The sequence below is a fragment of the Chiloscyllium punctatum genome, chromosome 2, assembly GCF_047496795.1.
Source record: "Chiloscyllium punctatum isolate Juve2018m chromosome 2, sChiPun1.3, whole genome shotgun sequence".
Classification (NCBI taxonomy): domain Eukaryota; kingdom Metazoa; phylum Chordata; class Chondrichthyes; order Orectolobiformes; family Hemiscylliidae; genus Chiloscyllium; species Chiloscyllium punctatum.
Window position 1 is genome coordinate 32,933,060 of NC_092740.1, and position 144,179 is coordinate 33,077,238.

The 144,179-nt window shown below is 41.8% G+C and overlaps 1 protein-coding gene across 7 annotated transcripts; it reads right to left on the reverse strand.

Annotated features, from left to right (window-relative positions):
- Positions 1–39,590: 39,590 nt before the first annotated feature.
- irf2b (interferon regulatory factor 2b) lies at positions 39,591–106,487 on the reverse strand. 7 transcript variants are annotated; one of them, XM_072595030.1, is made up of 11 exons: positions 106,102–106,476; positions 87,829–87,880; positions 86,540–86,652; positions 67,791–67,883; positions 61,558–61,657; positions 54,735–54,911; positions 52,209–52,255; positions 51,145–51,271; positions 49,386–49,550; positions 46,050–46,093; positions 39,592–43,411 (listed from the first exon to the last, which is right to left on the reverse strand). In XM_072595030.1, the coding sequence occupies exons 4-11, from the start codon at positions 67,875–67,877 to the stop codon at positions 43,088–43,090; spliced, it is 1,071 nt and encodes a 356-aa protein (XP_072451131.1). In that variant the 5' UTR covers positions 67,878–67,883; positions 86,540–86,652; positions 87,829–87,880; positions 106,102–106,476; the 3' UTR covers positions 39,592–43,087. The 7 variants fall into 7 exon arrangements, 6 of the variants coding, with proteins under 6 accessions (XP_072451150.1, XP_072451131.1, XP_072451121.1 ...); XR_011964113.1 differs by lacking the exon at positions 87,829–87,880 and adding an exon at positions 47,238–47,367 and having other exon boundaries at positions 43,281–43,411; positions 106,102–106,487; XM_072595020.1 differs by lacking the exon at positions 87,829–87,880 and having other exon boundaries at positions 86,540–86,649.
- Positions 106,488–144,179: the final 37,692 nt, after the last annotated feature.

Below are 144,179 nucleotides of genomic sequence, written 5' to 3' on the forward strand. Positions count from 1 at the left end.
GTCAAGGTAGAAAATGGTGTTTAATCGGAGATTGTCACGTAAGTGTTGTGAACAGCTTTGCCTCAACTTCTGTCTGCAGAGAAACCTTATTGTGTAATGTGTACGAGTCAGGGTGACAATGCTAATGATTCCATCTCCCACTGCCTTCTACAGGCAATGAGAGAACATCCTTCCTCTAACCTATCAAATTCCAATCGCTCCTCAGAGCCGGGTTTTCTGGTTAGCTATGTGATGCAATCATAAACAGAACATTCAATTCATTCTCCAGGGATGCTCCTATAATAGACTAAATACTTTACTCATGAGCATAAGATATTGGGTACTAAGTTTGGATATAGGGACTATTCTGGACTGATGAGTTTTTGGATGAGTTTCTCAGTCAGTCTTCCTCTAGAAGCAAGCCTTTGTCACTGAACGGTGTAATTTTCTTTGACAGTGTGAAGTATGTAAAACTGCCTTATGCCAAATCATTACATCAAATTACTTTGTCCTCTATTTCAACACAGACTTCAATTCAATTATTCTAAATGAGTTAATAACAGGGTTTAAGGAATGCATAATTGAATTTTATGTGACCATTAAGTTGAAGGTCAAGGAAAACAAAATGATATCATCAATTATCAAAATAGATTGGATGGTATTAAGGACAGAAATTTTAAAAATGTACAGCAAGTTAGCAATGTGTATGAGAATGTCAGGATTATGGTATGGGAAGGACAACATGATGGTTAAGAACTCAAACCTCACTGAACACATTATGAACTTGAATTCAATAAATCTGCTGATTTGTTGGTGCTGACAGTAGAAATAAAAACAACTACTAAAGCTGAGTAAATAAAGAGAACCCTTTGAAAAGGAGATCATTAACCAAAGTTCCTAGTTTCAGAATGATTCAGCAAGATCCAAAGGGTAAAGTAAAGACAAATTGTTTTACACAATAAGTTGTTATGATCTGAGATATACTGCTTGAAAGATGGTGGAAGCAAATTAAATTCAAAAGGGAAATGTATAAATGCCTGAGAAGAAAACTCTTGCAGGGCTATTGGTAAAGAGTATGTGAGTGGGACTCCTTCTATGCTCTACCTGTGAAAAAGAATTGAAAGGGCTGCGGATGCTGGAAAGCAGAAACAAAAACAGAAATTGCGGGAAACACTCAGCAGATCTGGCAGCATCTATGGAGAAAAATCAAAGTTAATGTTTGGGTCCAGTTGTGGGAAGTTAGGGAGGGAATTGCGGAAACTCTTGCAGAAATATTTGTATCAAGACAGAGGAAGGTAGAAGACAGAGGGCGGTGGTGGAGGGTTGTTTTTCAGACTGGAGGCCTGTGACCAGTGGAGTGCCACAAGGATCGGTGCTGGGTCTGCTACTTTTTGTCATTTACATAAATGATTTGGATACGAGCATAAGAGGTACAGTTCGTCAGTTTGCAGATGACACCAAAATTGGAGGTGTAGTGGACAGCGAAGAGGGTTAACTCAGATTACAACAGGATCTGGATCAGATGGGCCAATGGGCTGAGAAGTGGCAAATGGAGTTTAATTCAAGTAAATGCAAGGTGCTGCATTTTGGGAAAGCAAATCTTAGCAGGACTTATACACTTAATGGTAAGGTCCTAGGGAGTGTTGCTGAACAAAGAGACCTTGGAGTGCATGTTCTTAGCTCCTTGAAAGTGGAGTCGCAGGTAGATAGGATAGTGAAGAAGACATTTGGTATGCTTTCCTTTATTGGTCAGAGTATTGAGAACAGGAGTTGGGAGGTCATGTTGCCGCTGTACAGGACATTGGTTAGGCCACTGTTGGGATATTGTGTGCAATTCTGGTCTCCTTCCTTTCGGAAAGATGTTGTGAAACTTAAAAAGGTTCAGAAAAGATTTACAAGGATATTGCCAGGGTTGGAGGATTTGAGTTATAGGGAGAGGCTGAACAGGCTGGGGCTGTTTTCCCTGGAGCGTCTGAGGTTGAGGGGTGACCTTATAGAGGTTTACAAAATTATGAGGGGCATGGAAAGGATAAGTAGACAAAGTCTTTTCCCTGGGATCGGGGAGTCCAGAACTAGAGGGCATAGGTTTAGGGTGAGAGGGGAAAGATATAAAAGAGACCTAAGGGGCAACATTTTCACGCAGAGGGTAGTACGTGTATGGAATGAGCTGCCAGAGGATGTGATGGAGGCTGGTACAATTGCAACATTTAAGAGGCATTTGGATGGGTATATGAATAGAAAGGGCTTGGAGGGATATGGGCCAGGTGCTGGCAGGTGGGACTAGATTGGGTTGGGATATCTGGTTGGCGTGGACAGGTTGGACCGATGGGTCTGTTTCCATGCTGTACATCTCTGAGACTCTATGACTATCTATAACTATACGTGAGGTGCCAGATGTCTGGAGAGTGGCTAATGTTGTACCTTTGGTTAAGAAGGAATTTAAGGAGAAGACCAGGAACTATGGACCTGTGAGTCTGACTTTGATGGTTGGTAAGTTGTTGGGGGTGTGTGACGATGTTGCCCCTTTAACAAGGTTATGTGTCCTTGGGTTTTTTTGAGGGGTCATAAAAGTAGAGTACTGATTTGTCTGAAAATGTCTACTTTAAAATAATTAGGAGAAAGTGAGGTCTGCAGATGCTGGAGATCAGAGTCAAAAGTGTGTTGCTGGAAAAGCAACTCCTGTACTCAATACTCTGACCAATAAAGGAAAACATACCAAACCTGGATCAGGCAGCATCTGAGGTCCAGCAGAATCGATGTTTCAGGCATAAGCCCTTCATCAGGAATTACTCTATCACTCTGCCCTCATCAATCTTCTTCGTTAATTCCTCAAAATCTCTATCAAGGTTGTAGAATGATGTTTCCTGCACAAAACTGTGATATCACTCCTTCCGTCTCCAAATGCATATAAATCCTATATTTCAGAATCACCTGTGATGATGCAGCCCCATGATGAAGAGTTCAAAATCATGTCCAGCCAGAAATTCATTAAGTTGGGGTGGGGACGAGGTGACAGTGGAAAGGGATAAAACTGAGACGCTTACAGAGTACAGAACATTCAGCATCAGAGAGGAGGAGGTCAGGAGAGATGGTGAATACCCAACAGTAGGTGGGATTGGGACAGCGGGTGGAGTCAGAGGGAATGGGTGGAGAGGAAGGTTCCAGAGGGTTGTGAACATCTCTGAGTTGTTACATCTTGTGTTCTTGATGCCTGAAAGGAAAATAAGAAGTTTTTTGTTTCACATCAAATGAGCCGGAGGATGAAGTGGAAATGGGTAACAGTGCAGCTCAGAGCCAGCATGTTGAAGAGAGGGGTCGAGTATGTGCATATGGCAATACATGGCACTGAGTGTCAACCTCAGGATGCCACAAGAGCAGCTGTCTGTGGAATGTTGAACATTAATCTATCTGTGAATGACTCTCCATGTTCTCCCATTCCACCATGCCTACACTCCTGAAGTAGCCTAGCAATCAACCAGCTGTATTAACAATTGGCCTAAAAATGAATGTTCACCACCATATTCAAAACAAAACTATTGACAAGTATTGCCAGTGTAACCTATATCAAGAGAACATTTTTTAAAGAAATGATATATATTTCAAATTGGACGATCACAGCCTGTCCACCATAAAGGAACACTGGAACACTCTCCAATTGCCTGGATGAATATAACTCCAACAACGCTAAAGAAGCTCAACACCATCCAGGACAAAGCATCCCTTTTGACTGGCATTTCATCCAGTACTTCCAACATTGATCCCTTCACCACCAATGTCTAGTGTCAGCATTATGTACCATCTACAAATCATCAAAGCTCCTTAGACAGCATTTTCCAAATCCATCTAAAAGGACAAGGGCAGCAGATACATGGGAACACCATCTGCAAGTTTTCTTCCAAGCCACGCACCATCATTTAGCATTGCTAGGCCAAAATAATGAAACTCCATCCCTTACATACCTTTGGGTCTATCTACTACCAAAAGAATGCAGTGTTCCAAGAAGGCAACACACCCTTACATTTTCAAGGGCAATTCGGGACAGGCAGTAAATGATGCCTTAGCCAGAGTCGCACAAATTCCCATTAATCAAGATAACAAAGCCAGAGTTTTCTGTAACATATAGCTGTGCTAGGAATACAGCATAATATAATACAATATAAATATTTTGTAGAACTAACACTTCTAGTACTTGTCATGCGAAAAGGATTTATAATGCACCAAGGCAGATTATTCATGGATTGCAATGAAATAGTATATGATAAGTTTGTGGCAGAGAAACAAATATTGAAGGAGAAAGTTATTAGCATAAGCTTCAGCATGCCATGGCCCAGTTCTTAATGAATCACATTCATTTTGAATGTCAGTGTTTAATGATTAAACAAGCAGATTGCAGCCCTTTATTGATTCTTAAGTTGCAAAACACTGAATTACCAAGGGTCAGGCTAATGTCTAGTATTGTGCATATCTTTTTTAACAGCTTTTCACCATAATCTTTCTCATTAGTATCAATGCAATCATTTATGATTCTAAGGACTTTGATGTATGATTATCTCTGGTGTGACCACCAAATGTATTTTACAATCTGGCTAGGAACCAACTATTTCTCTTTGTTCAAAGTAGACAAAGTTTGTGATCATGGTATTTGTTAGGAGAATAAAGTTACAAGATTCCATGGTTTTGAACAAACAAATTGAACAATGCAAAGTTAGAATAGTAAAAAGATCTCTAAAGTTTATACTCTAACATCCATAATTAATGTGAGACAAATGTATGTTAACAGAGAACGTACATAGGAAACCCCACAAACTTCACTTTAAATGTCTGATGTGGTCAAGGCAGATTCCATAGATTTCTCCACAACAATCCACCCCCAAATCAAAACCAATAGTGACACTGTGAGTAACCAATCTCATTAAAGTTTTGCTTCCTTTATAATGGATTCCGATTCTTCATTGTCAAAGACCTAGCCTTCAATATTTTTCAAAATCTGCTCCATTATGTAATATTCTCGTGTAATAGTAATTCAATATTTTCCCTGAGCTGATGTCACACATAGATTGTATTGCAGCACCTACCTACAAGAATATTTTGAGTTGTTTTACAAATAGCTAGTTTCGCTAAGCTGACATGAGCCTGAAGTTTTTTTCAATTCCAATATTTATCAGTTACACAAAACTGAAACTATCTATGGATTTTCCTTCAACACCTCTGTCATTTGCATTGAACTAACAACCGCTTCCATGGTCTTCACCTGTCCTAACTTACTAAATTCAACACTCAAGGTGCCTGAAGCTATTAAATTACTTCAGCCATCTCTAAGCATTCAATTAACTCCTCGCAGCAAACACACAGATAAATTGAAAACAAGAACATTCTTTAGGTCTTTAATTAGGGTGGTCAGTGGTTAAGGGATGAGGGTGCCAGGTGGGTGAGGCACCAAGAAGCCAGGAAAACAGGTTGATAGGTGGGTGAGATGCCGGGTAGATAATGAAGTACTTAGAGTCATAGAGTCATGGAGATGTGTAGCACAGAAACAGACCCTGCGGTCCAACTTGTCCATGCTGACCAGATATCCCAAACTAACGGAGTCCCATTTGCCGCCACTTGGCCCATATCCATCTCAACTCTTCCCATTCATATTCCCATCCAGATCCCTTTTAAATGCTGCAATTGTACCAGTCTCCACCACTTCGTCTGGCAGCTCATTCCATACACGCACCACTATCTGCATGAAAAGGTTGCCCCTTAGGTCCCTTTTATACTTTTCCCCTCTCACCCTAAACCTGTTCCGTCTAGTTCTGCACTCCCGTCCACCCCAGGAAAAAGACTTTGTCTATTTATTCTTTCCATGTCCCTCATGATTTTATAAACCTCTATAAGGTCGCCTCTCAGTTTTCAACGCTCCAGGGAAAACAGCCCTCGCCTATTCAATGTCTCCCTACAGCTGAAATTCTCCAGTTCTGGCACGTCTTTGTTAATCTTTTCTGAACCCTTTCAAGTTTCACAACGACCTTCCGATAGGAAGGAGACCAGAATTGCACACAATCGGTTGATCAGGGTGGTGAAGTTGGGATTAGGTGTAGTAGTGGTGGAGCGGAGAGGATGTTGGGGGGGTGCGGAGGTAGCTGGTGCTTGCTGTCAGGAGCAGACTGGGGAAGTGGTGGTGGTGGTGGTGGTGATGGTGGTGGAGGTGTTAGCCAGTAATCTGTTTTTGAAAGGACAATGAGGAAATCTCAGGCCCAGCGTAAGATGGTTCCAGGTTTGGAGTATTGGGGCCGATGGGGTGATGATGTCAGGGTAGTAGCAGATGGTCAAGGGGCAGTGGCCAGATGGTGGGTAGGGCTGGGTCTCCAAGAAACTGGTGAGCACTGATGTAGTCAGGTGGGCGTGTGCCAGCCAAATAGCTGCTCAGCTTAATTGTTACTTGTGACCTAGCCCAGGTTTTTAATTATTTAACTTTCTAATTATAACTCACAGAAACAGGATCTTCACCACTCCAGACATTTCAGAGGGTTCCAAATCAGGAGAATTGCACATCAGAATCTTCAAATTCCCAAGCAATTCTCATGAAGCCTGCTTCGTCTCAAATTCCTCACTGTCCCAGCACACTGTACTGCTCCAATAACTATCTGGGCATTAGAATACTGGAGCCTATGTGTGCAACACATATGCAGAGACCAATGACAATAACAAACTGCTAATCAATGGGATCATACAGTAATGTGTCTACAGGGTAACTTGAGTAACTCAAAATGTGCATGTTAAAGAATGTAATTGTTTTTTTGCTTATGAGAAGAGGGATGTATGGAATCCAAAATCCAATCTGTACCAATATGCTCTCTGTAGACACATGGATCAGACCATAAGGCATTGACTAGGGGCTTCCATCTCACAGCCATTTTCAAAACATTGTGAGTACAGTCTTGAGATAGCATAGCACAGTTTAATCTAGGAGTTGATGCATAGCACTGTAGGCTAAAGCACGTGCGACATGCATCCAGTCACCTACCCATACTCAGTATTAATTAATAGTCATTTGTCAGTACAATATAGCTGAAAAGAGACACATTTTCTCAAAGTCTTTGTCTTGCACTCATCAGGATAATTGTAATCAAACTAGCATACAAATGAAAAAACTAGAGAGGACATGTTTAAGGTGAGAGGGGAAATATTTAAAAGGGACCTAAGGGGCAACATTTTCACACAGAGGGTGGTGCGTGTATGGAATGAGCTGCCAGAGGAGAGGGTAGAGGCTGGTACAGTTACAATGTTTAAAAGTTATCTGGATGGGTCCATGAATAGGAAGAGTTTAGAGGGATATGGGCCAAATACTGGAACATTGGACTAGATTAATTTAGGATATCTGGTCAGCATGGACGAGTTGGACCAAAGAGTCTGTTTTCCATGCTGTACAGCTCTATGATTCTATCACTATAAACAGCAACAAAATGCTGGTGTTCGGAATTTATAAAACAAAAATGAAGTGTCTATTTCTCCTGCATTTTGCAAAAACATTTGTGAACTATTGTAGTATTGGGAAGGGTATGTTACCCTGATATTTCTAACACAAATCGTCCAAAAACGAATGCCAATGTTTGTGAAATTCCAGACGTGAGTTACCTGCAGTGTAAATCGAGTTTCAATTATCTTTAATTCTGGATATAAATCATTGCACAGGAAGCAGGCTCCACTTATAAAAACTAACCATACTGCCAGATCACATTAAGGAGCATGGTGAGTTTTCAGTAATTCCAGGATGCTCCAAGAAGTAAAGGTTTTGTTTCAGGTGCAAGAATACAAACAGTCACCTTTCAACATGGCAAATCAATTTCAACACAAATAAGTATGAGTGATTACAAAGAAAATAAAGAAGTCACCTATTATCTGGAAAATACAAATCTAAATGGGATGGAGGAGCAAAAGAAGCCATGTATGTGCACAAATACACAAATCCATAAATAGTTGCCACCATCTTACCAAGACTCCTCTCTCATGAGAGAGAGAGAGAGAGAGAGAGCACTATTGGTTGTTTAACTTGAGAGTCACCAGAATTCAGGCAAGAGGAGAGATTGAGAAGGACTGTCCTTCACGGTAACCTGAGCTGGTGGAGGAGTCAAACCTACACAAAGCATCATTCTGCATTGCAAGTGAGCTGATCAGCCAACTGAGCTAACTTAAGTTTCATTTTACTTAGAAACTAACTGCCTTTCCTTAGAAACCAAACCATTAAAATAGTAAATGATTCTGCATCTTTTTTTCAGACATTTTCAGTTATTTCCAGTAAATCTAGTTCTTCACAGGTAGTGCATCAGATGGTCTTATTAAAAATGTGATCTTTTCTCAGCTGTAGGTACAACCTCAAACATAATCATTAGCAAAGATGTCAAAGAATATTTTTAATACAAACAAATACTCGCAGTATCAATTTAACTCTCTGACAGATTTGAGTTATGCTGCAGGACAAATAACTTATTAGAAGACCAAGCTAATGAGTTCAAAATAATGGTTACAGGAGACATTTAACAAGGGTTATATAACATATAAAATTTATAACCTCACAACTCAGTTGACAAAATGCTTGAAAGATGATCTGACCTAACATTACTTAAGTGAAACTCTTTCTTCAGCTCCAACTCAATGCTAAAGAAAACAGATTATGCACTTAACATAGAACTATAGGATCTTACAATGCAGTGGAGAGGCCATTCAGCCCAGCTTATGTGTGCTCAATGTTTGAAGGAGCTATCTGGTTATTCCCTCTCCCCTGCTCCTTCTAGCTTTTTGTCTTCCCTGACATAATATCTCTTTCTCTGGTTAGTTTTTCCCTTTCTCTCTCCAAGCTCTGTCTCCAGCTATCTCCTCACCACGACCACCACCACCATTCCAACCACCTCCCCACCCATCGCCCCCCGTCATCAAGCTAAACACAACCTTTCTTTGACATTGTCAGATCTGCAGAAAATTAAAAATCACACAATACCAGGTTATAGTCCAACAGGTTTAATTGAAAGCACTAGCTTTCGGAGCACCAATCCTTCATCAGGTGGTTGTGGAGGACACAACTGTAAGACACAGAATTTATAGCAAAAAGTTTACAGTGTGATGTAACTGAAATTATACATTAAAAAATACCATGGATTGTTTGTTGAGTCTTTCATCTGTTAGAATACCATGAAATCAGATCTGCGGAAGGATGTGAAACATTAACCCTGTTTCTGTCTCTACAGATGCTGTCAGACCTGCTGAGTTCCTTCGGAAATTTCTGTTTTTGCCAGCAAAGTACCTCATTGGCTGGGAGAAGTGTTAGGAGCATTTAAGGAGCAATGGGTTTGTTTGTTTCTTTTCTAATTAGCTTGCAAAGCACATTGGGATTCCTGAGAAAAGAAAGCATGTTATATTTGTGCTTTCTTTCTTTATGATCTCATGCACTGTGGACCTGGCTCCTCACCTCAGTTTTCCAATGAAAATAAATGTATTAACTTCACAGCAAAAATCCAAATGCTTATCTTTACACTAACAGTAAAACTTTAACTGCTTCTGTTGCTTGATGTAGTTGATGAGCCAGATGTTAGGCAGATGCGAACATTTTTGCGCACTTTTGATGTGCAATTAAATTCTCTTTTATTGTTCACAAATAAAACACTTTGTTGCACATGTGCTGCCAACATGTCACAGAGGAGTGGAGCTTTATGTTATATAGTGAGTTCCACAGAAGCAGCACTTAATGTAAAATAACATTTGTTTATGGTCAGCAAGAGGATACAGGCCTCCTCCCATGGACTGAGCCTTAGTTATACAACAGAGAAGGGTAAGTGAACTAGAGACCTGAGGAGTTGGACCTAGGGGTTCTCTAGTCCTTAGCCCAAAGCTTAAGTATGTTCCAGCAGGACTTGATGGCAAATGCCCTCATAGTAGGCAGTAAGAGTTGGAGACCCTTCTGGTCAACCAGAACCCGACATGTGGTAACTGCAGCATAAACTATTCTACACCTTCTGTGGCAAGTGCCCTCCTAGTTTTGTGGAGCATCCAGAAAATGTGGGAACCAGGCATTTTCCCACTAGGAGAGAGAATAAATTGAAAGATCTGTCATTCGTGCAGTCTGGTATCAGCTTGTGCAGATGCCTGAGAGGTAGGCCGTCTTGGCCACCAAACCTCCAAGACGCCATACTTTCTCCAGGAATTAAATCTTACTGTCTTGGGCATTGGAGGGAAACACACAAAAGATGTGTCATATTTTTCTTTGAAAAGTTTTGTTTATCAATTATGAAGTATTGGAAATATTCGAAAATTTTGTTTTACTGAGTGAGACTGAGGTTGTATAGTGAACCTCCAACAAAACTTTGCAACCCTAATAATCGAGCACCTTGCAAGGAAAGCCAACAAAAAAGAGATGAGGAAAATGTTTGAAAGTAATTAACAAACTAATTTTCCCACACCTCCCCAACCCGCGTTCAGCAGATGGCTGCTGAACAGAGTATTTACATATTACTTCCAGTTCCCTCACTGTTAAAGATGGTGCTGTACTGAAGCAAATGGAGAGATTAGCAATCAAAAACTTTTAAGGTTTTGGTTTTGGTTTTGGTTTTGTGGGATGCAAAAGCAATTAATTTAAATATAAATTATTTCACTAGTTGATTAAGGCTGTGAGACTCAGGTTTGAACGCTCCTTTTTAAATCTTGACCTGTCCAGGCCTTGAGGAACCGGCCAGTTGAGGACTGTAGCACAGTGGAGGTGAGTATCTTTTCAGTGCAGCTTAAGGACCAAGCTGAGTGCTTCCTTCCAGTCACCAGGCTATTCTGTTTCCCTCCCCAGAATCAAACACCACCCACCCCCGCACCCTCCCAAAATCACATACAATCTGGGAGGCCATGGTCAAGTAGTATTATCACTAGACTATTAATCCAGAAATTCAGCTAATGTTCTGGGAACAGGGGATCAAATTCTGTCACAACAGATAGTAGAATTTGAATCCAATAAAAAAAAATCTGGAATTCAGAGTCTAATGATGTCCATGAATCAGTTTTTGGAAAAACCTACCTAGTTCACGAATGCCCTCTAGCGAAGGAAATCTGCCATCCTTACCTGGTCTGGCCTACATGTGACTCCAAACTCACAGCAATATAATTGACTCTTAACTGCCCTCCTGATAATTAGGAATGGGCAATAAATGCTGGCCTAGCCAAAACCACCCATATCCCATGAATGAATAGAAAAACTCAGACACCACCCACACCCGCCCAATCACCCTTCCACCACCACCAGAAATTACCATCACCCACAACCACCATGCCCTACCCTCAGCGTCAATGCCACAGCGATTGTTGTAATCACCAAGCTACTCTCCACTCTCTATCAATGCCACAAGCCACTTTCTCTGTACCCCTGCTTTAGCAATCTATACCCTAGCAACAACAAATCTACTTGCTCTTGCTACACCTTAGTAGCCCGATCCAACATGGAGACACCTCTGTTGGTTAGGTTGCTCTCCAGGCTGGGATCTTATTTAAGGAGCCCCCAACCCAATCTCCTTCCTACTCCCATTCCAACGAATACCGAAGCACGTATTTACATTGCAGCAACATTGACTCATATTCTGTAATAGTGCAAAATGTGCTTTGCTGTGCTGTATAAACAAAATGGAAATATGATCATAGATTCTCTCCGGTGTGGAAGCAAGCTATTCAACCCATTGAGTCCACAGCAACCCTCCAAAGAGAATCCCACCCACACGCTCCTCATAACTTTGCATTTCCCATTGTTAATCCACTTAACCTACACATTCCTGGACATGATGGGGCAATTTAGCATGGCCAATCCACTGAACCCTCACATCTTTGGAATGTGGAAGAAAACCAGGGCAAACAAAGAGAACCCACTCAGACACAGGGAGAATGTGCAAACTCTCCAGAGACAGCCACCCGGGACTGGAATTGACCCAGGTCCCTGGTGCCGTGAGGCAGCAGTGCTAACCACTGAACCACTGTGCCACCCTCCACATGACCTCTTCATGACTGCTAACGTCTTTATGCCTTATTGCTCGTCTTGTTAGCAATGGTTTTAGTATGTCTCACAACCAGTAATTGGTTAAAGTCCCCTAAAACTGTCACAAATATTTACAACATTTATGAGAAGATATGCTTCAAAGCAGATTTTAGCAACTCAAAATGTTTCAAGATTTGTTATCAAAGTTTTTTTTCCCTCCCAGGGACAATAATGGGGATTTAGTAAATGGGCTACAGCCTTTCAAGCTAAATCGATGATTTTAATCCTATTGTTTCAGTTGTGAATGCATTTCTTGGTCATGGAACAAAACTGATCCCAGGTGAAGCTCCCAGCCAGCTGGTGATATGACAGCATTCTTTCCTCTATGTTCTATTCCCAGGCAATTCTCTGAGGCTGAACCAAACCGTTCTCAGTCTTGGTATTGCATTTGACCTGGAGGGGAGGTTCCAACCAACAGACCTCAGATCAATCAAGTTCACCTCCTTCCTCCTCCATATTACAGCCTGACTCTGTCCCAAACTCCACTCACTTGCTACCAGCCTCTTCATCATGCTATCACTAGCCAGAGGAGAAGATTATGCTGGCAATCAAACCCTACTATCCCACAAGTCATCGTGAGTGTGAAATATGGCCAACTAGGACGGCTAATATCTGACTATGTCCACTGTTGACGATGATAAAAAACTCACAACCAGGTTTCATCAATGACCAAGAAATTAAAAAATACTTATTCATTCTAACAAGCTTTCTCTGTGGCATGTAACAAAAACAGTTTATTAATTACAAATATATAAATTAAACTGTATCTCCTTTAAATCCAAACACACACACACATAGTCATTCATTCACAAATAGGTCAGACAAGACAAACATTCTTTTTTTACAAACAAACACAGAAACAGTTGGAAGAAACTCAGCGTGCTGGGCATCATCGGTGGAAATGAAACCATAGTTAACATTTTGGGTGCAGTATAACTCTTCGTCAGAACTGAAGGGTGCCTGCTTCAAATCAACAAACTAGCCGACAGCCATTTGCTTGTTCACTTCTCAAGGCAATGTCCTGATAGTTCAGAGTTGACCTGCCTAGTTTAATATTTAAACAAAACTTGGCAATGTGCTGTTGGTCATCACTAATGGGTGCATTCTTCATGTAAACAACTCTACCAGTAAGATACCACTTGTCAACCAACCAGCACTCTTTTCTTATGAATTATAAATGTTGCTTCTCCCCTTAAATTGGCATTCTTGCAAATTGTCCAAATGAGTGCAAAATGAAATGTTGCAGCAAAATCACTTGTTTTCAGCAATACCCAAGTTTCCAAATAAATAAATAACAAGAGAGTGAGAGGGCTAGAGGCCTTTGAATTGGTGGATCTAACCAATTTTCAGATTATGGTATAACTCCTCTCCAAACTGACATTCCAAACTGACATCCCAACCTGACATTCCAATCTAGACCCCCGACTGGGTTCAGTGACTCGCCCTTACCTAAGGTAGCCGGCCACCTCCCAATCAGCAGCTGCTAAATGGCCAAATGATTCTTAATTCAAAGCAATGCATTACATTGGAACAGCAATAGGCCATATGGCCCATTGAATCTGCTCCACCATTCATCATGGCTAATCTTGGGTTTCTATTCCACCCTTGTGTCTGCTCCCTATATCTCTTGATTCCCTGAGAGATGAAGTTTGTGTCTATCCCAGTCTTAAATGCATTCAGCATCAGAGAATCCACATACCTCCAGGGTCAAGATTTGACATGTTCAGCTGAATGGACAACACACTCCTAATTTCTCACACCATCACCATTGGCAAATCCAGCCCCTATGCTGAGGACTCAGAAAAAGAAGCATGGAGCAAACCATTGCTGCTAATGGCAAGTGCAGACATCTTAGAGCTGATAATGTCTGCGGCTGAAAAGAAATTTGATGGTGTTCCCTGGGAGAGGAGAAGAATGTGAGACTCTGCTGGGGGGAGGTGGTGTCGCGGAGGAGAGCTCAGAAATAAAAACAAAAGGCTAAGAGATATAGAAAAGGGAAGTAAATGACTACACATTCCCAAACCCTGCTTCCAGTTTCTCCATTTCTGCTACATCTGTTCTGACAATGCCACCTTCCATAGGAGGACGGCAGAACTGTTCACCTTTTATATCAACTGAAGATTCCCTGTTCCTGTGGTTGGCAGGGCTCAAAGGCGAGTCTGATTTATTTCTTGCTCTTCTGCTCTGATCTCTCTCTCTCTTCCGACAACAACAGGGTCCTTACTTTCCAAACCCTTACTTTCCTCATCCAAAGGATTATAAACTGCCAACTCCAGTGGGATGCCACAGCCAGACAGCATTCACCTCCACTGTTAGCCTTCCTCAAGGACTGTCCCTTCTAGTCCACTCCTCCTCCAATCAGTTCCCCCACAATCCCAGGCCACCTTCCCCTACAACCACAGAAAATGCAACATTGCCCATTTACTTCCTCCCACCTCAGTATCCAAGGCTCCAGACACACCTTCTAGGTAAAGCAGCGCTTTACCTGCACTTCCCTCAATCCAGTTGACTGTATTCACTGCTCACAGTGTGTTATCCTCTACACTGGGGAAATGAAACACAAACAAAAACAGGTGAATGTTTTTGTGGAACGCCTACATTCTGTCTGTAAAAATGACCCTGAGTTTCCAGCTGCCTGCCACCTCAACACACCACCATGTTCCCTGGTCAACATCTCTGTTGCAGGCCTATGTCAGCATTCCATCAAGCCTCAGCACAAGCTCGAAGAACAACATCTCATCTTCCGACTGGGGACCCTGCAACTTCTAGGACTCAATATCGAATTCAATCATCTTAGAACCTGATCTCCTCCTTTACCCATCTCCACACCAAAAGACCTGTCATGACATTTAGCACAGCTAACCCATTTTCACCTATCCATAGCCCCCATTAACCCTTGTTTAGATCAGAGTGGTGCTGGAAAAGCACAGCAGGTCAGGCAGCATCCAAGGAGCAGGAAAATCGAGGTTTTGGGCAAAAGTCCTTCATCCTGATTCAGGGATTTTGCCTGAAACATCGATTTTCCTGCTCCTCGGATGCTGCCTGACCTGCTGCGCTTTTCCAGTACCACTCTGATCTAAACTCTGGTTTCCAGCATCTGCAGTCCTCACTTTTGCCCCATTAACACTTATCTAGCTTCTTTTCTTCTCTGGTTTATTATCCCAATACTTTTGTATACCTACCATATCTTTGTCTCTTTCTCTCTGGGCTCTCTTTCCGCTGATCCATTACTCCAGCTCCATCAGCATAAATACCACCTTTTCCTAGTCAGAAGTCAAATGACACCAGATTGTAGTCCAACAAGTTTATTTGAAATCACAAGCTTTCGGAGTGCTGCTCCTTCACCAGGTGAAGTGTGACTCACTGCTTGTGAAAAGGGAGATGATCTTGACGTCAAGATAGGCCTCACTGCTCCATTATTGCCCAATTCTGCCATCCACCTCTCCATAGCCCATGTCACTCAGACCCCTGTAAGATTCCACTCAGTGAGACTGAAGAAAAGGGGAACAAGAGAGACTGAAAAAAGAACAATAGCAGCAGTGAGAGAATGATAAAAGACATGCAAGAGTTGATGAAAGGTTTGAAGAGAATGAGATGTGGGAAAGAAGCATTGACGGAGTGTGGCAGTCAGAGACATAATGAAAGAAGTGAATTGGCTGAAGAGATGGCTGAGCAAATCATCCAAAAAGTCACATTGCTGGGCAAGCTTCCAAACGTCTTGCATAGCATTCCTCTTGTCGCAGTGAGTGTAGTAATGCATTGAGCAAACTATATTTAAAGTTTGTTGATTTAGTGTTTCTTTTTCTAGCTCAAGGGTTTTGATAGATTGACCAACCTTGTTCTCCAGCAAAGGGGTAAGTCCCACATAAACATTTCTTTCTGCCTTCCCATTGTTTGCTAAGGTTTAATCATTGAAACCAAAGTGTGCTTGCATAAATAAAAGGAAGATTATGCTGTTTGAACATTTTTACAGACTGTCAGACTTTGGTAAACCAAAAGGAGCTGGGAATGAAGGGATAGAGGAGAGGGGATAAATGCAGTAGGGGTGGCTGTGAGTGAGATCACTTTAACATTCTGCAGGTTTAGTTCTGTGTATGTTAGATTATAAAGAGGGTCAACACCCTTTTGAGGAGGCTGCAGCTCTCCTCACGCTACCCTGCCTCCCACAACATGCAGGAACCTGGGGGCCCTAGACAGTTTCCTCTTATTGGCCTTATATGATTCATCAAAAAAGATCTGAGTTGGCTTCCTGCCACATAACAATCCTGGAGCCAAGGAAACGGCTCTCAACACCACTGGAGCTCATTCTAGCTCCCTCTCGACCCCAAACACAGTGGAGGCTAAAAACCTGGTCAGAGAGTCACTCAAAGCCTCTGGAAATGGAAGCAAGGACTGTGCCTCTGCCACGGTTCCCCTGTCCTAACTGAGTGAAGCATAGGCCTCCGACACCATCCTGCCCTCTCTTAACCCCTCCTCCACCTGGTGCTCACCAAGAAGCAGAATATCACCTTCTCAATAAGATGTTGACCCCTTGCAGCAAAATCACATCTGATGGGACCTTCAGAATTGTTAATGGTACAGAGGAGGCCATTCATCCCATCATACCTGTACCAGCTGTAATGTGCTGTCTTCCATTTTATTTAGCTCATGTTCCAAAAGGGGGTTATGAGACCAACGAGTAATGAATGAAGTATGGCAGTGGTGTGGTTCAGTTACCAATAATCCAAAGACTGAGAGGCATGAACTCAAATCCCACCAACCGGGGAACTTCAATTTAAGCAATTAATTCAATCTGGACTTAAAAACTCAAATCAGTGATTATGAAACTACTCAATTATTGTGATGTTCTAAAGAATATAAATAGTAATATAGCAAGGACAAAGTAATCTACTTGTGATACTGTTTGATAGAGAAATATTGATCATAATCCTGGAGAAACCTCATTCCTTCTCCTCCTCCTCCTCCTCCATGCACCCTCCTTCCCCACCTCAGCCCCCCACCACCCCACTCATCTTTGAGATAGTCCCATGAGATTATGTGCCTAGAGAAGTGGAAGGGGCCATAATTTAACATGTCTTCCAAAAGACAACATCTCTGACATGTAAAATTCCATCAGCACAGCATCAAAGGGCTATGCTGGAGTCTCTAGAGTGCAACTTATGAACCTTAATAAACTGAAATAGTCGAGAATTTTACCCACAAACTCAAACCTTGACTCTACTAACTTCAAAGGGAAAGGTTTGGATAGAATTCAAGAGCTGAGTAATCATGGAAAAGTAAGTCTCTAGATGGGCTAGAAAATGGCAATATTAAGGCTGACAGAAGTACAATGATGGAGTCAGTTAGCTCACAGAGTCCGTCTCAAAGCTTGGAAACTGGAAATTTCAACTCTTTATCGTTCTTGAGGCCAGGACCCTCATGAACTGGTAAAGTCTAAACCCTGATTGATGAAGGAAAACACTTTTCTCAACAGCGAACTGTCATCAATGAACAGCCATTTCCAGTCTCCCAGGCTCAGGAACGCTGAAGACCTGAAGTGCAAAGAAATAAATAAATTGGACAGAGGGTCTGTCCGGATGTCTCAAATTGAAAATATAAAAACCTGCCGATATTAAAACAGAATAGGTGAGATCATTACACATGTTAGCATGAAGGTTCCACTTTGCCTAGGGTTCAGGACAGTGCGAGATTTATTTGGCATCTGCAATCCCATACGCCAAACATTCCTCTCTTTTAACCTCCCACAGCTGTTCAAAGAGAACCAACTACACTCCTCACCTTGCAAGGCCCCAAACACACCTTTTAGGTGAGGCAGTGTTTCACTTGTACTTCTTTCAATCTAGTCACTGCATTCCCTGCTGTGGTCTCCTTTACTTTGGCAAGATCCAATACAGAAACTCTGCTCTGTCTGCAGGAATGGCTATGACTTCCTAGTTGCTTGCCATTTTTAAGAAGACATCATTCTCCTATGCTAACATTTCTGACCTGAGTTTGCTGCAATGATCCAACTAAGCTCAACACAAGCTCAAGGAACAACACCATATTTCCCACTTGTTACGTTACAACCTCTAGGACTCAATACTGAATTCCACTACTTCAGAACATGACCTCTGTAACCTTCATTTTTCTTATATCCTCCACCATGCACACAGCCACACACACACACACACAAAATTGACTCACAGTGGAGGAACAGACCCATTTTCTCTATCATTTACATCCTTTATACATCTCTGTCTTCTCTTCCACCACCATTAGTAACTCTTTTGTTTTTTGCTCGAGGCACCCTCTCCATCTGTTCCACTCACTCTTCCCTCTCTCTTTACAGCACACAAAAAATATTCCAGCTCCTTTCAGTTCACATTAGACACAAAATGTTAACTCTGTTTGTCTCTCCACTGATGCTGTTGAATTTCACCAGAATTTTTAAATTTTGTTTAAGGGATGCGGATGCGGTCTTAACTGTAAATCTAATAGTCATGAAACTCATTTTTACCGGTCTGGATCGATGCATAACAATATATTTAGCTAAGCCACGTTTCCTGACTGAAACTTTGAATCTGTTGATTTTACTTGACTTAAACCGAGTTTGCAAGACTTGCCCAAAACAGAAAACAGAAGGCAGAAGAACCAGAAAGCAATGCAAGAATGATAAATTAGCATAGGTTAGTAAGAGGTTAAATAAGAGAAGCTAGACTATTTAGAAATACTTAAAATCTAAGTAAGAAAGGAAAAATGTCTGGGAAGAAATGCAATAAATCTAATTACATAATTCTGGGACTGGTTTTTCAAGTTACCAGGGAGTGGAATGGGTGTGTCCATAATTTGAATTCTACGCCTCTGGGACAGTTTGTAATTTTCAAAAGGTCTAAGAGGGCAGAAATAATGAGAAAACAACCCATCACCAATTAACTGGCCCTCAAAGAGCAGAGCCTGCAGGATAGGATTCTAAATCTTTTTTCCAATTGAAGATGAACTATGTGTTGCAATTAGTGCACGGTGTTTGGAGTGTTTCCAGAGCAAAAGGAAATTTGTTCCTGTTATGAAGATGTGGGTGAACTATACCTTTAAGAGAGTCAAAGCTAGCAGTGACAGCACCAAGTATTCTCAATAAGACACAATGTAACATGTGCTCCAGCTACTGGAGTAGCTGGTTGCCTGGAAACAACAAAACAGATTTGAATTAGGTCAATCAGTTTAAATTATACCCAGGAAAATATTAAATTCCAGTCAAGTTTGAATTGAGTATATTGACAATCTTAAAAGCCAATGACACAATCCAATGCTTTGGGGTAAAAGACTGTGGAAAATTGAATAGTTGGGAGGAGAACTGCCACCAGACCAACAGCTGTAGACTGCTAGTCAGAACTCTCTGAGAGGTACCTATCTAGAGAAGGAGTTTGCACAGAGAAAAACATCAACACTGACCTGGACAGCCAATCTCCAAAGAAGATAAAGAGATGTGACCACTGGCTGATTTTAAAATTAAAATTTTCCTGTAAATCTTAATTGGGAGTTTTATTGGACTAGTATTATAGAAGGGAAGGTAAAGTTAGGTTAGAGGAGGGAATTGCAAATAGTCGTTGGTTAATTATTCTCTGTTATATTTTAAGAAATAAAATTGTTAATTTTTATTTTAGTTCTTGGCCACTCGAATTTTACAGATTACTGCATGGGATAAATCTTGTCTGTGTTGCATTTTTAAAAATTATATAGGAGGGTTTACCCAGTGTTGTAACAGTTACCATCTGTACATTTTTGTTGAAATTTGACAGGTCAAAAGGTGTTGGGTAAAGCACTGCCCCCTTAGCTTGGTGTCCATTGTGACATAGCATCTTATTCTGCATGTTCCTTTTAAGAGATGCCTGCCCTCTTCAGCAAGGCAACAGCATTCCCTGTCATGGCTGCCACCTGCCTTTGCTGTGGGTACAAACTGTGCAGCTCTGAACTCTCGGAAGTGCTTGATGTCTCTGATTGAAGGCTTGGCCCACCTCCTGCCCAATCAGGCTAGTTACATTTAAAAATCACATGACAAGGAGCTAGCATACAAGTTTCTGCAGTTAATAGGAAAAGCAAGTGGAGTGTTCACCTTTATTTCTAAGAGACTAGAATATAAATGTAGGGAAGTATATTCATCTGGATACGAGGTCCCAAGCACAGTTATGACAATACAGCTTTGATGCTTGAGTAGGTGTAGATTGCTACATTAATAAGACATCAGAATAGACATAGGCCATTCCATCCAACAAATCTGCTGTGCTATTCACTCCTGCCTTATGCTCATTACCTTTAATTCCTTTAATGATTAGTAATGTACCTCAGCTTTGAATATACTTAACAGCCCGACATCCACAGCCCTCTGTGTAAAGAATTCCACAGACTCATTACCTTTTGAAAGAAGAAGGTTCTTCTCATCTCTGTCAACTGAGCACCCATTGGTCTGAAATAATCTTTCTGATTTTATGCTCTCCCACAAGGGGAAGCAACCTTTGTGCATTGTTATAGACCAGGCCAGACCCCCTCATAACATTTCAAGATAGTAGCCCAGACCCGCAGTGTGCTAGTTGTTTTAAGCAGGTATAATGTGGATATTCCAGGAGGGATGCCGTTGGTCAAGCCACAGAGTTGTAAACAAAACAGAATTTATTTACAAGATTACCGAATGAAACACAAACAAAAGAGAACAGGATACCGAATAATGGGGTGGCATGGTGGCTCAGTGGTTAGCACTGCTGCCTCACGGCGCCAGGGACCCGGGTTCAATTCTAGCCATGGGCAACCATCTATGTGAAGTTTGCACATTCTCCCCGTGTCTGCATGGGTTTCCTCCGGATGCTCTGGTCCCTCCCACAGTCCAAAGATGTGTAAGTTAGGTGAAATGGCCTTGCTAAATCTGCCCATAGTGTTCAGGGATGTGTAGGTTAGATGCATTAATCAGGGGAAATGTAGGGTAGGGGAATGAATCTGGATGGGTTACTCTTCGGAGGGTCAGTGTGGACTTGTTGGACCAAAGGGTCTGTTTCTACACTGTAGGGACTCTATGATCTATGAAACTTAACCTATCTGAAAATCCAACAGATCATCCCAACTTAATGATGCTGTACTGAATCATGCAACAATCCCCATAAACACCCCTTGGCACAAAAGGTAAAATCAAACACAGGGTCTTACAGGAGAAAAGCCAGAGGGATAGGAGGATCAGCCTGGACCTGCTTCTTAGGGTCCAGCTGTTTTAAAACTGCCTGACTGCTTTCAGTGAATAGCCAAACCAAACCATTCCAGAGAAAAGCTGAGCTGCGAGAACTGGCCACTGTCCTTCCATTGAACAAGTATTTCTTTTTAAACTTGAAAGCCTTTTTCCCTGAGGCAGTATCTGTTAGCTCTAATTGGACTAGCCCTAAAAACCTTCAAACCCAGACTTTTCGGGGTCTGTGCTTTTACGACCTTTCTGAAAAAAAGCCAAAGACAACAGAACCTGGTTAAAGTAGCAGCATCATCACAGTATATACACTATCAAGCACCCTAAGAACCATCAATACAGTTGCTTCTCCTTCTTCTACACTGCAGTAGGTCCAGGCCCAATTTACTCAACTTTTCAAAAGAATATCTGTCCATAGCTGGAATCAACTTAGTCCTTCCCTGGACTACTTCCAATGCCAATATATCCTTTCTTAGAAGGTTTGCTCGAGTAGTTCGAGAGGGTTTAAACTAGTATGGTAGGGGGGGGTGGGAGCCTGAGCTGTATACCGGAGGTGAGAGTTGATGCAGATGAGGCAATAGCAAGAGGTAGACCAGCTAGTGGGAAGGATTTTCCTGGCAAGGAACCAAGGGATCAGTTAAAGTGTGTTTGCTTTAACGCAAGGGGTATCAGGAATAAAAGTGACAAACTTAGAGCATGGATCAGTACCTGGTGCTATGATGTTGTGGCCATAACAGAGACATGGGTTTCTCAGGGGCAGGAATGGTTGCTGGATGTTCCAGGGTTTAGAGCATTTAAAAAGAATATGGAGGGGGGAAAAGAGGAGGAGGTGTAGCACTACTAATCAGAGAGGGTATCACAGCTACAGAAGCTTCCATTGTTGAGGAAGATCTGCCTACCGAGTCAGTATGGGTGGAAATTAGGAACAGCAAGGGAGCAGTCACCTCGTTAGGGGTTTACTACAGGCCCCCCAATAGCAGCAGGGAGATTGAAGAAAGCATTGGTCGGCAGATTTTGGAAAAGTGTGGACATAGTAGGGTTGTTGTAATGGGTGACTTTAACTTTCCCAATATTGATTGGAACCTCTTTCGAGCAGAAGATTTGAATGGAGCTGTTTTTGTAAGGTGTGTTCAGGAGGGTTTCCTAACTCAGTACGCTGACAGGCCGATGAGGGGAGAGGCCATTCTAGACTTGGTGCTCGGAAACAAGCTGGGACAGGTATCAGATCTTGTGGTGGGAGAGTATTTTGGTGACAGTGACCACAACTGCCTCACATTCTACATAGCTATGGAGAAGGAGAGGATTAGGCAAAATGGGAGGATATTTAACTGGGGAAGAGGAAACTATGATGCGATTAGACATGAGTTAGGAAGCATGGATTGGGAGCAATTGTTCCATGGTAAAGGCACTATAGACATGTGGAGACTGTTTAAGGAACTGTTGTTGCGAGTGATGGATAAATATGTCCCTCTGAGACAGGCAAGAAGTGGTAAGATAAAGGAACCTTGGATGACGAGAGCGGTGGAGCTTCTCGTCAAAAGGAAAAAGGTAGCTTACATAAGGTGGAGGAAGCTAGGGTCAAGCTCAGCTCTAGAGGATTACAGGCAGGTGAGGAAGGAGCTCAGAAATGGTCTGAGGAGAGCCAGGAGGGGGCACGAGAAAGGCTTGGCAGAACGGATTAGGGAGACATAAGGCATTTTACACTTATGTGAGGAATAAGAGAATGGTCAAAGAAAGAGTAGGGTCGATCAGGGATAGCATAGGGAATTTGTGTGTGGAGTCTGAGGAGGTAGGGAAAGCCCTAAATGAGTTTTTTGCTTCTGTCTTTATGAAAGAAACAAACTTTGTAGTGAATGAAACCTTTGAAGAGCAGGTGTGCATGCTGGAATGGATAGAGATAGAGGAAGCTGATATGCTGAAAATTTTGTCAAACATTAAGATTGACAAGTCGCCAGGCCTGGACCAGATTTGTCCTCAGCTGCTCTGGGAAATGAGAAATGTAATTGCTTCGCCACTTGCGAAGATCTGCATCCTCACTCTCCACTGGAGTCTCTATAGACAGGTTAAGCAAGTGGGTACCTGAGGACTGGAGAGAGGCAAATGTAATTCCTCTCTTCAAGAAAGGAAATAGGGAAATCCCCGGCAATTACAGACCAGTAAGGTCTCACGTCTATCGTCTGCAAGGTGTTAGAAAGGATTCTGAGGGATAGGATTTATGTCCATCTGGAAGAGCATGGCTTGATTAAATGCAGTCAACACGGCTTTGTGAAGGGCAGGTCATGCCTCATAAAACTTATCGAGTTCTTTGAGGATGTGACTAGAAAAATGATGAGGGTCGAGCTGTGGATGTGATGTATATGGACTTCAGCAAGGCATTTGATAAGGTTCCCCATGGTAGGCTCATTCAGAAGGTCAGGAGGAATGGGATACAGGGGAACTTAGCTGTCTGGGTACAGAATTGGCTGGCCAACAGAAGACAGTGAGTGGTAGTAGAAGGAAAACATTCAGCTTGGAAGTCAGTGGTGAGTGGTGTTCCACAGAGCTCTGTCCTTGGCCTCTACTGTTTGTAATTTTTATTAATGACTTGGATGAGGGGATTGAAGGATGGGTCAGCAAGTTTGCAGATGACACAAAGGTTGGAGGTGTTGTTGACAGTATAGAGGGCTGTTGTAGGCTGCAGTGAGACATTGACAGGATGCAGAGATGGGCTGAGAGGTGGCAGATGGAGTTCAACCTGGATAAATGCGAGGTGATGCATTTTGAAAGGTCAAATTTGAAAGCTGAGTACAGGATTAAGGATAGGATTTTTGGCAGTGTGGAGGAACAGGGGGATCTTGGGTGCAGGTACATAGATCCCTTAAAATGGCCACCCAAGTGGACAGGGTTGTTAAGAAAGCATATGGTTTTTGACTTTCATTAACAGGGGGATTGAGTTTAAGAGTCGTGAGATCTTGTTGCAGCTCTTTAAAACTTTGGTTAGACCGCACTTGGAATACTGCGTCCAGTTCTGGTCGCCCTATTATAGGAAAGATGTGGATGCTTTGGAGAGGGTTCAGAGGAGGTTTACCAGGATGCTGCCTGGACTGGAGGGCTTATCTTATGAAGAGAGGTTGACTGAGCTCGGACTTTTTTCATTGGAGAAAAGGAGGAGAAGAGGGGACCTAATTGAGGTATACAAGATAATGAGAGGCATAGATAGAGTCGATAGCCAGAGACTATTTCCCAGGGCAGAAATGGCTAACATGAGGGGTCATAGTTTTAATCTGGTTGGAGGAAAGTATAGAGGGGATGTCAGAGGCGGGTTCTTTACACAGAGAGTTGTGAGAGCATGGAATGTGTTGTCAGCAGCGGTTGTGGAAGCAAGGTCATTGGGGACTTTTAAGAGACTGCTGGACATGCATATGGTCACAGAAATTTGAGGGTGCATACATGAAGATCAATGGTCGGCACAACATCCTGGGCTGTAGGCCCTGTGCTGTGCTGTACTGTTCTATGTTCTATGTTCTATAAGGGCACCTAACTTGTTCACAGTATTCTGGGTGTGGTCTTATCAGAGCCTTCTATAGTTTTAGCAAGACTTCCTTATATTTGTAAGGCAAATATTCCATTTGCCTTTTCCATTAATGTAATAATTGTATGGTAGCTTTTTGTGATTTATGCTCAAGGACTCCCAAATCCCTCTGTTTTGTAGCTTTCAACAGTCTTTCTCCATTTAAATAATATTCAGCTCTTCTATTCTTCCTTCTGAAGTGCACAACCTAACAATTTTCTACTTCATCGTACATCTGCCAAACTTCCACCCACTTGCTTAACCTGTCTATAGAGACACAGCATGGAAACAGACCCTTCAGTCCAACTTGTCTGCGCTGACCAGATATCCTAGTCCCATTTGCCAACATTTCACTCTAAATATCACTCTAAACCTTGCTTATATATATATATATATATATATATATATATAATATATATATATACCCATTCAGATGCCTTTTAAATATTCCAATTATACCCAACTCCATGATTCTTTCTGGCAACTCTTTCCATACAGATGCCAACCACTGCATGAAAATGTTACCCCTCTCACCTTAAACCTATGTCGCCTAGTTTTGGACTCCGCTATCCTGGGGGAAACACCTTGTCTATTCACTCTATCCATGCCCCTCATAATTTTATAAACTTTTTATTAGACTCTGATGCTCCTGGGAAAACAAAAACAGCCTACTGAGCCTTTCCCTAGCACTCAACCCCTCTAGTCATCTTCACCACTTGCATTCCTATTGATTTTTGTGTTATCTGCACACTTGGCATTTTTTTTTCATCCAAGTCATTAATACACATTGTAAGTAATTGCAGCTTGATCTCCATGGCACACCACTAGTTACAGGTTGCCCTTCTGAAAATGTTCCTCATATCCCAACTCTCCCTTTCTATTATCCAGGTGAATATCCTATCCCAACACTTTGGGCTCTTACCTTATTATGTAGCCGGACATGCTGCACTTCTCAAATGTCTCCTGAAAATCCAGATATACCACATCCACTGGTTTCTGTTTGATATCTCTTCAAAGAATTTTTAACAAGTTGTCAGGCACAATTTCCTCTTCATGAAGCCTTGTTGACTCTGTCTTTATATTACATACTTTTAATTGCTCTGCTATTACATTTTTTTATAAAATAATCTAAAAATAATTCCCAATAAGAGAATATTAGAGGACTGGTTATTTTTAAGTCTCTTGTGGGACGTGGATATCACTGGCTGGGCCAGCGTTCATTGCCATCCCTAGCTGTCCTTGAGGTGGTGGTAGTGAGCTAACTTCCTGCACTGTTGCAGACCCATAGAACATAGAGCATTACAGCGCAGTACTGGCCCTTCGGTTCTCAATATTGCGCCGCCCTGTCATACTAATCTGAAGTCCATCCCACCTACACTATTCCATGTATGTCTATTTGTCTGTCCAATGACGACCTAAATGCACTTAAACTTGGCAAATCTACTACCGATGCAGGCAAAGCATTCCAATCCCTTACTACTCTCTGAGTAAAGAAACTACCTCTGACATCTGTCTTATACCCATCTCCCCTCACTTTAAAGTTGTGTCCCCTCGTGTTTGCCATCCCCATACTTGGAAAAAGGCTCTCCCTGTCCACCCTATCTAACCCTCTGATTATCTTGTATGTCTATATTAAGTCACCTCTCAACCTTCTTCTCTCTAATGAGAACAGCCTCAAGGGTCTCAGCCTTTCCTCATAAGACCTTCCCTCCATACCAGGCAACATCCTAGTAAATCTCCTCTGCACCCTTTCCAAAGCTTCCACATCCTTCTTATAATGTGGTGATCAGAAGTATACACAATACTCCAAGTGTGGCCATACCAGAGCTTTGTAAAGCTGCAGCATAACCTCCTGGTTCTGGGACTCAATCCCTCTATTAATAAAGGCCAAAACACTGTATGCCTTCTTAACAACCCTGCCAATCTGGGTGGCAACTTTCAGGGATCTGTGTACACGGACACCGAGATCTCTCTGCTCATCTGCACTCCCAAGAATCCTACCATTAGCCCAGTACTTTGCATTCCGATTACTCCGGCCAAAGTGTATCACCTCACATTAAACTCCATTTGCCATCTCTCAGCCCAGCTCTGCTTCCTATCTATGTCTCTCTGCAACCTACTACATGCTTCGTCACTATCCACAATTCCACCGACCTTAGTGTCATCCGTAAATTTACTAACCCACCCTTCTAAGCCCTCATTCAGGTAATTCATAAAAATGACGAACAGGAGTGGACCCAACACCGACCCTTGCGGTATGCCACTAGTAACTGGACACCAAGATGAACATGTCCCATCAACTACAACCCTCTGTTTTCTTTCAGCAAGCCAATTACTGATCCAAACTGCTATGTCTCCCACAATCCTATTCCTCTGCATTTTGTATAATAGCCTACTGTGGGGAACCTTATCGAACGCCTTGCTGAAATCCATATACACCACATCAACTGGTTTACTCTCATCTACCTGTTTGGTCACCCATAATATGATTAGTCAGGGAATTGACAGTGCCTCTTTCCCCTTTTGAATAATTAGTTGACTGTTTTCCAATTCGCTGCAACTTTTCCAGAAGCTCAGGATTCTTGAAAGATTACTACCAGCGCACTCACTATCTCTGTAGCTACTTCATTTCACATCCTATCAGGTCTGGCGGCCTATTGGCTTTTAGTTCCATTAGTTTCCATAGTACATTTCCTCTGGGGATAGTTATGTATTTGCTCTCCCTCTTTTAGTCCTTGATTATTTATGTTTTATTTCGAATGTTATTAGAATGTTATTGGAAGGCAAAGTATTCAACTCCTCTGCCATTTTCTGGTTCTCCATTATTATTTTCCCAGCCTTGTTCTCTCAAGGCCGTCTGTTTACTTTCGCCTCTTTCTTCCTTTTTATGCATCTAAACAGGCTCTTGCTGTTTGGCCCGGTTTACATGCAAGTTTACCCTTTGAATTTACTTTCTCCATGTTTTTAGTTTTTTTTTTGTTGGCTTTTAAAACTTTCCCAGTTCTTTGGCTTTACCACTAGCCTTTATCACATGTTATTATTTTCAACTTGACTTTCCTGGCTAAACATAGCTAAAAATCACACAACACCAGGTTATAGTCTGACAGGTTTATTCAGAAACATTAGCTTTCGGAGCAATGCTCCTTCATCAGGTGATTGTGGAAAATAAGATTGTAAGACACAGAATTTATAGCAAATGTTTTGTGTGATGTAACTGATACTATATATTGAAAAAGACCCGGATTGTTTGTTAAGTCTCTCATCTTTTAGAATGACCATGTTGGTTTCAGTTCTTCCATATGTAAATCACAAAACATTTTTTAAAAGTTACATTCTCAAATGCACTTTAACAATTGGTGTCATGTTGGCCCAGATAAGGTATTGAATTTGTTAACCTCCTGTGAGGCTTTCTGTGCCACAATGGTCAGGCAGACGGATTTACAGAATCTTACATGGATTCACGCAGTGTTTGAGCAAAATACAAAGCAATTCTGCAAGTACAAATTCGCCCCACAAACTTACATGTGTATGTGTACATGTGGGAGGGGGGGGTTATGAGTGTCTGTGAGAGGGTGTCTGTATGTGTGTGACTGTGAGTGTAAAAGGGTTTAAGTCTGTGAGAGGGTGTGTATGGGAGTGTATGGGTGAATGTATGAGAGAGGTTCTGAGTGTGTGTGTCTTACAATCTTATTCTTCACTATCACCTGATGAAGGAGCAGTGCTCCAAAAGCTAGTGCTTCCAAACAAACCTGTTGGACTATAACCTGGTGTTGTGTGATTTTTAACTTTGTACACCCCAGTCCAACACTGGTGTCTCCAAATTTGGTTAAACATGTTTGGAATGTCCCCTGCCTAGATTTCTTCTTTCTCACTGGGACGCATTTTTGTTGTAAGCCACCAACTAAGCATGTGCCATTGTTCCCTTTCTGTGGATTACCACCTTGTTACGGTGGAGTGGCTTGAGTGTTCATTGATCCTGTCAGTGATGCTATCAGGAGTTCTCAACTTCTGGCGGGGCCATCCATGACAATAAAGTTGGAGGGGAAGAACCAAATTAAGCACAATCCAAAACAAGTCCTCAGTGGTGATTCAGGTGGAATAGAATGGTACTGGCATGCATAGAGGATAAGAGACAAAAAAAAACTGCAAATGCTGGAAACCAGTGTAAACAGGCAAGAGGCTGGAAGAACACAACAGGCCAGGCAGCAATCAGGAGGTGGAAAAGTCGCTGTTTCGGGTGTAATCCTTCTTCAGGACTGAGGGTGGGTGTCAGGGGAGCTGCAGATAAAGGGGGTGGCAGGAGTAGTGTGGTGAAGTGGGGATAGGTGAAGACAGGCAGAGAGTATGACCTGGTTGGTCAATGAGAGGAATGAATCCAGTTGGTGGCAGAGAGGAGTGGAAGAAAGGGGGAGGGGCTGGGAAGGGAGTCAGGGGATGAGGTGGGAGGTTATTTGAAATTGGAGCACTCAATGTTGAGTCCTCCGGGCTGTAGGCTGCCCAGGTGGAAGATGAGCTGTTGTCCCTCAATGTGCAGTTTGGTTCATTGTGGCAAGAATGGTCATGTCGGAAAGGGATTGGGAAGGGGAATTAAAATGGGCGGGGACTGGAAGATCCGGTCGGCTCCTAAGGGCCCAGCTGCAATGCTCAGCGAAATGCTCCCTAAGTTTAGGTTTGGTCTCCTCAATGTAGAGAAGACCACATCGGGAGCACCTGATACAGTAAACTGGATTGGAAGAGAGGCAGGTGAATCTCTGTCTTACCTGGAAGGACAGTTTGGGGCCTGGTTGGGTGGTAGGTGAGGAAAGAAGGACGACTCTGTTACATCGGTGACGGCATCAGCGCAACGTCCTGCACCCGGGCTGAACTGGAGCAGTTTATCAACTTCGCCCATAACCACCAACCCGCCCTCAAATTCACTTGGTTCATCTCAGACACCTCCCTCCCCTTTCTCGACCTCTCCATTTCCAAGTCCAGCGACAGTCTCCAGACGGACATTTACTCCAAACTCGCAGACTCCCATAACTACCTGGACTACACCTCCTCCGACCCAGCATCCTGCAAGAACTCCATCCCATTCTCCCAATTCCTCCGCCTCTGCCGCATCTGCTCAGACAAGGAGACATTCCACTCACGAGCATCCCAGATGTCCACTTATTTTAAACAATGTGCTTTTCCTCCCTCTGGTCATCCAAACAGCCCTCTGCCGCACCACCTCTGTTCCACTGCTCTAAACACCCCCATTCCCAATGCAACAAAGTCAGAGCCCCCCATGTCCTCACCTACTATACCACCAGTCTCACAATCCAATGCATCATCCTTAGGCACTTCCGTCAACTCCAACTAGACCCTACAACCAAGAACACCTTCCCCTGCCCACTTCTCTCTGCCTTCCGCAAGGACCGTTCCCTTCAACAGTCCTTGGTTTGCATCACTCTCCCCACCAACCTCCCCCAAACCTTCAGGCACCTTCGCCTGTAACCAGAAAAGATGCAAGACCTGCCAGTAGACCAACCCCCTCACCTCCATCCATGGCCCCAAACAGTCCTTTCAGGTGAGACAGAGGTTCACCTGCCTCTCTTCCAATACAGGTTACTGCATCAGGTGCTTCCAATGTGGTCTTCTCTACATCGAGGAGACCAAACCTAAACTTAGGGAATGGTTCACCGAGCATCACAGCTGGGCCCATAGGGGCCAACTGGAACTCTCAGTCGCTGTCCATTTTAATTACCCTTTCCATTCCCTTTCTGACATGACCATCCTTGGCTGCCTCCATTGCCATAACGAATCATACCACAAATTGGAGGAACAATACATTATCTTCCACCTGGGCAGCCTACAGCCCAGAGGACTCAGCAGAGTTCTCGGATTTCAAATAACCTCCCTCCCCATCGCTCAAGCCCTTCCCTGCCCCACCCCCTCCCAGCCACCTACCAGATTCATTCCTCCCATTGACCAACCAGGTTGTATCCTCTGCCTGTCTTCACACTGCCCCCACCACCTCCTGCCCCCACCACTCCCTTTTTCTGCAGCTCCCCCTACACCCACCCCCTAGTCCTGAAGAAGGGTTACACCTGAAACGTCGACTTCTCCACCTCCTGATGCTGCCTGGCTTGCTGTATTCTTCCAGCCTCCTGCCTGTCTGCATAGAGGATTGGCTTGGAGAGTGGGCAAAAAGTGGTAGATGGATTACAATGGGGGCAAGTGTGAGGTTATGCACATTGGTAGGAAGAATAGAGGCAGAGATTATTTTCTAAATGCGGAAAGGCTTCAGAAATCTGAAACATAAAGGGGCTTAGGAATTCTGGTTCAAGATTCCCCAAAGGTTAACATGCAGGTTCAGTTGGCAGTTAAGAAGGCAAATGCAATGTTAGCATTCATTTCAAGAGGGCTAGAGTATAAGAGCAGAGATATACTGCTAAGACTGTATAAGGCTCTGGTCAGTCCGTATTTGGAATATTGTGAGCAGTTCTGGGATCCATATCTAAGAAAAGATGTGTTAGCCTTGGAGGTGGTTCAGAGGGGGTTTACAAGAATGATCCGAGGAATCAAGAGCTTGGCAATGAGGAGTGGTTGAAGACTCTGGATAAGTATTTGATAGAGTTTAGAAGGAGAATACTGAGAGGCCTGGACAGAGTGAACATGAAGAATATATTTCCACTAGTTGGAGAGATTACAACCCAAGAGCAAGCCACAGGGAGAAGGGACAACCCTTTAGAATGGAGTTGTTCTAGGGGAGGAATTTCTTCAGCCATTGAGTAGCGAATTCATTGAGACAGAGGGCTGTGAAGGCCAAGTTATTGAGTGTATTTAAGACAGAGGTAGATAGATTCTTGATTGGTAAGGAGATCAATCGTTATGGGGAGAAAGCAGGAGAATGGGGTTGTGAAACATGTCAGCGTTGATCGAATGGTAAGCAGACCAGATGGGCCAAATGGCATAATTCCACTCCTACAGCTTATGGTCTTACAGAAGATATTTGAACAGCTGTTGTCGAGGCAGGCCACAGATTTCCTTGTGACTGGAATTGGGTTTACCTTCTCTCAAGTACCACGTACACACCGATGTGCAACAGCATTTTCATGTTAATAGATATCCCATACAGGAGGCTACATGAGGAAATCAACATCTCCCTCACCACACAACACTCAGCTCTGCAGTGATCATTGGGAAATATTCAGGATAGGAAGGAGTAGCCTGGAAGTGCCTTGCTTCTGTCCAGCAGGTAGCTGATAGAGTTTGACACAGTCGTTTTGCTCTTGGAATAGGAACAGGAGAGCATTTGGGCAGCTTTCTTCACGATTGGGCAACTCTCTTCAGGATCCACACAGCTTACCCCAAATGTGGAAGATGCTAGAAAAGGTACCCTAAATGTAGTCTGTTCCATCACCACTCTGGCTGGTAAATCACACCCAGCAGCTCAGCTGCCTGCAGTCTCCAAACCAAAGTCAAACTCAATCTCAGAACCTGGAGTGTAGGAACCCCTATCAATAATGAACAAAACAATGGTCCTGAATGAAGAACTGCCCTTGTTGCCTGTGAACTCAGAACTACAACATTGATATCACTACTTTCCAGGAGACTTGAAGAGTAGACAAAGGTGTTGTGGGTAAACTACTCAAGTTACCTTTAATTCGGCTAACTATTAAGAAATGAAATACTGAAATAATAATTTCAACTTTATTAAGACTCCTCAAGTAGGCAAGTACAAGCCTGCAACCCAATGTAGCTATTACTGATTCATGGTGAAAGCTGACCAGGAGTTCAATCAATAGTAGTCAGTCTCTGGAAGTCCAGGGTTTGGTCCTTCTGCAGGGTTGGTCGTCAAAGTTCTGCTGTTGAGTTGCTCTTTGTTGGATTCTTATACAATTTTCTCCTTTTAAAGTTTGCAATATGACATTATTGATGATCTTTTAGATTAATTTATTCCCAATATGGATTACACTTTCAGAAACCTCATGTTTACAGCTTGCCTTCGCATCAAAAATAATTCCTTTATTTCTTGTTACATCTGGGGTTAGCTGTCTGTTTAAAGCACAGCTTTTTCCTGCAATTAACTCTTTTACTTCAGAACATAGCTTCTGCAGGCAGGTCTAATTACCCATTTGTCACAAAGCAGTAAATTATCAAATAAGTGTCATCTCCTCTCTCACAGGAAACAATTCATTTATGTTCCGTCTTCCCAGGGAGTGTCAACTCATGTTGTTGTAACTGTTTTATAACAGTTTCTTGCTGTCCCTCTCATCTTAAGAAACAGCTTATTCAAAAAAAAGAGTTATTGCTGCTTCTTTCAATGCATGTGTCATAGTTTATCTTTGTTTATTTTTCCAATCCATGAACAGTTATTAGAATTCAGAGGTTTACATTGTCACAACGGGGTGGCTGAAGGAGAGGAAATCTCAAGGATTGACTGAGGACACATGGATATAGATTCATCATCGAGAATGAACTTGTCAACCACATCTCAGAGCTCCCTTTAGCATTACTGCATACCTCATGATTCTCTGTCTACAACTTGCCAAGGACCAGCAGGCAATGATTGTGAGTGTTAATACTCAACTCTTGATGCCACAAAGGAGGTCAAAGATGGTTTCTACTCCAGCCTGGACACCATACTTAGCAACATCCCTAAGGAAGATAAAATTATCAACCTTGGAGACTTCAACTAGTGTTGGAAAGGACTCCTGACTTTGGAAAGGAAACATTGGAAAGGAAGGAGTTGGAAATTGCAACTCCAATGGAATTGCCCAGCTCTCCAAATGTGCAGAACGCCAGGTGGTTATGACCAACAACACACTGTAGTGTCGAAAAGACATATTCAAGACTTCTTGGAGACATCCATAAACAAAGCATTGGCATGTGATCAATTACATCATTGTATGATCTCAAGACCAAGAGAATTACCTCATTACCAAAGTGATGACCAGTGCAGATGACTACTGGACAGAACACCAGCTCTCATCTGCTCCTCATTGTCCATCAAATGCTACCAGAAGCAACTGAAGGTAAAAGAAAAGTTCATAAAATAGTTCGACATTGAACATCTTCAGACACAAGCACATGAATGAACTTCCAACAATGTCTGCACCAAATCTCCAAAGAGATCATCTAAAAAGAGTGGAGAAAATCTGGGAAGAGCTGGAGACAACCATCACCTCATACTGTGAAGAAACCATTGGCTACAAGACCAGGAAACACTAGGACTGGTTCAACAAGAATGACCATAACATCCAAGACCTCTCTGATAAGAAGAGGAAAGCTCTCTGTGCCTGACATTAGCAGCGTGGCAAGGAGCAGAAATCATCAAACAGCAAAGGTGGAGTTACAAAGAACAGCGAGGAAAATCAAGGCCTAATGTTGGACTGAGAAAGCTAAGGACTGCAATTCTGTGCTGACAAGCACAACTCCCAGTGCTTCTTCAGTGATGCCAAGGCAATATATGGCCCAAACACCCTTGGCTTCAAAGCCACAATATATCATTGACAAGGGGATGTTTAGGAAATGAGGTAAAAACAATGACTGCAGATGCTGGAAACCCGAGTCTGGATTAGTGGTGCTGGAAGAGCACAGTAGTTCAGGCAGCATCCAAGGAGCTTCGAAATCAATGTTTCGGGCAAAAGCCCTTCAACAGGAATAAAGGCAAGTGAGCCTGAAGCATGGAGAGATAAGCTAGAGGAGGGTGGGGGTGGGGAGAAAGTAGCATAGAGTACAATGGGTGAGTGGGGATGGGGATGAAGGTGATAGGTCAGGGAGGAGAGGGTGGAGTGGATAGGTGGAAAAGGAGATAGGGAGGTAGGACAAGTCCAAACAAGTCATGGGACAGTGCTGAGCTGGAAGTTTGGAACTAGGATGAGGTGGGGGGAGGGGAAATGAGGAAACTGTTGAAGTCCACATTGATGCCCTGGGGTTGAAGTGTTCCGAGGCGGAAGATGAGGTGTTCTTCCTCCAGGGTAGGGTGGAAGGTAAGCACCAGGGGTGTTCTGTCCTTGTTACGGTTGGAGGGGTGGGGTCTGAGGGCGGAGGTGCGGGATGTGGACGAGATGCGTTGGAGAGCATCTTTAACCACGTGGGAAGGGAAATTGTGGTCTCTAAAGAAGGAGACCATCCTTCTGTGGTGAAACTGGTCCTCCTGGGAGTAGATACGGCGGAGGTGGAGGATTGGGAATACGGGATGGCATTTTTGCAAGAGGTAGTGTGGGAAGAGGTGTAATCCAGGTAGCTGTGGGAAGTCCCTAACAGTACCCTTCCACCGACACTCTCATTCGTTTGGACGAACTGGCCCTCACCCTTAACAATTTCTCCTTTGAATCCTCTCACTTCCTCCAAACCAAAGGGGTAGCCATGGGCACACATATGAGCCCCAGCTATGCCTGTCTCTTTGTTGGCTACGTAGAGCAGTTGATCTTCCGTAATTACACCGGCACCACTCCCCACCTCTTCCTCCGCTACATTGATGACTGCATTGGCGCCACCTCGTGCTCCCGCGAGGAGGTTGAGCAATTCATCAACTTCACCAACACATTCCACCCTGACCTTAAATTTACCTGGACCATCTCTGACACCTCCCTCCCCTTCCTGGACCTCTCTATCTCCATTAATGATGACCGACTTGACACTGACATTTTTTACAAACCCACCGACTCCCACACCTACCTGGATTACACCTCCTCCCACCCTACCTCTTGCAAAAATGCCATCCCGTATTCCCAATTCCTCCACCTCCGCCGTATATGCTCCCAGGAGGACCAGTTCCACCACAGAACACACCAGATGGCCTCCTTCTTTAGAGACCACAATTTCCCTTCCCACATGGTTAAAGATGCTCTCCAACGCATCTCGTCCACATCCCACACCTCCGCCCTCAGACCCCACCCCTCCAACTGTAACAAGGACAGAACGCCCCTGATGCTCACCTTCCACCCTACCAACTTTCACATAAACCAAATCATCCACTGACATTTCCGCCACCTCCAAAAAGACCCCACCACCAGGAATATATTTCCCTCCCCACCCCTTTCCGCCTTCCGCAAAGACCGTTCCCTCCGTGACTACCTGGTCATGTCCACGCCCCCCCTACAACCCACCCTCCCATCCTGGCACTTTCCCCTGCCACTGCAGGAACTGTAAAACGTGCGCCAACACCTCCTCCCTCACTTCTATCCAAGGCCCTAAAGGAGCCTTCCACATCCATCAAAGTTTTACTTGCACATCCACTAATATCATTTATTGTATCCGTTGCTCCCGATGTGGTCTCCTCTACATTGGGGAGACTGGGCACCTCCTCGCAGAGCGCTTTAGGGAACATCTCCGGGACACCCGCACCAATCAACCACACCACCCCGTGGCCCAACATTTCAACTCCCCCTCCCACTCTGCCGAGGACATGGAGGTCCTGGGGCTCCTTCACTGCCGCTCCCTCACCACCAGACGCCTGGAGGAAGAACGCCTCATCTTCCGCCTCGGAACACTTCAACCCCAGGGCATCAATGTGGACTTCAACAGCTTCCTCATTTCCCCTTCCCCCACCTCACCCTAGTTCCAAACTTCCAGCTCAGCACTGTCTCCATGACTTGTCCAGACTTGTCCTACCTGCCTATCTCCTTTTCCACCTATCCACTCCACCCTCTCCTCCTTGACCTATCACCTTCATCTCCTCCCCCACTCACCCATTGTACTCTATGCTACTCTCTCCCCACCCCCACCCTCCTCTAGCTTATCTCTCCACGCTTCAGGCTCACTGCCTTTATTCCTGATGAAGGGCCTTTGCCCAAAACGTCGATTTCGAAGCTCCTTGGATGCTGCCTGAACTGCTGTGCTCTTCCAGCACCACTAATCCAGAATCGGGTTTCCAACATCTGCAGTCATTGGTTTTACCTCATTTCCTCAACACCCCCTTATCAATGATGTATTGTGGCTTTGAAGCCAAGGGTATTTGGGCCATATATTGCCTTGGCATCACTGAAGAAGCACTGGGAGTTGTGCTTGTCAGCACAGAATTGCAGTCCTTAGCTTTCTCAGTCCAACATTAGGCCTTGATTTTCCTCGCTGTTCTTCGTAACTCCACCTTCGCTGTTTGATGATTTCTGCTCCTTGCCACGCTGCTAATGTCAGGCACAGAGAGCTTTCCTCTTCTTATCAGAGAGGTCTTGGATGATATGGTCATTCACTGCTGGCAAATCTAAAAGAAATGCCAGGAACAACATCAACATGGCCAACATCGATCTGGCTAAGGGTTCTGTCATTCAGTGGGGAAATACTGTGGAAGACCCTGCCAAAGACACAGGTGTCAGTGGATTTCATCAATATCCTCTGCCATCTCCATGATAAGATTTCAGTGACAGCCGTCACTGACAGTAAAATAACAGAATCTTTTGAGGTCAAGTCAGGGTGAAAGCAGGGATGTGTCATCACCTCCACTCTTTTCTCCATCTTCATCGCCATCATTCTTCACCTTGTCATGAACAAATTTCCCAGTGGTGTGGACATTGTCTACACGGTGGACAGAAAACTCTTCAACCATAGCCAGTTGAAATCCAAGAAGAGAACAGCATTAACATCCCTCATGCAACTTCAGTTTGTTGGTGATGATATGATTTCTACCATCGCAGAAGAGAATCTTCAAGCTTTGCTTCAGGCCTTTGTGGAAGTATACTGAAAAATTGGTCTCAGCCTCAACCTCAGGAAGACCTGAATCCTTTACCAACCAAGTCACGTTCCACTCCACCCTCCGTTAAGATCAACAGAGAAATCCTCCTAAACAAGGGATATTTCCCCAACCTGGGAGTCTATGTGTCATCCAAGGCTGACATTGATGTGGAGACTCAACATCACATCCAATTTGCAGATGCCACCTTCACGTGCCTAAGGATATAGATTTCAAAAACCTTGACATCCGTGCTGATACCAAAATCCTTGTGTATAAAGTTAGTCATCCTTCAGACTCTTCTGCATGGTTCAGAATCCTGGACTACATATAAATGCCACCTTAAGACCTTTGAGAAGTATCATGTCTGAGATGGATTCTCTGCATCAGTTGGGAGGATTGGGGGAAACATCAGCACCCTTGAAGGAGCCAGTCACAACAGAATCAAGCCATGGTCGTCCGAAACCAACTCTAATAGGCTGGCCACATGCTTGGGATGCCTGAGTTCCAACTACCAAAGGCAATTGTCTTCACCCAGCTTAAGGAAGGCACTCAAAGTAGAGGAGGCAAAAGGAAAGATTTCAGAGACTCCTTGAAGGCTTCACTCACGAATTGCAACATAGACATCAACACATGGGAGACCCTTTTTCTTTCAGAAGAATCTGTCTTGGAAGAAACCTCTGTATAATTGCCAATGATCTCAAGGCAAGGAGGAATTCCACTTCCTGGAAACACCTGCCAATTGAGTGGATGTGGTGTGGTTCTAGATTTGGGCTTATCAGCCACATAAGGACACATCGACGTGGAATTTTCTACAGACAATCATAAACATTAGCGAGTGATTGCTGATGATGATGGTTCCTCAACAACCTTTGCTGCTAGCTCATTTCACAGTGCAGTCCAGCTAACTCTCCCCACATTCCCTTCTTATGATTATAGCAGAATTATTAACACCCTGTTAACATCACCGTGAGCTGAGCTCAAACAGTAAGGAATTCCCTGGATGGGATTTGCTGGTTTGAAGTTGATGATATTTTAAGTCCAAGAGTTGGATGTCAATGTTATATATAAGTAGAGCATTTTTTAAAATATTCAGTGACAGGAAATTTATTCAGTAACTGCTTACTTTTTTTTGTGCTTAGTTATTGATTGTAATTATTTAGTTTGGGGTTTCTGTTTGCCCAAAACCAACTACAATGAATAAAGACGGTAACCTTTGAATAGCAAACAAAACTGAAATGCAGCATAGATGAAAGAACTGTTTATATCAATAGAGTACAAGGTCATTTGCGTCATTGCAAAATAAGCAGGCAAACACCAGGCACATGGAATTAATACGTTGCACTGGAAACAGGTGTTCATGTACCTGCCTGTGTATCTGTAGTCTATTCTACTTTGTGTATGTTTAGAAGCATTCGTGTTTCCTAAGTCAACATGTTAGGCATGACTGTAGTTTTACTGTCAATGTTCCAACTGCAAAAATATCTTGACCATTTGTCTTTCAAACTAAGCAAGCCTATCTATTCTGCTTTTGCACCTCTCTCTTTTAATTATCATTGCATTTTGGTAATTTTCAAAAACATTTAGATCTGTCTGTGTACATCTACTTATGCTATCCATTTTATTTTCTTATTAACTAAGTGCTATGCTGTGCTGTCTGATAGCAGGAAGTTGTACACGCACTTTAACTGAGAACAAACTGCAGAGATGTGGAGAATGAGCATGGAAGTAGGATTAAACTCAACAGCTTTTTCAAAAAGCAAACAAAGGCATAATTAGCTGAAGGGTTTCTTTTACTGCTCAACAATTCTAAGATATATTCAAGTGCAGAGTTTGTATCAGAAGGACAAGGATACAATAAGGAAAATACTGAAATGCTGGAAATCTGAAATTAAAACAAAAAGAAAATGCCATAAATACTCATCAGATCTAGTAGTATCTGTGCAGAGGTTAATGAACTTTTATAGAGAGAAGTAAGGAATCTTTTGAGCAAGTGAAAAGGGGGAAGGGGATGAAAACAATAACATGGAAGGTCTGTGGAGGAAAGAGATTAAATCATGAAAGTTTTGATGGTGTAAGTTCAAAGGAAGTGGCAATGATATTTACATCTAAATGTGGTTATTCAGGTGGGGCAGGAGGATACCTGGAAGGGCACTGAAATGAAATGAAACAAAATTACGTTATGATACGTTTTTAATGTGGAAATTCTTGTGAAATAGGAGTGGTTCTACAATCAGGTGCTCCAGACAGTGAGTAATGATCTGACAAGGCATGAGGCAGGAAGTTGGATGCCAACAATAACAGACCACAAACCAATGGCTATGGATTCATGATTTCCTGAACTGTGCTCTTTGCGAACACTGGTCTCAATCTGTATATTTACAGTAAACCCATTACTGGACATCTAATGGTCTCTGGAAATATAGGATTCTTAGTATATCGTAATGTAGTCTAGAGGAGAGATCGCTATAAAGATAGGGCAGTTTTACTTTATTGAAACTGATGTTAAGGGAAGCTTAGCATTCCCTTCACTATGTTGACAGGTTGATTTGTGAATTTATGCATGATGATCAGTTCCCCTTTGACTGGGGAACGTTGGATCTGGAGTAGGCCATTCTGCCCTGGAACCCTCCCTGGCATCCATTAACATCCATGAGATGGAGGAGCAGAAGTAGGCCATTCAACCCATCAAGTCAGCTTCGCCATTCAATGAGTTCACGGCTGCAGATACATCATGGCTGATCTATTCCTCAAATCCATTTTGCTGCTGTTTCTCCCTCAATGTCCTTACCCTCACAAAATCTATCGATCTCAGTTTTGACAGCTTCATGATCTACATCAACAGACCTTTATTTGCTCAGATAGCTGCAGGTTTCCATGCCCCACTGTGTGAAACACAGCTTCTGGATTTCACTGCTAAGTGAAATGCGGAAATCACCACCAGAGAGCGCGGAGTTTAACCGGAGGGTCACCATGCCTCAGGTGAGGTTGGGAATACAGTGCCTTCAGGATGACCTTAGCCAGTACAGGGATTAAACCCATGGCTGTCTATGTCACTCTGCATTGCAAGCCACTTATCCAGCCAACTTCAGTGAGTCTGTGCTGCATACAATGCAAGGTCAATAAATCTTTTTTGAGGCAAGTTGTTACACTGAACACAGCATTCCAGAGGGGTCTGACATGGGTCCACAAACAATTTTCCATTCATTAAAATTAGTGGACAGAAGACTGTGCAAGACACACGGAATTGCAGGAAACAATTTTCCACCGAGATTCCCTGAGTGGATATTGGTGCAAGGTCTCTGGATGTGCATTGATAAGTGAGCAAGTCAAAACTTGAAGGGGCACTGGAAGTCATAGAATTATGAACTATTACAAGGTGGAAAGAGTCTCTTTGGCCCATCACGTTTGCACTGATCAGCAAACACCTATCATCTCTAATCCCATTTCCCAGCACTTGGCCCATAGCCTTGTAATGCCATGGCACCTCAAGCGACTGCCTAAATACTTCTTAAATGTTGTGATGGTTTCTGCCTCTGCTATGCTTTCAGGCAATGAGTTCCAGATACCCACTACACTCTCAATGAAAAGAATTCTCCTTAAATCCCCTCTAGTCCTCCTGCTTCTAACCTTAACTCTATGCTTCATAGTAACTGGGGGATGGCCAGGGTGAATAGAAAGCAGCTGCTCCCCTTAGTCAATAAGGGGGCATAATTTTATGGTGGAAGGTTAAGAAGGAATTTGAACTTTTTTCACCCAGAGTCTGTTGGGTACTGCCTGGGAGAGCAGTTGAGGCAAGAACCTCACAATTTTTAACAAAGAACTTGGTTGAGCACTTGAGATGTCACAACATTCAAGGCTATGGGGCCTAGCACTGGAAGGTGGAATGAGTCCAGATGCAGTGTACCTTTGGCAGTTCAGACTTGATGGGCCTCTTCTGCACTGTACAATTGTACAAGACCCTTCTAAGGGTAAAAGTTCATTCCTATTGACACTATGTTCCTCATTTTCTACAATCAGGTTTCCTCTGCCTTAAGGAAACTATGATGTAGAGGTGCCAGTGTTGGACTGGGGTGGACAAAATCTGAAGCCACACGACACCTGTAGGTTACTGCCCTACAGGTTTATTTAAAATCACAAGCTTTCAGAGCGCTAAATGAAGCAGCATTCCAAAAGCTTGTGACTTTAAATAAACCTGTTGGGACTATAACCTGGTGTCATGTGATTTCTGATTTTGCCAAGGAAAATACCCAGTCCCATTTTAAAAGTGAACCACTCCAGTCCCGTTTTAAAAGTGGGTCGATGTTCACAGGAGTACCCTTTGTACACCAATATTTATGTCAAAAAGTGTGAGGCAGGATGAAGGGCTTATGCTCAAAACATCGACTTTTCTGCTCCTCAGATGCTGCCTGACTGGTTGTGCTTTTCCAGAAGCACAATTTTTGCCTCTGTTTTCCAGCATCTGCAGTCCTCACTTTCTCCCATTAATATTTACTCAAGGTATGAAGCAATATTGCAGGATGTCCCTGGGGTAAGTGTCAATGCTTACAGAAGGTCCCTGGTAAAAATAACAACTTTCTGCAGGAGCTCACTAGGCATTTTTCCATGTTTTCTGTAGGTCTCCAAAATCATACTGATAATTTCAAGTGACAGCATGCTTAAAAATATTTTGAATCAACCTATATATTGTGAGATTAACGTACATTTGGAAGAAAAAGCATAATGGCGACAGACATTGTATCTAGTCACTGATGTAGAGGCTACATTTTATTGGAGAGTCTATAATTGCTACAAATTTGTAAAAAAAATTATCAATTTACCACAGATGTTTATGCTGATAAACAAAGACAGAAACAACATTTATTTTGGTAAAAAAAATTTAAAGATTTATGTTCACTTCAGAATTCAATTACCCTGAATAAAATAATCCCTTTACATATGATAAAAAAAAAGCTTGCTTTAGAAAAAAATTAAAACCAGTCCTTTTTAAATCAAGCCACTTTACTTTTGTTGCGCACTGCTTATTATAGTTTTGTGCTTGAGCAAAGGAGACCAGTGTAAGCAGGCATAAGATCAGGCATAAACTCCAAACCACAGGAATCTTTTATGTTCTAAATGCATGTAGTTGCCAGCAATGTGACAGCGTTAAGTGCGAGCCTAGGTTTAAGGTGCAAAAAGCAGTAAAATTCAATTTCTCCTGCGTTATATACATATGCACATTCAAAGAGTATAAAAAAATTTACACATTGTCAAAGCAGTTCACATTTTTTTATGTCCCCTGCTGCAGGTGGGTTTGATAGGCACGTGGAGATTGGGGTGGTATCATATTGGTCCTGTCTCGAGTGCTCAGACATGCATTCAAGGCTGAGGCAAGGGTCAGCCTCTTGCTGTCATTGAAGTAACAGCAAAGTGCAACAGGAAAAACAGAGAAAATCATTCAATATAATGTCCTGAGTTAAAATTCATGAACTGGAGATGGCAGTTGAGGCAAAGGCAACCAAGTGATTTCCAGTTCTGCAGCACATTTTCTTTTAAGTTATATAGATATATATATATATATTTATATATTTTTTGTCCAACAGGCCTGTAAGGTCCATCTATGGTACAGTGCAGCTTATCCCAGTTAAGGCGTCACCAGAACAAGGAGATATTACACCCAAGGAAATAGCGGATTCATCAGTTCTTGCCTCGCGTTAAGTCTGATGTCTTCATGATGACAGTCGCTCGGTTTTCAGCCATACGATGTTTTAAAGAAGCTTGCTGCGATGGCACTGACGATGTGGAGATGCTGACTGACAGGCTGGTACATGTGGCAGAGGTATAAACTGGTGCTTTCTCAGAGCCATTGGTCAGGAGTTTGAAACTGAAGTTGCTAGAGGTCACGGTGGGTCCTGCGGATGGGGAAAATGCAGTGTTCATGCCGATGTTGCTCAGAAACTCCTTGCCTTCGATATTGCTCTGCTGCCAATGTGACTGGTCTTGGTTTGTGCTCTCAGTCCCCTAAGCGTACAAACAAAGGAGAAAATGAGATTTCTTCACAACGGCGATAATGTTCTTCTTACAAACACTCAAAATGAAAAGATGTAACTGTCAGAGAAAGACCGAGAAGGAGGGTTGCATTTTCTTAGGAAACAGGAAGGCTGACAAGTGGTCTTTAACATAATTAATAAAGTGAATGTGCAGAAGATTGTGCAGTTGGCAAAATAAAGGATCGTAGTTATAGGATAGTCAACAATAAACCAGCAAGAAATTCAGGTGAAATATCTTTAGATGTTAGAATGTGGAACTTGCTACAACATGGATTTGGAAATTCTCAGACATATTTAAGTGGAAGCTAGATGTGGACTTGAATGAGAAATTAGAAGCCGACACAGTGAGGCGAACGTACAAATTAGGGGAAGGGAGAACAAATCATTTGGTCCCTAGACAATACTCTGTCTCTCAACAAGATTATGTTCTGATCTGACTACTCAACTTTTTTTAAATTTCTTTTTCTGTTTGTTATATTATGGTGGAAGCATTGTTATTCAGAACTTTTTATTTCTTTATTTTTCTAATTTATTACTATGATTTTGTATTTTTGAATTTCTGTAATGCAGGATTTTTTTATTTCCAATTTTTTTCCTCAGAATTTGTACTCAAGGAACTGTAACCAGGTACCTATCTATCTAAGGTGGCGCTATGAGTAAATTTTTCATGGCATTCATGAGTACATGTGACAATAAAACTAATTCAAATTCATTCCTGCCTACTCCTCCTAATCTTTCAGCCCCACCTTGCTTATCAGGAATGTATTTAAAAATCAGCTTTAAAAATATCTAAAGACTCTGAAATTATCTTCCTCAAGAGATGGTGGAAACAAAGACTCAAAAGACTGCTCCTTGCTTGTGTCTTTAATGTATGACTCAAGCGAGGGTAGGAGAAAGTAGAGCGGAGGGGATTTTCACGGAACACCAGCCTGATTGAGCCAAAATGGCTCGCTTCTGTACTATCAGGGAGCAGGGAGGTTCTGTCTAAATTCTGTCTAGAGTGAAGTAGAATTGCCATGGTACCTGTCAGGCTCACAAGGAATTTCAGGAATCAGACAGGTCTGCGATGCAGACCAGTGAGGAAGCCTGACCAAACCGTGCCAGATTTCAATGGAAGTTGGGCAGGTTGCTTTACTGGCCTGGCCTGTATCCCACAATCCTAACAATTTCTGGATGCTTTCTAGTCAACCTGCTCAGAGACATTACTACACATCTCTGGCAATTGGTGGGACTTGGACCTGGGCATCCTTGACCAGAGGTAAGGTCAGCACCACTGCACCACAACAGCATCCTCAGGCCGATATTTTTGAATCTTCTGCAATCCATTAAATCTGAGCATAAACCCAGCAAGAAGAAAAACTCCCCTCAAATTTTAAGTATTACTATCTCAGTTTGACCATAGCCGGTATAAATGAGAGACTATATTCCCTGATTAAGGCTCTGGTCAGACTGCATTTGGAATACTATAAACTGTTTGGGGCTCTTTATCTAAGGAAGGATGTGCTGGTGTTGGAGGGGGTCCAGAAGAGGTTTATAAGAATGATGCTGGGGCTGAAGGGTTTGTCTAATGAGATACGAGGTTGAGAACTTTGGGCCTGTACTCGATGGTGTTTAGAAGGATGAGGGGTGATCTCATTGAAACTTATAGAATACTGAGAGGCCTGGATAGAGTGGATATGGAGAAGATATTTCCACCAGTAGAAGAGACTAGGGCATGACAGAACAGCATTAAAGTGAAGGCACAACCCTTTTGAACTGAGAGGAGGTGGAATTTCTTCAGCCAGAGGGCAGTGAATCTGTGGAACCCATTCCAGAGGGCTTTGGAGTCTAAGTCACTGAGTGTATTTAAGACAGAGATCAATAGGTTCTTGATTGGCAAGGGGATTAAGAATTATGGGGAGAAGACATCAGGATGGGGTTGAGAAACATAGCAACCATGATCAAATGGCAAAGTAGACCTGATGGAACGAATGGCCTAATTCTGCTCCTATGTTGCTGATGTGTCGCCAAAGTCTTATTAGACCATAGGGTCTGCTCTTTCATTAGAGAGAAGCGATTGGTGGTGATTTAACCTGAAGGCCACCAGACCTCAGGTGAGGGAAGAGGTTGAGAAGGAGAGTCCTTCATGGTAACCTCAAGCCAGTGATGGGAATTGAACTCACGCTGTTGGCATCGCACAATGTTAACCAACAATCCAGCCAACTCAGCTAAGCCGATTCCCTCTGCTCTTATATCTTACAGTTTAGTGGTCTTAACTAGGGAGCTGAGTATGAAAGAAATATCAGCAAAAAAATGTGCTAATAACTGGCCATCAGGACTGACATTATCATTCGAAGCTGGGATTCAGTTTTTCACTATTATTGACTTGCTCATTGCCTTCTCCCAGAAGGCTCAAATTTGACCTCTTATGAGGCTCTGACCTTCTGTTAAGGTAAAGTGGCAGTGAGTACAGGTTTCAGCAGTGGAGGGGGATAGTTTAAATACAGCAATGTTGCCAAGGTGGAAGAATACAGAGAAGAGGTCTGTACAAGCTCGGTCAATGCCTTCAAACAAATAAACTTTCTCTTTGTTTTTTGATTTGGCTTCTAAACAACATGTTCCTTACTGACCTCATCAGGTTCTTCTTCAGTTCCGACGCTATCCGTTTCACTTTCTATTGGATAAACAAAAGTGAAAACTAATTTAAATCAATTGCCCTTCAGCCTCATTTTGCAGATAATTTCATTTTCATCAAAACAACACTTAGCTCTTCATCCAGCATTAACTCTGATCCATTATGTTAACAGTCACACCTTGTCTGTGCAAAAGTCTGCTTCTGCAAAACAAGCAGTACTCCCATCAAGCTCGACAAACAGACAAGATTCTGAATGGGTCAATCTTGAATAGCATTAAAAGCTAAAATGTGTAGCTGTTGCTATGAGGGAGGTTAACAAAACGATCACACATAGCAACGCTCTTCACAATACCCATTAAATGGCACCACATGATTCTTGAACCATTTCCTACTGGAACGGTTCATTGAACAATTGATTTTGTTGAGGAATTCTGCCAAATATATTCAATGGAGCCTTGCCAATTGCGGATTTGCAGGCAGGAACAACAAATACTACATAAACGTCAAACGTTGTGTTGGAAGATCACATGGCTGCCAATTGGCAATTAAAATTAAAAGTTTATATTCTTTTAAATGAAATAATATTCTCCCAAGTTCTTTTCATTTCTCCCTTTGAACGACTGCTTGTTTCCACTATTCAATCTAGCTGCAAACAAGACAGTAGAAACATAGGCCTCAGGTTTTTACATAGCAATACCACACATTTATTTTTATACAAGTGCTAAAGATCTTGCTTTATGTATTGCTATGTATGTCAATATGTTATTATTCTAAACTAGAACCACAGTATCAAAGAATCCCTACAGTGCAGAAAGAGGACATTCGACCCTCTGAAGAGCATCCCAGCCATATCCAGCCCCCTTTCCTCACCCAGTAACCCCACCTTTCCCATGGCTAATCCACCTAGCCTGCACATTTCTAGATATTACGGACAATTTACCATGGCCAACCCAACTAACCTGCACATCTTTGGAATACAGGAGGAAACTGGAGCAACTGGCAGAAATCCACTCTTTTAAATGCCAAAGAAAACAAAACCTGTTTAACTTTCCCACATACCACAACCTACCCATTCTGCAATAGATAGCAACCTAGTGAACAATCCCTGAAATCCTCCAATGCAGTTACATATCCTTAAGGAGAACAGAGGTGCACACAGTATTCATGATGTGGTCTCACTAACATTCTGTGATGTGCTGTTATTTGAACCACTATGATCCGTTTGGTGCCAGTTCACCCACAATGCCATGTGAAGGAACAGCAAAGTTGCTGCAGCCCTAGCAAAAAGCCCAATGACTGTGGATGCTGGAAATCTGAAACAAAAAGAGAAATTGTTGGGAAAACTTAGCAAGTCTGGCAGCATCTGGACAGAAAGCAGATTTAAAATTTCGGGTTCAGTGACCCTTCCTCGGAACCCAGTAGCCAAGTTGTTCCAACCAGACCAACCCTGCCCCCCGCAGTCTGCTCTTGATCATCTGTAAAGTGATGGAAGATGGCATCAACAACACTTGTTCAGCGACAACCTTCTCACTGTAACCAACCATTTGAATAGCGATATGGACCAGACCATACCCCCTCAAGATACTCAGAGGATAGTCTAGACCCTACATTTTTCTTATTTTAGAAGTAAGCATAAGGTGTTGCATTCCAGATGCTTTTCAAGTGGTCAAACTACCAGATTTGAAGCAAAACACACAGTATCCATAAACTACAGTTAAAATACAACAAAGGAAAAATAAGATAAAATAACTGGCTTAGCTGTAACTCTATTGAAAGGCTTAATAAAATAATTGAGACAATAACTACTACCAATTAACTGTTCTAGTAAACACCCAATTTAAAAAATCCTTTAAACACACCCTGGCCATAGGCAAATTCAGAAAAACATATTGCCTTACATGCAACTCCAGCAGCAGGAGGAAAAAACGCCAAGAGACAACTCTGAAAGAGAGTGGAGCAGGGAGAGATATACTACAGCTTCTAAATGCTGCTGAGACCCCAGCAACAACTGCTGCTGAAAACTAAAACTAAAAATCCCGGTTCTATGGGAGTTGACCACACCCATTCAGGCTGCTTCTATTGTTCCAACATGAAACAAAACCTAAGCCCTCACAAGCTGTTCACTTTATCAGATTCAAATAGACAGTTCTTTAACTCTGTCTTAAAACTACTCCAAAAAAAGAAAAAATACACCTCTTAAAGCCATAGTATAATGGAACCCAGTAGCTTTCTTGGCCATTACATGGAACAGTTAAAGACAACTGTGTTGCTGAGAGTCTGGATTTACACAGAGGCTAGACCAGAAGGATTTTCACAACAAAAATCATTTCACTGTCATGAGTACTGATACAATCTTATTTTATTCCAGATTTATCTAATATGCTGAAATTAAACTCCTCACTGGGATTTGGACTAATGTTTACTCATCCAATAATATAACCACAAACAAACCATGCCATGAGACAGGAAGTAAAATCAAAAAGCTTTGGGATCCTGCACTTTAATATAGGCCTTAACATCTCATAACCTTTCCTGACCACAACCTGTTTGCCTATTTCACTGGTACCTAGAGAGTCCATGACAATTAGATCTTTGAGACTACTGGTTCTTCTCCAGACCAAACATCCCAAACACTGGCACCGGGCTTGTAAGAAAACCATTTGCATTCTTGCTCTTTGCTGCAAACAATTGTGTCTGTCCCCCTGATGTCAGTGGCCCGACCATCCATGCATTCCTGTTAACTCTGCCCACTGGAATAGTTTCCTGTGCAACCGTGAGGTGGCCAGCTCATTCATACACCCACTAGCCCCAACATTTGTCGCTAAGAGGCTGCAGGAGCCTTGAACCTGTTAAAGGAGCCAGGGACAGAAATCACAGGCCCCAGTACTGATGGCTCGGCCCCCAGTCTCCATCAAGACACAGCGCACCCACTCCTGACCCAGCACCCACATTCTCCACCCTCTGGCCCCTCCAAAAAAAAAATGGAGAACTGCAGGACTCTACATCTCCTGATAACTGTATCTCCTTCACTGCTGCTGCGTTGATTGAGAGTAGTTAACTCAGTACGACTGGTGTCTGAACCTGCGAGTATCAATGGGACAGCTTTTGTGACCACTGCGCTATCAAATGACCCACTAGTAATCTCCCAGCTCTTCCTTGGGAGCTTGAGACGTGTCTCTACAAACAATTACACTTGGTCTGTCAGTGCAACCTCTGCTTTGCCAGACTGAAAAATGTTCCAACATTTTTGCTTAAAGTGCATAAACATTCCTTGTAAAATATCTGGGATTATTAACTGACAATGTTGAATGGGTTACAATGTAACACTAACCTGCATAGGAGGAGACTGGGGAGATCTGCAATGGGTATAGCTGGCTTGTGCTGATAGGCTGGTCGTCACATTCTGTGGTCACTTCTATAACTTGGCAGACGTCTGGAGGATTGCTGACAATCATTGGTTCTTCCAGTACACTATGACTTGGAGAATGCCCAAGTTCTTAAAAAGGAATCACACTGTATCAGATTGTATATCATTTGCTTGCAATGTCTCATGCAACATAGAAAAGTCATGTTTTCATTCCTGACAAAGGATATCACCAACTTTACAATTCCCTTCCACACTCAGGCCATGAACCACTCCACCACGGCAGCTCCACAGTACCCAAAAACCTCAATACACTAATTTTGATGCTTCGTTAAAAGAAACAAAGACGTGTTTACATTCTCAATTGAGCTGATATGCTGGCACATGCTTTAAACAATGATAATTAGGTTCCCTGTTCCATGCAGAATTCAGACAAGGTAGATTTTTACACAATTCACAGTGAACTCTGAGTACCTTTCTGTTATAGAAGCCTGCTCAACAAGAGTGTGGATTGGAGAACCAGTCATGAATGTCACTTATGTATACTGCTCCTGATCTGTAAGTCATTAGGATCAATCTAAGCAATGTCTAGAGCATTACGGAGCAGGTGACCTGACCTTCCACTCTCTTGCTGCCCAATACCCTCCAATCCCACAGTTCGGCCTTGCAAAGCTTAACTTTATAATTCTAAGCTGGTAAGGGAATTTTCTTCAAATTAAAATTGCAGTTTTCACGGAAGTATGACTAAAAATTATGAAACAGGCACATTTCAAGACGTGAGTCTTTAGGTCAGATATCAACATACATCTGATTTCCCACGTTCTGAGAAACCTCTCATTTATAATGGCTAGCAGCCACAAGCATTAACTCCCCCAGTGGTACTTCACTTCCACAAATCATGCTGAAAACGCATAAGGAGTTTCTTCATACTAAATCAGGATTACCAGTTGCTTTAGTCACAATCAAATTGGAACAGAATTGCTGTTGAGCCTGCTATCTGACTCTGCATTCAAATAAATTCCTCAACACTATATACAACAGAATTCTCAACAGAAAATGCACAATAAAAATTAGAGAGCCACAGGAGTGTGAGTTGCGTCACAACATCTGACTTTGGATTTGATATGACACTCGAACTGCTCAAAAGATGAAGATGATAGCATCTACTGCATTACTTTTATTTGTCATTATGTAGTCTTTTTTTCATAAAAGAAACCTCTTAAACATAACCACAATATGGAAGATTCTGTACTTTCAGAGATTATGACCGTCATAATGGCTGCATGTTCAAGACAATAGTTTCACTGTGTGGTGTGACACAGATGCAAGGCTATGTCCTCCATACTACAAAACAGTTTGGTGCATGAAAATCCACTTCCACTACTCACTCTTCTAAGTTTTATATTATTCTGCAGTTAGAAGGTTTCACTTTGATCTTTCCTTGTGGATCAACACTGTGTCTGTTGCTACCAGTGTTGGGGAGACAACATTGGTTGCTGAGAGATACTGAAACAGAGGAGTCATGAGAGCTGTTAGCTCTACTACAGTATAATACAATTAACCTGCTAACTCTCACATACCAGCATATCCCATTTAATTCCAATAAATAGTTTTCTCTGTGCCATATATTTTTCAAAGGCCATGGAAATATATAAGTTAATAGGAGATAATCTTGGCATTTAAACAATGGACTTTTCTGGTCTAGTCAAGTACGTACAAGACTCACCCATATGACTGCCCACAGTGCTGTGAACTTGTGCATCTTCTTTGACTACAGGACTGGAGTTTGTGTAGAGACCATGACTGTTTATCAATACTTGATTTTCTTCAAATGGAAAACTTGGTGTTTTCCACTACCAAAAAGAAAGTTTTTAAGAAACAAATCAGTCTAATTGTAAACAGCACAGAAGCCCCCACAGAAGGAGATATCCTTCTCACATTATTTTAGCGAAAATCTTCTCAGAAGTTCATGAATCACATCTAAACAAAGCTGTTTATATAAATTTGTCACTTCGTAATGAACTTCCTGTAGACTATTTTTACTCCTTTACTGACCTCAATGCTAAAACATGATGACACAAGAGTGAAAAGCGTGACCTTTAATAACTGCTAAAATTATCACGGAGGTTGGTGCAGTAATTAAATGACACGTTATGGTCTAGCATATCACACCCTGTACTATCCAGTTCTGGGCAGTACCAGAGGAGGGCGAGGGCAGGGAGATTGACTCATCGGCCATTCTCCAGATTGCAAACACATGCAGGGTTTTCTACACCAACCCGTTGAAAACATTAACCATTTTATTCTCACTCTGGTAAAAATGAAAAGAAAGTGTTCATTTGTTATTTGCTGGGCACTTTTTTCTCTGGGGTACAGTCGTTTTGCTGATAAATCATTGTTTATTTTAAAAGATATAAATATCCAGTTTGTGGTGACTCTCTAACTGTGCCCTGCATTTGTTTAGAACAGCAAATGCATCCTCTGTGCTGAAGGTGGGATACTGATAGATTCCCTACATTTGTTGGAACTGCCTCATTGCATGCTGCACAGTGATTAGCAATGCCATGCTATAATAGAGAAGTGCGATCTTTATGTTTATAAAACAATAAAGATGGTTTAGGTTGGCAACTAGGTAAGAAAGGAACATTGTGTGCGCGTGCGCACACACACACACAGTCAGAACAGTATAAAAAAAGTTGTGGTGCCACAAGATTGGTTCCCGATCTCTGCGCAGCCACAAACCACTAACTCAGCATAGTCATACAACACAGTAAATATCCATCAGTTCACCTTGGCTGGTTTACTTGTTTCTTCCTTTTCCACTTTTGATTTCTTTCCTGTGAAGAAATATTTTATATTTCAGAATGAAAATAGTCAGTGACTGGAGACAGGCAGCTCTGAACACAAGCTAATCCTTAAAAAGGGTATGGCTAGAGAGAAATATTCAGGTAAAATACATATCCGCACACATTTATCCTTTCCAACAGTTACCCATTGTACAGTACAGGATTAGAACCCTCATGTACAATCTCACCTCTTACAGAACTTTTTAAAGTTGTAAACCAAAATAATGACACGTCTTGCAAAAGTACAAAGTGTTGTTCAAAGCAGCTTACTACTGACTGTTAGTAGTCAACATGATGATTGAACATGATGGCCATTCTGCAACTTCAAAATTCTGTCCTAATTTGCAGAATGAAACCTATTTCCATTGAGAGAGGTATCAACCCAAATTTCAACTCAAAGAAATGAACATACAATACAGGTAAAGACAGACCAGTCATAGCAGTCTAAATATCGTAATAAGATTAACGGTCATTTAAGAAACAAAAATTCATTGTCAGAACTAATGCGAATGGGTACAATTTAAACATACAGGTAAAGGTTAAGGTATGTGATAATCAAAGGACATTAATATAACTAGAGTCATTAGGGTACTGCAAGTGGCCATTCAGTCCACCTAAACAAATTTGTATAATTAAAATACAATTAAATGCCTGCATACAACTAAACATCATGACTACAATCAGAAACATAGTGCAGAAACTGAGAACTTCCCATATATGAACAGGCCGTGACTTAAAAATACTAACGTCATTGTTACAAAGGAAGGTTCACAAATGTCTGGGAGTAATAGTTATAGCATATATCATTGTTAAGATTGAAATTACTCTAAGCAGTGGGACAGTTCCTGTATTTCTGGGCCAATGCAATGGAATGTGACCAGTCAGGGTTGAACAAAGGAGCTTGTGTTGTGGAGCGATACCATCAATTATGTGAGCACTGCAAAAAATTTCATCCTGGTTATATAAAAATTGATAGACAAAGGCCAAGATCTATTTGGTTTGCTGTCTTCCATCCTGCTAGTCATATGGTGTAAGGTAACAGAGTTGCTAACTAAATTACACCAATCAATACCCATCATTTGGCGTACCACAAACCCAGACAGGAGTTGGAAAAAACTCCCAAATGGTGCAAAATGTGAGACAGCATCGGTCTAAAGGCAAATGTTCCTCCAGATTATGTGCTACACTAACCACAGGCCATGTCTCAAATTATTCATTCGATATTCCAAAATTGTGAAAGCAACCTACCTAATCTGTACTTGAATGAGTTACTACTGTTTCTGTCATTTCCCAGGGAATTTTGCCCATAGGTTTACATTTCATTGTAACATTAAACCCAAAAATGGGTGAGTTGGTGTCAGTAGTTCAGACCCAACAATTCTCAAACAGGAACCTGATTTCCTTACTTCCATCTAAGCAAAGGGCAGCCAACCAAATATGCTCATGCTTGTTGTTAGATCCTGTAAATAATATCACAAAGCTGCCTGCTTTCACTTCAAAAACCTTTTCACTTTTCCCCTTCATTTCCATTTTCCATTCCCCGGTCTCCGAAATCCCGGCAGGTGAAAGGCTGGAAGGGTGGATTCCAAGAGGTAGGGGATTATGTGCTGCTTTCTCCCTGCCCAACAAACTATTCCCTTTACCCATCCTGAGACCCTTGACCTTTCCACCCTGAAATTAAAAGCTGCAGGAAAACCCATCCTTCTGAAAAGCTGCATTGGTATAATCTTTTGACTTGCTTTTCCCAAGAAGGATATGTCTAATTTCCAAATTGCTCATCATGATCCAACCTCTGCATTTCCACAATCATCTGATTACTTTCTTTTTTTCAATAATTGCAATATATTTTTAGCAGTGACTACAACTATGCATAATGCTGTAAGTACAATTTATAGATTAACTTGCTTGCTTTAGTATTCTGGCTCAAAATTAACCTTTAATAAAACTCAACATCTCAATTGCAGTTTGCATTTTTCTACATTGAACTACATCTGCCCCGGTCTGCCCAATTTGTGCTAAGATTGTTGACGGAAGTAATTTCAAGACTCTCTTCCAACTCCACCACTACTCCGCCATATCCCAAACTCTTCCCAATACCATTTGGACTGAGTTACCAACAAAGTTCACTGAGATGGATAGCATAAATAAATTCAAGAAGAAAATTAGGTGTTCTTTCCTGGAGAAGGAACAAGTGGATACTGCTCCTCACTGAATATGAGATGGTTAAGTTAAACTGGTTCATTTCCTCACATTACCAAACATTCTTACATTTATGTGCTAACAATAAGGATTGAGTTTCAATGGCGTAATCAATGTCATAGTTCAAATCATAGACTTAAACTATCAACTATCAGACTCATGGTTGATAATGTCATCTGAATCCCCTGATAGAATCATGATTTGAAAGCAACTCAACTGTCCATTAAAAATTCTGTAGATTTGGTTTGAAAACCAAGTGCTCATCAAGTACCTTTTTTATTTGGTTTTTCAGTAGCTGGTAGCATTCTGTACACCCTGTATGCATTACTCCCCTTTTTGATACTTTTGTCCTTTACTTCCTCTATGTCAGGTAATGAGTTCATGGCACAGCGGAAATTGGCCTTCCATGTCTTAGGGTCAGGTTTGTCGACACCATGATGGTACTTTCCTGTCAGTATAAAGAAACAACAAACAAGGGAACAGCCATTTAGCACTAAAATTAAGATTTATTGTGGATTGGTCATTCAAGCTCTATTAATTAAAATTGAACATATATTAAACAGTCTTATACTACATATTTAAATCGGGACAAATGTACAAGATACTTGTAACAAATTCCACTCATTGTGAATTTAATGACGCTATTAACCCATATTGGACCTGGTGTTGGGGAATGAACCAGGCCAGATGGTAGAAGTTGCAGTGGGGGATTTCTTTGGGAAAAGTGACTACAATTCTGTAAGTTTTAAAGTACTCACAGACAAAGATGAGAGTGGTCCTAGGGGAAGAGTAATAATCTGGACCAAGGCCAATTATATCAAAATTAGGCAGGAGCTGGGAAATGTGGATTGGGGGCAGCTATTTGAAGGAAAGTCCACGTTTGATATGTGGGAGGCTTTCAAAGATAGGTTGAAGATAGTGCAGGATAGGCATGTACCTTTGAAAATAAGGGATAGGAAAGGCAAGATTCGTGAACCGTGGATGACAGTTGACAGCGACCCACCCTCCCATTCTGGCACTTTCCCCTGCCACAGCAGGAACTGTAAAACATGTGCCCACACCTCCTCCCTCACCTCTATCCAAAGCCCTAAAGGAGCCTTCCACATCCATCAAAGTTTTACCTGCACATTCACTAATATCATTTATTGCATCCGTTGCTCCCGATGTGGTCTCCTCTACATTGGGGAGACTGGGCGCCTCCTAGCAGAGCGCTTTAGGGAACATCTCCAAGACACCCGCACCAATCAACCAAACCGCCCCGTGGCCCAACATTTCAAATCCCCCTCCCACTCTGCTGAGGACATGGAGATCCTGGGCCTCCTTCACCGCCACTCCCTCACCACCAGACGCCTGGAGGAAGAACGCCTCATCTTCTGCCTCGGAACACTTCAACCCCAGGACATCAATGTGGACTTCAACATTTCCCCTTCCCCCACCTCATCAAACTTCCAGCTCAGCACTGTCTCCTTGACTTGGCCGACCTGCCTATCTCCTTTTCCACCTATCCACTCCACCCTCTCCTCCTTGACCTATCACCTTCATCTCCTCACCCATTGTACTCTATGCTACTCTCTCCCCACCCCCACCCTCCTCTAGCTTATCTCTCCACGCTTCAGGCTCACTGCCTTTATTCCTGATGAAGGGCTTTTGCCCGAAACGTCGATTTCGCTGCTCATTGGATGCTGCCTGAACTGCTGTGCTCTTCCAGCACTACTAATCCAGTATTTGGTTTCCAGCATCTGCAGTTATTGTTTTTACCAATGTGAGATTAGCCAAGAGGAAAAGGGAAGCATACATAAGGTCCAGGCAGTGAAGAACAGAATGGGCTGTAGAGGAAAATTGGGAGAGTAGGACCAATCTTAAACAAGGAATCAAGCGGGCTAAAAGGGGTCATGAAATAACTTTAGCGAGCAGAATTAAGGAGAATCTCAAGGCCTTTTATTCTTATATAAGAAGCAAGAGGGTAACCAGAGAAAGGGATGTACTGGATTAGTGGTGCTGGAAGAGAAAGGAATGGTCCACTAAAGGATAAGGAAGGAAGGTTATGTGTTGAACCTGAGTGAATGGGCGAGATTCTCTGCATCAGTGTTCTCTGAGAAGAGGGACATGAATGTTGAGATTAGAGATAGAAGTTTGTTAACTCTGGATCATGTTGACATAAGGAGGGAAGATGTGTTGGGTAGGCCAAAGGACATAAAGGTGGACAAAACCCCAGGACCAGATGGGATCTATCCCAGGTTGCCGAGAGAGGCGAGAGAGAAATAGCTTCAGCCCTGACAGATACCTTTGTAGCATCCTTAAACACAGGTAAGGTGCCGGAGGACTGGAGGGCTGCTCATGTTGAACAAGAAGGATAGTAGGGATATTCTGGTGAGCCTGACGTCAGTGGTGGGAAAGTTGCTGGAGAAGGTACTGAGGGATAAAATTTATTTATATTTGGAAAAGGATGGGCTTATCAGTGATAGGCAACATGGCTTTGTGCGGGGGGAGATCGTGTCTTATCAACTCAATAGAGTTCTTTGAGGAAGTGACCAAGTTGATAGATGAAGGAGGGGATGCAGATGTCATATACATGGACTTTAGTAGGATATTTGATAAGGTTCCCCATGGTAAACTAATGGAGAAAGTGAAGTCACATGGTGTGCAGGGTGCTCTAGCTAGGTGGATAAAGAAATGGTTGAACAACAGGAGACAGAAAGTAGTAATTGAAGGGAGTTTCTCGAAATGGAGAAAGGTGACCAGTGGTGTTCCACAGGGATCAGTGCTGGGGCCACTGTTATTTGTGATATACATAAATGATCTGGAAGAGGGCACTGTTGGTCTGATCAGTAAGTTTGCAGATGACAAGAAGATTGGTGGAGTAGCAGAAAGCATAAGGGACTGTCAAAGAATACAGGAGAATATAGATAGACTGGGGAGTTGGGCGGAAAAGTGGCAGATGGAGTTAGAGCCAGGCAAATGTGAGGTGATGCATTTTGGGAAGTCTAATTCTAGAGCGGACTATACCTTAAATGGAAGAGCCTTGGGAAAAGTTGATGAGCAGAGAGTTCAGGTCCATTGTACTCTGAAGGTGTCTGAATAGGTGGATAGAGTGGTCCAGAAGGCATATGGTACGCTTGCTTTCATCGGACGGGGTATTGAGTATAAGAACTGGCAGGTCATGTTAAAATTGTACAAGACATTGGTTCAACTGCATTTGGAATACTGTGTACATTTCTGGTCGCCACATTACCAAAAGGACGTGGACACTTTGGAGAGGGTGCAAAGAGGTTTACGAAGATGTTGCCTGGTATGGAAGGTGCTAGCTATGAAGAGAGGTTGAGTAGGTTAGGATTGTTTTCATTAGAAAAAAGGAGATTGAGGGGGGACCTGATTGAGATCTACAAAATCATGAAGGGTATTATTCTTATATAAGAAGCAAGTGGGTAACTAGATAAAGGATTGGTTCACTAAAAGATAATGAAGGAAGGCTGTGTACTGAACCTGAGAGAATGGGTGAGATTCTGAATGATTACTTTGCATCAGTGTTCACTGAGGAGAGGAACATGATGAATCTTGAGATTAGAAATAGAAGTTTGATTAGTCTGGATTATGTTGGCATAAGTAGGGAAGATGTGTTGGTTATGCTAGAGGTTAAGGTGAACAAATCCCCAGGACCAGATGGGATCTATCCCAGGTTGCTGAGGGAGGCAAGAGAGGAAATAGCTGGGGCCCTGACAGATATCTTTGTGACATCCTTAAATACAGGTGACTTGCCAAAGGACTGGAAGGTTGCTCATGTTGTCTCCCTGTACAAGAAGGGTAGTAGCGATATTCCAGGTAACTATGGGCCAGTGAGCCTGTTGTCAGTGGTGGGAATGTTGCTGGAGAGGGTACTGAGAGATAGGAACTATTTATATTTGGAAAGGAATGAGCTTATCAGTGGTGGGCAGGGGAGATCATGCCTTGCCAACTTGATAGAGTTCTTCGAGGAAGTGACCAAGTTATTAGATGAAGGAAGGGCTGTTGATGTCATATACATGGACTTTAGTAAGGCGTTTGCTAAGGTTTCCCATCGTAGACTAATGGAGAAAGTGAAGTCAAATGGTGTGCAGGGTGTTCTAGCTAGGTGGATAAAGAACTGGTTGAGCAACAGAAGACAGAGAGTAGTAGTTGAAGGGAGTTTCTCGAAATGGAGAAAGGTGACCAGTGGTGTTCCACAGGGGTCAGTGTTGGGGCCACTGTTGTTTGTAATATACATAAATGATCTAGAAGAGGGCACTGTTGGTATGATCAGCAAGTTTGCAGATGACACAAAGATTGGTGGAATAGCAGAAAGCATAAGGGACTATCAGTGAATATAGGAGGATATACATAGACTGGAGAGTTGGGCGTAAAAGTGGCAGATGGCTTTCAATCCAGATAAATGTGAGGTGATGCATTTAGGCAAGTCTAATTCTACAGTGAATTATACAATGAATGGAAGAGCCTTGGGAAAAGTTGATGGGCAGAGAGATCTGGGAGTGCAGGTCCATTGTACCCTGAAGGTTGCTGCACAGATGGATAGAGTGGTCAAGAAGGCATATAGTATGCTTTCCTTCATCGGACGGGGTATTGAGTATAAGAGCTGGCAAGTCATGTTAAAATTATACAAGACATTGGTTCAGCCACATTTAGAATACTGTGTACAGTTCTGGGCACCACATTACCATAAGGATGTGGATGCTTTGAAGTGGGTGCAGAGAGGGTTTACGAGGATGTTGCCTGGTATAGAAGGTGCTAGCTACGAAGAGTGGTCGAGTAGGTTAGGTTTATTTTCACTAGAAAAAAGGAGATTGGGGGGGGACCTGATTGAGGTTTACAAAATCATGAAGGGTATAGACAGGGTGGATAGAGACAAGCTTTTTCCCAGGGTGAAGGATTCAATAACGAGAGGTCACGCTTTCAAGGTGAGAGGTGGAAAGTTTAAGGGGGATACACGCGGCAAGTACTTCACACAGAGGGTGGTGGGTGTTTGGAACGCGTTGCCAGCAGAGATGGTAGAGGCAGGCATGGTAGATTCATTTAAGATGTGTCTGGACAGATGCATGGGTAGGTGGGGAGCAGAGGGATTCAGATGCTTAGGAATTGACCTGTCGACAGGTTTAAACAGTACATTTGGATCGGCTCAGGCTTGGAGGGCCGAAGGGCCTGTTCCTGGGCTGTAAATTTTCTTTGTTCTTTGTATAGACAGGGTAGATAGAGATAAGCTTTTTCCCAGGGCGAGGGATTCAACAACGAGAAGTCACGTGTTCAAGGTGAGAGGCGAAAAGTTTAAGGGGGTACACGCAGCAAGTACTTTACACAGAGGGTGGTAGGTGCCTGGAACGCTTTGCCAGCAGAGGTAGTAGAGGCAGGCATGGTAGATTCATTTAAGGCACATCTGGACAGATGCATGAGTAGGTGGGGAGCAGAGGGATACAGATGCTTAGGAATTGGGTGATAGGTTTAGACAGTGGATTTGGATTGGCTCAGGCTTGGAGGGCTGAAGGGCCTGTTCCTGGGCTGTAAACTTTCTTTGTTCTTTCTTTATTTAATGGTTACCACTTTTATTAAAATAGTGATGAGGCATATGACACAAACCCGTCATGATTATTTTCTATTAATTTATACAAAAATAATTAATTCCTAGTTTACTATCTCTAAACCTCACCAGTGTTTTTTTTCCTAAATCCATTAAGTTTACATACACATTCCCTTGGAAAATTCACCCAAATGTTCTAATTTCATTCTGATTTTTCACGAAAATATGCTAACAGGCATCAGCTCATCCAGCGTCAGTACTTAACTCTTACTTTGAAATACCTAATACTCAGGTGCCAGGCTGTGCTAGTCTTTAAAACATTTTTTTTTAAAAAAAGATCATATTGGTCTTGCGTTTACAAATAGAAACATGGAATAGGAAACCAAGGAAGTTGCGGAGAACCTTCATAAATCCCTGGTTTGGCCGCAATTGGAGTTTGGTGTTCAGTTCTAGCCAATACATTTTAAGAAGGATATGTGTAATAAAGGTTTATTAGAATGCTCTCAGAGATGAGGGACTTCATTTACGTAATTAGGTAGAAAAACTGGTGTTGATCTCCTTACTGAGAATGTTGAGAGGAGATTTGGCATTCATTGTCATGAGGGTGTCAACAGAAGAAACAGGGAGAAATTATTCTGAATGTTGAAAGAGTCAGGAATTAGAGGACTCTTGAGAGAAGATGAGTGAAAAAGGAAACAACAGCGATGTGAGCATAAAAACATATAATAAGGAGCAGGAGTAGGCCATTCAGCCCTCCAAGCCTGCTCCACCATTCAGACAAGAACATGGCTGATCCGATTTCAACCTCAACCAGTCATTTGCCCATTTCTGCGATAATCTTTCATCCTTTTGGTAATCAAGAATCGATTTAACTTTGCATTAAAAATATTTAAAGATTCTGCATCCACTGCCTTTTGAGGAAGGGAGTTCCTCAGAGAAAAAATCTTTTTACATATATTGTGATTAGATCTGGAATACATTGCCTGAGGATGGAGTGGAAGCAAATTCAATCTTGGCTCCCAAGATGCAGTAGGAAAGGAATCTTAACAGGATTCTGCAGGACTATAGGGAGAGGGCAGGGGAGTGGGACTGCGTGAGCTGCTCTAGTTGAGAGCCAACACTGAGCTGACAGGCTAGGTAGCGTCCTTCTCCACTGTAACAATTCTCTGATTCAATGGTTCTGTGATTTTGTACAATTTCAGCCAGAGCATTTTTTTTAAAATCATTCATGGCACAAGAGCCACACTGGCTAGTTCAGCATTTTTTTTGTAATTGCCTTCATGTCTTCGGAGTCTGTTAGATATTATTTCACTGAATTCCTCCACTGAGAGTAATTAACTTTCTCACCTCACATGGTTTGATTACAGTTTGACCACATTTCCACCCTCCTAACTGGGGAAAGATGGCTGGTAGCTCTGAAAGCATTAATTTTGTTGAGAAAACAATTCCCAAATTATCAACATAAAATGTATTTCAATGACTTTAATTGATTATTCCCAACTTGTTTTTGCTTTTAATTTATGAATTTATGGGTCCACTTTTATTTATCTACCTGTATGAACCGCCCAATTCTTAAATAAAGGAGCATCTTTCTCCACATCCCATCCATGTCGAGCAGCATGCATCCACGGAATCTGAAAAATCATCTTCTCCTAGAAAAGTAACACCATAGTTAATTTAAGGCCAATATATGTACAACACAACTATCATCAAACATTTTTTGAAAGTATAATTTCTCAGGGGCATGGGCATTATTGGCATATATTGTTCTAGTATATTTCCAGTTACCGTTGAGAAAGTGGTAACTGGCCTCCTCCTATTGCAGTTTGCGATGAAGGTACTCCCACAATTCACCCCTCAGCCTTTGACACTCCAGGGAAAATAGCCCCAGCCTATTCAGCTTCTCCCTGTAGCTTAAACCCTCCAAACCCAGCAACCTTCTTATAAATCTTTCCTGCACTCTTTGTAGCTTCACAACGTCCTTCCTATAGTAGCGAGACCAGAATCGGAGCAGTATTCCAAAAGTGACCCAACCAATATCCTGCAAGGCCACAACATGACAGCCTGTATTCAATACACTGAGCAATAAAGGCAAGTGTACCAAACTCCTTCATCATACCCTAGCTACCTGTGACTCTAAAGAACTACGAACCTACGCCCCAAGATCTCTCTGTTTGAAAATCACTCCTTGGACCCTACCTGAGGTACCTTGCCAAAATGCAACACCTAACGTGTTTCTATAAATAAATAAATAAATACATGATAGTAGTCTCGTTATATTTTCAAATGCTTTGGCAGTTCAAAGCCTGACTTTGAGGTGTGTGTTTAATCAGCAGAGAGAATCTACTGCAAACAATGCGATCATTCATCCTGTAATTCTGCAATTTAGTACTGAGTCACCACGACAACTTGTGGATGTGAGATGCTTTAGCCTGACACACAAAACATCCTCTGAACAACAGGAAGTTGACTAATCATGCTACACCTGTTATTACAAATGCTCAACAATGTGCATTTGTATAACACCTTTAATCTTGTATAATCTATGAAGGTGGGAAACCTGCCACTCAAAGGTGGCAACTTTGAAAAGATCTGCTCAAGTTCATTCATCTCTTCTAAGCAACCAAATACAGAACATCAAAGGTATAAAAGTGATAAATCTCCCTTGGAAACAATGCAAAGAGCATGCAGTGCCTTTCATGTTAGGGCAGAAATGTCTCTCTAATGTATGTCACTTATAACCCAGAGTATTCATGGCTCATGAGGCATAATGGCTGTTCCTATCGGTTTTCTCTATCACGGTCTGCTTGAAGTGTTATGTGATCACAGTGATCCTGTGCTCAACAACACAATGTAATGGAAAACAGCCAATGTGAGGCCAAATGTCTCCAGTGTTCTTCCTACTGGACATTTCATGTACTTAAACCTGCGCTAGGTGGCCAAGGTATTCACACAATTCCTATTAATCCACTCAGGGGCGGTTAGCTCAGCTGACTGAATGGCTGACTTGCAATGTCAGCTCAAGTTACCACAGATGACTCTCCTTCTCAACCCTTCCCCTTACCTGAGGCACGGTGGCCCTCAGGTTAAACCACCAAGAGTTGTCTCTCGATAATGGGAGAGCAGCTCAATGGTCTGGTGGGGCTATGGCCTTTCACCTTTATAGATCCACAACTGTCTCTGCTGAGGAAATCTAGGAATGTTGGGCCAGCTTCTATGGAAGGATTAGGCTGCTTTGCTAACAGAACCTTAAGACACCCCTACATCAGGAACAAATGGGGGAAGGACTAAGCCCACACTTGTGGCAGCGAGACTGACTCAGAAATCTTCTGAGAGATAGCCCCCAATGAGCTGTCACATACCATCCAACAAGGCCAGTGGGTGGGCTCTCCGTCCCATCAGTCTTAACTCCAAAGGTCTCCGGTCAGAAACCGTGAGGCTGCCTCAACATGGAGACATCCTCAGAAGTAGAAGCTAAACAGTGAGGGGCAATGTTGGCAAGTTTCGCAGAACAGACTCCCCTCCAGAAAAATCATTTCCCCCCTCGGTGGAGTGGGTGGTTGGGGAAACCTTTCCAGCCTGTAGTCCCATTATGGAGGAAATTAGCCAAGCCACAAATCTATGCCTATGTGGGTTCCACAATGTTAAATTGCTGCCCGCTCTGACCAGTGATCTCCATCCCTCCAACCCTCTACCCCACCCCGCAGACATCCCTGACCGGGAGAATGTATCAGGGAGTCTTCCCATTGTAGCCTACCACCACTGTTCCAGCCCTTCCACTTTCAAGAATCAGAGAAATTCCTATGACGTCCTTCCCCATCCGCTCCCAATCACTGAATCCCCTCTCAGAGGAATTGGGAATATAATAAAATTCCCTTATAGAAAATAATAGCTAGCTTGGACTGGACAAGCCGCACACTCTCACAGGACAAAGTGAGAACTTCAGATGCTGGGGATCAGAGTTGAGAGTGTGGTGCTGGAAAAGCACAACAGGTCAGGCAGCATCCGAGGAGCAGCATAAGCCCTTCAACAGAAATGAGCATTCTCATCAGCTCATTCCCACTGTCGATTCTCCTGCTCCTTGGATGCTGCCTGACCTATGCTTTTCCAGTATATACTCTGCAACAGAACTTTGTTGACAGCTCAGTCTCATCATCAATATTTATTTTAATTTCTCCTTAAACCTTTCATGGCTAGAATTCCAAAGCTCTTTCTGCATACACCAGCAAAAACTATTCCAGAAGTGAAGTGGAGGGGTCAGAAATGGGCCAGAACTTTCCAGCCTTTTAATGTTGAGTATTAACAACTTTAGATTTCTACCCCTGTTTCCAATTTCTCTCAGCAGCGTGTCCTGGTAATAGTGCCTGACTGTACCAGAGTCACTTCAGGTGAAGGAGGTATTACCTGCAGTTTGTGCTGGAGGTCTCCCTACAATGATGTTGGGATTCAAATCCTGCTCCTCGGAGTCTACATCTTCCTTCATCACATTCCCAGGCTCAGGAACATTCCCCTCTTTGTCAGATTTTCCTTCCCCATCAGCTCTTCAACTGTAAACATTTTGCTTTTATTGTCAACTGTCCCTCAATTCGATAAAGATATTCCTCAAGGACACAAGCTTCTGCCTTGGTTATTTAAGTGACTGATCTGCCAATTCTTAACCTCTTTGAGCACAAGAAGCAGGACTCTGACATGCCCTTAACTTACTGTCTCACAAAGATGACCTATCGATAACAAGAGAGTTCCAAAGAGTCTTACTGTTCGAAACTGTAACAGACAAAAACCTAGCCCGTGAAATCTTTCCTCATAATGCAATTCATCCATTTCAGGTATTACTCGTAAACATTCTCTGAAGTGGTGCTACGCATTTATATAATTTCATAAATAAAGTGACCAACAGTATTTCAGATGTAGTCTCCCAAGTGGAGTATAACTTCCCTACTTTTGTATCCAATTCCCTTGCCATACATGATTAACATTCTATTAGCATTCCTAATTACTTGCTGCAACTGCATATTAACCTTTTGTGAATCACACATTAAGGCACCCAATTTCCTCTGTGTCTCAGAGCTCTGCAATCTTTCACTATTTGTATATCACACCTTCTTTCAATCTTCCTGCCAAAATCAACAATTTCTTACTTTCTCACATTATACTCCACTTGCCAAATCTTTGCTCACTTGCAAAATCTATCTTTTTATAGTCCTTTCATAATTCCCTTTTCTACCTGTCTTTTTGCCATCAACAAATTTCTTCCTTCCTTTCATCTGGTCCTTCATATTAATTGTAAACAGCAGGAGTCCCCCTGTACTGCTCCAGGGAGCAGACCACTTGTAACATTTTGCCAAACCAAAAACGATCCACCTTTGCCTATTCTCTGCTTCCCATTTGTCAGTTAGTTTTCTATCCATGTTAATAATTTATCTATAACACTATGAATTCTTATTTTCCACAAACTTCACTATTGTTGCAATTTATCAATTGTACTCAATTTAACAAACCAGTTAATAAAGCATGTAGAATCTTGGGCTTTAAAAGTCATGGAGTCATAGAGATGTACAGCACAGAAACAGACCCTTCAGTCCAACCAGATATCCCAATCTAATCTAGTCCCATTTGTCAGAACTTGGTCCATAGCCCTTTAAACCCTTCCTAAGCATATACCCATCCAAATGCCTTTTAAATGCTGTAACTGTACCAGCCTCCACCACTTCTTCTGGCAGCTAATTCCAAACAGACACCACCCTCTGTGAAAAAATTACCCTTAGGTCCCTTTTAGATCTTTCCCCTCTCACCATAAACCTATGCCCTTTAGTTCTGGACTCCCCCAGCCCAGGCAGAAGACGTTGTCTATTCATTCTATCCGTGCCCCTCATGATTTTATAAATCTCTATGAGGTCACCCCTCAGCCTCCGACGCTCCAGGGAAAACAGCCCCAGCCTATTCAGCCTCTCCCTGTAGCTCAAATCCTCTAGTCCTGACAATATCCTTGTAAATCTTTTCTGAACCCACTACTCAATTTGAACCACCTCTGGTGTAACAGGTCCAATTTTAGGTATCACACTTTCCAATTAGGTGTGAAGGTTGTGGGGTGGTTACAACTGTGATTTACTAGGAGACTCCAGGGAATGAGGGATCAAAGTATGGAGAAAATGAAGTTGCTCTACTTAGTAACAAGGTTAAGGTTTGATGAAGATGTTTAAAATGTTGAAGGGCTGGGATACAATTTAAAAAAAAACAACTCTGAAGCTCTGTTATCGAGGGCACAGATTTAAGATTATTTGCAAAAGGAGCAGAAAAAACATGAGGATTTTCTGATGTAATGAGTGGCTAGGATTTGGAATGCACAGTCTGACAGATTGGTTGACACCAATTCAACAGGAGCATTCAAAAGGGGATTGAATAATTTGAAGCAGAAACACTTTTACAGAAATGGCAAAAGGGGAGGTTGGGACTAGCTTGATTGTTTCTTGAAATATCAGCCACACCCAATGAGTTAAATGGCCTCCTTCTGTGCTGTACTATTCTAGATCTCGCAGATAAATCACTCATATTCTTTCACAGACTCATTCTATTTTACCCTTTACCTATCACCTTTTCCCTGCCTCTGAAGATACTTAAAAACCATGCATTTCAATATTAGTACAGTTTGAATGAAGCATCACAAGGCTTTTTTTCCGTTTCTCTTCCCCCCTCAAGTGTTTCTAACATTTCCTGCCTTTTGTTAGAGATATACGAGGTCCATGAGTTGTGCACCAGTGTCTCCGAGGCTTTGTAAGAAGTGGTATGCATGTCAAAGGGACGCACATGGTGGGAACAACCATTGAGCTGGTGAGACTTCAAATGCCAATATACCAAGAGAAAAAAAGACATCCTGGGATAGTCACAAGAGAGGTTCACCTTGGGGCTTAGGTAACGAAATGGAATTGCAGTAAATAACATTTTTATAATGCAAGTCCAAGGGAGGGCAGACATGTTTGGTTTGGTAGGACGGTGGGAGATAGGGATGGGGATCAAGCTGACTGGCTGGAGATGCTCAGGTTCCAGCAGCAGACAGGCAATGAAGATGTGGCAGCAATGAGTGCCAAACAAATGCCAGGCAAGATCCCAAGTGTAAAGGCTGGGGTAATGAGCTTTGCACTTGGGCAGCCTCAGAGCAAATTGTAAAGATTGGAGGAAAACGTGGAACAGTGCAAAAGTGCAAAACTCTTAGCACTTTCCTCTCTAAATTAAGGCTGTGACTGATCACTCATCAATTGCTATAATGCGCAAATGATGACTGTACTTTCAGTGCAGAGAAAAAGCCAAAGGCAATTCAAAGGAAAAATAAACAAGTCAATGATTAGGGTGGGGTGAAAAAAAACTGTTAGCCAATAGTGGGCCTTAAGCAAGCATTAAAGAAGACGAAGGATGTTGGAAGAACACTGGAACAAATTGCTGGAGATGTAACCACCACTGGTAGCAAGAGCTGAGGAGATTCTCACAGACTGGTGCAGTGGAATGGTGCAATGGAATTGGAGTTATACTGGGAAAGTAATTTCCAAAGACAGGGCCAACAGGACCTCAGCATATGGATAATTCCTGAATTAATCTCTCAATCTGGCACTTTAAAAGAAAAACACGACAGCTGACTCACTCTCTCAGTCTCAACAGACTATCTTTACCTCCACAATAAAATAGTGGGATCCTACTGCAGCTTCAAACACAAGAAATTATTTGGATAAATCAAAGAGGTTTTTCCATGGCATTAAATCGTCACTGCCTTTCTGAATATACTGGAGTCCTTACCTTATTTAGCCATTTCAAACCAGGTATTTTATTTGAATTTATTTGTTCTTCTAGCCATGGACGCATACGCATTCTCTCCACTGGCATTGCCACCTACAATAAAATGGAAAGCAGGAGAGGTGCTCAGTACTTAAGTAGTGCTAAAGGTATCTGCTGTAAAGCATTGCTCTTCCTGTTGAGAAGGAAAACTGAAGCGACATAAGGGAAGACTGTCTTTTTCCCTACAAATCAAAGGGAATCCACTGGTACAGTGGTTGCAAAGAAGGGATTTGACAGTAGAACCCAATGATTCTTAAGTGACTTCATTAATATATTTTGATCCTTCCCATTCCTTTCCAAAGGCTGATGTGGTTTTGATAGGAATAGTTAGATTCATTTCAGAAGAGCTATTCACATGGAAACAACAAACTCAAAAGGACAACATTATCAAGCAACCTTGATGCGAAAAACTAATGGACGAGTTTTAATTTTTAATATGTCTGAAAAGGTTAAAAAGATTTGTGACATCCATATGTTACAGACAGGACTAGATCCCAGCCCAGAGATAGGGACACCACCATTATGCCCCAACAGTGCCAAGATTTCACTTTATATAACTTTTACTCAAAGAATCAAACCAAAATCAATGTAAATTAAGCAAGAATTAACAGGTAAATTATATTCAATACGAACTATGAATTACAAAATAACTGATTTACATAACTGATACAACAAAGGTAGATATCATCATTTAGTGATAAAGATGTTAAATTTTGCTGAAAAAAAAGACATTGAATCAAAGCCTTTTGACTTGCTTTCATCAGAATAATTTGCATGAAATACCAATATGGAGGGGAAATAACTTTTTTTATTCTATAAGGAGGGAGTGCTGAGTGGTTAATAGATGAACTTTGATTGTTCGAATGCATGGCCACGGGCAATGCGCCAGATAGATGAATACTGACAGTTAACTGCCAAGTTTTGTTCAAATCTAAACTAGGATTGCCTCTGATTGGTCAAGGGACAGGGACTACCATGAAAAATGAACCAAGGAATACCTGTCTCCTGATTTACTGAGTTAAGAATAAGTGTACATGTCCTTTTTGCTTTAAAAAAACAAGATCATTGGCAATTCCTGAGGGACGCATTAAAGGTTTTTTTAAAAATTGCTCATGGAATACAAATGGTGCTGACTGGGCCAACACTTACTGCCAATCCCTAGTTGCTCTTGAGAAGCAATATATTTCCAGGTCAGGATGTTACGCCATTCAGATGGTTCCCACATACTAGTGTCCTTGTACTTCAACATGGTAATAGTCATGAATTTGGCAGGTGCTGTCTAAGGAGTTGCACTGAATTTCTGAAGATGAACAGACTGCTTCATTTGAATGTTGGTGGTGGTGGGAGTGAGGTTTGTGGATGTTTTACTGATCAAGTGGGCTGATGACACATGGATGTTTCAAGTTTCTTGAGGGCTGTTGGAGTTGCATCCATCTAGGCAAGTAGGCAGTATTCCATTACATTCCTTGTGGTTGTGGATAGGCTTTGGGGAATCAGGAGGTGGGTTACACATGGCAGAATTCCCAACCTCCAATCTGCTCTTGGGACCCCAGTATTTCATGGCTAGACAAGTGCAGTTTTGACCCAATGACACTGAAGGAACTGAAGTCAAAGGCCAACAGCTTCTGAGTCCTAAGGACCAATAGCCAGGGCCAAAGTGTTTTTTTCTTCTTCTTTTGAGATAAGGGATGTGGCGAGAGTGGCTCTAGTGGCTCAGAAAAAAGGTAGAGGAATGGCATTTACCTCCTTGGCCACCATCCAGGCCTTCAATTGAGGGTCCTGGAACCCAACCTCCACCTCCAGGCAATACTGGCAGGCAGGTCACCCTGGTTGGCAAACTACCCATCTTGTACACCTGCCAGGGAAGCAGGAAACATGGAACAGGGGAGGTGGGAAGTTGAGGTCCTTAAGTTATCATTAATCAGCCATCGAAGTCGAGTTGTTGAGTACTTAGTTGTTGAGGTGTCAAGAAGGGGGCAAGATTATCTCCAGGGCAAACTCACCCTCAATTATTTCCCATTCTCACCAACGCTAGGAAGGGGACAATTCTACCCTAGGTCTCCTAGTTTTACTTTATCCAAATTCTATAGATATATTCAACAACAAAACGCCACTATTCTGTAGCACTTATTTAGTCCAGCTCACAACAGTACGGATGGTGGAGATTCACTATCTGACCACTCGATAACATCTCAGTGCACGCTTTGGCCGACTATACAAAAACAATAGCGATATTTTACTTTCCCAAGCTGCTGAACCCCCAGATTGCAGGTTCCATTACTTATCAGCGGTCTTACAGACATGGATCCTCACAAACTGCCTGCCATGACTACCTGACAAAATTTAATCCGTGGGGGGACATCGCCCACGCACCCGGCCCCAGTGTGTGTTTCCTTAGCAACCTGAAATCACAGCCTGATTTCCCAGAAATCTGATGTCACAGTCAGGATTTCAAAATTGGCATCCCTTTTCACAGATCATAACATATAAATTAAACTTCAAATTATACCCTATTACTAAAATATGCACCTACAAGAGCTATACATAGAAGTGCTGAGAAAAAGTGGAGTGGAGAGGGGTTATTTATGTCCTGAACATTGATAGACTTTGCAAACAGGTCTTGTTCCATATTTTACTTGATAGAACATAAATTTATTTCACTTTTAAATATTTAAAGTTGCTCCATAATCCTTGAGTGGACATGCATGGAAGGAGAAAATTTGTCCATCATTAATCGCTGTGGATATGAAGAAACCTCCACCCACGTTTGGTTGACTCAGGGATATCATCACTACTAAGCTTGTTTTGAAGCCTATTTTGCAATGACAGCTTCTTCCCCTATTCTGGAAATTGTGAGCAGCACAATTCCTGATTGGCTTTCATCACAACACTCAGTCCCAGAAAAACAACTGCATAAAGTAGGCCACTTCGATTCTCCTGACCACAGGCACGCAAGTTTTGCTCGTGCATCCTATTTTTCTTATTTTGGATGCTGACTGGCTCGAAGATTTGAAGCATTTCCTATTTTGTTTCACATTTCAAACATTTCAAGTTTTCCTTTACAATGCCATGCTTGCAGCAATTTCTGTTGATGCAGAAAACAGTGTTTCCTCAGACAACGAAACAATGGCTCCAAACACAGGACACCGGAAACGCTTACAGGTTACACAAGATCGACAGCACAAAGTACAATCTGCTGAGGTACGCTCGGATGAAATGTCCAGAAATCAAGACTAATTTTCGTCATCAGTTCACTTGAGTGATGTGACTTATGATAATGAAACACTAATTTGGAGTCAGTAATTTTTCTTCCCTAGGCAGAAGTGAGGACCGCAGATGCTGGAGATTAGAGTCAAGTTTAGAGTGGTGCTGGAAATGTACATCAGGTCAGGCAGCATCCAAGGAGCAGGAAAATCTCCACGCTGCAGGCACCCTGCCTCTATTCCTGATGAAGGGCTTTTTCCCTGCTCCTCGGATGCTGCCTGACACGCTGTGCTTTTCCAGCACCACTCTAATTTTTATTCCCTGTCAAAGATTTCCTGTTTTTTAATCACACAAGTAACCAGATTATAATGACAAAGTCAGAGACCAAAGTTGGGTCTGCTTATAATACCACATGTTGTTTAAATTTAGCCTTAAAATCAGCCTTCGTTAGACACCATGGAAATTAATCTGTCATTTTGCAAGTCAATATTTCCATCTTCATTACCAAAAGGAAGACTAAAATGTACAGGTGTACAATCATAAGCTAATTGAAAGCTGCAATTATAGCTTATCTGTGCTTCTAGAGTCATAGGGGCTTAGGGAGTACTAAAACAAATTAGATCAGAGATGCTGGTCTCTGGAGATCGAAACAGAAAGGTATATATTAAAAAGAAACAGAGCTAAAATCATAGAAAACAATCAGCCATAGGATCCAGAACAACATCCAACCATAAAGTATTTACTGCACTGTCAGCTTGCACTACTTGTATTTCTTTTATTTTGTTATCACATCACCAAAAAAGAAACTAAATACACTATTCAATGATAACTGCAACGGAAACTGATTAGCCTTTACGGTGATAACTTGACAAGTTCCAAATAAAGTCACTTTGAGTGAGGGAAGGAGCTGGTACAATGGTTTACTGTGCCATTCTTCCACCTGTGAGGAGAATTCACCCCAGCCCACGTCTCGTGCAAGAAATAGTAATTGGGTGATTAAGGGAGCTGGGAGAAAAGGAAAGCAGTAATCATTTGCCTTCATTCTTTCTAGCTTTTTCGGTCTTTAGGAATTGGAGCTCACTCTGCTACAGGAGAACAGACTAGTTATTTGGTGCATATCAGGTAGGTACTAGAGGTGTATGCAGTTTCAAAATAATTTAGCATTAACAAAATGCATAAACATAAGTAAAGATATAACTGAATAACATAATTGAGTATTTAACTAGAACACGTTTAGGATGGCAAGACTGGTGACGAGTAATAGCTACAGTATATGAGAGCTCCTGGATATCACTTTAGTCCAAGGCAAACGCATTGGAACACAGGAACAGGAGGAGGCCATTCAGCCTCCGGAGCCTATTCCGCCATTCAGCTAATGGCTGATCCTGTCTTTGCCTGGTATTGTTTAGTCATTTCCTTAACAAAAATTTATCTATCTTCAATTTAAAATTAACAACTGATTGAGCAACAACTGCCATTTGTGGAAGAGAGTTCTGAATATCTCCCACCCTTTATGTGCAGAAGTGCTTCCTAATATCGCGCCTGAATGATTTAGGCCTAATTTTTAAGGCTATGCCCCCTGTTCTGGAATACCCAGTTTACCTTAATCTAACCTGTTAATAACCTGAAGACTCTGATCAGATCACCCCTTAATCTCCAATGTTCTAGAGAAAACATGCCTAATTTATACAAACTCTCCTTATAACTAAACTCCTGAAGCCCAGGTATCATTTGTATAAACCTACACTGTACTTCCTCCAAGGTCAATACATCCATCTTAAGGTGTCCAGAACTGTTCACAGTACTCCAAGTGAGGTCTAACCAATGACTGCATCATTCATGAATCCTCAGATACTAAAGCAGTCCATGTCCAAATACAGCATTACCTGGACGATATCTAGGCCTGGCTGACAAGTGGTAACTAACATCGGCACTACACAATTACCAGGCAATGACCATTCCAACAAGATCAAATCTAACCATCACCCCTTGACAACCAGTGGCATTACCATCACTAGTTCCCACACTATCAATATCCTGGAGGGTGTTACGGAAAGGGACTAAGCAAATAATTAATGTGGCTACAAAGACAGTTCAGAGACTAGGAATGCTGCAATAAGTAACACAGCCCCTGAATCAAAGCAGAATGCTCCCTACTTACCTGGCTGACAGCTCCAAAAACATTCATATCCACAAAAGAAAACTCCCTCCATATGGAGACTCAGTAGCAGCAGTGTTCCATTTATAAAAAACACTGCAGAAATTCTGCAAGGCTCCTTAACAGTACCTTTTAACCCCTGACCAGTACCATCTAGAATGACAAGAGCAGCAGATACACAGGAACACCATTACATGTAAGTTCCCCTCCAAGTCACTCACATCCTGACTTGGAAATATATTGCAGTTCCGTCACTGGGTCAAAATCCTAGAAGTCCCTTCCTTCCTTGCTATACCAATGGATGGCAGTGGTTCAAGAAGGCAGCTCACCACCACCTTATCAACAGCAACGAGGGATAGATAATAACTACTGGGCAGTAGTGAGGATCCCTCGACCTGAAATATTCACTCTGATTTCTCTCCACAGATGCTGCCAGACCTGCTGAGCAGATTCTGTTTTTGTTGTTATTAATAACTGCTGACCCAGCCAGTAATTCCCAATATCCCCTGAACTAAATGAAAAAACGTGAAAAGTTCATGAGCTTCAAATACTATTCTCAGTGCTGTCTCAGTAATCTGGGCCACGGTCAGAGGAAGATCTCCCTACTTTTATACTCTGTATCCCTTGCAATAAAGACCAACATTCCATTCACCTTCCTAATATCTTACTGCAACTACATGCTAACATCTTGTGATTTATAAATATTGATATCCAGATCCTTTTACTCGGCTATATTCTACAACCTCTCTCCAACTAAATAACTTTTCTATTTTTCCTGGTACTCCAGTTACCAATTTTTAAAATATCTGTAACGCTTTGAGGATTCTTTATATCCTCCTCATAATTTGTTTTCTAATTTATCTTTGTACTATTAGCAAACTTAGTATTATATTTCCAATTCATCAATTTGCTGTGACCTTTCCAGAATCAAAGAAATGTTGAAAGATTACAATCAATGCATGCACCATCTCTGCAGCCCCTTCTCTTAAAACCCTAGGATGCAGGCCATCAGGTCCAGTCTTTAATCATATTCATGTTCCTTGAACATTTTCTCTGGTAACTGTGAATTATTAAGTTCCTCCTCCTTTTAAGTCAATTTTTAAATACTTAGCCTGCTTTCTGTGTCAGCTACTGTCAAGACAGATACAAAATGCCTGCTCAAACACTCTGCCATTTCCTTGTTTCCTATTATTAATTCCACAATCTAAACTAAGTGATGAATACTTACCTTTGCTATTCTCTTCCTTTAATATACTTACAGAAGGCTTTCGCAAATGCGTTTATACTTCTTGCTAGTTTTCTCCCACACTTCAATTTCTCTCTGTTTTTAAACTCATCCTTTGCTGGTTTCTAAAACTTGCCCAGACTTTTGGGCTAATGCTAATCTTTGCAGCATTATACACAGGTACAATTTCAATATTCAATTTTACACCATACTTAACTTGTTTAGTTAGCTATACAGATGGGGCATCTTTCTAGAAGGTTTTCTTTCCTTCAATGAAATGCTTTTTTGTTGACAGTTATAAAATATCTCCTTAAACAGCTGCTACTGCCTGTATGGAATTTTATCTTTCAATTTAAAATGAAAGGTATTGGTCCAATTATAACGTTACAGGACTAGTAATCCAGATTAATTTGTTGGGGACAAGGATGTGAAACCCATCATGGCAGATAATGAACTTTAAACTCCCATTATTAAAAAAAGTCTTAAGTTAAAAGATATTCTACCATGTAACCACTGACATAAAAACCCATCTGGGGTTCATTAATGTCCTTTAAGTAAGGAAATCTACCATCCTTACCTAGTCTGGTCTCCATGTGAATCCAGCCCCGCACCAATATTATTGATTCTTAACTGCCCTAACAAGCAACAGTTCAAGGGTAATGAGAGATGGGCAATAGATGCTAGCCTAGCCAGTGATGTCAACATCCCATGAGTGAATAAGATAAAAATTCCACATAAATTCTTGTTCTTGCCTTTTTCAGTCCTGAATACAGTCCATGAACTCAACCCTCAGCCTACTTTTGCCAACTTGATTTGTCCAATCCGTATGAAAACTAATATCTCCCTCAAGTATTGCAAATACATTTCTTATAGGCTGCCATTATTTCTTGAGATGTTCCCCTTCCTACAGTATAGCATTGTTAGGGGCCCTACAATCCACCCCCACCAATGACTTTGTTCCTTTGTTATTTCTCATTTCCACTGAACCTAATTTTATATTTTCATAGTCCAAAACAAGATAATTTCTCACTGTTGTACGGATCACATCCTTTCTGGGAATTTAGTTCTGCTGAAACAATTCTCAGATGGGCTTATCATTAATACTTGGCTGAGCTCCAAGATTCAGTAATGCATTCTGGACTAGTTGGACCGAAGGGTCTGTTTCCATGCTGTATGACTATGACTTTATGACTCAGCAGAGGTATCTTTGGGGTTATATTAAATTATTCTTTCAATGATCTCTTTTGTCCAAGGTTGAGAGTAGGTAAAGCTTTTATTATTGCTAATATAATGGTCCAATGAGATGGAAACGTTTGTAAGGCTGTAGAAACAGTAGAAGTCAAAGCAAATTTTGCGAATTTTTTTTCCACTGTACTTTAACTCTTGTTAAATATCTTGCATGATTGCTCTTTATAAGGTGCATCCTGGGCAAATAGCATGGAAGGGACATACAGGGTATGGATAAGACTTTTTTAATTTACCTTTGAATGGATTCCTGAATCCAGACACAATTGTCTAGGAAGTGAAATCACAATTTGTCTAGGAAGTGCATGACTCCTTGAAAATTGCAGGGATGGGATACAAGATGCCGAGTCTACAATGAATTCAACAGGTTGAGAATGTAGGTACAGGCATCCTTCCAACATTTAAACCAAGAATCGGATCATCCAGTATTTCCAAATCCCCTCCTCTCATCACATGGATGGAGGCAAGAAAATCCAGGTCTATGACCTTACACATTTATAGGACCTTGCTTTGTGCAATTTGGCAACTGTGTTTCCTTCACTACGGCACTGACTATACTTTTAAAAAGTACTTAATAGGCTTCTCAGTGACTTTGAGCATCCTTAGATTGTGAAATGTGCTATAGCTTCTTGTTAGTAAAGGATTTAAAGATTACAGCAAGAAGGCAGGAGAATAGGGTTGAGAAACACATCAGCCATGATCAAATGGTGGGACAGACTCGATGGGTCAAATTCTGCTCCTATATTATATTGTCTTAAATATAATGTTCAAATGCTTCCTTTCTATTCTGAGAGATCTATTTATCAACAGGGTTTTCATTCGTGCATAGCACAAAGTTACTTTATTTGGCACTGAGGAAATAGACTAATACTATGCCTAGGTAAAAACAATGACTGCAGATGCTGGAAACCAGATTCTGGATTAGTGGTGCTGGAAGAGCACAGCAGTTCAGGCAGCATCTAAGGAGCAGTAAAATTGACGTTTCGGGCAAAAGCCCTTCATCAAGAATAAAAGGAATAATACTATGCCTGTCAATCTGAAACAACATGCTAAAGGGTTGGTATAGTCAGGCAATTTTGTTTTGCTAAACATCTTTGAAATAAACTCCCATAGCCAGCAGAACTCTGTAAACCTACATGAATGCATCAATTTCTAATATTAAAATTTCAATCACTATTTTGAGAGTGAAAGTATCTGAATGCAGTTACTCAAAACCATGTCATTTAATGAAGTCCCCATGGGATCGAAAGGATAATCAGAGAACATTTTTCTCCTCCACATTCTGCCAAGGTACGGAAGGATGTAGGTATATGAGTGCATGAGTCACAAAACATTAGTATGCAGGTACAGCACGTAATCAAGGTGGCTCCTGGAAGTTATCCTTTAGCACAGGAAGAACTGAACATAAAAATAAGGATGTTATGCTTCAGTTATACAGGACCTTTGTGAGACCACAGCTTGAATACTGTGTACGGTTCCAGTCTCCTTGTTTAAAGGTGCATTGGAAGCAGATCAGAGAAGGTTTACTAGGGTGATACCTGGAGTGAATAGGTAGCTTTAGGAGGATAGGCTGGACTTGTTTCCACTGGAGTTCAGAAGAGTAAGGGGTGACTTCGCCCAAGGTCTTGACAAGGTGAACATAGAAAGGATGTTTCCTCCTGAGTCAGTCCACAAATAGGGTCACCCTTTAAGCGAAGGTAGATTTTCTTTGCACAGTGAGTTATGTTGTAAGGTATATGATTTATATATATCAATATCATTTATGTTTGAGCTAAAATACTTTAATTTGAACTAGTGACATGTGGGTGGTGTATCTAACGACTAACTTGTACATGTTGCCATGACAGTTTCATTTAAAACACAGTGAGACAAAGACTTTCTGGAGAGTAATAGGGTTTTGTTTGCAAAGGGAGAATGTTGAGAGTGAACAAGTTAAGCAGTTGAGCATTAGACTCCAGTATAGAATGCCAGGGATTATTACTTTTCTTTAGATCAGGCAAGGTGAGAAGAGAGTTCTCTCTGGTATGAGTACAGTGAGGTATTTTATGGATTAATGGGATTGTATCTTTAAATATGCTAAACACAATCACCCCAGTGTCCAGGGATGTGCAGGTTAGGTGGATTAGCAATGGTAAGTGAGAAGTTACAGGAATAGGGTCGGGGGAATGGGTCTGGGTGGGATGTTCTTTAGAAGATCAATGTAGACTCAGTGTGCCAAATGGCCTCCTGACTGCACTGCAGGGATTCTATGATTCTATGCTACATGGAAATAGTTTGGTTTATTCTATTTTATCTAATTTCACTTGTGTAACGAACTTATTATATTGCTGAAATCCAAATCTGCAATATTGCAGGCTTATGTTTTATTGAGAGACCTCCTTGTTAAAACCATCAAAACAATGTCATATTATCAGGACAGATTTCAGACTGGGATCTGACATGTCTGCTAGCAACAAAAACGTAAAATCGTTGGAAAAGCTCAGCAGGTCTGGCAGCATCAATGAAGAAAAATCAGAGTTAACATTTCAAGTCCAATGACGCTTCCTCAGAAGTGGATTCGAAACTTAACTCTGATTTCTCTGTATAGATGCTGCCAGACCTGCTGTGCTTTTCCAGCAACCTCTGTTTTTGTTTCTGATTTATAGCATCCACAGTTCTTTCCACTTTTGTCCAGTAGCAACATCAGCTGAGTTTGTATCAGTTGTACATCTTTGAAAATCTACCTTAGAAGACAGTGGAGGTGAGGGTCATGGAATCTTTTTAGGATTGAGGTAGGCAGATTCTTTAGGCAGGAGAGTCAAGGATTATTAGGGATAAATGTGAATATGGCACTTGAAAGACAAACAGATCAGCCATGATCTTATTGATTGACAAAGCATACTCAAGAAACTAAACTGTCTACTTCTGCTTCATTTTTGTATCTTGGTAAAATAATTTGCTCAATAGCTAATTCATGTCTGAGTTTTGTGGTTAGTACGAGTATATATCACCTCCACATGCACAAAAGTTCCCCATTTTAAAAAATAAAATTCACTGGTGTCCAAAATGGCACTGAAATATGGAAGGTTTCACATCCGTGATTAAGAGTGCACGCATTTAAAAAGTCTTTCATCGAACGTGGAATAATGTTCTCAGTTACCATTAGCTCTGATAAATTTGCTTGTACATATTATAAATTACCATTTGTTGCTGTGTCGGAAGTTAAACAGAACCAAGTTCAAGCTGTTAAAACAGTCACTTTCCTGATCTAACATAAGACAACACAAGAATGTTACATTCACAACGTTCAAATATTCCAATAAAACACCGTAGCTTTAGAACAGCTTTTAAATGGCCTAAAATTAGGATTTACATGTTTTACAGTGGTTAATGTATCATAAACTCTCAACGCTCTATCTCTCTTTCATTCTTTGATTGGCACAATTCTTGTGTTGAATCAGTGGCTAGGTGACAATATACACCCATTAGACTTTGGTTTGGTCTGTTCCAAACTTTTGTTCTGTACAGCCAAATAAAACATCGCAACCCCATGGTATTGACAAAGGCACAACAATCAAAGGAAATCAAAGGCAATGGAGAATTTCACTGACGTTTGTAACAAGCACTTTCAAAAATCACTTCAGAAACAGAAGTTCTATTAACAAAGCAGGAAGCTCATGGCTTGTTATCTTTAAGATGATAAGTACATCTTATTGGTTGTGGCAGCAGGGGAATCCAAAATTGCAACACATCTACCTCAAACAAGGAAAAATGCCAAGTTTCAGCCTATGAAGTGGTTCAACACTCTTGACTGTCTGCCACAACAGTTTCAATCAGACCTGTTGGATACATTGTGGAAATGCAGCAATTGCCTCAAAGGCTTATTCTTTCCTCTCTCTCTCCTACATACGAGCAATGCTTCCAATCAGATCATACCTCCCCCTCACCATTATTCATTTTCAATACTATTCTCCTTCCTCCGAACTCTCTTGACTTTTTTTTGAATTTTGAAGTTCAGTTTAACTTTCCTTTAGAGGTTTCTTTCACATTCCTATGTTTTCTCTTAGAATCATGCAATGTTAAACCATGGAAGCTCGCATTCCTGCCTATGCTCGTTCTTTGAAAGAGAAAATTGAAAATCCAATTGGTCCTTTATCCTCATAGCTCTGAAAATGTTTTCTACTCAAGTGCTTCTCCAATTCCCCATTGAATCAGCTTCAAAAATGTGGCAAAAACATTTTTCTTTCAAATTCACACCATCTCTTTTGTCACTTGTCAGGTGTTTGAATTTTTCTGCCAGATGTGTTACATTTGTTAACATTACCTCAGAAGTACATTGCACACTTGGTGAAATGGTCAATTATGAAGATAAAGCAGCCCAGATTCAGATTCATGCCAGGCCTGATGGTTCAACCATAGATGTGGCAAAAGTAGCTTCAGTCCACAGCCACATAATCATAAAGAGATACGCATTATGACAGGGCTCTCCAACTCTGCCAACATTACCATACAATCATTATTGCAGGGGGATCCAGAGGAGGTTTTCAAGAATAATCCTGAGGGTAAAGAGCTTGGCATATGAGGAGTGGTTGAGGACTCTGGATCTATACTAGGTGGAGTTTAGAAGGATGGGGGAGGAACCTCATTAAACCTTACAAAATACTGAGAAGCTTGGACAGAGTGGGTGTGGAGAAGACATTTTCTCCAGTAGGAGAGACTAGGACCCAAGGGAACAGCCTCAGCCTCAGAAGTGACAACCTTTTAGAACAGAGATGAGGAGGAATTCCTTTAGACACTGAGTAGTTAATCCATGGAATTCATTGTAGCAGAGTGTTGTGGAGACCAAGTCATGGAGTGTATTTAAAATAGAGATAGATAGTTTCTTGATTGGTAAAGGAATTAAAGGTTACAGGGAGAAGGCAGAGAATGGGCTGAGAATTCTATCAGCCATGATTGAATGGTGGAGCAGATTGGATAGGATAAGTGGTCCAACTCTGCTCCTATATCCTATGGTCTAATTAAAGATTTCAATATGGTACTTCATATCCTGTCAATACTACAACAACAGTAACAGCTTCGACTGATACAGCACTTTCAAAGGCAAGCGTCTTAAAAAGGAGAGAGGTGGAGAGGCAAGAAGGTTTAGGGAAATAACTCCAGAGCTTACACAGCTGAAGATCCAGCCACCAATGGTGGGTTAATTAAAATTGGGATGAGCAACAAGTCAGAATTGGAGAACACTGAGATCCAAGGGAGCTGTAGGAGCTGGTGGAGATTGCAGAGATAGGGCAATGGAGAAATCTGAAAACAAGGATAAGGCATTGTGGCAGCAGCCAATGTGGGTCATTGAGCAAGAGATGATGGGTGAACAAGTTAGAGTGCATGCAATGGAGTTTTGGATTACCTCAAATTAGAAAAGGTACAAGGTAAGAGGTCTGTCAAATGAGCAGTGAAACAGTTGGCTTTGTTACATGGCATAAATTTGTAATTCCAGGACACCAATGACCATTCAGCCCAAGAGCTCCATGCTGGTGTTTCTAATCTACAGAGCCCTCCATCCATAATTTCACCTCATCATCACAACGTATTCATCAATCTGTACCTAAAGTGTGTTTACACCAATTGTCCCATGCATTCCTTAGGGTAATGTTTTCCATCTCTTGGCCACTCTCTCAGTCAAGAATTTCTCCTGAATTCCCTTTGGATTTATTAACAACCTTTTGGTTACAGCCCTAGTTCTGGTCTCTACCTTCATGGGAAACTTTGTTTCTGCACAGATCTTACAAACCTATTCATAATCTTAAATGCTTATCAAGTCAGCCATTAGTCTATTGGTCACTAGAAAAGAAACAGCCCAAGTCAGTTTCACCAATCCTAATTTCTCAGATCCATTAGATTTTTTTTGCATTTTCTCGAAGGCCACTCTATCCTTTATATGACATGAAGACAGAATAAATTGCACTACAGTACTAAGTGAAGTCTAACCGAAGCTCGATACAGTCGGTTCTGTTATAACACAGTAGCTCCATTCTAGTGCAATCCTATGAAATAAGAAAATTGCGTAATAGCAGCAACATTGAAACTAATGGGGCCAGAATCATGTTATAACCAATACACACTTTAAAAGGTTGTGCTTTAGAAACTGTGTTCCCAGTTCGTCAATCGCTTTCCAGCAAATTCATATTAACGAAATCCACGTTATAACAGAACAATCTGCATTTCAATTTGACCCCTCTAAAAAGGAATCCTTGTCTTTTCTTTAGTTATGGCCTTAACTCATACTTTTCATGATTTGTGTATCTGTATTCAAAAGCCTGGGGTCTTTTCTTCCTGTACCTGACTAAGACATTTACTTTTCAAGGAACATACGATCATCTTCTTCCTGTCAATAATTACTACCTTTCAATTATAAATACTAAATTTCTTTTGTCAATCCCGTGTGCTCATTCTGCAAGTTTAGCATCTTCCTATATCATAGTGTCTTCCCTTTTGTATTAATAAAACTTTCAACTTGGGAATTATTTATGAATTCTGCTAAGTCCCAATCTTTGATGAAAATGGTTAAAAACAGCAACATTTCCAACACCAACAGTTGAGTCTAAAAGTATAAAGGGCAGGATAGGGGGTTTTGGCAGCAGACAAGCCGAGGTAGGTACAAAGACTGGCAATGTCACACAGTGCTTCAAGTCAACAGTTGCCATGATGGAACCGATACCCATTGGAAGCTCAGCCCAAGAACAAATGAAACACTACGGTTGCAAACAATAATTTTTGGCATGCAACCACCATTGTTAAACGGAATAAGAGAGAGTCAAAAAAGGGATGAAAGCTGTACCAATAAAATTGAAGTCAACAGGGAGTCATTCAGAGATGATCATATAGTCACAAGAAACTGCTTCCAGACTGGAATTTCAGGATACAACTGATACATGATCTGCACCATATCACTTAGCAACTGAAGCACATTACCTCAGCTGCTTGGCTATTTAATCAATTATATTTCATTAACTGTGGCATCATTACCCTAAACCCCACATCATGGTTTTCTTGCAACTAAACAGAAATACCTCAAGTACTCAACAACCATTGACTACACCTGCAAAATTGAAGACTGAATTCATCCATACTGCTGACTAATAGGACACATGGCTGGATTTGGTGGTTTTGAGAAAATATTCACCTACTAACTTTTACTCGGCCATGTGCATAAAAGATGTTTAGCAGAAAACTATGCAAAAATGACAGAAGAAACAGACCTGCCAGCATTCCAATGACAGCTTGTTCCCATGTCCCTTCATTCCCTCAACGTGTCTAATCAAATCTTATCTGTAATAATGGAACTAACATCTTCAATTATCAAAAGCCTGCAATTTCTGAATAGAGACCTTTCTGTCCCTCTGCACAGATAGGAAATAGTAAAACAAAACAGAATTCAGCTGTATCAGCTCACAATGATCTTTCAAGTACAACTCTCAAAGAACTCAGCATTTTTCAGATGCCTAGGCATAGAAAGCACATTGAAGAGGTTGGTGAAAGAATCATAAGGCCATTTAAAAGCTTAAGCAACTGTTTCAACAACATACTGTGATAGGTCAGACATGAAAGCATGTTCAGTAAAAAATGTCTTGCACAGATGTTTCCCAGTAGATTTTGGTAAAATAAAGTGGTCCAAATCTATTAGAAAAATCTCAGCCATCATCTGATTCCAATGATTCAAAAGCTTAAGGTGTTCCAGTTTCTGCTGTTAACACTAAATATTGCAAATTCTACACAATACTATAATCAATTTATGCATTTGATGAATAATCAAGGGTTTTTTTCTGCTCAGAGGAATTAATTCCAAACAGATTCATACAGACACACATGAATTGTGCAAACTTTGTGTGTCTTTAAAGATGATTCTTCCACAGGCTTTGAATGAAGGCAAGTTATTGTGATCATAAAGGGAGACTTTGACCAGCAGGAGAAGAGTAAGAATATGTAGAATTGAAGGTAGGCAATAAAGATACGGGATGGAGGCGAACGTGGAATTCAAAACACCAACAGATCAGCCATGATCTTTTTAAATGACAGAGCAGGCTTCAGAGGCCAAATCAAGTCTATTTATAAGATACAGGAGCAGAATTATGCTATTGGGCCCATTGAGTCCACTCCTCCATTCAAACATGGCTGATATGTTTCTCAACCCAATTCTCTTTTGTTCTCCCATAACCCTTGATCCCTTTACTAATCAGGAATTTCAATCTGGAACGACCTGGCCACCATGGCCTTCTATGGCAATGTGTTCCATAGATTCATCACCCTTTGGCTGAAGAAATTCCTCCTTACCGGAGTTCTAAAGGGTTGGGGCCTTCACTGTGAGGCTGTGCCCTAAGGTCCTAGTCTCTCCTACTGGTAGAAAAATCTTCTCCATGTCCACTCTATCCAGGTCTTGCAGTATTCCTAACTCCGACCCAACCACAAGTTTCAAAGAGATCCCCTCCTCATTCTTCTAAACTCCATGGTTTACTTCTGCTCCAATTGTGTGTGTTCGTATGTCCAGGTGAATCCTGACACATACACTGGAAAAGACAAAAATCTTCCCCACTGTCATTTGAACAATTCAATCAGATGGTGACCTGATTTTTTTCAAGGTACATTTCTGTTGACGAATTACACCTTCGCACCTTCTGAAACTGCCAAAAGGGAATTCGGTGGCAAATAGTGACTGGGCAGCACTGAGTTATATCAAAGCACAAGGGGAATAGCTGAAAAAAGGCAAGTTTTCATACTTAAACTTTCAAGCTTCAGCTTTAAGGTATTATTGATGTGGGATGACATCACCACTTTTACTAAATGGAGGTGGGAAACCAACAAAGTAAAACACGGTAGCAAAAGGGAATTACAACAAAGGGATGGGACAACAACAAACGTGTATCTTTGTGGAAAGGAATGCTCCTGAAGAAGAATGATGTCAGAGTTGAAAGTAATAGCATTACTTCTTTTTGCCTGCTGTTTGTATGAAGCAGTTCCAGATAAGATACTGTCCTTCACCTCCACGGGAAAGCACCAATGAACAACAAAACAGATTCACTAGGGTTTAAAACAAAAGGTTAACATATTGGATGTATGAAAGTATCTATCCCACTCTCTCCACACCTTGTACTACCCAATAATTCCAGTTTCCAAAAGAACAGTTTGAAATATTATACTTTGCACATCAGTCATTCTTTTACCCTCTCTTGATAAGCATCAGATGACAGGCAGTACCTATGCCCTGCAGTCCTGCTCATTATAATCATAGAATCCCTACAGTGTAGAAGCAGGCCATTCAGTCCACACTGACCCTCTGAAGAGCATCCCACCCAGATGACCCCCACCCTATCCCTGTAATCCTACACTCCCATAGCTAATCCACCTAGTCTGCATCTCCCTGGACACTATGGGGCAACTTAACACTGGCAGTCCACCTAACCTGCACATCTTTGTACTGTGGGAGGAAACTGGAACACATGGAGGAAACCCACACAGACACAGGGAGAACACGCAAACTCCACAGACAGTCACCCACATGGGTGGATTTGAACCCAAGTCCCTGGCACTGTGAGGAAGCAGTGCTGACCACAGATCCACTGTACTGCTCTACTGAGCACTGGTCGATAGCCTGAATAACTTTCACTGAGGAAAGTTAGCAACATTGTTTGGGGGAGAAAAAGCTGCTGCTTATCAAGGCTGATTCTATAAATATAATAGAGGCTGCAATTCAGGATTGAATTGACAGTCCTCCATAAAGGGGTCTTTTGAACATAAAGAGAATATTAGATAAAAACAATGACTGCAGATGCTGGAAACCAAAGTCTAGATTAGAATAGTGCTGGAAAAGCACAGCAGGTCGGGCAGCATCCGTGGAGCAGGAAACTCGATGTTTCTGACAAAAGCCAGAACCCTGATGAAGGACTTTTGCCCGAAACGTCAATTTTCCTGCTCCTCGGATGCTGCCTAACCTGCACCACTCTAATCTAGATACAGAGAATACTGTTGGAAATGGTGACATCACAGCAGAACAAGGCAAGGATGAATACAAGTATGTTGAGTCAGCTTTACTCTACATCTAACCCCTGTTCTAATTAATCTGCAATGGAAGACAGCAATGCAAATGTAAAAAACTGCAGCTGCTGGAAATCTGAAATACAAACTGGAAATACTCAGCATGCAAGACTGCAGAAAGGGGAAAACAATTCCACTTATGATCCTTAAACTATCTTCCTTCATCTTGAAGAAATGAAATCTTGCTGAAAAGTTCTCAAAAAAGAACTCAACAGTTACTTCTCATCAATGTTTGCTCACAAAGCCTTTCTTTAAAAAAAATTAAATCCTTAATAAAGTGTGACAAAACTAATGCAGACTGAGTTTAGTCAATACGTTTCAGTTTATTAAATTGAGGATTTACGAGACATTAACTGGAATGAAATTAATCTTTGCTGGTTGGGAGCAACATGTAGCTGGTAGTGAATCAGCAGCCTGTTGTAAATATCTGATTCCAGTTTCCACTGACTTTAAAAAGTAGAAAATCAGCCAAACATGTTGGTAAACCACCAGTGCCCCTTTTACACTGCTGCTGAAGATTAATTTCACCCTCCATGTTCTGAAACATCATCACTGACATGGTGAAAGAAAAAGCCTTTAGTTTCGCAATATATGTTCAGATCAGCTCCAGCAAGCATCATGATAATTTTGAATTGAAAACAAAATCATAGTAATTTAGTTTCCTTATCATGACGAATGGAAGCCTGCCCACTCCGAACCATACTTTAGGGTCTATTATTAAGGGACCTGCAAGGCAAGTACAGTGATGCAGGTGTAAATGAAGATTCTGTGAAATTTAAAGCAAAATTGAAGTTGCTTTATTGGTTTCCTTACCTGTGACTGAATGTACAGTCAGAACTGTATCGGAGTTGGAGAGTGTGTCATACAGGAAAAGGGCAATATTTCTGTCAGATCTGGGATATGATGGAGATGTGGAGCATTCACTGCTGGAAAAGACAAAAACAATATTTAAGTAAATGCTGCCCCATGTAAGAACAGAATCCTAGAATCCCTACAATGTGGAAGCAGGCCAGTCAGCCCATCATGTCCACACTGACCCGCCAAAGAGCGGCTACCCCATCTCTGTAACCCTGCATCTCCCATGGCTAGTCCACCTAGCCTGCACATCCCTGGACACTATGGGACAGCTTTGAACAGTGGGAGGGAACCAGAGCACCTGGAGGAAACTCACACAGACACAGAGAAAAACGTACAAACTCAACACAGGCAGAGTCACCCAAGGTTTGAACCGAACCTCGGTCCCTCGTACTGAGAGGCAGCAGTGCTAATCACTGAGCCATGGTGCCGCCCAGGTAAGGTTCTTGGTAAGGAAGGCAAGTCTGACTTTTGAAAAAAAACATATTTCACTAAACAGTTAACATTAACAAGTGAACAACAAAGCAGGTACATTCTAGAATGTTGCAGGTGAGGAGAATTGGTTCCGGTTGTCACCCAGATCTTAAGATTTACAAGTAGTAACATACTTATCCCAAATTACTAACAAGAATATGACCAACAGAAGAGCTTTGCTTATTAATTTATACATAGTCAGCATTGAAAGTATCTCTCAACTGTTCCACTACAGGCTGCTTTTGAAATGCAGTTTCAGCCTCAGCCACCTGAACATCTGAACAAATAAATGCCTTTGTGGGTGTAGAGCTGTATCCAGGTAGACCTAGCCAGTGTTTGTTTCAGTTGTGCATGTCAACGGCATTTCTGCTTAAATACTGCAACAGCAAAACGTGAGCTGACATATAAATTATAGAATGTGGTCCCTGTGTTTTTTTTTTAAGCACTTGTCAAATCTTCAGCCACAATATCTGTTATTAATACACACAACACCACAGGATTGGTGCTTCCTTCAGGCCTACGTAAAATTAGAATACCAACATTTGTTAACAATTTTTAAATAGAAATTAAACTCCATGGGAAATTACTACTTCAGGATTTGAACAACTTAATGCATTCAATACCAGTCATTCCTGGTCACAACAAAACTTTGTTGAAAAGTTAGATAATTAATTACGTGAAAATTATTACCTGTAGCAAGGTATATCAGATACATAATTCACCGATTTTATGTACACACACATACAATGTTGCCTCATTCTGTTTCTACCTACTTTAAAGTTGCTTCATTTTCTGTATTATTGGCTCCAGACTCCTGGCCATCATCTGAAAACATGATATGGATTAGCCTGTTTATTGATTTATCTAATGTCCTCCTCAAACACTACCACTGAGAACAAAAATGGCTGTTATGTATGTTCAAAATTGCAACCGGCTATAACTAGCCCCAGTTAAAATGCAATGGGCATATTGCTAAAATTATGCTGCTTTGCAAAGGGGAAATAAGCACTCAATCTCAAAACTTGGAAAAGTTATAGTACTGATTGCTCTGACAATTTTGAACGCACTCGAGTTGAAAGAAAAGTAGGTGTTACTAAACAAGAGTAGAAAAAAAAGAATAAATAATATAATCGTTGAAAACAATTTTAGTTTGTGTATGCAGAGATCTTACATCAAAGCAGCATAAAAGACAGTAGATTTAAGAAACTTGTAACTTCACAAATGTTTCACTTCCAGCCAAGCCAAGGGTCCAAACTCAGAGACTTAAGTTGTTTATGTGTTACAAACAGTGTAGACAAGAGTGTTCAATTGTTTATCAATATTCCCACATGGTGGAAATAAGGATTTGAAGTTGAAGGATTGGACTAAAAAAAGATACATTATTTCCATTATGAAATAGTTTTATTTTGACCTGCAAACTGATGCTGACAATTGTAGCCCAAGTTGAAGTAATCGCTGCTCCAGTTTACAGTAGTTTGTTTATGCAAATACAACAAATAAACCATATTTCCAAACAATGTAACAAAAAGGTAGCCTTTTTAATCAGAGGCGTGACTAGGTAGAAGGGAAGAATATGTATTACGTATAAAGATAATGAATTACATATAATTACATACAAGATAATCAGAGGATTGGATAGAATGGACAGTGAGAGCCTTTTTCCTAGGATAGTGATGGCTAGCACAAGGGGACATAGCTTTAAATTGAGGGGTGATAGATATAGGACAAATGTCAGAGATAGTTTCTTTACTCAGAGTAATAGGGGCATGAAATGCACTGCCTGCAACAGTTGTAGACGTGCCAACTTTACCGACATTTAAATGTTCATTGGAAAGGCATATAGATGAGAATGGAATAGTGTAGGTTAGATGGGCTTCAGATTGGTTTCACAGGGCGGCACAACATTGAGGGCCGAAGGGCCTGTACTGAGCTGTAATGTTCTAGATCTATCATATGTCATATAAGTAATTGCTCACATTTGGTCACTGGGAAATTTATGGAAGTAATGTATAATGAAAACTACAAAAAAGTTACCTTCTTAATAACAGTCACACAGCAATATCCTGAGAAAGATGGAAGTGATAGTCAGGAAAGAAAGATTTAAACATTCAAAATAAAATGTAATTTACAAGTAACAACTGGTGAAATAAATTGCAAAATGCTAAAGGCAACATAAAATCTGCTGGATAATTTTCTCACAAAAAAAATACACAACTCTCATCACACAAACATTTTGTTACACAATCATTTATTACATTTTAAAAAATGACACACAAGCACTCTGCATTTTTAACCTGAATTGGGGACCATAGTAACACCACTATGAAACTTAGACATACAAAGTCAATAAATACTTCACAGTTAGCACAATAGACAAGTTGCTTTCATATTAAACATACTTCTCAAGAGTTCCCAAGTTGTAAGTTTCACTCAAGTTTTCTTCAGAAAACAATACTGTAAAACTGACCAGCAGCAGGGGCTTGTTCCTTATTACTGAGCAAACTTTACAAGAATATTGCTAGCACAATTGTTCAATATAGGGGACTGTCTAGTTGAATATAAAGCAATGGTGTAAGTGGTGGTCTGTTTCGTCAAAACATTAGCCATTTCCAGTTTTTTCTTCCATCTGTTTTCAAATGTATCATATTAACAGTAGACAAAAATGTGAAACATGTGTGTTTTGATAGTCTATTGCACAATACTTTATATGAAGTAATTTCTATGAAAGGTTTTGTGTGCAAAATAATCTGGAGGAAACCTGCCAAGGCAATAAGATTACTTCAGTTTAAAAATACATCAAACTTAGCAGTTTCTCTTATGGTCTTCACAATATATGCAAAAACATTTCCTGACACAGAAATGCTTATGCTTATCCAGACTGAAAAGGTGTACACTTGTTGTTTACATTTGCTTTTCTTTTAATGTGACGACATTTCTGAAGATATAGCTAAAGATTATCAATATGTTAATATACGTTAACAAAGTCTCCATCACTTACAACAAACTTGTTATCCCAGTTTGCATGATCAGCTAGTGGCCCCAGTTGTTATGGGGTAATATGCAGTTGATATTAGTAATAGACAAGTCAGATCCCAAACAGGAACCTGACTGAATACAAGTTTTTTTTCCCATATTTTTGTTACCAAAGTGATCTTTTACTAAAATAATAGCATGTAATGCTGCAGTATTTGTATTAATTATGAAATAAAACAAAAGTTTATTAACAACAGAAGTAAAGACAAGCAAGAAAAAAAACACTCCATTCCCTTATAAGATTTTTAAACACAGCAGGAACAGCTCAAGCAATCTTTCAAGGTAGACCAGAAACAACAGCTTTGTATCAGGACCAGCTCACCCTGGTACAGTTTACAAATGTCATTGATATTGCAAGAACATTTTCTGCTGTACCTCTAGAAAGCTCCAGTCCACCTTATTTCCGGGCGAGAGGGAGTTTTTTTTTTATTTTTAATACTTTGTTGGGCTGGAAGTGTTTACAATTTCAATTCATCTTCAATATCTATAGGAGAACTGTTTTTAAATTATCATTAGTCTGACCCTGACTTGGCTTTCTACAAGTGCTTTTTCCCCTTAAATAGCTTCAATTCGTTTTCTTTTGTTTTTAAAAAAAAAGAAAATTCAGAATTTCACCACTGACTGTGTCTGATCACTCTGGTCCGGGATGAATGTAACTTCTTGTTCTCAGATAATTTCATTACTTTAAAGTTCCTTTTTTTATGATTGCTGATTAGTACATGTTACTGCAACAAAGGACTTTGCAGCACAAAGAAAAAGTAATCAACCTGTTATGAAACACTTCTGGAGCAGATGGGACTTGAACCTGGACACTCTGGCCCAGAAGTGGAGACACTACCACTGTGCCAAAAGAACCCCAAGAGCTCAAGACAGCTTGACATATGCTCCTTTCTCAAAGGACTTCCCAGCACAGACTGAAAATAAAGAGAGAGTCTGCAAAGTTCTCCCCTCAAGTGTTCTGGGTATTTCCCTAGGAACTCTAGGTAACTTCAAATTACGAGTATTGTAGTTTTTCTCTGAAAGCTCTGAAAAAAACTCTGAAAATTGTTAACCCCAATCACACAGACAAATCCATATGTTTATCATGAAATACCAAGAATCCAAACATGCAGTAAATGACATCAAAATACACATACATAAAACTGAGTTTCATCACACCTCCCCCTAAAGAATGAAGATATATCTGAAAGAGGCATTTTCACCGCACATCAAAATGATCTTATGGCTAATTCTATGTCATTCTACAAGTCAGAACATGTTAACATTAAATATAGGATGAGCGGAATAGCTACGGTATACAATCCCTGTACTGTCAAAAAAATGGTGAGCAATGAGATTCTCTTTTCCAGGCACATTAAAAACTTTAAAATTATAGGGTTGGAGAATTAGACTCAAGCCTTAAAGTTTTGTCCTGAAACCTTGCTAAAAACAAAAGGATAGAAGTCCATATAAATAGCAGTTTCTTCTGTGTTCTTACTAATATAAACTTATAAATGACAGAGCCAACACAAGACCCAATGTTTCTTTTTCCCACAGTTGAATATTTCTATGGATAGGTGTTCAGATTCTCTGAAAACTAACTGACAGGTCATTCAATTGCCATATCATCATCTTGTAGTAAAACAGCTCCCACACTGACATTGCTGGCATCAACAGCCTGTTTGAATAGTTCCACATAATTCAGCACAGCTAACTCTGGTTGTTGTTGTCGTCGTAAGAATACCATTCAAATTCTCTATTGGCAATCAACCAAATCTTTTGCATTTTTCAGAATGTTTGCAAATCGTCCAACATCCACTTATGCAGATATCAAATAAAATTGCACAGTGGGTCTCAGGCACAGAAAAATCCAGAAGAGCCTGTGCATTTGCTTCTCCTCGTGCTATTTAGCCTTGTTCCATGATCAACCACACCAAGGTTCCTCGGGGGTTCCACACATGCCCATTGGGTGGGCCAATGCACCAAAAAATAATTAGAGGGAGTACTGCCCACAATATGGCCCAAAAGAGTCATGCTGATCTTTGCAAATTCACTCTTCGCCAAATTTATCATCAAATTGGCTTTATGTAATCAAACAGTCAGGTTAAATTCTGAAAAACTTACCTTATAACTGAATTCCCAAATCAACTTCCTGTTTCATAGACTCCTTTTCTTCCTCTTTAGTTTTATGAGCTTTAAATCTAGCTGGCTGACAATCAGGAAATAATTCATGATATTCTTTGTATTACATTTCAAAAACTTTAACCTTCACTGGTGTTCTACAATTCTTGGGCAGGCCAATATCTTGAACCTGCCAGATTATTTCTCAAAATACAGTCAATCCCCTCCTTAGGATATTCCTTTCATTACTCCACTATTACTACTCCATTCAGCATGTCACTCTCGAATCACATTCTGCATAATGAGATTGACTTATAAACCCCAATTTGTATTTTCTTCTTCACTAACCCCTCTGGAAGACAAAGAGAATCATCAGCCAGCATTATTGACTGAGGTGCTCCAATGTCTCTCAATGATTGTATCAGATTGCAAACGTTAAGAAATACTTCCCCTTTGGAGATGACATAATCAGAACATTCAGCTGTCTTACTTTCTTTGTGAATCACCAGAACATAATTTTCATGGCTATCCAGTGCCATTTCTCCCTTTTAGTACATTCTAAGGAAATATGTTCTCGTTGTGTCACTGCTACAGGTTTTGTAGCTACTTCCTTTCTTACTATCCCCTTCTCTGAATAGTGCTTAGACTTTCCTTTTATTGAAATTTGTCTCCCATTTAACTTCCAGCAATTTGCTTTGGCACACCTGTTCTCTTAATACAATGAATGTTCATTAATATAATACGTTAATTTCCTCATATCAAATTGCAGTCCTAGCCTTCCTCCCTCATCATTTTGATGTGTTTCTGTTTGTTCTTTAAAATTAGTTCCGCGTCCATCTACCAAATTTGCTATTTGTACAATTTCCTTATGGATGTCCCCCCAAGCATAACTGTCTATGAGAAGTAGCATAGGTTTCTGCCAGAACAGCTGCTTCTCAGATCTTGAATATTGGATGTTCAGCTTAATACGTTTTTAAAATTTGCAGGAATTCTGTTTCTGAATTTTTTTCATGATCATAACTGTCCTTCCATCTTCAAGATTCTTTTTCTAGCTTGAGTAAATCTAAGCCATTGATCCCACATCATTTCTTGCTCCCTTGCAAATTACACACGTCTGACTAGGTTTCTTTCTTACAGTCCTAAATTTCAACTGATAAGTTTCAGGCACAAGCTCATAAGCATTGAGTCTTGCCTCTTTGACAGTCTTATACTTTGCAAATAACTTCTTCAGACAAAGTGGTGTACACTGTCACAGCTGGCCCTCTCAATGCTATACACCCTTCTTTAATCAAAGCTTTTTTTTTGCTAACTCAAATTCTCTACTTTTCTTCTCTCTTTGGAGTTCAAGATGTTTTAATTCCATTTCCCACTATTTGTCTCTTTCCACTTTATCTGCAATCCACCATTTTTCATTTCTCTCTCCTCTAATTCCAATCTTTCCTTTGTTAAATATATTCTAAGTTAATACGTACTGTGACATCCCAGTTTCAGGCTTCCTTTCTCGCAATGCTAAAATGTTCTAGAACCACTTGAACGTTCCCATCCTGACAAGATCTGGCTTTCAATTCTAACAGCAATAATCTGCTAATGCCTCGGTTTTGCTTGAGTCAGAGATTTCATGCATTCCAATGTTATATCGTTCACTTTCAGAAAACTCTTAGCAACATTCAAAACCATCTTCAAACATTGCACAATAAACTTCCCCACAAAACAATTGCTTTCTGCCTCAGCAGCACTCAAAGATCCTAGCCATGAGGTCCCAATTATTGCTGTGAAACTTGAAAGGATTCAGGATAGTTTTACAAGGATGGTACCAGTGTCGAGAGTTTCAGCTATAGGGAGAAGCCGAATAGGCTGGGGCTGTTTTCCCTGGAACATCAGAGGCTGAGGGGTGACATCGTACAGGTTTATAAAATCATGAGAAACATGGATAGGGTGAGTCGCCAAGGTCTTTTCCCCAGGTTAGCAAAGTCCAAATCTAGACGGCATAGGTTTTAAGGTGAGCAGAGGAAGATTTAAAAGGAACCTTAGGGGCAATGTTTTCACACAGATGGTGGTGTGTGCATGGAATGAGCTATTAGAGGAACTGGTGAAGGCTGATACAAATTAGAACATTTAAAAGGCATCTGGATGGATACATGAATAGGAAGGGTTTAAAGGAATATGCGCCAAATGCTGTCAAATAGGACTAGATTAGGTTAGGATATCTGGTCAGCATGGATTTGTTAGACCAAAGGGTCTCTTTCTATGCTGTATATTTTTATGACTCTATTGTGATCTCATGGTCACATCTGCTGCCCGAAACGTTGATTCTCCTGTTCCTTGGATGCTGCCTGACCTGCTGTGCTTTTCCAGCAACACATTTTCAGCTCTGATCTCCAGCATCTGCAGTCCTCACTTTCTCCTGTAATGTAATAATGTCTAGTTGATGTTTATAACTGATAAGTCAGATCTGCAACAGTAATCTGATTGAATAGACCATGAATGGAAAGAAAACAAAAAGAGCGTTACCGAGGTGATCTCCTACTAAGACATAAACACACAATGTTGCAGACTTTGTTTTAACAATAAAACGGAAGTTCATTAACAACAAAAATGAAGACAGGTAAGAAAGAAAAACTCTATTCCCTTACCTACACCTCCAGCGCAACCCAGATCAGTTCCTTTCCAAATCAAAGAAATTCTTAAATTTTTTAATACTTTGAAGTAATTACAATTTCAACTCATCTGCTAAACTATAGATATTTTTTTCTTAATTGTTACCATGCTTCTGACATATCCTCCTCTCAATGCTATACTATGCCTAAGTCAGCTTCAATTTATTTTCTTCTTTTCCGCAACTTATGTTATGAATAATAAAAATGTCTTATTCCAGTAAATTTATTTTCTTTGGAGTGCTGCTCAGCATGTTACTCCACTGAAAAACTTTGCAGCCCTTCAGAGTTTGATACATGCTTCTCTCAAATGGCTTCCCAATGCAGACTGTAAAAAAACAGGAGTCTGGGAAATTGACCCCCTCAGCCTTTTGGGTAGTTCCATAGACACCTTTGGCAATTCCCTTTTAATTGGAATTTTGAGTAAAATAGTTTTGAAAAGATAATTGTTAGCACCAAACACGCAGACAAACCCATATGTTTAACTTAGAATTACATGAACCCAAATTTGGAGTAAATCATATTAAAAATACATACATAGCTCGCAGTTTGACAATTGGTTTGTTCATTCAACAAACATTAGGGCATGGTGGCTCAATGGTTAGCACTGCTGTCCCACAGCACCAGAGTCCCAGGTTCGATTCTAGCCTCAGGTGACTGTCTATGTGGAGTTTACATGTTCTCCCCGTGTCTGCGTGGGTTTCCTCCAGGTGCTCCGGTTTCCTCCCACAGTCCAAAGATGTGCAGGTCAGGTGAATTGGCCATGCTAAACTGCCCATAGTGTTAGGTGCATTAGTCAGAGGGAAATGGGTCTGGGTGGGTTTCTCTTCAGAGGGTCAGTGTGGATTGGTTGGGCCGAAGGGCCTGTTTCCACACTGTAGAGAATGTAATTAGTTCATCCATTCCTTGATTAGTGTGCAGCGTCCCTATATTTGGTGAGAGATTGATTGATTAAGAAAGATTCATACAATCCAATTCTGCACGCATCAGAAATGGAGAAACACCATCTCTGCTCAAAGATTTGGAATGCGAATCACTGAAGCAAATAAATAACCGGGCCATGTTCTATGAAATAAGGAATGAACTTGTGGAAATTGACAGAAATGCAAATCTCATGCCCTCCAACAATGACAAAACACAAAATAATCATCCACACAAAGTACAAAGACTATCTGTTTCCAAGGTAGTGTGTGAACAATCTTTCTTACCAACGGACAATCTCACAATGGAAAAACTACCAAACGAAACTGTCAGAGACACATCACGTGAAATCGTAAAGCCCCATCTATAGATTATTTCTGTGTTTTCATTATCAGGACTATCACCTCAGCAAGAAGTGTCAAGCTAGTTAGCACGACCCAGACAATGCCAGCAGAATATGGCTATTAGTCAGTGATGCCAACACAACTAAAAGAGAAGCAGAAACAATACTCTTTTTCATGGTAGCCATTCATCATTATATTAGGAATTAATGATAAAATGCCATTTGAACCATGTTGGGTACATTGCTTATTCTAGGTACGTCAAGCAGCTTTTTTCTATGCAATCCCAATTATTCCCTGCTTCCTGTCACAAATTCCACACACTGTTTCGCAGGTTAACATTTATTCCTACCCACTTTGCAAACTTCATGTTGCCTTGGTTGGTAATGATAACAAACCTCAAGTAAGTGTCTGAATGGAGTCATTAAGTTGTGAATGTTTCAGTCTTCCAGGTTCCCAGGACAGATATTGATTGGCTTCATTGCCTTCATATAACAGTGCTACATTGACAGTTTCCTCATTTTCCTTGCCATGGAACTTGTGATTTTAAAACTAGTCCACGTAACTGTATCATTTGTTCCATGCTGAGATAAAAGGGAAACTTTGTAAAGTGTGGTCAAAATGACAGTGGCTCTTTCCAAACTGAAAAGCCACAAATAGCAACATAGTACATAAACATTCCCACCTTCAAACCTATTTCAGATCCTCCCTAAAAGTGCAATTTTTAACTAATGTTTCAGATTTCTTTTTGTGTTGCTTGCAGTCTAAAGGATATCAGGCTACAGGGTACACTGACAACCTTGTACAGCAGGTATCAACTATAAGCTGTGAGAGCTGTACTGCTTTACCTGCAAAATAACAATTTAATCTGAACCATCAACATCTTTTCTCCACCAGCACTCTACATCCCACCAACTCCACCACTCCCAACTACAGCATAAATGCTGCCCCTCCACACTTCACTTCAGCTCTGAAGAACAGCAACCTAGACTCAAAACGTTAGCTTGCTCTCTCTCCATGGATGTTGTCTGACCTGCTGTGTTCTCCAGCATTTGTTGTTTTCAGTACAGATTCCAGCATCGGCAGTAATTTGCTCCTAACTTACACTTGTATATCACCTTTAGCAGAACGAAACATCTTGAGGCACTCCAGACACCTAGACAAATGAAAATCGACAATGCGCCAAAGAAAGAGATGTTAAGAGAGTTGATAAAAGGGGTGGTATGGTGGCTGCCTCAACACCAGAAACCTAGGATTCGATTCCAGCCTTGTGTTACTGTCTGTGTGGAGTTTGCACGTTCTCCCAGTGTCTGCGTGGGTTTCCTCTGGTGCTCTGGTTTCCTGTCACAATCCAGCAATGTGCAGGCTCAGTCAATTGGCCAAACTAAATTGCCCATAATGTCCAGGGATGTGCAGCCTAGGTGGGTTAGCCATGGGAAATGCAGGGTTACAGGGATAAGATAGGGGGATGGGTCTGGATGGGATACTCTTCGGAGGGTTGGTGTGGGATTCAAGGGCCTGCTTCCACACTGTAGGAATTCTAGGTTTAAAAACCTCAATTAGCCATCTTTTAAATAGTGTTTTCAAGGAGAAGTCACAAGAGAAAAACGGGTTAGGAAAAGGAGTTTCCAGATTTCAGAGTCCAGCAGTTGAAGATAAAATGGCCAGTGATGGACTGAACAAGGGCAAGAAGCACAAGAGTCCACAGCTAGATAGGTTGAGTTCAGGACTCTTATGGACATACTGGGCTGAACAGATCAGCAGAAGCTAGAGATCTGCTGACCATGACCAAAAGCAACTGGCAACCCAAGTCTACAGGGACCCCAGAGCAGTATTTTGCTAGAAGTGGCCAGGTAACAGGAGGACAGCTTGCCCCATCAGTTTGTCCAAATCCTCAACTACATCAGCATCAGTGGTACCTGTGGCTGAAGCTGCCTTAAAGACCAACAGCTTTGTTTGGAAGTTACAGTCAGACTATCAACCTCTAGGTTTTTTTTCCATTCTTTCATGAGACATGGGTGTCATTGGCTAGACCATCATTTGTTGTCCATCTTTAATTACCCCTGAGGTGGTGGCAGTCAGTTGCCATGTTGAGCCACTGCAGTCTATCGGGTTTACATCCACCAATGTGCTGCAGGGAGGGGAGTTCATGGATTTCAATCACAAAAACAGTGGAGGAACTGTGATATACTTCAAAGTCAGGATAGTGTGCACCTTGGAGAGGAACTTGCAGTTGGTGGTATTTTGATGAGTACTAGTCTTTCTAGGCTGCAGAACTCTCAGATTTGGAAGGTGCAATCAAAGCAGCCTTAGTGAACTGCTGCAGTGCATCTTATAGATGGTACACACTGCTTCCTCTGTGCAATGGTGAGGAGTGAAGGTTCAAGGGAGTGGATGGCATGCTGATCAAGCAAGCTGCATTATCCTGGATGGTATCATGCTTAAACCGATCTGCCCCCATTCAGATAAGTAATGGGTATTCCATCACACACCTCACTTCTGCCCTGTTGACAGTAAAAGGCACTGGGGAGACTAGAGGAAAGTTCATTGCTAGCTTCTGATCTGCTTTTGCTGTCACAGTATTCATCTGGCTGGCCCACTCAGTTCAGTTTCTAGACAATGGTCTCCCTACCAAGGGTATTAGTAGTGGTCCAATGCCATTGAACATTAACAGCAGACTGTTAAGATTCTCTCTCTTCTTACAGATGGTGTGGCACAAATGGGGGCAGAGGTGAAGAGGTCATGGTTCATCAGCAGAGAGTTACACAGTAGCAGGCCATCCCAATGCAGACAATGTGGACATAAATTGGCTCAACTGGCAACCCAATAGACCATTGTCCCAATAAAAGGTGCTGCTGCTGCTGCTGCTGCTCCTGGCAAAAGGCCCTGGGCAAGAAGTCCTTCTGAAGGCCTATGCCAGCCATAAAACCAGCCCTCCCTCAATTCTCTGGAGGGCTGAGAAAATTCAGTCCATTTTTATTTTCAAGCAAAACAATAATCCACTCTTCAGGCTTTAAATTCTAAGAACTTGTTTTCCCTTATATTTATTCCCACAAACACATGTAAGCATGTCCCAATGATGTTTTCTTTACAAAATATTTGTGAAGTTCTCCTGACAAAACCTGAGTAAAGAATCAATGGAAACTCACTACAAAACAGAAGAAGGTAGTGGACTCTCTTATATATTTGAACCCAAAGATATAAATAAAGAAAATATCTGGCTCAAAATAATAAAGGCTACCTGAACGCAAGTGTGCTAAACCTGGAATTCCGTAATGCCTAAAATTTCCTTGCTCTTTTCCATGAAGCTATCAAACTGTGTGGTCAGGTACATCTTGGTTCATTATGACGACTTTCCCCAGGCTCAAAAGCTATGAACACAAATGTTTCACTGGTACACTGGTTCAAACCATATGTAAAATTCAACCCAGAATTCCAGTTTCACCAAGAAACAAAATCATTTTTGGGTTTCTCATAGCTGTCTTTGGAGCAATTTCTTTCTCACACCTCGTCAGGAACCACACTTACTCATTGATTTTTCTCCAACATGCATTTTTATGACACCAGTATGAGTCACGTTAAAAGAGTCTACAACTTCACCTTTTCAGACATTCTGTACACAATGAGCTTGAAGACATTAGATTGACAACATGATTTTCCAGCTTAAATGAGAAATGTACTGTGTGGGAACACAGCTATCTTTGGGCACCAGTGTTTACATTGTTCTCTATCTTTTTATTTCCACTTACAAGTTACACTCAAGTTAAACAGGAAATTGGAGTGTAAATTCACATACGTAAAAACAGATGCACCACGTGTCTCATTTTGGGTACACTTTCCTAACTAAGCCCCCCAGAAGAAATTCCTGTTTCAAACAGCCGTTTTAGCATTTCTCCAGGACGTCTCAACTTTATTCTCAAATATCATCATAGTCATGCCACTCAAATCCACCACCTTCCAGGTAAGCAGTGGTCCTCTCTGACACTTCCAATTGCTCCAGTGTCTGCAGATACCAAGGTCGCAGACTCTGGAAATGTCTCTCTATATCTCTCCAGCCTCACTTTCATCCTTCAAGGGGCTCCGTTAAAACCACTGCTTCCTCACAGAGCCAAGGGTCCACAGTCAATTCCAATCTCAGGCGATTGTCTGTATGGAGTTTGCACATTCTCCCAGTGTCTGCTTGGGGCTCTGCCTAATTGAGTTCTTTGAGAAGGTGATCAAACAGATGGATGAGGGTAAAGCGGTTGATGTGGTGTATATGGATTTCAGTAAAGCATCTGATAGGTCTCCCGACAGTAGGCTATTGCAGAAAATACAGAGACATGGGATTGAGGGTGATTTAGCCATTTAGATTAGAAATTGGCTAGCTGCAAGAAGACAGAGGGTGGTGGTTGATGGGAAATGTTCTTCCTGGAGTTCAGTTACTAGTGGTGTACCGCAAGGATCTGTTTTCGGGCCACTGCTGTTTGTCATTTTTATAAATGACCTAGATGAGGGCATAGACGGATGGGTTAGTAAATCTGCAGGTGACACTGTAGTTGGTGCAGTCATGGACAGTGTGGAAGGATGTTGCAGCTTACAGAAGGACATAGATAAGCTGCAGAGCTGGGCTAAGAGATAGCAAGTGGCGTTTAATGCAGAAAAGGTACGAGGTGAATCATTTATGAAGGAGTAATATGAATACAGAGTACTGGGCTAATGGTAAGATTCTTGGTAATGTGGATGAGCAGAGAGATCTCGGTGTCCAAGTACACAGATCCCTGAAAGTTGTCACTCAGGTTGATAGGGTTGTTAAGGAGGTGTACAATGTGTAAGGTTTCATTGGTAGAGGGATTGAGTTTCAGAACCATGAGGTCATGTTGCAGCCACAGAGTTCTGGTCACCACATTATAGGAAGGATGTGGAAGCTTTGGAAAGGATGCAGAGAAGATTTACTCAGATGCTGACTGGTAAAGAGGGAAGGTTTTATGAGGAAAGACTTGACGTTGTTTTCATTAGAGAAGTAGGTTAAGAGGTGACTTAATACTGACATACAAGATGATCAGAGCATTAGATAGGCTCTCATTGTCCACCCTTTTTCCTCAGATGGTGATGGCTAGCACGAGGGACAACGCTTTAAATCAAGGGGTGATAGATATATGACAGATGTCAGAAGTAGTTTCTTTAGTCAGAGTGATAGGGGTGTAGAACGCCCTGCCTGCAACAGTAGTAGACTGGCCAACTTTAAGGGCATTTAAATGGTCATTGGAAAAACATATGAATGATAATGAAATAGTGTAGGTTAGATGAGCTTCAGATTGGTTTCACCAGTCACAGCAACATCAAGGACCCAAGGACCTGTACTGCACTGTAATGTTTTATGTTTCTCCCATGGTCCAAAGACGTGCAGATTAGATGAATTGGCCATTCTAAATTGCCCAATCAGGGGTGTGTGGTTTAGGTGTATTAGTCAGAGTAAATATAGGGGAATGGGTCTGGGTGGATTACTCTTCAGAGGGTTGGTGTGGACTTATTGGGCCAAAGGGCCTATTTCCACATTGTAGGGATTCTACGAATCTTTCTTGATCAAATACTTAGTCATCCATCCTAATATTGTTTTATGTGGCTTGGAAACCATAACTATAATGTTTCTTTGAAACACCTTAAGTATTTCAGTCTGTCAGAAGCACTATATAAATGCAAATGTCATAGAACACATTTGGAGGCAAGAGGGCAATGAACGGGATGGAGTGGTGCTGGCTGAACCCTGACAACCATGTATCATCTCAACTTGTCCCAACTAAGTCTGAGGCTTGTGGATAGCATTTCCTTTCTGATGCCAAATGAGTCTCTTAAATGTCCCACTTAAGGGCATCATCCAGGATTGCTGATAGAATACCTTCTCCACCTACCAATGGTAGACTATGAGAAATAAAAAAATACATGGTGGTGAATGTGGTGGACAATTAAACAACTCAATGGAGATGGAGGATCTACAAATATCCCCATCTTCAATGACAGAGGAGCCCAGCACATTCATGCAAACATTAAGGCTGAAGCATTCGCAACAATCTTCGGCCAGAACTGCCATGCAGGTGATCCACTGTGGCATCCTCCAGTGATCCCCAGCATCACAGATACGAGTCTTCAGCTAACTTCATTTACTCCCTGTGATATAAAAAAAACAGTTGGAGGCACTGGAGACTTGAGCAGAGTGACATCACTGGCATCTACCTGGCAATGTGGCAATTTACCCAAATATCTCCTGTACACAAAAAGCAGGACAAATCCAACTCAGCCAATTACTACCTCATCAGTCTGCTCGTGATCATCACTAATGTAATTGAAGGTGCCATCGACATTGCTACCAAGCAGCACCTGCTCAACACTAACCTGCTTAGTGACACCCAGTTGTGTTCTGCTAGGGCCACTCCTGACATCATTAGAGCTTTGGTTCAAACATGGACTGAAGAGCTAAATTCCAGTGGTAAAGTGGGAGTGACAACCTTTGACATCAAGGCTACATTTCACCGAATGTGGCATGAAGGAGCCCGAGGAAAAAACTGGAGTAAATGGGAATTGGGGCAAAAACTCTCCAATGATTGGAGTATTACCTGCCACAAAATAAGCTGCAGTAGCTGTTGAAGATCAATCATCTCAGCTTCAGTACATCCCTACAGGAAAATATTCTTCAGCTTCTTCGTTAATGATCTTCCCTCTATCATAGTGTCAAAAGACAGGATGTTCACTAATGATTGCACAATGTTCAGCACTTTTTGCACCCTAACCCTAACTCATTGCTTTATTCATTAAGGGGATTTGGGCATTGCTAGCTCAGCCAGCATTTGTTACTTATCCCTAGTTGCCCTGGAACTTCTTCAACCAATTGCAATTCTTGAGTGTACAGACACCACAAATCTGTTAGAGACCCACTTCCTATATTTTGACCTATTGACAGTGAAGAAATGGTGTAAAAACAATGACTGCAGATGCTGGAAACCAGATTCTGGATTAGTGGTGCTGGAAGAGCACAGTAGTTCAGGCAGCATCCAAGTAGCGAGATGACAGACCTTAAGGTTAGGATTACATGTGGCTTGAAGGGAACTTCAATTTGATGTCATTCTCATTCACCTGTGTTTGTGCTTCTAGATAGTAGCGGTCATAGAGTTATACAGCACGGAAAGAAGTGTGTTGGTCCAACTCATTCATGCCAACCACATATCCTAAACTGATCTAGTCCCATTTGCCAGCATTTGGCTCATACCCATTTAAATCCTTCCTGTACATAGACCCATCCAGAAGCCTTTTTAATGTTGTAATTGTACCCACCTCTACCACTTCCTCTATAGACAAAAAAAAACTGCAGATGCTGGAATCCAAAGCAGACAGGCAGGAGGCTGGAAGAACACAGCAAGCCGAGCTGCATCAGGAGATGGTACAAGTGGACATTTTGCGTGTAATCCTACTTCACCTCCTGATGTTGCCTGGCTTGCTTTGTTCTTCCAGCCTCCTGCCTGTCCACCACTTCTTCATTCAATACACCCACCACGCTCTGTGCGAATAAGTTGTCACTCAGGTCCCTTTTAAATCTTTCCGCTCTCACCTTAAACCTATGCCCTCTAGTTTTGGACTCGTGAAAAAAAAGACCTTGGTTATTCACCATATCCATGCCCCTCTACAGGTTTGGAAGACACTGTCTAAGGAGCCTTCTGTATCTTGTGATTCTGCTCCACAGCAACCTGATGAATGAGCAGTCCTCTGAAAGCTAGGCCTTTCAAATACACCTGTTGGACTAATAACCTGGTGTGTGATTATTAACTAAGGAGATTTAGTTACTGCTTTGCCTCTTGTGGATTGTATACACTGCTATCACTATGCATCATTGGTTGATTGACTGAATGGAAGTCTTAGAAGCACCCACTATATAGGTTCCAAGATCCTGGACAGACCCGCTGACTACATGGCAGACCTGTAACTAGAGAGAGACCTGTATTTCCCCTGACTAATGCACCTAAGCTACACATCCCTGAACACGATGGGCAATTTAACATGGCCAATTCACCTGAACTGCACATCTTTTGAATTGTGGGAGGACACCAGAGCACCCAGAGGAAACCCACACAGACATGTGAAGAATGTGCAAACTCCACAGAGTCAGTCAGCCGAGGTTGGAATCGAATCCGGGTCCCTGGCGCTGTGAGGCAGCAGTGCTAACCACTGAGCCATCAAGTATTTTGCAAACACTTATGTACTTGGATTTTATAACTGTATTTAACAAAAAAAAATCCTCTCCAAGACTGAAGTTTTTTTAAAATTTAAATCTTTAATCCTCAATTATTTTGTGACCATATTAAACACGTATAATTAAACAGGAACAGGCCATTTGGCCTAGGAACTCCATACCAGTGTTTATACTTAACACAATTTTCCTCCCACTTAAGTTCACTCGATCACAGAATCCTATTTATTTCAACCTCATTTTGTTACTTAGCTTTACCTGAAATGTGTGCGCTACTATTCAGCTCAGCAGTTCCATGTGGTAAGCGCTTTTCATAGCGCAACCATGTAAATCTAACTCAGCCTCGGCGTTTAGTCCTGACGGGTATTTGCTGATGCCTATCCTGGGCTACTCCACTACACCCTGCAGATATCCAGTCACATTTTCCGAACCCCTTCATAGTCTTAAAGACCTCTTTTAAATAGGTCACATCTCACGCCTCTCTTTTTTTCCTGACGAAGAGCGTTCAACGTTTTCTGATAAACTTTCAAAGCACTTTCTCCAGGGCTTGCTTATCGCCTTTGTAACATGGAGACTCGAATTGTAACACTTTACTCCGGTCTAACACGAATACAACTTCGCTGCTTTTGAAACGTATTGCCCCTAAATACTTCAAGTAAAAACATGTTTTTTTTTCACTCTGCCATATTTCCCAACGTGTGTGTGTTTTTTTAAAACACTGTAATTCTCCAATTATGTAACGCAACCGCATCTGTTCACCTTCGCTCGCCTGTTTAACAAGGGGAAGGAGACACGCACATTGGCTGCGATCTCGATCAGTCAGCGGGTCGGCACCATCTCATTGTCCGCTCCCTCTGTCAATCACATTCCCTTGTGTCCTATTCGTTCTGGGAAATGTCCATTAAAGCACCAAGCCGCCTTTGACGCGCCCAGAGCTCAGAAGGCGGAAGTGAGTTTATTAAAAAACAGATTAAAACTAACAAAAGCTTGCAAAAAAAAAATACAAACTAGCCCCGCATTACTGCAGCCTCAAACCTCTACTCTTTTTTTCACTTTGAAGTCACGACAATTGCAGTACGGGTTTCTGCCTTTAATGTCGGTTAAACTGGCAAAGTTGTCCTATAAATACGTCTTGACGCCACTGCAGGATTATCTGAAATTTCCCAAATCGAACTGTCAAGAGTATATCGTTTAACACATTTCCGTTTATAATTTCTTCCCATAATTTAGCAACCTAGCCTTGCTGATGTTTTCCTTAATCCAAAACGTACAAACCCAAATTGCTAGTTCCTCCATATTTTAATCACACAGACTGTAAAAGGATTCAAGTTTTCTAACATCGGCAAGAAGGAATCAGACTTGTTTTTAATAGTGCACTTGTTGACCTAAAGTAGCCCGATTGCATTTCAACCCTACACCCCCTCCCCCGAAAAAAATCAAAATCAACAACATTTTGTAAAAGAAACAAACTGAGTAAATCAAATTGCATGTGTCGGCAAAGATCCAAGTCCGGCATTAATTAAATTACCAACATTTGCAGAGGTGTTTATGGTAAAAACGAAACTAAAACTGCCAAAAAAAAACAGAAAGCTCGGCGCTTAAAAAAAAGTTGGAAACACTTTTAGTTTTCCTTTTGCAGCGCGGTTCGACGCTTTATGTTTCTTTCTTTTTAGACACAAAATGCTGACATTTCTCATGCACGTAAAAAATGTTGCAATACACAATAAACTACTTCCTGCTTTATGCATTTCGAATCTTTTGACAAAACCTGTTCGTTACCTCCAAATCCCCACTTCCAAAGATAAATGATCCCTGGTGTTTTCAAAGTGGCTGACAGCGGGATGGTCACGTCGAGAGAGGAAAAGGGGGTGGGGGGAAAAAAAGAAACACACAGACACGACCAAAGAGGCAAAACCCAAGCCCCCCGTCCTGCCAGTTGCAGAATTAGATCGAAAGTAAAAGAAGGCGGCGAAAGGCTGGAAATTCCAACCCCCCCCCCCCCTCGCGATTTGTTTTCGTGTTTGTGCCTTAACAATTTACAACATCGCCTGGGCGGGCCTCACTCGGCCGACTGCGGAAGTCTTCTGCAAACTTCCATTGGTCTGACGGGCAGCATCGGTTCATCACAAATTCATTTTCAGTTTTCACTTCCCCAGATCGTCAGTCCGGAGGGTGGACTGGGTCCCGGCCCGCAACGCGTCGGGGGTGGGCGCGGGGTAAGGGGGGGATTCTGGTGGCTAGAGATCGGCTGGGGCGGGGGGATCTGGTGCTCAGAGATCCGCTTGGGTGGGGGATCTGGTGCTTAGAGATCCGCTGGGGTGGGGGTCTGGTGGTCAGAAATCCGCTGGGGCGGGGGATCTGGTGCTCAGAGATCCGCTGGGGTGGGGGGATCTGGTGCTCAGAGATCCGCTGGGGTGGGGGGATCTGGTGCTCAGAGATCCGCTGGGGCGGGGGGATCTGGTGCTTAAAGATCCGCTGGGGTGGGGGTCTGGTGGTCAGAGATCCGCTGAGGCGGGGGATCTGGTGCTCAGAGATCCGCTGGGGTGGGGGGATCTGGTGCTCAGAGATCCGCTGGGGCGGGGGGATCTGGTGGTCAGAGATCCGCTGGTTTGGGGGGGATCTGGTGCTCAGAGATCCGCTGGGGCGGGGGGATCTGGTGCTCAGAGATCCGCTGGGGTGGGGGTCTGATGGTCAGAAATCCGCTGGGGCGGGGGATCTGGTGCTGGAGATCTCGTGTCCGGGGGGTCCAGACTCTTGGCCACAGTGAACGGAGAGAGAGAAATCCCTCACCCACTCCCGAGGACGGCCCTGACCTGCACAGATTGACCCATGGAACTATATCTCAATGTTTCTGCGCACATTTGGGTTTTTTTTGTGTGACAAGGATTTCAACGATTAAAACAAAATAACTTAACGGCTACAAAATTGCTCGGTGCTTTCTTTCTTTAAGATAACCTGTTTCTGTTAGAAATTTGATTATTTACCGCCCGTTAAAGTTTCATTTTACATGTTCACAAGATACTGATCTGCGTAACTGCTAAAGGAAATACATTTTAAGCTTGCTCACATTAATGGAACCGATTATTAAATTTGGATAGGTACAAAAAGTAATATTGATGGAAATTGGTTGTAAAATGAGAGAAACAGATAAACACTGTTACATACTGAGTTGTTTAACATTATTTATAATGTCCCCTTGTATTATTTGGTAGCTTAACTCTATTGTTGTTTCCTCAGCTCCAGAAAGTTTAACTGTGGCTTGTTAAAACGTTTTTCGGCCTATGTTCTAACCCACGGACTTTTAGATGCAGAAGCAGGAACGCACCCACCAGAGATTGTAATTTCCCGGAGGCTGCTTTTAACTATTAACCGTGAGAACAGATGGCTGCATCTCAACCATGGGCCTGCATTACAACCATGCCTGTACTTTTCCATGCAGCACAAAAATCACCTCAGCTGATTACATTCGCCATTTCTTGTTGCTCCTGTTTATTTTATTTTCGGATGAGATAGCAAAGTATTCTGCATTTCAGAATCATCAAGGATGCAGATGGATACACTGCAGCATAGAATCATGCAGCACAGAAAGGCGCCATTTGACCCATTGTGTCTGTACAGGCTACTGTAAGAGCTACCCAGTAAGTTTCATTCTCCATTTGTATCTCCTTATCCCTCTAAATTCATCAAATCATGTTCCACTTTGCCAACATGATTGCTACCTACCCAAAGCATCACAGAATTGTAACAGTGCAGAAGGAGAACATTTCGCCCATCATGTCTGCACTGTCATTGCTTTTTTAATTTAGTCATAGTCACAGAGATCTACTACACCAAAAGAAGTCTTGTCAAAAGCAACCACTTAACTCTTCCAATGCCATTTTCCAGCCATTGCCAATTAAATGTCTTTTACCGTAACCCTGCACATTATTTCAATTTAATTAATCATGTAATGCCCTGTGGAATACATTTATTGAACCTCCCTGCATCTAACTTCCAGGTAACATTCCCTCCAAGCTGTGCTCATGCACCTCTATGATGATGGTCCAGTGGGTGGCATGGTGGCACAGTGGTTAGCACTGCTGCCTCACAGCGCCAGAGACTGGATTCAATTCCTGCCTCAGGCAACTGACTGTGTGGAGTTTGCACATTCTCCCCCTGTCTGTGTGGGTTTCCTCTGGGTGCTCCGGTTTCCTCCCACAGTCCAAAGATGTGCAGGTCAGGTGAATTGGCCATGCTAAATTGCCCGTAGTGTTAGGTAAGGGGTATGGGTGGGTTGCGCTTCGGCGGGGCGGTGTGGACTTGTTGGGCCGAAGGGCCTGTTTCCATACTAAGTAATCTAATCTTTTCAATGTTAACATGTCAGTTGGTGGACATCAGTGCCACACACTCTCCTCAGAGGCCTGGTAGAAGGAACACAGCTAGCAGTTGGTACATTCCAGACCCTCATCATTTTGAAAACTTTTATCAAATCTGATCTTAGCCTTCTCTTCCCCAAGAAAAACAGCCCTAACGTCTCTCATCTTTCCTTTTAACTGAAGTTTCTCATCCCTGGAACCATTTTCGCTGACCTTTTCTGCACTGTCCTCAACACATTCATAAACCTCATAAGCCACACACACAGACCAAGTCCTAAACTACAAAAGCAACCACCCCAACACACACAAAAGAAGTTGCATCAAGACACTGTTCAAAAGGACCACAACACACTGCAGTACACCAGAACTGCAAAAAGAGGAAGAGGAACACCTATACAATGTATTCGCCAAAAACGGATATCCCCGCAATTTCATCCAACAGATGCCTAAGGGAAAGACAGCAGAATGAGGACATGCCACAACCCAAAGGACTAGCCACACTACCATACATCAAAAACATTTCTGAACTGACAGCCAGACTACTGCGACCACTAGGACTCATAACAGCACACAAACCAACAGCCACTCTCAGATAACAACTCACCAGGACGAAGGACCCGATACCCAGCATGAGCAAAACCAGTGTAGTGTACAAAATCCCATGCAAGGACTGCACAAAACACTACATAGGACAAACAGAAAGACAGCTAATGATCCGCATCCATGAACACCAACTAGCCACGAAACGACATGACCAGCTATCCTTAGTAGCCACACACTCAGATGGCAAGCAACATGCGTTCCACTGGGACAAAACTACTATTATAGGACAAGCCAAACAGAGAACAGCCAGGGAATTCCTAGAGTCATAGCATTCATCCACAGATTCAATCAATAAGTACATCAACCTGGACCCAATATACCGGCCACTGCAGCGGACAGCTGGAACTGACAACCGGAAGCGGCAGATTCAAATCACTATAAATGCCGGAGGAAACATCATTGAAGCGCTTCACAGGAGGCTCCCAAGCACTGAGGATGTCACCTAGACAGGGGGCGAAATGTCTGCAACACAAATTCCCAGCTCAGTGAACAGAACCACAACACTTCCTTTAATGTGACACCCGGAACTGTACCCCATATTCCAGCTGACGTCTAAATTTGATTTTAGTTAGATTTATTTATTGTCACATGTATCTTGTTACAAAATACAGTGAATAGTGTTGTATGGTGTAACTACTGTCCAATCGGAGAAAGTGAGGACCGCAGATGCTGGAGATCAGAGCTGAAAAATGTGTTGCTGGAAAAGCGCAGTAGGTCAAGCAGCATCCAAGGAGCAGGAGAATCAATGTTTCAGGCATAAGCCCTTCTTCAGGAATTTCCTGAAGAAGGGCTTATGCCCCAAAAATGTCGATTCTCTGCTCCTTGGATGCTGCCTGACCTGCTGCGCTTTTCCAGCAACACATTTTTCAACTACTGTCCAGTGCCATCTTAAAACACAGAAAAAGAAACCAAAACATAGAATATAATGGCAAGGAATAAAGAATTAAAGAACAAGTGTTCAACTTTACAGTCCTTGTTAAGTGCTCATACAAGTGGCCCAGATATGAGTCCCTTCACCGTACTGCCACCACTGGAGCGAAAGTCACACCACTCTTCGGTACCATCTCGCCTCCACCAATGCCTTCACCACTATGAGTCCTTGCTGGACTTCATCAATGCAGCTGCAACCAGGTACCACACTGGCCCAAATTCGACTCCCATGCCACCATGAGTCCTTTTTAGGCCTACCTCACCAATGCTGCCACAGGGCCTTGTACTGGGCCCAAACTCACCACCACTGCTACTATGAATCTGCACTGGTCACAGATGCGGCCAAAGATCCAAACTCGTCTCCTCCACACCAGCCATGTATCAGCACTAGGATCGCCTCAATGCTGCAGAAGCCACCAGGAACCCAAATCCTCTCTGACAGTGAAGCTGTGAGTCCACACTGGGCCTACTTGAATCTGTGCTGAGTCTACTCAGAGTCTATACTGGGCCTAGCCAAGTCCACTCAGAGCCTACTCAAGTTCTTATTGGACCTACTCAAATCTGTGCTGAGCTGGGCCTCCTTGAGTCCATACTCAGCCTACTCTTTTAGACTTTTAGATTCCCTACAGTGTGGAAACAGGCCCTTCGGCCCAACAAGTCCACAGCGACCCTCCGAAAAGTAACCCACCCAGACCCATTTCCCTCTGACTAATGCACCTAACACTATAGGCACTTTAGCATGACCAATTCACCTGATCTGCACACCTTTGGACTGTGGGAGCAAAGAGGAGCACCCAGAGGAAACCCAGACAGACACAGGGAAAATGTGCAAACTCCACACAGACAGTCAGCCACCCGAGGCTGAAATCGAACCAGGTCCCTGGCGCTGTGAGGCAGCAGTGCTAACCATTGAGCCACCGTGCAGCCTACTCAAATCCATGTTGGGCCTACTTGAGTCCATACTGGGCCTATTTGAGTCCATTTTGGACCCACTCACTAGTCTGACATAAGTTCAAGGTAACTTTCCTGCACTTATGTTCTTTGCCTCTGTTAGTGATACCTAGAATACTTTATACTTTATTAATAGTTCTCTCAACCTGTCCTACCACCTGTAATGAATTATTTACATATATACTGAGATTGCCATGCACCTGCACGCTACTTAGTACAACACTATATCTTGTTTTCTCTCTCCATCTTGTTTGACTCAAGTGAATCACCTCACATTTCTCCACATCGAACTTCACGTCACCTAACTGCCCACTCCATCAACTTATCAATGTCCTTTGAAGTTCTACACTATGCTCACAGTTTACTATTTTGTCAAGTTTTGTGTCATCCGCAAGCTTTAAAATTGTCCCTTGCACACCAATGGATCATTTGTAAGGAAAAACAACTGTCCAGACCCTTGGGGAATTCCACAAGCCTTCTTCCAACCTGAAAAATACCCATTAATCATGACTCAGTTTCCTGTCCCTCAAGTCAATTTTGTATTCATGCTGAGACTGTTGTGTTTATTCCATGATCTATACTTTCCTCACAAGTCTGTTGTTTGTACTACCCTCTATGTTACTTCTTCTGCCACCCCACCCCCACTCCAAATCCCTTCTCAATAATGTACATCACTGCCACATGTTCACAGATACATTGTTTTGGAAAGATAGCACTATATTTTCAAAGGCTCCTCAAAGGTTTATTGGATAAATGTACTGCCATAGAATAAGAAAATGATCTAGGGCAGAAAGAGGACATTCAACCCACCACATCTGTGCCAGCTCTTTGATAGGACTAGTCAATTCCTGAAGGTTGCTATTACACTCTAGCCTTACTTTTTCTTTCCTCCTTACTTATCTAACTTCCTTTTAAAAGTTACTATTAAATCTCTGAAAGTTTTGGACAATCACAGATTCTATAGGCCTTTGCTCTGTGTGATAGACCTCTATGACTCTGACTATTCTCTCACACAGTGCATTCCAAATTGTCTAAAGTTTCAGTTTAAAACAATGCTTCCTCATTTGGCCTCTGCTATTTTTGTTAATCATCTTTAAACGGTGTCGTCTGGTCAGCAACTCTCTTCCGCTAGAAACAGTTTCTCTGTATTTACTCTTTCAAAACCTTTCTCAGTGCTCCTGCTAATCTCTTCTGCTTTTAGGACATATTCCAGTCTCTTTCTGTGTCAGTGAAGTTCCTAGTAACATGAAGTAGTCTCACAAATGTTTTATAAAAGTTTAATCATTTTTATGTTGAACAAAGCTGGTACACGTTTAAATTTGCACATTTAAAATGAATTACAATATGATTGACTCCTTAGGAATGTGGAGCAGCTGAATTCCTTTTTTATGAATGATAAATGATAATGGATTGAGGTAGGACTGAGTGTTAAGAATGGACTTCTGTGGGACTTCGGGATGTGGGACTCAATAAAACCTGGGATATCACAAATCATTTACCTTTGAAATGTAAAAACGTGATCTGAGGACAAATAGTGCAAGGAATTGTGCTTTTCACTGATCTGCATTTAAGTCTTGATTTAAATTTAACTTACTGCAAGCTAGGGGGTATTTAACTGTCAGTAAGTCACTGGCTGGATATTAATTAGATTATTTTATTTGTTCATTCGCCAGATGAGAGCATCACTGGCAAAGCTAATACTAATTGCCAATTCAGTATATTAAAAAATAGAATAACGCAGACAAATGTTGGCCCCTTACAGTCTGACACAGGAGTACTGATAATAGAGAACAAGGAAATGGCAGAGCAATTCAACAATTGCATTAGTGCTGTCTTTGCAGAAGAAGGCACAAGTAATTTCATAGAAATGCTAGGGAAACAAGGGTCTATTGCGAAAGAGAAATTCAAAAATTATTTCTTAAAAATTGATGGAGAAATTAATGGGCCTGAAAGCTGATATTCTTGCACGGTCTGATGATCTATATGCCAGGGTATTAATGGAAGTGGCATGGAAATAGTGGATGCCATCTTTCAAACTCCTATGGAATCTGGAACAGTCCTGGCAGATTGAAGAGTGGCAAATGTAACTCCACTATTTTAGAAAAGGAGAGAGGGACAAACCAGGAATTACAGACCAGTTAGCCTGATAGCAGTTATCAGAAAAATGTTGGAGACTATTAGAAATTATGAGAGGATGTGACGACACGCACTTAAAAATAGTGAGATTGCACACAGTCAGCATGGATTTATGAAAGGGAGATCATGTCTGACAAACTTACTGGAATTTTTTGAGGATGTAACAAATAGAATTGTTGAAGCAAAACAATTAGGTGTGGTATATTTGGATTTTCAGAGATCTTTTGATTCGTTCTACATTAAAGGTTATTGTGCAAAATCAAAGTACATGGGATTGATGGTAATATTCTGGCATGGATTGAGAACTGGTTAGCAGACAGGAAACAGAATGTAGGAATAATGGGTTGTTTGCAGAGTGGAAGACATTGATGATCGGAGTACCAACATGATCAGTATTCAGGTTCTAGCTTTTCACAACATATTTCAATTATTTTGATAAGAGAATCAAATGTAGTTTTCCAGTTTTGCTATTAACACAAAACTAGGTTGGTTTGTGAGTGATGAGGAGGTTGTAATGAGGCTTCAGGGTGAGTTAAACAAGTTGAATGAGTGGGCAAATATGGATAGATTCACTTGTCATATGAGTAGCAATTGAAGACTTAGGGTCTGTACTCGATGGAGTTTAGAAATATGAGACAGAACTTCATTGAAACTCCAAATATATCACATCTACTTGTTTCCTCTCAACAGTTCTACTCATTACATCCTCAAAAAACTCCAGCAAGTTTGTCAAACATGATCTCCCTTTCACAAATCTATGCCGACTGTGTGCAATCGCACTAGTTTCTAAGTGTCTGTTATCACATCCTCACACTCTTTCTAATAGTCTCCAGCAATTTTCTGATAACTGCTATCAGGCTAACTGGTCTGTAATTCCTGGTTTGTTCCTCTCTCCTTTTCTAAAATAGTGGGGTTACATTTGCCACCTTTCAATCTGCCAGGACTTTTCCAGATTCCATAGAAGTTAAAAAGATGACAACTAATGCATCCAATATTTACATTCCACCTCCTCTAAGGAGAGGCTTGGATAAGAGTGAGAGTTTCCTTTAGTATGAGAGATGAGGACCTGAGGGCACAGTCTCAGAGTGAACAGACAGCCCTTTAGAACTGAGATGAGGGGGAGCTTCTTCAGCTAGACAGTAGTTAATCTGTGGAACTCATTGTTGCAGAGGGTTGTGGAGGCCGTGTCATTGTATTTAAGACAGAGATAGTTAGGTTCTTGGCAAGGGGATTAAGATTTACAAGTCTGTTGCCAGGGTTGGAAAGTTTGAGCTATAGGGAGAGGTTGGGGCTGTTTTCCCTGAAGCATTGAAGATGAGGTGTGACCTGATAGAGGTTTATAAAATGATGAGGGACACGGATAGAGCTAACAGACAAGGTCCTTTCCCTGGGGTGGAGGAGTCCATACCCAGAGGCCATAGATTTAAGGTGAGAGGGGAAAAATTTAAAAGGGATCTAAGTGGCAACTTTTTTACGCAGAGGGTGGTGCATGTATGGAATGAGGTGCCAGAGGAAGTGGTGAAGGCTTGTACAATTACAACATTCAAAAGGCATTTGGATGGTTACATGAATGGAAGGATTTAGAGGGATATGGGCCAAGTGCTGGCAAATTGGACTGGATTAGTGTAGGATATCTGGTCGGCATGAACATGTTGGATCGACGGGTCTGTTTCTGTGCTGTACATCTCTATGACTCTATGACTTGAAGAATTGTGGAAAATTGCTGAAGAAACTCAGCATCTGTAGGGAGAATCAAAGTTACCATTTCAAGTCACTGTACTTGATATGTTAACTCTGTTTCTCTCTCCACAGATGTAGCCAGGCCTGTTGAGTTTCTCCAGCAATTTCTGTTCTTGTTTGTTACAGACCTCTAGCATCTGTAGTTCTTGTTTAATTATAATGAAGAGGTTAACTAGTGACTAGCCAAATAATAAGGAGAGACAGAAAGGAATAATTAGAACAGGAGTGGCCAGAGGAATTATTTACTGTCCAAAGGATTAGCTTTTAGCTTCCTGTGAGGAGGTCACTGGGCAAGATCAACAAATACATATCAATGATATTAAAAAAATCAAAGGGTGACTTGAGGAGGGTGTATGGAGGAATTATCAAAACATGGCTAGAAATGCACTAATAATAAGTGATTCAATACTTAGGAAGGCTAGCACAATTCTGGTCATCCAAGCAGACAAAAAGGATTCTTTGTTTATTCCAACTACTGGTGAATCATGAAAATCCTTTGTATTTGGTTAAAAAAGATTAAGTTGTCATAGAGTCCTAGACTATGAACAATGTTCTCAAAGAAAGTTTCAGTTTAAAGGTAACCAGAAAAATAGAGTTGATCATTAACTGCAATGCTGGGAAGTCAAAACAAACATGAAGATTTATTTAAAAGGAACATTCCTTACCAAAGATAAGGAGGTCAGCAATGTGTACAGTCCTCAGGAATAGGCCATTAGTGGGCCATAGATATGTCATGTCTTATCTGGTCCTGTGCAGGATCCTTTGTTAAAGAAATCACCAAGAGATTAGAGGAATGGAAGTGGACCTTAACATGTCAAGGTATTCGTGCCTCATTAATTTGGAATTTTACAGAACTATATAAAGCCTCAAACAACTTCACGTTGAACTCCCTATTATAAAGAGAATTTTGAGTGAGTACAAGGCTGATTTTCTGCAATATTGTCCTATGGAGAAAATATAAGCATGAAAATTCACACAAACTTTTCTGGACTTCTTAATAGAGCAATACAAATTACAAAGTGACTTTGTACAAAGTATGAAATAATGTACTGTTTCAAGTACAGGTAGTTCTGGTATAACGCACATTTCATTATTGCGAACTCGCTTTAAAGTGATTGACGAATTGAAGACACCGTTTCTGAAGTATGAACTTTTGAAATGTGTAACACAATGCTGTAACACAATTACATCGCCAACACTTTAAGTGCTGTTTCTAAAGCGTGATTTTTCTATAACAGGGACTTGCACAAGAACGCAACCATCACATCATAGAAGAATTACCTGTCACTGACGGATCCAGAATAAGTGACCTCAGATAAGGGATTAAATGCAACTACATTTGGAGCATGAGAAACATAGAGGAAGTGTGGAATTAATTTCTAGGCTGAATGATCAAGACATAAACGCAATAAATATTTTGGGTTCGATAGGTGAATGAAGGAAGCAGGAGAAATGAATGCAGGAACGGAGAAGATAAGAGTGATTAGGCCTGTTTGGTAAACACCAGCAAGGATTGATAGGGCTGGAACAGCCTATATCTGAATTTGAACTCCAAGCATTTCTATGAGAGAATATTTGGACCTTTCACCAAGGATTTAGAGTCAGAAGTGCCAACCTTTAAGGTACATGTGCATCCTGCTCTTAGCAGTACTGCTTTGAAGGGAATGGCAAAATAATGATGGGCCCAGATATTCAATTGTCTGGAGAGCCGATGGAGCAGTGTAGACTGGAGTTGTGCATCAGGATCATGTAAACTCCCTAATGCAGCAGATTCCTTGGAAATGGCCGAGGGAAATTGAATTTTCCAATTGGCAAATCTGAATCCACCAACAAAGTCCCTTAAATTGGAAAATTTGGTGGATTTATTTTCTTTTTATCATTAATTTGCAGAATGAGGGCATCACTGGTGAGACCAGCCTTTGTTGCCCATCTGGCAGGACAGTTAAGAGTCAACCACATTGCTATGGGTCTGAAGTCACATGTAGGCCATACCAGGTGAGGGTAGCAGTTTCCTTCCCTGAAGGAATTAGTGAACCAATGGTTTTGTTCAGACAATTGACAATGGCTTCACAGTATCATTAGACTCTTAATTCCAATTTTTTTTTATTGAATTCAAAATCCACCATCTGCCATGGTGGGATTTGAACTTGGTACCCCAGAACATTACCTGGGCCTCTGAACCCCTGACCCCCAGACTCTGACCCTTGCAAACTATGATACCCCCAAACCCTGACACTGGCTAACACTCTTTATAAAACCAATCTGGTGATATAGTTATGGGAAACAAGAAAATGACAGAGGAGTAAAACAGATACTTTGCATCAGTCTTTATGGTGGAAGATATTTCAAAAGAACCATTACTAAAGAACATGCAGGAGGAATTAAGTGCCATCACTATCACTATAGAAGTCATATTAGATAAACTAATGGGACTAAAGTCCAATAAGTCTTTTGTCCCAGATGGCTTGCATTCTAGAATCCTAAAAGATGTAGCTGCAGAGATAATGGATATATCGGATTTTATTTTCCAAAAATCGTTGGATTTTGGAGAAGTACCAGAGGACTGGGAAACTACAAATGCGACACCCATAAACAAGAAGGGAGGGAGGCACAAGCAGATAACGATGGGCAGGGTCAGCGTGGCTTCATGAAAGGGATATTGTGTTGACTAATTTATTACAGTATTTTCAGCAGTCTCAACCAGAGTGAATAAAATGGGAACCAGTAAATGTGTGGTATTTACTTACAGATAGTGTTTGACAACATACCACAAAAGGCCAAGTCATAAGGTAACAGCCCACAGTGTTGGAGGTGGTATATTGACTTGGATAAAGAATAAACTCATGAGCAGGAAAAAGCGATTGGGGATATTGGGTTCTTTCTCTGATTGACGAGCTGTGACCAGTTCCTGTTCCTTATAATCTTGAAAATTTGATTGAACTTGAATTATACACCTGCCAGTCACCAAAATGTTTCCCCAGGGATTCTCCCAGTGAATCAGATTTTTCCAGCAATCCCTTGCTCATTTACTGACCCAGTTCTTTTTCAGGATACCCTCAATTTGCATCACCTGATTTTTCCAGAGATTTCCCCCACTTTCTATAGAATTTTCCAGAAATCCCTTCTCTGGCCACATTATTACAGGATTCCACACAGTAGCTGGAAGACACAGCAGATGGGAGAAGTGAAAAAGATACAGTAAGGTGGAAAGCAAAGAGGAGAGGAAAGAAAAGGAGTTGATAAGAAAAAAGAGCAGTAGAGAGATGGAATAGAATGGAGAGAGAGAGAAAATGAAAAGAGAGGGAGGATAGAAAGGAAGAGTGAAAGTGAAAGGGAAGAGCAAGATAAATGAAAGGATGGAAGAAAGAGAGAAAAGTGAAAAGTACGAGTCATATGTTGGATATTCTGCAGTGACTCTGAATCAAGGTCTTAGACTTCCCTAACTTACAGCAATGTGGAACTATCTTCACCAATGAAGAGTAACAGTACAAGAAAATGGCTCATTGGAAAATTAGGGAAAACTTGTCAATAATGCCCATAATTTAAGAACTCATACAGAATAAGACCAAGAGAGTGATCAGCAAAGATCATTGCAATTTTTAAATGAAAGTGCTTCACCTGAGTTGTGAGCAGTAAGAATGGCTAGTATAATATAAATGGCCTGATTTCATTATTCAAAAAGCTTTTTCTGAAATTATACCAATAGTTGCAGTATAGTTGTGGTTATGTTCGCCGAGCTGGGAATTTGTGTTGCAGACATTTCGTCCCCTGTCTAGGTGACATCCTCAGTGCTTGGGAGCCTCCTGTGAAGCGCTTCTGTGATGTTTCCTCCGGCATTTATAGTGGTTTGAATCTGCTGCTTCTGGTTGTCAGTTCTAGCTGTCCGTTGCAGTGGCCGGTATATTGGGTGCAGGACGATGTGCTTATTGATTGAATCTGTGGATGAGTGCCATGCCTCTAGGAATTCTCTGGCTGTTCTCTGTATGGCTTGTCCTATAATAGTAGTGTTGTCCCAGTCGAATTCATGTTGCTTGTCATTTGCGTGTGTGGCTACTAAGGATAGTGTCATTTCGTGGCTAGTTGGCTAGTTGGCCAGAGTACTGCAACCACTAGGACTCATAACAGCACACAAATCAACAGCCACTCTCAGACAACAACTCACCAGAGCAAAGGACCCAATACCCAGCATGAGCAAAACCAATGTAGTGTACAAAATCCCATGCTAGGACTGCACAAAACACTACATCGGGCAAACAGGAAGACAGCTAACAATCCGCATCCATGAACACCAACTAGCCACGAAACAACACAACCAGCTTAGTAACCACACACACAGATGACAAGCAACATGAGTTCGACTGGGACAACACTACTATTATAGGACAAGCCAAACAGAGAACAGCCAGGGAATTCCTAGAGGCATGGCACTCATCCACAGATTCAATCAATAAGCACATCGACCTGGACCCAATATACCGACCACTATAACGGACAGCCGGAACTGATAACCGGAAGCTGCAGATACAAATCACTACAAATGCCGGAGGAAACATCACAGAAGCGCTTCACAGAAGGCTCCCAAGCACTGAGGATGTCACCTAGACAGGGGACGAAACATCTGCACACAAATTCCCAGCTCAGTGAACAGAACCACAACAACGAGCACCAGAGTTACAAATCTTCTCACAAATTTTGAGTTGCAGTTTAGCTATCGGCAGGGATAAGATGGAGATCAGTTTGCATAGTTTGAAGGATAGTCTTTAGCCTGCTGAATTTTCAACATTATTGACCACAAATTAGGATCAATCTGAAATTCACGTAACATTTAAGCAGTATTTAAAATTTACTTGTGTTGCCGACGCCTCCAAAGCTATGGGCTGAAAACTGGAAAAAGGAGTTAACGTCATCAGTACTGTGTTGACCAGCATGGACAGAGTGGGCCAAATGGCCTTCTTCTGCTGTCCTTTGAAATATTCTTGTCTGTTCCACCACTGGCTAACTTACTGTGAATCTGCTAGAATTCGGAAAGGAGTTGCACAGTTTTAGATTAATCCTGTTTTGGCATAAATCCAAACTTGGCATACAAGCCAGAAGAAAACTTATGAGGACAATGCAAAACAAATTTAAACAGACGAGGATCAAAATTACTTATCTTCAAATTTGACATTTTCATATTAATAATATACAATTTCCACTTAATGCCTTGTCTTAAAGCATCAAACACAATCACACCTGGATGGTGTTAATGGAAAGTGGATTATTTGCAGTGGGGGAGATTTTAGATTAGATTAGATTACTTACAATGTGGAAACAGGCCCTTCGGCCCAACAAGTCCATACCGCCCCGCCGAAGTGCAACCCACCCATACTCCTACATTTACCCCTTACCTAACACTACGGGCAATTTAGCATGGCCAATTCACCTGACCTGCACATCTTTGGACTGTGGGAGGAAACCAGAGCACCCGGAGGAAACCCATGCAGACACGGGGAGAACGTGCAAACTCCACACAGTCAGTCGCCTGAGGCGGGAATTGAACCCGGGTCTCTGGTGTTGTGAGGCAGCAGTGCTAACCACTGTGCCACCGTGCCGCCCACTACCACCGTGCCACCCACTGCCACCGTGCCGCCCACAAGTTGTTAATGTGAATTGTTTGAACAATCTTGAGTGTCTCACTGGGACTTGATTGAATCATTAAATGTTTCTTTTGGATTCTGAGGCTCCAAGCTGCACAATGGGTGCAATGCACACACCTGCATGATGCAATCTGAAGTATTTACGGGATCAGAGCAAAAATTAATTGAGAAAGAGCCAAGAGATTTTCATCAGGGATTCATAAAGACCAGCATCCAACTTCAAGGATTCTTCTCTTGAATTATTGCTGGGTGCAGTTGGAGCAAGAGAGACATGATTTTCCCTAGCATTAGGAGGAAAAAAAACCTGCTCCAAGAAGACATGGCTGAGGAGGATAGCAACTGGAAGATGATGCTTTGTACTCTTTGAAATCCAGGAATTGGTTTCACAATCTGCCCTGGTCATGAATAGTCATACATTTGCTGATCCATCTGCATCAGTGGTAATACTGGCCCCCCACTTTACTCTGTTTTCCCAAGTGTTTTCCATTTCATCACCCACCTAAGTTTCATCAGCATCCGTCTCTTAACACACTTCCTCAACTGCCCTTGTATCTGTTGGCTACTCATCATCATGGAACGCACTGTCTTAAATGGATGAAAACTCATAGGTCTTCTTCTGCCAATTTTAGAAGAGAGCGTAAAATGTGAGGGAGTTGGAGAGAACTGGAGGTGGTTCATCCCCAATTATATAGTGAACAGATGCAGAGGAAGAAGACGTGGAGATACATGAGACAACTATGGCCCTGTGAATTGGGGAAGGAGGCATTAGGAACTCACAATTAAATAGTGACAGAATTAGAAAAATCTCTAAACGCAAGCATACTGAATCTATTTCCTTACTCACCGAGCCTTCAGTACCCAGGAATGCTGTTGAGATGGCACTTACTCAGGACAAGGCCTTCTATTTGCCTCAAAAATCTCCAGACATGCCTGACAATGATTCACCAGAGTATGTTATTTCTCCTGAGCTTAGACTATCATTAGTAGTAAGTTAGGGTTAGGGTTCCACATGTTGATTCACAAGTCACAAGTGCGCACATGTTGCATGAGCAGCAGTGGAGAGTCGACATCACCGGTGCATCCTGCTCCAGCAGTACTCAGCTGGACACTGATAATAAATCCAGGATCCCCATTAAGAAACAGAATGTAGAAATGCACCTCCAGTTTTTGGAGGTATTAACAGGCATTCCCAAAGTATTAGCTGAGAGAATAGAGGAATCCAAGAGAGCTGACCTTATAGAGGTTTATAAAATTGCGAGGGGCATGGATAGGATAAGTAGACAAAGTCTCTTCCCTGGGGTGGGGGAGTCCAGAACTAGAGCGCATAGGTTTAGGGTGAGAGGGGAAAGATAGAAAAGAGACCTGATGGGCAACTTTTTCACTCAGAGAGTGGTACATGTATGGAATGAGCTGGGAGACTAAGTGATGGAGGCTAGTACGATTATCAGCATTTAAAAAGCTTCTGGATGGGTGTATGAATAGGAAGGGTTTGGAGGGATAGGGGCCGGGTGCTGGAAGGTGCAACTAGATTAGGTTGGGCTATCTGGTCAGCATGGACGAGTTGGACCAATGGGTCTGTTTCTGTGCTGTACATCTCTCTGACTCTAATTGGCATGGGTAAGGACAAATGCCACCAGGAGAACCTTTATGAAACTTCAAGGAAATGAATTCATCACAACAGCTCAAGAGAAGTCTTCTGTCTTAAGCAGGAAGGCAGCCATTTCATCCATGGCCTTACAATGTCTCATTGATCTGCACCGTGCTAGTTTATAACTAATTTGATACTTGTCCATGGTGAAAGAAGGTACTTTTTCTCATAGGATACATGTCCCATCCCACTCCCAGTGTCCCCTTGCCAACTCTGAGATGCTGCCTCATCTTCCAATGTCTGAGTCTGTCGTTGTGTGGGTTTTTGTCAACCAAAGCTCCAAACTTCAGAGGTCTAAAGCCAAAAGCATCTCCACAGTCAGGTACAGACATGAGCAGCCAGTCTCCAAAGAGGGTTCTTTGTACCACTTCCGCTAAGTGTGATTATTACAATTGGATTTTAACCATGGTATTGTAAATTGGTAATTTACACAATTTTCCACAGTTAAATTTTCATTCTTTATAGCAAAGGTTTCTTCAACCAGTGAGTGGTGAGGCTGTGGAATTTTCTGCCGCAGAAAATGATTGAGGCCAAAATACTGAGTGTTTTCAAGAAAGAGTTAGGTATGATTCTTAGCACTAAAGGGATCAATGGGAATGGAGGGAAAGATCTTCATTTGGTTGCATACACACAAAATCACTCATTGTTTCTCTCGTTTTTTTATGTACCTCAGTCTTATGCACCTCTGTCTAGTGCACCTCTCTCTATAGTACACCACTCTCTAGTACTCCTTTCTCTAGTTCACCTCCCTCTGGCTTGTGCATCTCCCTTTTGCTTGTGCACCTCTATGTGCAGTTTTTTTTGTGCACATGTTGCTAGTGTTTCCCCTGTTATCCGCACTTCTGTTTAGTCCACCTCCCTCTTATGGACCCTTCTCCAGTGTATACTTCTCATGTACCTATCTCTCTTGCATGACCCCTGTCTTGTGAATCCCTGCCTTGTGCAAGTTTCCCTTTTGTAATACTCCCATGCATTTTTGTTTCCTGTTGTGCAATTTGTGACCACAGCACAGCAGGAGTATATGGTCTTCCTTATATATTTTCCTAGTGCCTCCCGCCACTGCCCCACACCACATGGACAATGATGTTCAAAGAGAGAACCAGTATCACTCACTTGAGGACAATTTGGGATGGCCAACAAATAGTACCCTCCCTGGGGATGCCCAGAGCCCATTAATTAATTACAAGAGCAGAACATTTGGCTCACCAGACTTAATTTAGCTCGGTTAATCCCAGGATTGGATGTGTTGGAGACAGCTTGTGATCATGCTTGAAACTTCTATTGCTTTTACTTTGTGTCCAACCCCACCATTCAGGGGTGAAAATAACTCACATGATGGTTGAAACTGGATTGCAGTCTCCCTCTCTTTCTCTCTCTCACACACACACACACCCACCCATCCTCCGCTGTGGGCTGATGTGGTAGAGGATTCATGGGCTAAATGTAAGCCTGTTGGACCATATCATAGTCCCTCCTTCCAAGGGTGCTCATGGTGCAATTGTAATGTCCTCTAAGCTAGGAAAAACAAGTTTCAAATCTTGTCTGCTGCAGGGGTGTGTAATAACATCTCTGACCAGATTGATTACTTATATGTAGAGATATTCCTTCCATGTCCTGTAAGTCCTGATGGAATCTTGAATCTGCAGCTTCTGGTCCAGAGGTGGGGATGCTACCAGTGCACCACCAGACTTTCACGAAAGGGGCTTTTATTATTTTGCATTGTTCTGTAAATAATCCATAGCACTTTTTTCTTATCTCATACATTCAGTAAAGCTTGGACACACAGGCAAGAGAGTACTGAGGGATGATGATAGTATATGGGGGAAGTTCACCCAAAGATTATTTGCCACCTCGCAACAAAACTAGTTATGCATGTGTTGTCCTGTAAATGTATGAGTATGAGCGAAAAAGTCCATGATGTATTGTTCAGTACCACATAAAGCTTGCAATGGTATGTTGATTCATTTTACATTAGTGTAATATTTATGTACAACATTTCCTGTATTTATACGTTTTTATTCCCTCACTAGCTTGTTATTTGGAAAAAATTACTTGTGACTGTACTTGTAACACAAACCAAATACTACTTAAGCATTTTGGCATGCGAGACCTCCTTGTGAAAGTGTATTTCAACATTGCAAACCATTAGATCATTGATCAAGACCTGTTTCTGAGTAACTATTTCTCTACAAATGTGAAATATAAGCCTTAAAACCATATTTTCACTGAGCAAGAATCACATTAATATTTCAAAAGATTGCACCCGTACCTGTGCTGTGACACCTGCATTTTCTAATTTCATATAGTTTTTGGACTTAGATTAAAACATTGATCTACTATTTAATTTATTAATTGCAGCAGTTCAAGTTGTGCTGTGCACTTCAAAGGTTATCACTGAAGATGTCAATCATGCATAAAACAAAGAGCATCTCAACTCTTCAGTTCTGAAAAAAAGAGTCACTGGACCTGAAAAGTTAACTGTGTTCTCTCCATATTAGCTGCCAGACCTCTTGAGTTTCTCCAGCAGTTCCTGTTTTTGTTAACATATCAGCATAATTGTGTTTTAAGGTTTGGCATCAGATGGCACAAAGTTTTATTGTAAATCTATCTATATGTTTTATAGCTAAAATGTCTTAAAATTTCAAGGCTTCTTAAAAGACTGGCCCATAAACAAAGTGAAAGTAGCTATAGGTAAGTGAGTGTATTCACTTACTTAGCATGTTCTTCTGTAGAACGTTCCAGAGTATTACCTTTACTGGCTCATCAAGAGACCACTCCTGCTTATTAACCATTTTGCCTGAACTAGCGCTCCCCAATATAAATCCTAAACTTCGTTTTATAATACATTGGTACCCATGTTTCTTCATCCTGTGTTTTGATAATAGAACATAGAACGTAGAAAAGTACAGCACAGTACAGGCCCTTCGGCCCACTATGTTGTGAAAAGGATTAATCCTAATCTAAAATAAATAACCTATCCTACACTCCCCTCAATTCACTGATGTCCATGTGCATGTCCAGCAGTCGCTTAAATGTCCCCAGTGGCTCTGTTTCCACCACTACTGCTGGCAATGTATTCTATGTGCTCACAAATCTGTGTGTAAAGAACCTACCTCTGAAATCTCCTCTATACCTTCCTCCTATCTCCTTAAAGTTATGACCCCTCATGGCAGTCAATCCTGCCCTGAGGAAAAGTCTCTGGTTATCGACTCTATCCATGCCTCTCATTACCTTGTACACCTCGATCAGGTCTCTCCAGCGAGAAAAGTCTGAGCTCAGTCAACCTCTCGTCATAAGACAAACCCTCCAGTCCAGGTAGCATCCTGGACCCTTTGCACCTTCTCCAAAGCCTCCGCATCTTTCCTATAATAGGGCAACCAGAACCGGACAAAATACTCCAAGTGTGGTCTCACCAAGGTTTTGTAGAGCTGCAGCAAAACCTTGCGGCTCTTAAACTCGATTCCTCTGTTAATAAAAGCCAAAACATCATATGCATTTTTAACAAACCTATCCACTTGGGTGGCAACTTTGAGGGATCTATGCACTTGAACACCAAGATCCCGCAGTTCCTCCACACTGCCAAGAATCCTGTCTTTAATCCTGTATTCAGCATTCAAGTTCGACCTTCCAAAATGCATCACTTTGCATTTATCCAGGTTGAACTCCATCTACCATTTCTCAGCCCAACTCTGCATCCTGTCAATGTCGTGCTGCAGCCTGCAACAGCCCTCGATACTATCAATGGCACCTCCAACCTTTGTGTCATCGGCAAACTTTCTAACCCACCCCTCAACCTTAAAAATCACACAAAACCAGGTTATAGTCCAAAAGGTTTATTTGGAAGCACTAGCTTTCGGAGCGCTGCTCCTTCATCAGGTGGTTGTCAGGTGCCCCCCGACCTCTTCAGCCAAGTACGTTATAAAATCTACAAAGAGCAGAGGCCCAAGAACAGAGTCCTGCGGGATCCCACTCACCACTGACCTCCAGGCAGAATATTTTCCATCTACAACCACTCTCTGCCTTCTGTCAGCCAACCAATTCTGAATCCAGACAGCCAAATCTCCCTGTATCCCATACCTCCTGACTTTATAAAAGCAAATTACTGTGGATGCTGGAATCTGAAACCAAGAGAGGAAATACTGGAAAATCTCAGCAGGTCTGGCAGCATCTGTAAGGAGAGAAAAGAGCTGACATCTTGAGTCTAACTGACCCTTTGTCAAAGCTTTGACAAAGGGTCAGTTAGACTCAAAACATCAGCTCTTTTCTCTCCTTACAGATGCTGCCAGACCGGCTGAGATTTTCCAGCATTTTCTCTTTTGACTCCTGATTTTATGAATGAGCCTACTGTAGGGAACCTTATCAAATGCCTTGCTGAAGTTCAATTCAATTCCAGTTATGGTCACTGTCACCAAAGTGTTCTCCCACCACAAGATCTGACACCCGTCCTGGCTCATTGCCGAGCACCAAATCCAAAATGGCCTCTCCCCTCATCGGCCTGTCTACACACTGAGTAAGGAAACCCTCCTGAAAACACCTGACAGAAACAGCCAAACTCCACCTCCACCCCCAGTTATAGTCTCGTCCAACCTCTTCTGTCAGGCAGAAGACACAAAAGCTTAAACATACGTACAAACAGGTTCAAGAACAGCTTCTTCCTTAGTGTTATTAGACTCCTGAATGGGCCTCTCAAATCTTAAATTTAATGTTGATTTCACGCTTTGTGCGCATTCTCTGCAGCCATAACATTGTATTCTTTGGTCTGTTCTGTTACCCACATGCACTTTGTATGATCTGCCTGTACTGCATGCAAAACAAAACTTTACACCTAGCCCAGGTACATGGGATAATAACAAATCAAATCAAAGTCTCATTGTTTCTCTTCTACTCAGTATTTTGTCTCTGTTAGGGTCCCTTGTGTTGTTCTTCAAAAACGTGAGGATCCAGAGAAGAGGTTTTATGTCCTGCCCATCTAGCCCAGCTGTCACTGAGACTTCCTGTCTTAAGTGGCCCTGGTAGTCTGGGAGCAGCCTCCCTCCCTCCTTCCCTTCCTCCAGTGGAACTTAGTACCAGAAAAATAAAAGGCAGGAAGTTGTGACCTTTACAAATGAAAATACATCACAGACACTTTTAGTTAGCAAAGAAAAGGCCACAGTACTTAAGTCATGGATGGCTCATCTTTGCAGTAACAAGCCAATGTTATGCAGAAACTGAGGCAGAAGGTAGGAATGTCACAATACTTCTCCACTCTACTCCCCTCCCCCATGCAAAAAATGCCTGCCTCATTACAGCTCTTTCCACACAGGCCAAGTTCAAGAAATCTCAGTACCACAGGGAAAACCCTTCAATAGGGACTAGCAGACCTCAGCCCGAGCTCAGGAGAATCCACTGCTATGTTTTCTAAACTTTTCTTCCTCGCTCATTTATCCAGCATTAGGTATCTGCCTCATTGGCCTTCACTTCTATCTGGATTTGAAGGATGTATCTAGCAACAGTCTACAGCCAACATTGAGCAGAGAGGAGGATATTGGCATGATGGCTCAGTGGTTAGCAATACTGCCTCACAGCAGCAGGGACCCGAATTTAATTCCAGCCTTGGGTGACTGTCTGTGCAGAGTTTGCACGTTCTGTCCGTGTCTGCATGGGTTTCCTCCAGGTGCTCTGGTTTCCTCCCACCGTGGGTTAGGTAGCTTGGCTGTGCTAAATTGCCCATAGTGTTCAGGGATGTGTAAGCTAGTTGCATTAGTCAGGGGAAGTGTAGAGTAATACAGTAGGGGAATGGGTCTGGGCGGGATACTCTTCAGGGGTCAGTGTGGATTGGTTGGGCCAAATCGACTGTTTCCACACTGTAGGGACTCTATGAAGATCACCATTATAATCTCAAACTCCACATCTGGACTGACACTTGCAACAGGTTTTCTGATGTGGCTTTTTTGCAGACCCAGAAGGCTGACAGTTCATTCTGGCATGAAGAATTGTAGCAATTTGTCCTTGCTGCCCAACACCTTCCACCTTGCCTCTGAGCCAGAGTATTGTATCTCCATAACAACCAGCAATAAGTTTAAAACTATTGCAACTGATAGTGTGAAGCAGTGATAAGATCAGGACTTAATATACTGTTTCTGATTCCTTGCTATTGTAATCTTAGATTGGAGGTTTTAATCTAGTTCTCTTTTGTTGAATTTAAATTTTTACCACTTGACCTTGGTTGCCCTGCCTACCTTTACCCTCTGCCACATCACTGCTTACATTTGTGCTTCACCAAACAAGGCAGAGAATGCTCAGTTTCGGTCTTTGCCGACAACAGTATGTGCAGGTGCCATTTATGGCAGGTGCTTGAGCACATTTCTGTTGCTGCACAGAAAGCGTACTCCCAGTGCATGGCTCAATATGCACTAGGAGTGCACTAGTTACAGTTAGATAAAGCGTCACTGGATAATTCCCCCATTGCATGTTAGAGCACAAAATGTGCCAGGCTATTGGTGCACCTTTGTCGAGTTTGAGCTCTTGGGTGATCAGAAACACAGTGGCAGATGCTGTACCATATGGTTAGTCATTTGATTAGTGAAAATGTTTCAATGTGAGTAGACAGGCTTCATGCCTGCACAGACCTATGTGCATGTTTCCTGCGCACAACCACAGGAAGTTCTGTACTGTACTCAACTGAAGCACATTATCAGAAAATCTGATGTCAATAAATAAACATATAGAGCTTGTAAAAATGTGGGATCCAAATGTATGGTAAATAGCAAAGTTCTGACAGAAAACGAAACCAAATAAAGAAATGAGAAACAAAAGCGGCTCAAAGGTTACCATATGGTCACAAAATTATAACTTTAGTCACACTCGTAATTAACTTGTTCAAGCCTGGATTTTCATATGTGTATTAGAGATAGTATTTGGTCTTGAAATGCCTTCACAAAGGGTAGGTTAAGAACACAAAAACCAATTGGAACCAATGCATCTACTTTCTATGCAAGCACTTCTTTTAAGGGCCTCTGCAGTGCTGGGGGAGGCAGTGGGGTAGTGTCACTGAATGCGATAAAACATTAAACTTCAGGCTAATGCCCAAGGGATATGGGGTTCAAGCCCCATCCTTGGTAAATGGTCAAATGTGAGTTCACTTTATAAAAAAGCTGCAGTTTTTAGAAATGCCAATTATTTTTATAAAACACAATTAATTCACAAATGCTGCTTAGAGAACGAAATGTGCCATCCATGTCTGGCCTACATGTAACTCCAGACTCTTAACTAATGTCTGGGCAATTATTGATGGGCAGTAAATGCTGGCTTAGCCAGTAACTCCCACTTTAGGGGTCAGTGACATAGTAGTGATTTCACCAGCCTAGCACTTGAGAAATCTGCCCTCCTAACCTAGTGTGCCCTGCATCTGACTCCAGACCCACTGCTGTATGGCTGACTCTTAACCAGTAATAACGCTGGCCCAGACAGTGATGCCTATATCCCATGAACAAATAAAAAAATGCAGATCATGTGGAGACCTGTGAGCATTTAAGTCCAATCACTTTCCTCAGACGACTCCTCATATTAAATACAACAAGATATGAATAATATCCAGGCTTGGACTGGCAAGTGGCTAGCAATATTCCCACCACGGAAGGACTTGGACACGCTAGGAGAGCGGACAAAGAAGTGGCAGATGGAATGCAAAGGGGAAAAGTATGAGATTTTGCAGTTTGATGGGAAGAATAGAAGTTTAAATTATTTTCTAAACGGGAAAGGCTTTGGAAATCTGAAGCACAAAGACACTTGGGAATCCTAGTTCTGGATTCTCTTAAGGTTAACTTTCAAGTTAGGCAGGCAAATACCATGTAGGCATTCATTTCAAGAGGGCTAGAATGCAATAGCTGGGTTAGGCTCTGGTCAGACCACACTTTGTTTTAATTTATTCATGGAATGAGGGTGTCACTGGTTAGGCCAGCATTCATTACCCAACCCTAATTGTCCTGAGCACAATTAGGAGTCAACCACGTTGCTGTGGATCTAGAGTCACATATAGACCAGACCAGTAGGTTTGGCAGTTTCCCTCTCTAAATGACATTAGTGAATCAGATGGGCTTTTCCAACACTCAGCAATGGATTTGTGGTCATCATCAGACTCTTACTTTGAGATTTTAATTGAATTCAAACTCCATCATCTGTCACAGTGGGAATCCAACCCAGGTTCCCAGAATATTACCTGGGACTCTGGATTAACAGTCCAGCAATAATATAATCGGGCGTCTGCTTCCTACAATATAGGGATGTTGTGAGCAAATTTGTACCCTGTATCTAAGGAAGACTGTGCTGGTGTTACAGGGGATGAGAGGATGTTTACAAGAGAGATCCTGGAGATGAAGGGCTTGTCATAAGAGGAGTAGTTGTGGACTCTGGGTCTGTGATTGATGAAATTTAGAAGGATGAGGGAGTGAGAATAATGAGAGGTCTGGAGAGTGGATATGGAGAAGATGTTTCCACTAGTAAGAGAGACTACAATATGAGGGCACAGCGTCAGAGTGAAGGGAAGACCATTTAGGGAGGAATTTCTTCAGCCTTCTGTGGTGAATGTATGGAAGGTTGAGGAGACCAAGTCTTTGAGTGCATTTAGGGCAGTTATAGATATGTTTTTGATTGATAAATTGATCAAGAGTTACAGGAAGAAGGCAGAGAATGGAGTTGAGAAACATAATAGAATGGCAGAATAGACTTGATGGACTGAATGGCCTACATCTGCTTCTTTGTCTTATGCTCACATAAATACAGGTAATGGCCATCCAAGAGAAAATCTAACCCCTGCCCCTTAACATTCAATGATGTTACCATCACTGAATACCCTTCCTTACTCTTCGTAGGGATTACCATTGGCACAAAACCCAACTGAACTGGCCATATAAATACAATGGTTACAAGAGTAGGTAAGAGGCAAAGAATATTGCAGTGAGTAACTCATTTCCTGACTCCCCAAAGCCTGTCCACCATCTACAAGGCACAAGATAGGAATACTGGATGGGTGCAGCTCCAACAACAATCAAAAGCTTGACATCATCCAGGACAAAATAGCCCACTTGACTGGCACTATATTAACAAGAATATACTTCTTGAACAACCAATGCTCAGTAGCAGCAATGTGTACTATCTACAAGATGCACTGTCAAAATTCAGCAAAGATCCTCAGACAGCACCTTCCAAATCCGTGACCACTTCCATCTAGAAGGACAAGGGCAACAGATACATGAGAACGCCACCACCTGTACATTCACCTCCAAGCCACTTGCCATCTTGACTTGGAAATATGTATTGCCATTCCTTCATCGTTTCTGGATCAATATCCTGGAAATCCCTCCCTAAGGGCATTGTAGATCAACCTACAGCACGTAGACCACAATGGTTCAAGCTCATCACCACCTTCTCAAAGGCAACTAGGGATGGGCAATAAATGTCAGCCAGCCAGGGACATCCATATCCCATAAGTGGGAAAAAAAAACTTTACTAACACTTTAGCCAACATTTGAAGAAGAATTTCTGTGAGTCATGCCCACTCCACTACTTTTTAAGAAAATGTAACCTTTGTACTACCACTACAGTTTTAATACCTATATTCTTTTCTAATGTTGCCTTTTCCTGAGGATCCTTTAGATGTTTCTACTACAGGACTTAGATTCTGATTTAACTTCCAGCAATTAGCTATGAAGAAAGGTTGAGTAGGTTACGTTTATTTTCATTAGAAAAAAGTAGATTGAGGGGGGACCTGATTGAAGTTTACAAAATCATGAAGGGTATAGACAGGGTGGATAGAGACAAGCCTTTTCCCAGGGTGAAGGATTCGATAACGAGAGGTTACGCTTTCAAAGTGAGAGGTGGAAAGTTTAAGGGGGATACACGCAGCAAGTACTTTAAGCAGAAGGTGGTGGGCATTTGGAACGCGTTGCCAGCAGAGGTGGTAGAGACAGGCACGGTAGATTCATTTAAAATGTGTCTGGATAAATGCATGAGTAGGTGGGGAGCAGAGGGATACAGATGCTTAGGAATTGACCGACAGGTTTAGAGAGTACATTTTGATCGTCTCAGGCTTGGAGGGCTGAAGGGCCTGTTCCTGAGCTGTAAATTTTCTTTGTTCTTTGTTGTTTGTAATTAGCTTTGTTATGTCCTGACTTATTATATTGGAAGCATGACATTTTCATTATATCATTTCCTCGTTCTAGCCATTCTCCTTTATCAATTTTGCATCCTTCTGTTTGTTTTCTAAAATTAGTTCCTTTTCTGCTCTCAAATTTCTGATTGCCCCAGTTTCATCATAGATCCCGATATGACCATCTCCCCACCTGTAGTTGTCTGACAAGTGTCTGCCAGAACTGCTGCTTTGCTGATCTTTGAATCATGATGTTCATAAATAAGTTTGAAAGTTTGCAGAAATGCTGTTTCTAAATTAATCCATGATCATAACATAGCTCAACATTCTGAATTATGTTTGCTAACTTTAGTGATTGAAAACACTTGTCCTATCGCATTTCCTTTTCCCTTGTAATTCTACAAACGTCTGCTGAGGTTCCTTTTTTGAAGTCCTAAGCTTGAATTGATAAGAATCAGGGGCAAGCTCATAAGCATTGGGGATTGCCTTTTTAACAGTCTCACGACCTGAAGACCTTTTTTTACCAAACTTGCGTAGATGTAATAGCTGGACCTGTAATAATGCTTTGAAACACATTTTGGCCACTTCATTTGTCCAGCCAACTCCTCAAATGATGTGAAATACTTTTCAAATCCATTCTCAGTAAATTTAGTCAGTATGTATAGTATATTAGCTAAAAACAATGGCTGCAGATGCTGGAAACCAGATTCTGGATTAGTGGTGCTGGAAGAGCACAGCAGTTCAGGCAGCATCCAAAGAGCTTGGATGCTGCCTGAACTGCTGTGCTCTTCCAGCACCACTAATCCAGAATGTATAGTATCTTAGTTAAATCAAATCCATAATTAGCATCAAATTAATCATCAAAGCTTGTGCCTCTTCCTTCTTTACACTCACTTCTTCTTTTTCCAAATGTTGTCCAATATCCTTATCCCTTTGGAGTTTTGGCTTAGTCAATTCCATCTTTTTGTACATTAGTCTTTCTTTCTCTCTCTTCTCACTTTCCATTAGTCTCTGTTTGCCTTTACCCTGTCTTTCCAGGTTTTCTTCACTCGAGTCAAAATGTTGGAACTCTCTCCCTACTAGTATTGTAGGTCTACTTGGCCAAATGGACTATAGCAGTTAAAGGAGGCAGCTCACTACCTTCTCAAGGAGAACTAGAGATGGGCAATAAATACTGATAGAGCCAGCATGAATGATTCTTTAAAAACAGTTCTAAAAAGACTGACTTAGTTAATTATTAAATCCCTTTGAGGAAAACAAATGAACCAACACCCATATGCCATAAGTTTGAAAGCCAAATATTTAAAAAAATGATAACAATATGTATAAGTCCAACCTTTCATCACAATGGCACAGTGACTTAGTGATTAGCACTGCTGCCTTGCAGGGTTTGATTCGGGTGACGATCTGTGTGGAGTTTGCACATTCCTTCACATCTGCATGGGCTTCTTCCAGGTGCTTTGCTTTCCTCCCACAGTCCAAAGGTGTGCAGGTTAAGGCATGGGAAATGTCTGGTTGTAGTTTAGATTAGATCCCCTACAGTATGGAAACAGGCCCTTCAGCCCAACAAGCCCACACCGACCCTCCAAAGAGTAACCCACCCAGACCCAGTCCCTATATTGACCCCTGACTAAAGCACCTAACATTATGGGCAATTTAGCATGGCCATTCACCTGACCTGCACGCCTTTGGGTAGGGTAGGGGTGTGGATCTGGGCAGGATGCTTTTCAGAGGGTCAGTGTAGATGCAATGGGCTGAATGGCCTACACAATACGGATTCTATGATTCAATGACAGCAACTGAACGAGACTGGAGAGCTGTTGAGAGAATATTGTAGTTAACCGTGTCAAAACTGGGTCTGATTAATAAGTTTGTAGATAATACAAAAATTGGTGGAGTTGTGCATAATGAGGAAGGTTGCCAAAGAATACAGCGGGATATAAATCAATTAGAAAGTTGGATGGAGTTTAATCTGGACAAGAGTAAGGTGATAGATTTTGGGAGGTCAAATGCAAGAGGCAAATATGCAGTAAATAGCTGGGCCCTAAGGAGCATTGATATACAGAGGGATCTTTAGGTGCAAGTCCATAGCTCCTTGCAAGTGGCAACACAAGTGGATGAGGTGAAGAAGGCATATGGCATGCTTACCATCTCTAAGGTTGGCAAAAGAAGGGACGCAACCCTTTTTTAAAGCAACTAATGCTGGTTTCAGTGTTCAATCTTTCTGGTATTCCTTCTGGCAAGGTATCTATCAGGATCATGCCCCCCCTCAGCCCCACCTCCTCCAACACCAACCTTTCAGCTGAGGGGCAAAGACCACAATACCCAATACAATTCAACCTATGGAATTTTGGGAAGGATGGGAGGTGACAAAATGGTGAAGGATATTGAAGAAAAGGGAGGTTAGAGATGCAGTTGTAATGTATAGGGACAGAAGGTGGGTGGCACGGTGGCACATTGGTTAGCACTGCTGCCTCACAGCGCTAGAGACCCGGGTTCAATTCCCGCCTCAGGCGACTGACCGTGTGGAGTTTGCACGTTCTCCCCGTGTCTGTGTGGGTTTCCTCCCACAGTCCAAAGATGTGCAGGTCAGGTGAATTGGCCATGCTAAATTTTTGCCCGTAGTGTTAGGTAAGGGGTAAATATAGGGGTATGGGTGGGTTGCGCTTCGGCGGGTCGGTGTGGACTTGTTGGGCTGAAGGGCCTTTTTCCACACTGTAAGTAATCTAAATAAAAGGGTTGAGTGTTTTTTTTAGGAGAAAGAATAAAGAGACCAAAGAAATGCAATGAAACCCAAGAAAGAGCATGCAGATAACAAGTCTGATTTCCATTACATGGAGCACGCAAATACATGTCCTTTCAATGAAAGAAATAAAATGAAAAAGCTAATCTGCTATTGAGTGAATCCAGTGAATTGGTTCCCGGATGGCAGGACTGACATATGAGGAAAGGTTGAATTGACTGGGCTTTTACTCACTGGAATTTAGAAGAATGAGGGGGGGATCGCATAGAAACATATAAAATCCTGAAGCGACAAGACAGGCGAGATGTGGGAAGAATGTTTCTGATGTTGCGGAAGTCCTGAACCAGAGGTCACTATCTAAGAATAAGGGGTAAGCCATTCAGGACTGAGATAAGGAAGAATTCCTTCACTCAGAGAGTTGTGAACCTGTGGAATTCTCTGCCACAAGAAGCTGTTGGGGTCAGTTCACTAGATATATTCAGGAGAGCGCTGGACGTGGCCCTTGCTGCTTAAGGGATCAAGGGATATGGGGAGAGAGCGGGAGTGGAATACTGAAATTGCGTGATCAGCCATGGTCATATTGAATGGTGGCTCAGCTCAAAGGGCCAAATGACCTACTCCTGCTACTATTTTGTATGTAAGCAGGGCTATGAGCCAAGTAAGACCTCCAGATTAAAGGCAGGGTCAAACTTGCATTGTGCAGCTCCTGATGTTGATGGTAAGCAACATAAACACATTAGTACAATGCAGTGGGCAACCCACTATAAAGGGACATGCTTTAATGACAGGAAACTGGATAAGTACATGAAGGATCAGAAAGATTGTGCTCATAGAGTGAGTTAAAGTACAGTAGGATGAGACTCACGTTGAACATAAATGGATTTGGCATAGATCTTTTAACCTGAATGGCCTGTTTCTCTATTGCAAAATTCTAACTCTGGCCTTTAAAAATATGGTTAACCCTGCTTCCCTGGTTTTTACTTGTACAGTGAGTAATTCTTATCTGATACAGAGATGTCATGCCTGAGATAGTTGGATTGCAACAAGTGCCCCTAGCCACCTTCTGCTCTACTGATATGCTACTGCTACATTCTTTACTAAATAGTACCGACTCCTTCCACCATGCTTCATCAAGAAGGATTTCTACATAACCATCAGTGAGCCCATGGGCTCTCACATGGAGGTGATAGACATTGGTAGAGTTAAATACATTTCAGGTTTACTTCCAAAACCACCTTTACTGACACTACCATATTTACCTGTTGTAAGCCTCTAGTATCAGCAACTAGTTCCCAATGATAAGCTCCCATTCATTACCTGGCACATGAGCTCACCAGTATCCATTTAATTTGGCTTACCCTGCAAACTGCAGAGGTAAACAATGTCTAATTAGACGCAAACACAGAGAATGCTTGAGAAACTCAGCAGGTCTGGCAGCATCGGCGGAAAGACAAACAGAGTTAACTGAAAAAAAGAGTCATACTGGACTCGAACCGTTAATTCTGTTTCTCTCTCCACAGATGTTACCAGATCTGCTTAGTTTCTCTTGCATTTTCTATGTTTAATTTAGATTTCTAACATCTGCAGTATTTTGCTTTTAATCAATTAGACGCAACTGTGCTTCTCAGTATTTCACAAAATTTTGTAGGGTTAACAACCTAAACTATCATGATTTATGCTCATTTTCTTCAAGTTTGACCTCCCCACTGAATGAGCAAGTTCCTAAAATCAACCTTTAAGATAGTCATCAGGCCTGCTAATGCTATTTTGCACACAATCATCCAATGAGTAAATAATGAACATCTGCAAGCTTCAGAACATAAATCTGGTTCATTGCACATTCTTTCAACCTCCAAATATGCCTTGAGTTCGAACATGTATTTGCATATGTTTTCCATTCTTAAACTATTTTAGTCACTTGTGCTTTCGCATTTGTTGCAAGACAAATATTGTACCAGACTTCTAAATAAATTTCATTTAACTGTCATTGGCTATTTCTGCTTGTTGTACAACTTTTATTGCAGATTTTTATTGCCTATAAACTTTTGAAACTTACAATATTAACATGGCCTTATCTGACCAGAAGGCGCTAATGCAGATCATTCATATAATTTCACAATATATTTTAAAGCCAATGCTTACTTAGCTGAACCAAAATGTTAGCAAAGCACTAACATCTTTTAGGTTGTATAAAAAGAAGGAAAGAGGTTATTGATTAGATTACTTACAGTGTGGAAACAGGCCCTTTGGCCCAACAAGTCCACACTGCCCCGCCAAAGCACAACCCACCCATACCCCTAACCTACACTACAGGCAATTTAGGATGGTCAATTCACCTGACCTGCACATCTTTGGACTGTGGGAGGAAACCAGAGCACCCGGAGGAAACCCACGCAGACATGGGGAGAACGTGCAAACTCCACACAGTCAGTCGCCTGAGGCGGGAATTGAACCCGGGTCTCTGGCGCTATGAGGCAGCAGTGCTAACCACTGTGCCACCGTGCCGCCCACCAAATTTTTCAAATGTTAAATTATTACTGCCAAAAACTGATATTGAAGCAAACTGGTACTATTTTCATTTTAATTAAAAAAAACAATTTATGTTCCAGATACCTTATTCCAGGGGCAACCTTCCAACTCGGCACCGTGCCCTTGAACTGTCCTACCTGTCCATCTTCCTTCCACCTATCCGCTCCACCCTCCTCTCCAACCTATTACCTTCACCCCCACCTTCATCTACCAATCGCATTTCCAGCTACCTACCCCCCAGCCTCATCCCCTTCTAATTTATCTCTTAGCCTCCTTGGACCACCCCCTCATTCCTGATGAAGGGATTATGCTCGAAACATCAACTCTTCTGTTCCTTAGATGCTGCCTGATTGGCTGTGCTTTTCCAGCACCATAATTTTTGACTCTGATAATGTTAGAGTATCTGCCCTTGACCTTGAGGAGCACAGGTTAAACTGAATTCAGTAATAACCCTCCCGTGTAGAGAAAGAAGGTTGTTTTTGTTGAAATCTATTCTCTTCTCCTCGTGTTTAAGCATATTTAATCCCTCCTTGTTTTGAAGGGCCCAGTCATGGTTTTGAGTTTAAAATGTAACACACAAATTTACAATTATCTTTATTAACTTTAACTTAACTCAAACAAAATTATATTTTCCCATAAATTTGATAGTTTTGTTAATTTTTCAAGCATTTCTCCAGATTTCACATTTTATGTTGTCTACTAAAGAAGATTCTGCTTTGTCTTTGTGTCGTACTCAGTTCATAACATTTGCACTGAACTTTAATATATTCAAATAATTTATAGATCAAACTTCCATCGCTATAATCTTTCTCTTACACACTGCATTCCACAGCAGGTTCTTCATCACCATTGCTGTAAGTGCAGCCAAATGGGACCAGGTATTGCAAATTGACAGAAGGTCGTGACAGCTAAAGTACCATTCATCTGCAAATCTTGCATAGAAGGAATACTTCACCCATATTACCAGCTGCAGAGCCTGACAGCCAATCACCCATTTTGAAAGATGCCTGGATAATCCAGAAAACTTTGCAAAATTATCTAGAAGCAGGAATACATCAGGTGGTAGAAGACAAACACGTGTTGCCCACTGTCAGCTACCTGATGAAGGAGCAGCGCTCCAAAAGCTAGTGCTTCCAAATAAACCTGTTGGACTATAACCTGATGGACTAATCACACTAAACCTGTTGGTGTCGTGTGATTTTTAATTTTGTCATTAAAGAGAGCCATGAGGGAACCTTCATAGTACTTCGAGAAAATAAATTGACATCAATTTAGTCCTGAACTTCCTCTTGAATGTGGTGAGGTCAAACTAGCAGGTAACGGACATGTCCTGAATGTGCTGATGTTAAAATAGCAGGTAATGGATATGTCTTGTGGTTGAGGAACAGTTGATTGCAATGGAGAACATGGTGACTATCGGTCTGTTGTATTGTGCTATTCAGATAGTACTGTATGTGTAGAATAAAGATGACTGACTTGAGGTTTGAGTTGTGTTGTGTGGGAACGGCTACAAGTTACCCTCAATTAGTCCTTCTTCTTCATTCTCCTCCACTGATGACTAAAGGAATTCTGATAGAAAAATAGAAATTGGTGGAGAAGCTCAGCAGGTCTGGCAGCATCTGTGAAGAGAAATCGGCGTTCTCTCCACAGATGCTGCCAGACTTGCTGAACTTTTTGAGCAATTTCTATTTTTGTCTCTGATTTACTGAATCCGCAGTTCTTTCAATTTTTACTGAAGGAATTCCCTTGATGCACAACTTCCTTGCTCCCTGCAAGATGGCTCTGGATATGGTTAACTTCTTGTGAGCTCCTGCATGCAGATCTAAGTTTCCTAGTCCCTACAATCATTCTACACTCTTTAAACTTAATAGCATACTTTAAAAAATTACTAATAACTATGTGAGTTTATCTAAACTCACAGGTTTGAAGCTCCTCTGATCCTCAAAGCCAACTTACTGGGTGAAGGCAGCAAACCACATGGTGCCCACGACCCATACGACCAACCAGCAAGGCGGCCAGGCCAGTTGGAGGCAGCTTACACGAGCCCCAGGTTTGGGGCCTGCGGCAAAATGGAGGGACCCAAGAGATCTGCCCCAGGAAGGAGAACAGACACAAAATGCTTCCAACCCCATAAGACACCTGCCTGACGTGCCATCGAGACCATTCTGTCGGGAAGTGTCACTACCTGGTATGGCAACTGTACCATTCAAGATCAGAGACAGTTACAGAGAGTGGTGAACTTGGCCCAGACCATCTCAAAGGTCAACCTCCCATCTATAGAATCCATCTACCAGGCCCGCTGTCAAAGAAAGGCTGCCAGCATTCTCAAAATCCATCCCACCCTGGCAATTACTTTCTATTACTTACTTATCGATGCTACTTAACTACGGATTTGCCTGTATTGCTTGCAAGACAAAGCTTTTCACTGTGTCTCGGTACACATGACAATAAATTCAATTCAATTGTTGCAAGTGACCAGCAGCTGTTAGCCAGATCATCCTGGGTATATGCTTGAGCAAATAACAGTCCAGCACGACATTAACATCATCAGTAAATAACGCAGGCAAAGAAAATGCAAAGAAGAAAATGAGCACTTTGGTGATAGTGACCACAATTCGATTATGTTTACTTTAGTGATGGAAAGGGATAGGTATATAGCGCAGGGCAAAAGTTATAGCTGGGGGAAAGGCAATTATGATGCAATTAGGCAGGATTTAGGATGCTTAAGATGGTGAAGGAAACTGCAGGGAATGGGTACAATTGAAATGTGGAGCTAATTCAAGGAACAGCTACTGCGGGTCCTTGATAAGTATGTACCAGTCAGGCAGGGAGGAAGTGGTCGAAAGCGGGAGCCATGGTTTACTAAGGAAGTCGAATCTCTTGTCAAGAGGAAGAAGAAGGCTTATGTTTGGATGAGATGTGATGGCTCGGTTAGGGTGCTTGAGAGTTACAAGCTAGCCAGGAAAGGCCTAAAGGGAGAGCTAGGAGGAGACATGAAAAGTTGTTGGTGGATAGGATCAAGGAAAACCCTAAGGCTTTCTAGAGGTATATCAGGAATAAAACAATGACTAGAGTAAGATTAGGGCCAATCAAGCATAGTAGTGGGAAGTTGTGCATGGAGTCAGAGGAGATAGGGGAAGTGCTAAATGAATACTTTTCATCAGTATTCACACTGGAAAAAAAACAATGTGGTTGAGGAGAATACTGAGATACAGGCTACTAGACTAGATGTGATTGAGGTGCATAAGGAGGAGGTGTTAGCAATCCTGGAAACTGTAAAAATAGATAAGTCCTCTGGGCCGGATGGAATTTATCCTAGAATTCTCTAGGAAGCCAGGGAGGAGATTGCCAAGCCTTTGGCTTTGATCTTTATGTTGTCATTGTCTACAGGAATAGTGCCAGAAGACTGGAGGATAGCAAATGTTGTCCCCTTGTTCAAGAAGGGGAGTAGAGACAACCCTGGAAATTATAGACTGATTAGATTCCCAACAGTACAGAAACAGGCCCTTCAGCACAACAAGTCCACACTGACCCTCCAAAGAGTAACCCACCCAGACCCACTCCCCTACCCTATATTTACCCCTGACTAATGCACCTAACACTATGGGCAATTTCTCATGGCCAATTCACCTGACCTTTGGATTGTGAGAGGAAAGCTACGCAAACACGGAAAGAATGTGCAAACTCCACACAGTCACCTGAGGTGGGAGCCAAACCCAGGTCCCTCGCGCTGTGAGGCAGCAGTGCTAACCACTGAGCTACTGTGCCACCCGGTGAGACCTGTGAGCCTTACTTCGGTGGTGGGTAAATTGTTGGAAAGGGTTATAAGAGATAGGATTTATAATCATCTAGAAAGGAATAAGTTGATTAGGGTTAGTCAACACGGTTTTACGAAGGGTAGGTCATGCTTCACAAACCTTATTGAGTTCTTTGAGAAGGTGACCAAACAGGTGGATGAGGGTAAAGCAGTTGATGTAGAGTATGTGGAGTTCAGTCAGGCATTTGATAAGGTTCCACACAGTAGGCTATTGCACAAAATATGGAGACATGGGATTGAGGGTGATTTAGTGGTTTGGATCAGAAATTGACTAGCAGAAAGAAGACAGAGGGCGGTTCATCCTGGAGTTCAGTTACCAGTGAGGTACCACAAGGATCTGTTTTGGGTCAACTGCTGTTTGTCATTTTATAAATGACCTGGATGAGGGCATAGAAGGATGAGTTAGTAAATTTGTGGATGACACTAAGGTTGGTAGAGTTGTGGATAGTGATGAAGAATGTTGCAGGTTACAGAGGGACATAGATAAGCTGCAGAGCTGGGCTGAGAGGTGGCAAACGGAGTTTAATGTGGAAAAGTGTGAGGTGTTTCACTTTGGAAGGAGCAATAGGCGTAAAAATTACTGGGCTAATGGTAAGATTCTTGGTAGTGTAGACGAGCAGAGAGATCTGGGTATCCAGGTACATAGATCCTTGCAAGTTGCCACCTAGGTTGATAGGGTTGTTAAGAAGGCATATGCTGTGTTGGCTTTTATGAGTAGAGGGATTGAGTTTCAGAACCATGAGATCATGCTGCAGCTGCACAAAGCTCTGATGCAGTCACATTTGGAGTATTGCGTACAGTTCTGGTCACCGCATTATAGGAATAAGGTGGAAGCTTCGGAAATGGTTCAGAGGAGATTTACAAGGATGTTGCCTGGTAATGGAGGGAAGGTCTTACGAGAAAAGGCTAAGGGACTTGAGGCTGTTTTTGTTAGACAGAAGAAGGTTGAGAGATGACTTAATTGAGACAAACAAAATAATCAGAGGGCTAGATAGTTTGGAAAGTGAGAGCCTTTTTCCTTGAATGGCGATGGCTAGCATGAGGGGACATAGCTTTAAATTGAGGGGTGATAGATATAGAGGTCAGAGGTAGCTTGTGATTCTGTTCGCCGAGCTAGGAATTTGTGTTGCAGATGTTTCGTCCCCTGTCTAGGTGACATCCTCAGTGCTTGGGAGCCTCCTGTGAAGCGCTTCTGTGATGTTTCCTCCAGCAATTATAGTGATTTGTATCTGCTGCTTCCGATTGTCAGTTCCAGCTGTCCGCTGCAGTGGCCGGTATATTGGGTCCAGGTCGATGTGCTTATTGATTGAATATGTGGATGAATGCCATGCCTCTAGGAATTCCCTGGCTGTTCTCTGTTTGGCTTGTCCTATAATAGCAGAGTTGTCCCAGTCGAACTCATGTTACTTGTCATCTGAGTGTGTGGCTACTAAGGATAGATGGGTGAGCATTTATATGAACAAATCAACGGCACACCCATGGGCTCACCCATCTCTGGACTCACAGCAGAAGCTGTAATGCAAAGATTAGAACAAACAGTCTTATCTCAAATTCAACTCAAACTCTGGGTCAGATATGTGGATGATACCTTTGTAATCATTAAAAATACAGAAATAGAGAACACACACCGGATCATCAATGCCACATTCACAGGAATCTGATTCTGTAGAGAGGAAGAAAAGGACAACCAACTCCCATTCCTAGACGTGACGGTACAGAGAACACCAAACGGAGAATTCACCACAAAGGTATACAGGAAAGCCACACACTCGGACCAAGCCCTAGGCTACGAAAGCAACCACCCCAACACACACAAAAGAAGTTGCATCAAAACACTGTTCAAAAGGGCCACAACACACTGCAGCACACCAGAACTGCAAAAAGAGGAAGAAGAAAGCTTGGAACAGCTTGTCATGGAGCCCACAAGGGAGCAGGCTATTCTGGACCTAGTGCTTTGCAATGAACCAGACTTTATAAAAGATCTTAAAGTAAGGGAACTCTAAGGAAGCAGCAATCATAATATGGTAGAGTTCAGTCTGCAGTTTGAAAGAGAGAAGGCAAAATTGGATGTAATGGTGTTATAATTAAATAAAGGTAATTATGAGGGCATGAGAGCGGAACTGACAAAAATAGACTGGAAGCAGAGGCTTGCAGGGAAGACAGTAGAGCAAAAATGGCAGGAGTTTGTGGGTATAATTGAGGACACTGTACAGAGGTTCATCCCCAAGAAAAGAAAGATTATCCAGGGAGGAATTAGACAGCCATGGCTGACAAAGGAAGTCAGGAAATGTATTAAAGAAAAAGAGAGATCCTATAAAGTGGCCAAGAGCACTGGGAAATCAGAAGATTGGGAGGGCTACAAAAACAAACAGAGGATAACAAAGAGAGTAATAAGAAAGGAGAGGATCAAATATGAAGGTAGGCTAGCCAGTAATATTAGAAACGATAGTAAAAGTTTCTTTCAATACATAAGAAACAAACGACAGACAAAAGTAGACATTGGGCCACTTCAAACTGATGCTGGAAGGCTAGTGATGGGAGATAAGGAAATAGCAGGAGAACTTAACAAGAACTTTGCGTCAGTTTTCACAGTGGAAGACAGGAGTAATATCCCAACAATTAAAGGGAGTCAGGAGGCTGAGT

What these genes read in the sequence shown, in the direction of transcription:
- irf2b (XM_072595020.1), bottom strand. Translation starts at nt 67,877, where the DNA reads ATGCCAGTGGAGAGAATGCGTATGCGTCCATGGCTAGAAGAACAAATA. An exon ending in AAACAAGTAAACCAGCCAAG is followed by an intron (nt 51,272 to 52,208) that starts GTGAACTGATGG and finishes TCTTTTTGGTAG; the next exon opens with TGGAAAACACCAAGTTTTCC. An exon ending in CTGAAGAAGAACCTGATGAG is followed by an intron (nt 43,412 to 46,049) that starts GTCAGTAAGGAA and finishes TTGTACGCTTAG; the next exon opens with GGGACTGAGAGCACAAACCA.